At 58.2% G+C, this 102,490-nt stretch overlaps 9 protein-coding genes across 29 annotated transcripts; 4 read left to right on the plus strand and 5 right to left on the minus strand.

Moving 5' to 3' along the window:
• Positions 1–410: 410 nt before the first annotated feature.
• Positions 411–13,871, minus strand: GABPB2 (GA binding protein transcription factor subunit beta 2). Of its 8 annotated transcripts, none has more exons than XM_065660397.1 (11): positions 13,815–13,871; positions 13,281–13,342; positions 12,522–12,584; positions 11,454–11,593; positions 10,135–10,302; positions 9,788–9,982; positions 8,989–9,139; positions 6,327–6,440; positions 4,811–4,996; positions 3,271–3,404; positions 411–2,486 (listed from the first exon to the last, which is right to left on the minus strand). In XM_065660397.1, the coding sequence occupies exons 4-11, from the start codon at positions 11,565–11,567 to the stop codon at positions 2,199–2,201; spliced, it is 1,350 nt and encodes a 449-aa protein (XP_065516469.1). In that variant the 5' UTR covers positions 11,568–11,593; positions 12,522–12,584; positions 13,281–13,342; positions 13,815–13,871; the 3' UTR covers positions 411–2,198. The 8 variants fall into 8 exon arrangements, with proteins under 8 accessions (XP_065516469.1, XP_065516470.1, XP_065516472.1 ...); XM_065660398.1 differs by having other exon boundaries at positions 13,291–13,342; positions 13,815–13,864; XM_065660400.1 differs by lacking the exon at positions 13,281–13,342 and having other exon boundaries at positions 13,815–13,870.
• Positions 13,872–15,362: 1,491 nt separating this feature from the next.
• On the minus strand, positions 15,363–19,626 carry MLLT11 (MLLT11 transcription factor 7 cofactor). Of its 2 annotated transcripts, none has more exons than XM_065660418.1 (2): positions 18,295–19,626; positions 15,363–16,838 (listed from the first exon to the last, which is right to left on the minus strand). In XM_065660418.1, exon 2 carries the CDS (start codon positions 16,829–16,831, stop codon positions 16,562–16,564), a length of 270 nt encoding a protein of 89 aa, XP_065516490.1. In that variant the 5' UTR covers positions 16,832–16,838; positions 18,295–19,626; the 3' UTR covers positions 15,363–16,561. The 2 variants fall into 2 exon arrangements, with proteins under 2 accessions (XP_065516490.1, XP_065516491.1); XM_065660419.1 differs by lacking the exon at positions 18,295–19,626 and adding an exon at positions 17,730–17,881.
• A 644-nt stretch (positions 19,627–20,270) lies between these two features.
• Positions 20,271–23,920, plus strand: CDC42SE1 (CDC42 small effector 1). The gene is made up of 5 exons (XM_065660421.1): positions 20,271–20,400; positions 22,114–22,230; positions 22,312–22,422; positions 22,979–23,053; positions 23,154–23,920. Exons 2-4 carry the CDS (start codon positions 22,177–22,179, stop codon positions 23,048–23,050), a joined length of 237 nt encoding a protein of 78 aa, XP_065516493.1. The 5' UTR covers positions 20,271–20,400; positions 22,114–22,176; the 3' UTR covers positions 23,051–23,053; positions 23,154–23,920.
• A 4,543-nt stretch (positions 23,921–28,463) lies between these two features.
• LOC136004144 (myosin-6) lies at positions 28,464–42,883 on the minus strand. Its single transcript, XM_065660368.1, has 40 exons — positions 42,706–42,883; positions 41,992–42,193; positions 41,125–41,268; positions 40,878–41,034; positions 40,681–40,708; positions 40,496–40,604; positions 40,329–40,421; positions 40,185–40,248; positions 39,605–39,703; positions 39,409–39,512; positions 38,958–39,096; positions 38,761–38,879; positions 38,543–38,692; positions 38,153–38,323; positions 37,758–38,067; positions 37,608–37,681; positions 37,440–37,527; positions 37,238–37,355; positions 37,030–37,153; positions 36,718–36,854; positions 36,517–36,643; positions 36,312–36,440; positions 35,983–36,225; positions 35,601–35,777; positions 35,357–35,502; positions 35,178–35,268; positions 34,485–34,874; positions 34,279–34,405; positions 34,065–34,183; positions 32,952–33,148; positions 32,281–32,464; positions 31,487–31,652; positions 31,280–31,404; positions 30,895–31,203; positions 30,469–30,672; positions 30,184–30,309; positions 29,840–30,115; positions 29,572–29,667; positions 28,727–28,861; positions 28,464–28,639 (listed from the first exon to the last, which is right to left on the minus strand). The coding sequence occupies exons 1-40, from the start codon at positions 42,777–42,779 to the stop codon at positions 28,619–28,621; spliced, it is 5,892 nt and encodes a 1,963-aa protein (XP_065516440.1). The 5' UTR covers positions 42,780–42,883; the 3' UTR covers positions 28,464–28,618.
• A 6,871-nt stretch (positions 42,884–49,754) lies between these two features.
• LOC136004043 (signaling lymphocytic activation molecule-like) lies at positions 49,755–57,253 on the plus strand. Of its 2 annotated transcripts, XM_065660144.1 has the most exons (7): positions 49,755–50,035; positions 52,749–53,075; positions 53,349–53,630; positions 54,482–54,589; positions 55,068–55,141; positions 55,603–55,764; positions 55,861–57,253. In XM_065660144.1, exons 1-7 carry the CDS (start codon positions 49,984–49,986, stop codon positions 55,915–55,917), a joined length of 1,062 nt encoding a protein of 353 aa, XP_065516216.1. In that variant the 5' UTR covers positions 49,755–49,983; the 3' UTR covers positions 55,918–57,253. The 2 variants fall into 2 exon arrangements, with proteins under 2 accessions (XP_065516216.1, XP_065516215.1); XM_065660143.1 differs by lacking the exon at positions 49,755–50,035 and having other exon boundaries at positions 50,126–53,075.
• Positions 57,254–58,329: 1,076 nt separating this feature from the next.
• Positions 58,330–65,226, plus strand: LOC136004047 (T-lymphocyte surface antigen Ly-9-like). 5 transcript variants are annotated; one of them, XM_065660151.1, is made up of 9 exons: positions 58,330–58,472; positions 60,272–60,565; positions 60,644–60,904; positions 61,034–61,060; positions 61,574–61,675; positions 61,831–61,875; positions 62,902–62,954; positions 63,277–63,364; positions 63,503–63,589. In XM_065660151.1, exons 1-9 carry the CDS (start codon positions 58,346–58,348, stop codon positions 63,508–63,510), a joined length of 1,005 nt encoding a protein of 334 aa, XP_065516223.1. In that variant the 5' UTR covers positions 58,330–58,345; the 3' UTR covers positions 63,511–63,589. The 5 variants fall into 5 exon arrangements, with proteins under 5 accessions (XP_065516223.1, XP_065516222.1, XP_065516219.1 ...); XM_065660150.1 differs by lacking the exon at positions 63,277–63,364 and having other exon boundaries at positions 63,503–65,226; XM_065660147.1 differs by having other exon boundaries at positions 63,277–63,595.
• Positions 65,227–65,304: 78 nt separating this feature from the next.
• On the plus strand, positions 65,305–68,245 carry LOC136004048 (uncharacterized). 6 transcript variants are annotated; one of them, XM_065660158.1, is made up of 7 exons: positions 65,305–65,771; positions 66,520–66,708; positions 66,833–66,934; positions 67,337–67,375; positions 67,445–67,509; positions 67,645–67,719; positions 67,802–67,949. In XM_065660158.1, exons 1-7 carry the CDS (start codon positions 65,711–65,713, stop codon positions 67,859–67,861), a joined length of 591 nt encoding a protein of 196 aa, XP_065516230.1. In that variant the 5' UTR covers positions 65,305–65,710; the 3' UTR covers positions 67,862–67,949. The 6 variants fall into 6 exon arrangements, with proteins under 6 accessions (XP_065516230.1, XP_065516225.1, XP_065516226.1 ...); XM_065660153.1 differs by having other exon boundaries at positions 67,645–68,240; XM_065660154.1 differs by having other exon boundaries at positions 67,460–67,509; positions 67,645–68,240.
• Positions 68,246–69,482: 1,237 nt separating this feature from the next.
• On the minus strand, positions 69,483–82,686 carry VANGL2 (VANGL planar cell polarity protein 2). Of its 3 annotated transcripts, none has more exons than XM_065660161.1 (9): positions 82,593–82,686; positions 77,048–77,207; positions 75,001–75,268; positions 74,797–74,917; positions 72,936–73,543; positions 72,619–72,755; positions 72,136–72,271; positions 71,592–71,823; positions 69,483–71,198 (listed from the first exon to the last, which is right to left on the minus strand). In XM_065660161.1, the coding sequence occupies exons 3-9, from the start codon at positions 75,069–75,071 to the stop codon at positions 70,938–70,940; spliced, it is 1,566 nt and encodes a 521-aa protein (XP_065516233.1). In that variant the 5' UTR covers positions 75,072–75,268; positions 77,048–77,207; positions 82,593–82,686; the 3' UTR covers positions 69,483–70,937. The 3 variants fall into 3 exon arrangements, with proteins under 3 accessions (XP_065516233.1, XP_065516232.1, XP_065516234.1); XM_065660160.1 differs by lacking the exon at positions 82,593–82,686 and adding an exon at positions 82,264–82,431; XM_065660162.1 differs by lacking the exon at positions 82,593–82,686 and adding an exon at positions 82,264–82,431 and having other exon boundaries at positions 77,048–79,783.
• Positions 82,687–88,348: 5,662 nt separating this feature from the next.
• NHLH1 (nescient helix-loop-helix 1) lies at positions 88,349–92,558 on the minus strand. Its single transcript, XM_065660104.1, has 2 exons — positions 92,456–92,558; positions 88,349–89,782 (listed from the first exon to the last, which is right to left on the minus strand). The coding sequence occupies exon 2, from the start codon at positions 89,398–89,400 to the stop codon at positions 88,999–89,001; it is 402 nt and encodes a 133-aa protein (XP_065516176.1). The 5' UTR covers positions 89,401–89,782; positions 92,456–92,558; the 3' UTR covers positions 88,349–88,998.
• Between the last annotated feature and the right edge of the window lie 9,932 nt (positions 92,559–102,490).

A 102,490-nucleotide genomic window follows, 5' to 3' on the forward strand; every position in this document is an offset into this window, starting at 1 on the left:
TTTTTGGCAAAACTGGCCCTTTTCAGAGGGATAGAAATCACTGAGAATTGCAGTGCAGTCGAAGGCACAGTGCAGCGCTTACATGCATGTCTACATACACTGTGTATAAACGCAGTGCTTATACACAGCTGCTGAGCTCTTCCTATTTATCAGCACTAAGCACAGACTTCAGGCAAAAGGTAAAAGCCAAAGCTGACAGTGTCCCTTTGCATCCCGAAACATTTCCAGGGTTGGAAGAATCTGCCTGGATTGACTTTAATACCAACGTGAATCCTCCGAGGCAGATTTTCAGTTCAAAGAGACCCAAATTGGCAATGTTGCGGGGAACAAACTAACCTACTGCATGTTTGAGGTGAGCAAGGACCTGGTGATGGGATCAGCAACTAGGAACCCAAAGTATCTCCAAACACTCATTCATAAAAAATAATTATTAAAGCCTTCTTCAAAACATCTTTTGGAAAAAAAGATAAAAAAGTCTTGTTTATAAATAGAGCTACACTGGTTATAAATAAATGCACTTGGATTCCCCAAACCCCCCAGTCTCACAAAGCCTTTACGACAACAGGGTCAGAAACCCTCGTCTCCTACCGCTCGCTGGTGAGCCTGAGGATGGCACGTTGCTGAAGAGGGGATTCTGGCAGATCCTGCCTTCCCTTCAGGCCCAACTGCCACGAACAGACTGGTTTAGGATGGAAAGCCGTCTCCTCTTGGGGTAATTCCTTCAGAGCCGTGATGGAATTCCTTTAGAGCCTTTACGAACTCATTAGTCTGTGCTACATCTCTTGACATCAGGATATGGACTGATCTACTGGCAAAGAAACATTAACAAAGGCAGTACCTGAACCAAGAGAAAAACCACTCTTAGCCCAACACCCTTGGAAGTAACAGGGGAAAATGCAATGCAAGGACTGGGAAAACAAAGTATTACCTTGAATCCTGACAGTGGTTCCAAAACTGGAACAAAAAAAAACCCTAAAAATCAACCCCCAAAGCAATAAATGAGGGGCCAGAAGAGCAAGGGGTTTTATCTTGCAAGAAGCCGCTCCCAGAGCAGGCAGCGCCATGGCCTCGTGCTGCAAGCCCCTCTTCACCCTTAGATCCTTCCTGTGACTGACGGCCCAGTTTGTGTCGTGGGATTCTTTCCAACCTTCATTTGTCTGTGGTGTTTTCCTAAACTTCACTGGATGAGCATCCATCAGCAAGCTCCACGGGATTACCCTGGGCCCTTCCGATCCGTTCCTGGCTTTTGAAGCCCACAATCCGCAGGACTAAAGAGCTCCCTGCATGAAACAGGTCTGCAAAGAGCAAACAAGGCAGCAACCTTTGGGTAATAAAATCAGCTGCTTCTTAAAAAAGGCTTTAGTTCCCTTAAGAACTGTGTAGTAAAAAAGTGAGGTGTGTATCTCCAGAGCCGGCTCCTCACCCGAGCTGTGCGCAGAGGTTTGCATACATCATCAGTCAGTGTCAAACAGAACATCTGACAAATACCCTGAAATGCAGGAGGCATTTTTTTGGCGATCCCTTCAGGCCGGGGAGGGGTTTGCCAGAACTCCCCTGAACTGCTCCTGAAAGAAAGTGGGGGAAGCATCGCATTCCCTGACAGAGATGCTCTGGCTGACAGACGTTCAATCCCTGCCTTTACTCTTGCACTCAAGGTTGTCTCAACCAAAAAGCTGAGATTCCTGGGTTTGGAAGAAAAAGGACATGGAATTCATTCCCTTTCTGGCTGAAAGGGGAAATCCCTTCCACACCGCTGAAGGTTTTAAAAGCAACACCCTAAGAGACCACTTTTACTGAAGGTCCAGATCTGGTCACTCGACTTCACAGAAGGGAGCGAACGCCTTGGATTATTCCAGAAAGCCTGTTTTCAGCGCTCTGATTTCCAGGCAGCTGAGAGCTAATACCAGCTGCTTTGGCAAGGAGGTGTTTCCTTCCCCCTCCCCAACAATGCAGGTATTGACATCACAAAGTAAGCCATCAGGTCACTCGCCGGTTAAAATGTTCTTAAAAAGCTTCCAGTTTCTCTAGGTGAAGCTTTAAAAGCACCTTTGGCACCGTGCTGAAAGCAGAGTTGTGTTGCAAGTGGCTGGAGAAGCTCCTGCCCCTGGCGATGGGGTGGCTTTGCCAACAGCCCCCTGCACTCAACAGTGGCTGCCAACAAACCCCCCTGCCGTGATCTTCCTTTGCAAACCCCAGGGTTAGGAGGGTGCAGTTTCCACAGCACTATCAGTCGTTTGATCTGTTCCCAGCATGGACAACACGGATTCCGTGATGTCTTCCGAGGTTACCACAAGTGGCTCAGCCTGGGTGAGCTGTCCGAGCACTGCCTGCTGTGCCGGGCTGGGCTGCTGGCTCCCCATGGCTGCCAGCCTCAGCCTGTACTCCTCGGCCTCCTGCTCCTTCTTTAGGAGCTGGCTGCGATATTCCTGAGCCTTCCGGTTCGCCTCTTGCAGCTGCTGCTGGAGCACTTCCCTTTCAACGCTGTCCTACAGAAAACAGAGTTGAGAGAGCCCATGATGGAGGCCCAGCCTATGACATGAAGGAAATGGGGTGTGCGAGCGCTTCAGCAGCTTGAGTTAGGAAAGCAAACTGCTCCAAGGCAGTGCTAGGAACAGGCTTGAGTCGAGCTCCAGTCAACTGGCTTGCTCATCACAGAGGCAACTGGGACACGGGAAGGCACAAACTGGTTGCTCCTTGTCAGCACAGTGTGCGGGGAGGTGGGCTGGGAAGTTACCCATGATGAATTTCAAAGGGTGGAAGGAGGTGTAACCAAGATGTAAGAAAAATAAAGAGCAATCAGGGCTGAAAAGTTGAGAGTCAATTGAGGAAAATGTTCTTCCTCCCAACAGTGATGGGAGAGTCATTCCTGCCGCTTTGTGAAGAGCTGAGAGGCCTGGTTTATACCCAGTCCATGGGCAGGGCTTCTACAGGAAACCCTAAATCATCTCAGGAAATGACCACAATTCATCTAACAAACTGAGCCACAGCTTCAGCACAGGCAAAGGGGTCACAAATGGCTCGGCTGGCTCTTTGCCTCCTACCCGTGCCTGACTGAGATTCGCTCCTCTCGACCACTTGCTTGTTCATTGCTAACACAGGCCTGTGTGAAGGCAGAGCCCGGAACCTCTGGGCAGAGCTTGTTCCAGAGCTGGGCTCAGCTGAGCAGGATACAGCTCCTTTCTGTTCTGAGATGGCTCTGGCAGAGCAGAAGCCCAGCATTGGAACACACAGGAGACGACAGCAATCAAAGTCAGGAGCAGGAATATCTACCTTGTCTTCCCCCGAGTCACAGGTGTTTTGTTCCACTTTCTGCTTCTTGGCCACCGGCTGGTCCTCCTCTTCTGCATAACCTGTGTCTTCAAGAGCAGTCTCTTCTGCAACCTGACCAGCAGGTACAGTTAACACTGCAGAATTAAAAGGGGACAAGTTATCCAGTGCGAGACAGGCTCTTGCACAGCCGCTTCCCTGAAGTCAGTGCATCGGCATGGGTTGGGGGAGAGAAAGAGGAGAGAAACTCTGGACTGGGCTTCCAGTTTCCTTCATTCAGGCCTCTGAAAAACCCAAGTATTTCACTGCAACAGGGCTGACAGAATCCATAGGCAAATATTTGCACCTTAAAAGATACGTGAGGTAAAAACGATCATTCTGATGCCTCAGTAATAGCTGAGACAGGCTCCGCAAGAGGAATAGAAAGCTTTCCTTAAAAATTCCCTGTACACAGTCCCATGGCTAAGCTCTGAATCCGCTTTAAGAGCATGCAAGAGGCACAAATACTCTACATTTTCAATCTGCAGACATTGGGGGTTCATTTTGGGAAGCCAATAGCAAGAATTCGTCCAACCAAGGAGGAGAAAGGCACCAAGTGGGCTACTGAAGGCAGCGCTAAGCAGTTCTCCCTTTTTCTTCCTTAGCCCAAGAACGGGTTACAAGCCAGGAATTCCTTCTTGGATTTGGCAACTGATTCTGAATAATCAACAGCTTTAGAAAATTGCTCTTCACTCGTGAAGTCCATAAACAGAACTGCTGTAGCCCATCTTGCATTGCAGCACTGTATGCACCTTCCAGGAGAGCTGCTCTGCTCCCTAATCCTCTTTTGCTGCACCAGTGTTAATCCAAACCATTGAGGATCTCCGTAGGACATGCTAAAAGAATTGTCAGTAGTAGTCAAGGCTGAGGAATTCCATCCCTTGAGGAAACAAAAATTCACTGTATCAGCACCAGGGGCCCTGCCCTGCTTTACTAAACACTATTTACATTTGCCTTGTAGAACTGAGAGATTATATTGCTCTATGACCAGCATTATGGTGGGAAAAGGTGTATTTAAGCTAATATTAATGGCCTAATATGAAGTTCTCAAGAATAATGGAGTGATTGCTAAAGGCAACAGGTTGCCCTTTCATCTGCAGACTGATTCAGTCCCATACTGGGAAGTCTGCCATAAGATAAAGAAATTGTCCTTGGCTGGCTGCTGAAGAGACAGCGGCTAACTCTGCACTTCTCCCCTTGCAGTGTTCTCCTGAAGTTGTTTGGGTTTAACGCAAAGCCTGGAATATTAAAGTCTAGCAGCGTGTACGAAGCTACAAAGAGGTCTCATGCAAACTCTGCAGCTTGTGTCAGTCACGCAGACATTTTTAACCCCTCTTGGAGCCCAGCAGTGAGGCACAGGTCTGTTACACCACAGGGCTGACAAGCTGGACCCCACCAGCCACCACCAGCCTTCTGGGGCTCCACAGGGTTCACAGGCAGCAGTAACTGTATTACCCCTTCTAAAGGGACTTCTCAGTGCTGCCTTCCCAGCTCAGCTCCTTACCTTGCTGCCCATCCTGCATGCTCAGGATGAAGGGCTGGCTGAGGCCACTGCTGGGGAGGGCTGTCTGCAGGCTGCCCAAGGAAATGCTGTCTGATACAATGGCGATGACGCGCTGCCCTCCGCTGCCAACCACTTCTTGTATGGCAGAATCGACAGGATTTCCTTCCCCTGGCTCCTCTGTCTTACCTTGAGAAATTAAGTGCCAAAAAAAGAGGAGAAAAGTCAGGGTTTCCTTCTCTCTTCCTTGAATACAAACTCAAGCCTGGCGGAAAAGCTCAAGCTTGCAGCTTGAGGCTCGTGGGACGTCTGCTTATGGAAAACAATCTGGACATACAGCAAAGCTTAGAGGGGGAAGAAAACCTGCTACACCTTAGGCAAAACAAGTGTTCTAGAGCAAAACCAGCACGCTGTGGTGTAACGTAAGGAGTACTAGCACAGCAGCATGCTAGGTCAATTAAAAGCCTGCAGCTGGAGGCAGCTGTTAAGCAGACCTGGCTCTGGGAAGCTTCCTTCCGTGACCCTTCCCCCAGCAATAATGAAGACAAACCACAGGCCAAAACTGCCTCAAGAGCCCCATCCACACCGGCAGGGCCAAAGCAGCCATGAGGAGGCTATTTAGCTTGGCTGGATGACTGCAGAGAGGTTCAGCTTCCTGGCACCCTTTCTGTGTGACTGATGGCTCGCACAAGTAATCAGGACTGCAAAGCCTGGGCTGCATCCTGCTGTCAGGGTGAGCTGCAAGCGCAGGAAACGGGATCCAACCAGCTACGCAGACGCCCTAAGAGAGGAAAACACTCAAGCACCCCAGGTCAAGGAACAGTGGTGTGGCACCAGCAGCTTAAAGGGAAATTGCCCCTCTCTAGAGTCTAGGAAAAACACTTGGCTTTGGGGAAAAGAAGTGAATGTTAAGGTTACAGGATTATATAGACATTATCAGATTCCTAAATCTGAAGTTAAAGGTCAAACATTAGACTCTACAAACATGAAAGATTGTAAAACAACCCCCCCCCCCCCCAAAACCCACCCAAACCTTTCCCTAAGAAAAAGTTATCAGAACATCAGGAGACTCAAATCATTCGCTGGCAACCAACAGTTTATGAGACTGGGCCAGAAACCATTTCAGCCCATTCCTTCTAAATCACTATGTATCTACATTTACACATGCAAGTAAACCCATGTTGTTTTGTGGTGCTTTTTCGTGGTTGTTTTTAATATCTGTAACTGTTAAAACCTGTCAAGAGCAATGTACTGCGACACCAGGGTCACACACACCAGCTAATAAAAATGAAGTTAGTTCTATTGGTAACAGTTGCTGGGGTTTTAATCATGTTCTGACTGGGATGAAACAACCAAAGAAAGCCCCCAGTTCACTCACTGCTTCACAAATATTTATCGTCCTCTCTTCTTTACCCTGAAAACAAGGCAAAAATCACTTCCACGTCTTCAATTTCCTCCCATTTCCCCCCAAGATACTGCCTACACAAACCTGAACAGGCACCGAAGTGGCTTCCCCTACCTGTGTCTCTGTCTGAGCTGGAAAGCGGTGCTGACACCTCAGCGAGGGCTGCGAGTGTGGCGAGCACGGAGGTGGTCGAGTTGGCAAACTGCACCGTGGAGCCATGGGGATCACCTGCTTGGGAAACGGGATGGTCAGGACCTGCCACAGCTCAATGTGAATAAAGCAGACTGCAACCATTCGGTCATCTAGAGACCAAGACACCGGCTCTGAAGCATCTCCTAGGCTCCCAGTGGTCAATGGGAAAAGGGGGGGGCTAAAGATAGCTTTTCTTGAGGTGCCTCTCCTACTACTGACTGTAACAAGGGCTTGGCTATTCCTTTGGAACAGACTGGACCCACTCTGAATACTTCACGACAGTTGTAAGGAATTGGCTGTGTGTTGCACTGCAGCTTTTAACTGCAAACCCCAAAGGATATATTAAACTCATTGGATATCATGAGTAGATTACAGCACCCATGCTCCTCCTCAACTGGGAAAGCCTCCACATCTCTTCAGCAGTACTTTGTAGGCCAAATATTTCAGCTGCAGTCGGCTACAGAGCGGTTTGATCAGGCACAGGAACTGCCTGCACATATTGCCGGGTTTCAATGGACTGAGCATGCAGGTACCGTCTTCCTCCCCTCTCAGATTCAGTAACGGAAAGACCACGGCTACTGCAACGGGGTATTGATTTGAATGAGATAAACAAGCCCTCTTGGTTCCAAAAAACAATGTTTCTTCCTCCAATTGACCATAGTAATTCCTATTCAAAGGCAGACTTAGTAAGAATGGAACAGGAAATTAACTAAACGGGCGCAAACTCAGTGCATCCAACCCACAATTCCTCTTAAAACAAAACAAAACAGAGATCCTGTACCTCACTGCCAGCACAGATAAATAGATTATAAGCACACAAAGGGAAGTTCATACAAAGTTCCCCTGCCTTAACCCTTGCAACCTATTGTCTCTCTTTCTCACCAGCTCCTGACTTTATCAGGGTTATCAAGGGACTTATTGTGCAAGAATGACACTTTCAAAAGGCTGCGGGCACAGGCCTAGTGACCGTTTGCAACAGCTTGGAGCCACATCTCTTCAGACCAGCTGAAGGTACCTCTTAGAGCAGGAGACACTGGCTGTTTTCAAGCTGACTGCCTGTTACCGGTGCTGGAAGTGGTGTGGGGGGGAAAAACCCAGGGTAGTTCAGTCCAGTCACATGCGGACAATAAGCCACTGTTGTCTTGAGTGCTGAAAGAGGTGATTACATTGCAGGATATACAAGGAGAAGTGAGAGCTGGGGATTGGCAAGGCCAGCTCCAAGAGCTCATCTGCAGCGCTGCCCACTGTGGCTGGATTCAAGGGACTCAGAGCCACCACCCAGCTCAGCCCAGTGAAACCAAGGCAGAGAGCAGATAGGATCGATTTCCACAAAGGGATAGGGGAAATAGAAAAGAATTATTCCAGCTAAAGGGCTGCATTTACACCAGGAGAAGGTCTCAAGAGGCTGTAACTGTGTTAACCTGTAAATCAGCAGGGCCTCTGACTCCTACCTGGCTTCCAGGCACAGCCTGATCCATCTGCAGATGCAGTGACCCTGATCATGGCAAGAGCATCATCTGGGGTACAAAACTCCAAGTTTTATGCACCTTTGAGTCTGTGGAATACCCTTATCTCACAAACTGACAATGCTGTGCACCAGTCACTACATTTCCTTCACAGGTGCTAGAGGAACACTTCGGGTTAATTCTTCCCTTCTGCATTAGGGTTTGTCAGTGCTTCAAAGCTGCAAGCAGCCCTGAAAGCTTTGGGAGCAAGTCTGGAGTGTTGCTGAAGTCTCTGTGGGCAGGCAGAGAGGTCCGAGTGGGACTGCACAACATCAGGATCCAGGATGTTAAAAGCACTCTCTAGCTACCAAGCAAACATTCATGCATGTGAACAGTCCCACTAACCAAAGAATTACTCACATGCAGAAGTGTTTGCAGGATGAGGCCAAATAACTTCACAAAACTTGTATTTAGTAGCCTCCTTGAGACTGGGGAAATTGTTTTCTTTTCAAATACAGAAAGATCACTTAAGAGGTATTATAAAAATTGGAAAATTACACAAAAAGAACGCAGCACTCAGCCTTTGAAGTGTTCTTCCCCAAAATAAGGCTCACAGAACAATGAGGAGCCCAGTTATTTCCATCTAACGTGGGACAGAAGAAAGAGAGAGTAATGGACGTATCCAATAGACCTGCTTATTGTGAAGTTTCCTTACTCAACATTTATATACAGCAGAACATTCACTCAACTCCTGTAGGCAGTAAAGAAAAAAGCAAACGTTCCCCAATTGCTCCGCAGTGCCCAAGATTTGGCACAGGCAATAATCCTCATTTTCCCTCTGTTGCAATCAGCCAAATCCAACTTCTCAAGCACTGTTGCTTGTAACAGACCTGGAGCAGACCCACAGCTGAGCTCAGCAGAGCTCTGCCACTCACAGTGGAACCACCTTTTGTAACAGCAGCTACAAATCTGCTTTGTTACCTCCGAGGGCAAAACCACTCCGAGGCAGGAAGCAGGAGTTGGGTGTGTTTGGCCACCTCTCACTTTTCCTCTACTAAATGACCATCTGCCCTCTACTGGTAAGCAGCCGCAGGAGCTTTTCTCAAGGCTTTCCCACTGGAGGTCCCATAAAACCTTACCTGAGGTTGTTTTGGCACTTGCTGAAGAGACGAGACCAGTGAGATCAAGAACCTCCCCTGGCGTAAGAAGGAACGGTGAGGTGAGAGTCACAGTGCTGCTGATGGGGTTCGTTCTCTCTGCATGAGTGTTTACCTGGCTCTGCATCGCTTCCTAGGAAAGAGAGTGGGCTCAGGTACACATTTGTCATGCTTTCTCTGGTGTTTAGCATCCCGGAAACACTTTAGAGGCAGCTAATTTCTCTCTGCAGTGTGTTGGGGGCACCAGTGCAAAAGCTGTGACAAAACTCGCCCTAAACTTGGCAACTTACACTACAAGCATGCAAGTATCTGAAGGGGGGCTAATAGATGCTGAGGAGGGACTCTTCATTAGGGACTGTAGTGACAGGACAAGGGGTAACGGGTTAACACTTAAACAGGGGAAGTTTAGATTGGATGTAAGGAAGAAGTTCTTTACTGTAAGGGTGCTGAGGCACTGGAATGGGTTGCCCAGGGAGATTGTGAATGCTCCATCCCTGGCGGTGTTCAAGGCCAGGTTGGACAGAGCCTTGGGTGCCGTGGTTTAGTGTGAGGTGTCCCTGCCCATGGCAGGGGGGTTGGAACTGGATGAGCTTAAGGTCATTTCCAACCCTTACTATTCTATGATTCTATAAGATGCATGGAAACAAAACCCTATCACCCACTGACTCCTAGAGGCATGCAGTAGTTGATGACAAACGATCCCATCAAACACAACAGGAACACTATGGCAGATACAGCTGTGGGTCAGAGAATTACCAGCAAGTCTCCCTCCTCGACCTACCTGTAGCATTACCAGAGTCTCTGGATTGTTCTTGTCCAAAGCGATATCAAAAGCTGATTTATCAAACTTGCTGAAGGCATGGACATCAGCTCCGTGCCTGAGCAGCAGCTCTACGATGTCGCGGTGGTCGTGCTCTGTCGCCCAGTGCAAAGCAGTCATTTTCAGCATGTCTTTGGCATTTACATCAGCCCCATTCTGCAAGAAATCAGCATTACTTGTCAGCGTGCTGTCTCCTCTTCATGCCTTAAAGGTAGTGCCTGCACTAGCATTTAAACAGGGACATCAACACTGAACTCCAAAGGTGATTTAGACCAGCCTTGAAGTCAGATCTCACTTCCAACGCTTACCTTAATGAGCAGTTCTACGATCTGAGTGTGCCCGTCAGCCGCAGCCATGTGCAGCGGCGTCCGGTCCACTTTTGTTCGGGCATCTCTGCTAACACCAGCTCGAAGGAGGACTTCTGCTGTTGAGTAGTGGCCGTACTGGGCAGCGAGGTGCAGAGGGGACGTCCCGAGCTGTGTGTGAATTCAGAGTCGGTTATTGCTGCGTCGCAGCAAGAGGGGACAGGCACAGACATCACCACGTGTGTCCGGCAGGAATCAAAATGACAAAGTCACCAGAAGAAGTGACCTGAACCTTTTTCCCTCCACTTCTAAATAGGGGGTTGCACATCCCATAATTTTCCTGACAAACGTTAAGCTTTGTAGGAATCATTATCTGATAATTGCACCAAACTGCGCCATCCCTTTATCCCTAAGCTTCTTTCCCAGACCACAGCAGAACAGCTCTGCCATTTCCATACTGTGAGATCATTTCCCCACTGTTGGGAAAAGGGCAGTGTTACAAGAACCATGGAATGGGTTGGGTTGGAAAGGACCTTGGGAGCATCCAGATCCAACCCCCCTGCCATGGGCAGGGCCACCTCACACTAAACCATGGCAGCCAAGGCTCTCTCTGTGCAACCTGGCCTTGAACACTGCCAGGGATGGAGCATTCACAACTTCCAGCTCTGCTCCCTCTTGGCCTGGTTAGTTCCTTCATCTCACAAAGCATGAACAGAGCCGTAAGTTAGGAAATTACAAGGATGAGAGATGGAAAATGGCTACTGATGGCTTCTTCACTATGGGCTTGTCCCCTGTTTATCCAACTATTATTCTTCATTTTCATTAAACCTCTTCATTCCTTTCCGACCCAGGATGGGCTGGTTTGATTTGGGAGTTTTGGGGTTTTATGGAAACAAAACAAACCCCACAAACCAAAGATCAGTTTAAACATTTAAAGAAAGCATTTTAGAACTTCTCACTCCTGAGAGGTTTAACAGTTCTTCTCATTTGACTTGACTCATCATTTATCTCAGCTGTTGGGAACTGTTTCTTAAAGCAACAAACCCTATACATCAAACCCTATACTGCTGTCTGGGACAACACAGTCCTTGTGATCGTGCTCTTGTGCATTAGGCACAGATCAATTTTTACACAAACAGGTCTTAAGTTTCTAAAGTGCTTTATGTGGCATCTGCTGTGCCACAGATATCCAGAGCACATCATCTGCCAAACTCCACTGGGGTTTTACTGCTCCAATTGACATTTGTGCCCTTTGGTTCAGCCTAAAGAGCACACACACAACCCGTTCTGCATAGAACCCAGCACCCATCGCGGTGACAGACCCAGTCGGTGGTGAAGGGAGCGCCGCTCGCCATCAGCTTCCTCACTTCGTCATCTTCGCCTTTGCGAGCTGCCTCGAGCAGCCTCTTCCCCAGGTCCACCAAGGACATCTTCATACATGGGAACAAGCGTTTGCTGGAAGCTGCTTTCAAGGCAAGAAAAGGGAAAACAGACAAAAAGCAGTGAGGCACAGACATGTACTTTAGAAGCGCTACACAACCACGGCCCATCTGGACATGCCACCACCCCACCCAGAACCAGGCCCAAAACTATCAATAAATGGGTACAAATATAGTTAGGGTTGGAAATGACCTTAAGCTCATCCAGTTCCAACCCCCCTGTCATGGGCAGGGACACCTCACACTAAACCATGGCACCCAAGGCTTCATCCAACCTGGCCTTGAACACCACCAGGGATGGAGCACTCACAACCTCCCTGGGCAACCCATTCCAGTGCCTCACCACCCTAACAGGAAATAATTTCCTCCTTAGATCCAATCTAAACTTCCCCTGTTTCAATTTGAACCCGTTACCCCTTGTCCTGTCACTACAGTCCCTGATGAAGAGTCCCTCCTCAGCATCCCTATAGCCCCCTTTCAGGTACTGGAAGGCTGCTCTGAGGTCTCCACGCAGCCTTCTCTTCTCCAGGCTGAACAGCCCCAACTTCCTCAGCCTGTCTTCATACAGGAGGTGCTCCAGCCCCTGAGCATCCTCGTGGCCTCCTCTGGACTTGTTCCAGCAGCTCCATGCCCTTTCTATGTTGAGGACACCAGAACTGCACAGAGGGCTGCAGGTGAGGTCTCACCAGAGCAGAGCAGAGGGGCAGGATCACATCCTTAATATTAATTTTTATAAAGTAAACAATTATAAAATAATTCTATTTATATTAATATACTAATTAATATTTACAATAAATAATTGTAAATAACTATACATTATAAATATTTATAGCCATTAACATATTAATATTCATCCTGTTTCTCAGTTCTGTGCCCTTCCAGAAGAGGCAGGGCCAGCAAACAGGCCAGGCACCAGGAGCCACCAGCGCTCCTGCACACAGTCCTGCTTACCTCAACAGCACCTTGCATGGACACAAAGCCTTGCCCATGTGGATCCAGTTCCAAGAGCAGGACCTGTAAGAGCGAGCACACATCTGTGTGAGTTTTAAAGCCCTTCCAGAACGTGACTGAATCCCCAAGCCTCTCCCCCTGACCCCAGCACTAACAACTGCGCACAGGGGAGCTACCCTTGCAAAGGATAAAGCAAACCTTGGTGACTGCAGGGATCTGTTCAAGGCTGCACAAGGAACAGAACACAGAAGCTGTGCTCGCTGTGCCACACAACAGTGCCTGTTTGTTCCACACGACATAAAACACAAGCACGGGGATGGGGAACTGCAGCAGTTTCCAGCGATGGGGTTACGCTGCTGTCTGCCAGGCCACTCGAAGCCTGACTTGAAAGCCTCGCCATTAACTCATGGACAGCAAACGAATGCCAATGCAAACGGGCCGGGTGCCATTGTTAACAGCGATGCCAGCAGCACCGCGGCCTTCAGCTCATTTCTTTCCCCTTCAATTCCGGACGCAAAGCTCCATTTTTGCCCTATTCCTTCCAAGGGAACCATCCCCGCCCGTCCTCGGAGCCCAGGAGAAGCGGGTACCAACAGCCCAAGCCCTTTGCAGCAAAGCCAAAGCGCAAAGCCCCATCAGGATGCAGTGCCCGGCCCAACACCGCTCCGCTCAGCCCCCGGGCTCCCTGCCTTCCCCCGCGTGCCGGCAGCACACACACAGCACCCGAGGCTCGCAAGCCACGGGCCCGGAGCCGTTTACCCTGCAGCACCTCGGGTCCCGCTTCGGCACCGGTGGGGCGGGCGCTCCCCAGCCCGGCTGTGCTGGGGGAAGGAGGGAGCGGGGTGAGGCACGCACCCCCGGGCTCGCTGCTCCCGCTCAGGGGCCCTTGCTCAGTTATGAGCCCGCATTCCTGCGCTCCGGATGCTCCCACGGGATTTAAGGCCCGGTGCCAGTGACCCGCAGCGTCCCGGACCCACCCGTACCCCCCGCAGCCCCCCTTCACCCCACAGCCCCAGGCCCCGGTGCCCGCTGTGGCGCTGCCAACCCGGCCCGAACCCCCCACAGCTCCCGGTCCCTCCTCCCCACAGGAGCCCCCCCTGCTCCCCGCTATGGGCCCGGGACCCCCCTCGGCTCCCCGCTATGGGCCCGGGACCCCCCCCTGCTCCCCGCTATGGGCCCGGGACCCCCCCCTTCTCCCCGCTATGGGCCCGGGACCCCCCCCTGCTCCCCGCTATGGGCCCGGGACCCCCCCTGCTCCCCGCTATGGGCCCGGGACCCCCCGGTCCCACTCACTCAGCGGCTCGGCCCCCCCCACGCACGCGGCTGTTCCCGGCGCGCGGCACCGCCCCCTTCGCTTTCCCCCCTCCCCTTCAGCGGCTGTTCCCGCCCCTCCCGCCGCGGCCACACAAAATGGCCGATGCGGAAGCAAAGTGGAGGCGGAAGGATACTTTACCGAGAACAAAAGAGTCCTCCGCTATCAGCGGGAATGGGAGCGGATTGCGCCTTCCCTCGCTGTCACAGAGGGTACGGGGCGGATTTAGGGAAGTTCTCTTTTTCTCCCAGCCCGGGAGGAGGGCGGCGGAGCCCTAAAAGGGGAGTATTTTCTGTAGCGGAAGCAACAGAGGAAGAGCGCAGTGTTCTAGCCGGGACATGAGAGGAGTGATGCGGCTCTACAGTTAGTTCCGGCAGAGGCGTTTAGGCGCCAAGTACAAAAGGGCGGTGGAGCCGCGCTGTGGTTGTTTCGCGTCTCGTTAAGCCTTTAGGTATGTCTGTAGGTGTATAAGTATATATATGCACATATATATACATATATATATATATATATAAAGTCGTTTGTGAGTCTCCATCTCCTGTGAGCGCCCTCCGGCCGGGCCTGGGCTCCGTTCAGGGTGCGGGGCCCTCGCTCCCTGAGGCAGGCTCCCCCCTGACGCCCTCTCAGTGCCTGTCTGGAGCCAAGCGGAGGCTCTCGGGGCTCTTCCGTCCCCGGGGGTCATCTGGGGCGTTTAACGGGGCTCGGAAAAGGTGGAGTTTAAACAATGCCCTTAATGCTGTTGAAATAATGTTCGGGGTAGAAAGGCCCTAAAGGGGAGAGCTCAGGGTAGCTCCAGTGCCTAAAGGGGCTACAGGAAACATGGAGAGGGGCTTGGGATGCAGGGGCAGGCCAAGGGGAATGGCTTTAACCTGCCCGAGGGGAGGCGGAGATGGGATCTGAGGCAGAAGCTCTCCCCTGTGAGGGTGCTGAGGAAGGGGAATGCGTCGAAGGGAGAAGGCTTGGATGCCCCATCCCTGGCAGTGCTCAAGGCCAGGTTGGAGCACCCCGCTCTAATGGGAGGTGTCCCTGCTTTAGATGAGCTTTAAGTTCTCTTCAACCCAACCCACTCTATGGAAATAATCACTTAGGTTCTTTCCCCGTTTAAATCCTTTGCAGCATTTGCGAAGACATGGATGCATCCGTTCTTAACTCGCCCTAAAAAGATTTACAACAATTTAATAGCAAATTATGGAAATAACGGGATTCTAGCCTGCAGGCGTTCTTTTTAAAGGATCCACAGGAACGTGTACGGTTTGAAGTATTTTAATTCAAGTTTCATAATAAATACTGTGGGGTTTCCCAGCTGGGAACACAGAAATCACAGCTCTGCATAGGAGGGTTTACATTTGTCACCTCTGGCTTCACATGGTTCACAGTCAGGCTGCCGGCTCCCTTCTGGAGGTTACAGGAGACCTCATGGCAAAGGGCAGGTTTTCCCAATGTATTCCTCCTTTTTGGAGCACCTTTTGGGTGCTGCCTCAGCTTCCCCCCTCCCCACCCCAACCCTTAGGACAGTTTGAAATGTTCCACATCACCCCATTAAACCCCCCCCTCCCAAAAGGAAACCACCGTCAGGAAGACACATCGGTGCTGTTCACTCTCCCATTTGGGGGGAATAAAGCCCACAACTGTTTCAAAGCAAAACATGATCCAGGGATGGGGACTGTGTTCCTCGTTTTGGCATGATGCTCAGGAAGAGGCTTCAGCTGGGAACCTCTCCAAGGAGAATGCAGCATTTCTGTTGTTGTAGTTTTTAAAGGGCTGGGATAATTGGCTGTGGAAGCAGAGACGTTTTCATTCTGGGGTAAGAGCAAACTGAATTCTCCTTCTTATCTTTCAGCTCAGCCCTTGCATCCCACTCAGCTCCCAGGATGTACCCAGAGCCCTTGGGATAAAGCACGGGGGGTAGAAAAAAGGGAGAAAAAGGCAAATTTTGGGCAGCGAACACCCAGCCCTTACCCCCCCCAAGCCAGGTTGGAGCATTTCCATGTGTATTTATCCTCCTGGGTGTCATTTCTCCTGCTTGGGCTCAAGCCACAGGCCCGAAGAGATGATTTCTTTCAAGGCAGAGGTTTGTGCGCGTGTCCTAGACACATCCCTGCCTCTTCCACCTCGCGTTCCCGAGGGTTCGGTTAAGCAGGGAAGTGGCTTTTGGAGAAACTGGGCCAGGGGGGCACAGAGGGAGCGGAGCAGGAGCAATGCTTCCTGCAAAACGCAGCCTATTCCCACCCGGTCCGCGCTGTTCCCTTGGCACAAATGAGTTTCTTACAAAAGCACACCAGAAATCAGCTCAACCGCATGGCCCCGAGCACGGGGACGCCCATGGTCACACAGCCACAGGGTGCAGGGGGGTGGCAGAACGCCCCCAGCACCTCCCACACCCTCTGGCATGTGGACGTGGGGCAATGGGGTGGCTGTTTCTGTCCCCTCCCCTTGTATTTGCCCCCTGTCCCGTTACCCCCTCCTCGCACCGTTGTGGTGTTGCCAGCGGTAATGCAAGGGGGGAAGACAAGAGGGAGAAGGTGGAGAAGGGCTGAAGCTTTGTGGGGAGCTCGTTTCTGTCAGGGCCAGGGTGAACCATTTCATTAATGCTAATTAACGATGTCAGACGCTGCCTGGCGACAACACAAAAACCCCAACCTCCAAACCGACACCAAAACCAAATCCTGACATAGCCTAGCAGAGAGGGAGAGGGCAGGGGGGGTGAGGAGGGGCAGAAAGGAAGGCTTCAAATTAGGTCGAAATCTAAAGAGCTAATGGTGGCGATAGGAGCTCTCCAGAAGTTAAAGCTGTTGAACTGCAGCAGACCGTCCTCTTCTTGGGAGATGTCCTGGCGGGCCTCATCCTGCTCGCTGACGAGCTTGCCCAGCCCTCCTTTGGGTTTGTAGAGGGCCACGTCACTGAGCCCCAGACCCTCCAGCTCCGCCACGTCCAGCCGTGGGATTGGCATCCTCCAGTAGATGAAGGAATCGTACTGGGTGCTGATGGTGTCCAGCATCTTCGGGCTGTGAAGGTGAAGGGGGCAAGGGGAGAGGAGGAGAAAAGCTCTGCTGAAGTGGCCAAAACTCTCAAGTGTTGCCCATAGTGACCAAATCCCACAGGATTACACCCGCAGAAAAATCAGTGGGGCAGGAGAGTGTGGTGTTGTGGAAGTTTGACTCTAGGTTGGGTCTTATCCATGGCCTTTCTCTAAGCTGCAATTTGGAAGGGCGTGCAGTGGGACCTGTGCTTCCATGCCTCAGTTTCCCCATCCGCACAAAGGGGAGTGTGGGAAGGAAGGCCAGGATGGGCTAGCCCCTTCCCAACCGCATCTCCTGACACCCATCCCAGGCACCTTGATTCTTGTGTGGTGGCGTTAGCAGGGAGCAGAGCCGGGCTGTCCCCTGCACCCTTCTCTGCTGCGGATGACAAAACCCAGGATCCAGAGGAGTCCTTTTTGCACCAAACAGTGCAAAAGGCTCTTGCACCCTGTGGGTCCAGCAGCAAGTGGGGTCCTTGTGCATCCCCACAGAGCCTATGCCCCACCCCTCCCTGGGTGGCATCGCATTGCCCCGAGGGACCACGACCGAACCCTCTAGAAGGGGCTGGAAGAAGCATCTCGGTGTTGCCATTGCACCCACCCACCCCATGGGTGCCACCCTGCCCTGCCCCTGCCGCAGAGCCCCTTCTGCATCCCCACCCCAACCCACCGGGAGCTGGGGGAGAGCAGCAGGGGATGAGGTTCCGCTTCTCCCCCAGCATGGCTGGAGCTGAGTCACTGCTGCGCTGCCTCGCTTTGCCTGTCATTCGTCGCTTGGCAGCGATCAACCGGTTGAAACAAAATACCCCTCTTTTCCCACCGATTCCCCCGTTTTGAGCCCTGGGGATTGGAATGCTCCGGGATGATTCAGACGTACCTCGGATCACGCCCTCCCTCGCTCCCTGCCCTTGCGATGAGGGGTACCCGGCTGCTAAATTTAAGATTACCGATGTAACTCAGAGGCTGCGAAAGGCTCCTCCATCACCCCCCCGGGGAAACTGAGCCATGGAGCTTTGAAGCAGCCTCCTCCCCGGGGATACATCCCTGGGTACCCTTCTGCATAACAGCAGCGCGTTATTTAGCAGGGAGGGATGTTGTGGACAGTGGATTTTAAAGCTTCGAAGAGGGGGAAAAGGGACTTTAGCAACAAGAAATATCCAGAAATGGCAATAGATGGGAGGGGGAACCAAACCCCTCCTGTCTTCTGTGTCATCCCCAGTGAAGAGCATTTCGCCTGGGATCACTGTGGTCCATTCCTGCTGTGGGGGCAAAACCACCTTTATCCACTTAATCCCCTCTAGCTGTGCTTATGCCCCCCCCCCCCCCCCAAAATAGCTAAAGCAAATAAAACCCTGGGTTGCCAATATCCCCTCTATACAAATCTCTTCCCCCAAAAAGCATCCTCTTGCTTTTCATCCCCCTCTGCCTGCATCCCACCTTACCTGCCGAGGATGGATGGGTGGGTGGGCGGGTGGGCTCGCTGCTGGACCAGCTCTTTGTGCCGGGATGCTGCAGGCGTCACCGCGTCCCTTTTGTCTGCTGCGTGTCTGGGTCTGCAATGCAGCCCCTCGAAGCCGCTCGATGAATTCCCCTCCGTCGGAGGAGGGGGGGGGAAAGACGGTGGAAAGATGAGTCAGCGGCTCCCCCCCGCGCCAGGGAGGGGCCGTGGATGCGCAGGAAGGGATCCCGTGTGCTGGACCCCTCGAGGTCCTACAGCGGATGGGGGATGTCCCACAGCATTCCCGAGCCACTCCAGCTCAGGATTTGGGGGGATAATGGACTCCTTTCAGGCTCCAAGGAGCTGGCAAAGGTTTCTTTTGGCCATCAATGTGAAGAAACAGGGGTGCTGCAGCACCCCAAAACCTTGGGCTGCGCGAGGGCACTTTGTGGGTCAAGTGCAAGGAGGCTTGGTGTAAAAACCCCACAGATAAGGGGGGGTTAGGGGCTTTTTTGTCAGCATTGCTCACTCTGGAGGTGTTTGGTTCTGATGCTGTGCATCAAAAATAGCTTGGCTTTGTGTCTAGAGCTAGGAACAGCAGGGAGACACCCAAAGCTGGAATTGCTTCCAGGGCTGGGATTAGAGCTGCTTTGAACCAAGGGGTGCAGGCTGCTCCCTCCCTGCTACTGTGCGCTTGGCTTCCAGTTGGGCTATTTCTGCTTCCTCCTCCTCCTCCTCCTCTTGCCACCACTGCTGTGGCCAAGAGGATCTCATGTCCTCTGCTCCTAAATAGCTCTGGTCTTAGCTTGGCCCTGCCAGCAGCCGGCATGGGGAAAATGCTGACCGGGGGCCTGATGGAGGATGCTGGCGATCCCTGCCAGGGCTTGAGCTCTGTGTTCCAGGGTTCCCTGGGTCCATGGGGTGCAGCTTGCCTGGGCACCTCCATAGGGAGCTGGATGTGGCTCCTCTGCTCGCCCAAGCCCTTGGCTTTGGGGTGTCACCTCCTGAAAGGTGACAACCCAAGCCTGTGCCATCCCTCCCCGTGTGCCAAGCCCCATGGGGGAAGATGCGGGACGTGGTGATGTGGGGTCCCTCTGCTCTGCAGGGACTGAAATCGTTCTGCTGCGGTGGCTTTGGCACTGGGCGCTCTCAGGGGGCTGCCCAGGCCCAGCACACACATTGCTCTGTGTGTGTGTGTGTGTGTAGGGGGCACAGTGTCCTCTGGCAACACAACGACCCGAAAGGGCTCTTCGGCTGAACCGAGGTCTCAGACACTCGGGGTATCATCAGCGCCATGGCTCGGGACAGGCAGGGGACAGAGACCGGGATGAGCGGGGGCAGAGATGGGGCTGAGGGGGGGCAGAGATGGGGCTGAGGGGGGGCAGAGATGGGGCTGAGAGGGGCAGAGATGGGACTGAGGGGGGGCAGAGATGGGGCTGCGCGGGGGCAGAGATGGGGCTGAGGGGGGGCAGAGATGGGGCTGAGAGGGGGCAGAGATGGGGCTGCGCGGGGGCAGAGCCGCCTCGTTCGCCACTTGTGCAGTGGGAAGGGGTCCCCGGGGCTCCCGCAGGGGTTTCCCTGCCTGGGGACCGCGGGAGGGGATGCTCCGGAGGTCCCGGGGGGGTCCTGGTGGCCGGAGCTGCGGTGTCCCCGCAGCCGTGGCAGCACCGTGGTGGGCCCCGCACCACGAAGGGAGCGGCGCTGCGGGTGCTGCCGGCTGTGGGGGGCGCCGGGGGTCCCGGTTTTGGGTGCCTCGGTCCCGCCAGGGCTCCGGCCTGAAGCGCACGAGGGCAACCCCGGGCACTGCAGGGCCCCCAGCACCGCTGAGCCCCCGCTCGGGACTCCCAGCCCAAGCCCTACCGGGACCCCCCGGCCCTGCCCGGGCCCACCCTGGGGGTACCTTCAGGCCCCGGGGGACCCCCGGCCCCGCCGGCCCCTCCCGCCCGGCCGCGGTCCCTGCAATGCCGGCTGCGTCCAGGGTGGGAGCTGTGCTCGGGGCCGGGCCGGGCCGAGCCGGGCGGCGGGGGAGCGCCGCGTCCCGCAGCGAGAGCCGGGCACCGGGGCCCGCACCGGGACCCGCACCGGGGCCCCTCACCGTGCGCCGGGGCAGGTAACGGGGCGGCCGCGGGCACCGGCACCGGGACCGGCGCCTCCCGGGGGGGCTGGGGGGGGGACGGACCCCGCGGAAGCGCCTCCGAAAGCGCCGCGGGGGAGGGCACCGGGGCGGTACCGGCGCGGGAGGGGCCCCCCTTGGAGCCCAGCGGCCGGACCGGGGCCGTGCCGCGGCCCCCGGGGCTGTGCGGACACCCCGGGCCCGCCCGCACCGGGACTTCCGGGCCCCGCAGCCCTGCCCGGGCGCCCAGGCCCCGCCGGGACCCTCGGGCCCTGCCGGGCTCCCTCGGCCTTAGCGAGAGCCCCGGAGCCTCCAGCCCCGCCGGGTCCGTCCCCCCCCCCCGCCCCGGGCGCTGCTTGCCCCGTTCGCCGCCCCGCACCGGGGGTCCCGGGGCCTCCTCCCGCACGGCCCCGGCCCCGCGCGGTGCCCGCGCTCCTTGGGCTCGGGGGGACCCCGAGAGCCGTGGTTGGGGGGGGCCCGGTGCGGGTCCCCGGTGCCCGCCCCACGGGGAGCTCGTTTTGTGCGCACCGGGCCCCGGCTGGGCTGAGGCCGGGCGCAGCTCAGGGCAGGGGTGGGAGCGGGGCCCTGATGGAGGGGGGGGGCCCGGAGGGGCGAGGGTGAGAGGGGCAGTGGGAGCCATGGGGGGGCCGTGGTGCCCTGAACCCCGTGGGGCTTCCATGGGGGGTGAGCCCGGTCCTGGGGCCTGCCCGCCCCGTCTGACCCCGGCGGCTTCGTTCCCTATGGAAATGGGGCTGGGAAGGAAAGGGCCCCCCGTGCCCCCCCCGTCTGTGTTCGTCCATAGCCACGGGGGGAGCCGAGCTTGGGCTTCGCCCTGCTTCCCCCCCCCGGTGCATCGCACCCTGCCCGTGGCAGTGGTGCTGAGCGCGCAGCAGCGGGTGCTGCGCCGGGGGTCCCCCCGGGGCCGGATCCTGCCTCTTGGCCTTGGCGAGGCTGCGAACGGGGCCAGCGCTGGGTGATGCAATCCTGCGGGCTCAGAGCACCCATCCGCACCCAAAGGGGCGCTGAGCGCCCCGTCCCGGGGGGCTGCCCCCCCCCCCCAGCACCCAGCGCCTGCCGCCGGGGCCGTGCAGGAAGAGCCGGGCGGCAGCCGCGGACTTTGGACCCATCCGGCGCCGGTGCCGCGGGCAGGGAGGCAGAGGAAGGGGCCGTTTCCTGTTTGCCGGCACCGCGGGGTCCGGCACCGGAGCTGCCGAACGGGGCCTTGCCCCGGGTCCCCCCGGTGCCGTCGCGGGCGCTCTCCGGTGCCTGCTCCGGGGCTGTGCTCCGGCCACGGACGCGTTTCAGTTGCCTCTCTTTGGGGGTGCCCGTTTTGGGGTGAAACCCCCCCTTTGGCTGCCCCACCAGGGCCGCGGGGCGCAGACCCCGTTCGGTTTCCCCCCATCCTCTTTCCGAGCCGGAGCGGAAGAGCTCGGCCTCGTCCCCTTTTCGGGAAGGCCGGGATATTTATAGGCGCCTGGCTCAGGGAGCTGGGATTCGCCAGGGCCGCCCGCGCCCACCCCCCCCATCCTGCCTCAGCATCCCTCATCCGCAACCTGCGCCAGGGCACGGGGCCGGATCCTGCCCCGGCCACAGCCGCTGTGGCCATGCCCGGGCTCCGCCGCGGGCTCCTGGCTCCGTTTCATCCACGGGCGGGGGCGTTCGGGCCGGGTTCGGCTCTGCCGGCATCCGCGCTGCCTTCCCCCCCCGCAGCCGCCCGCACCGGGTCCATGGAGTGACCGCGGCCGGGCTCCCTGCACCGCGGCGGCTGCCACCATGAGCGACTTCTGGCACAAGCTGGGCTGCTGCGTCGTGGAGAAGCCACAGCCGGTGAGCGCCTGCAATGGGGCTGCTGGGGGGGGGGCCTGGGGGCCTTGGGGTGGGGGGCTCACGGCCTTCGTCCACTTGCAGAAGAAGAGGAGGAGACGAATCGACCGCTCCATGATCGGGGAGCCCATGAACTTCGTCCACCTGACGCACATCGGCTCCGGAGACATGGCTGCGGGTGAAGGCCTGCCCATGGTACCCTACCCGCGGGCAGGGCCGGGGCGCTGGGGCCATGGCTGGGTGCAGGGGGGTGGTGCTGAGGGCTGGGGGGTGGTGCTGGGGGCTGGGGCCATGGTTGGGTGCAGGGGGTGGTGCTGGGGCCATGGTTGGGTGCAGGGTGTCAGGGTGGGGTGAAGCGGCCTTTCCATGGGTGAGAGCTCTTCTGCGGGGGGCTGGGGCCCCTTCCAGCCTCGATGATTCTGTGATGGGCGTCACAGCGCTGATAGCGCAGCTCCTCACCCCCACCCCTTCACCCCCACCCCTTCACCCCTACCCCCTCACCCCCACCCCTTCACCCCCATCCCCTCATCCCCACCCCTTCACCCCCATCTCCTCACCCCCACCGCTTCACCCCCACCCCCTCACCCCCCCCTTCACCCCTACCCCCTCACCCCCACCCCCTCACCCCCACCCCTTCACCCCCATCTCCTCACCCCCACCCCTTCACCCCCACCCCTTCACCCCCCCCTTCACCCCTCCCTTCACCCCCACCCCCTCCCCCCCTCCCCTCCCCCCCTCCTGTCTCCCCCAGAGCGGCGCCGTGCAGGAGATGAGATCCAAGGCTGGATGGGAGCGGCAGTGGAGCAGCTCCCGGGTCTTGTAGCACGTGCGTACCCGGGGGCGCGGGTCCCGAGCACCCAGCGGCCCCCCCAGCCCCCCCCGCGCTACCGGGGCTCTTCTGTAACCGGGGCTCTTGCGCTTGGCAGATCCCTGGGTTTTTCAGCCCAAACCTCGCCTGCCCGGACCCGGCCGGAGCAGGGGCCGACCTCGAGTGCTTTCGCCCGCGGTGATTTACGCAGCGCAACCCTCGCCTGCCTCCCGGTGCCTCCGGGCCCTGGCACCTCCCTGCTTCCTGGAGGCACCGGCTCCGTGCCGCGGGGGGGAGCGGGCACGGCAGCCCCCGCCTCGTGCCCGAGCGGCAGCGCTGCAGCGGGCAGGACGTGCCAAACCCCGGCCCCGCTGCCTCGCTTTGGATGGGGATGGCGGCCACGGTGCTGAGGCTCCTTGGGCGCCCTCCGGGAGCGGCGCAGAAACTGATGCTTGTGGCTTGAGCCTCGGGTGCCTCCGGGCAGCGTTTCCAGCGCTGCCTCCTTTTTTAGGATAGAGATGTCTTTTTTAAGCTCCCCCCCCCGATCCGGGCAGCGGCGGAGGCAGGACCGAAGCGCTCTCCTCTGGGATCACCACCAGCGTTGCACTGGCACTGGCCGAGGCAGGACGGGGCCTGACCCGTGGCAGCGCTCGGGCTCCTGAATTCGGGCACGGGTGTACATAGTTCAAACAGCGCCAGGATTCCCCCTCCCGCAGCAGCCGCCGGGCATCACAACCGGGCGCTGCGGCGCTCTCCGAGCCGCGCCGGGCTGCTCCGGCCCCGTGGCGTGCGCGGTGCTGGCGAGCGCCAACGCTTGGTCCGGTCTTCCCTGCCCTGGGAAGAACCAACCCATCCTTGGAATAAACCCCTTGTGCTGGCCCAGGAGCGCGTCTGCCGCTGCCCCGGCTCCCCCCGCTCCCTGCGCCGCCGGGGAAGGCCCCGCGAGCGGGCACCGTGCTCCCGTCCGTGGCCCTTGTTCACCCACGGGTGCTGGTTTGGGCGCACCGCGAGCCCCGGTGCCGCTGCTTGTGTCTCCGTCGCCGCGCTCCGTTCTGCTGCCGTCCCAGCTCGGCGGAGGGCAGAGCATCCTTGGCTGGCACCGCGCAGCCAGTGCCCGTCTCCCCCCCGACCGCGACCCAGAGGGTTGGGGGCAGGCGCCCAGGCCCCCCCCATGGGCGCTGAGCCCTGCGTTACCCCATGGAGGGGCCCTGCTGCCGGGCTCCCCCGCGCCATCGTCCGTGCTCCCCTCCTGCCGGGCCCCGGGGGTGCGGCAGCTCCTCTGTGGGTGCTGGGGTAGCGCGGCACTGGGGGGGTTCGTAGGGGCCCGTGCGTGCCCCCAGCCTGGGGCCTCTCTATATCCCATGGGATCCGCCCCGGTGACGGGCTCTGCTGATGGCAGAGGTGCCGCATCCAGACTGGTTTGGCCGCATCCGCAGCCAGCAGAAGCTCCGGCTCCTCGGGGCGCGAGCAGTTTCCTGGGGGCTGGATTTGGGGGCTCGGCCTCCCCGAGCCTCCCCCGTGTCCGTGCTCCAAAAGGCTTCTGTTGACAGGGAGGTTTGCGCTGCGCAAGAGGGGTGCCCCTTGGAGCGAGCTGCGCAGCGCTGGGCCTGTCCAGGCGGGCAGGGGCCGTGCCCACATCGCCTGCACGTGTCAGGGGTGGCAGGGATTCAGCGCCCAGGCAGGCTCCCGGCCGCGGCCCCGCCGGATTAGGAGCAGGAGTTGGGTGTTTGCGCTGCGGGGTCTGGTTTCTGGGGTGCGCAAGGGGCCGTGCGCAGAGGGAGGGTTCGGTGCCCGGGTGGATCGCGGTGCTCACAGCTGCAGGCCTGGCAGAGAAGGGGTTCAGGGCAGCCCTGAGGAGGGCTTGGGGGTGCTGGTCCATGAGGAACCGAACATGGGCCGGCTGCAGTGTGCGCTCGCAGCCCAGAAACCAACCGTACCCGGGGCTGCATCAAAGCACCGTGAGCAGCAGGCATGGAGCTGATCCTGCCCCTCTGCTCTGCTCTGGTGAGACCTCACCTGGAGCACTCTGTGCAGTTCTGGTGTCCTCAACATAGAAAGGACATGGAACTGTTGGAACAAGTCCAGAGGAGGCCACGAGGATGCTCAGGGGACTGGAGCACCTCCTGTATGAAGACAGGCTGAGGAAGCTGGGGCTGTTCAGCCTGGAGAAGAGAAACTGCGTGGGGACCTCAGAGCAGCCTTCCAGTACCTGAAGGGGGCCTATAGGGATGCTGGGGAGGGACTCTTCATCAGGGACTGCAGTGACAGGACAAGGGGTAACGGGTTCAAACTGAAACAGGGGAAGTTTAGGTTGGATCTAAGGAGGAAATTCTTTCCTGTGAGGGTGCTGAGGCACTGGAATGGGTTGCCCAGGGAGGTTGTGAGTGCTCCATCCCTGGCAGTGTTCAAGGCCAGGTTGCACAGAGCCTTGGGTGGGATGGTTCAGTGTGAGGTGTCCCTGCCCATGGCAGGGGGTTGGAACTGGATGATCCCAAGCTCCGTTCCAGCCCTGACTCTTCCATGGTTCATGGCACCGCTCCGGGGAGCGCTGGTGCAGGGTTCAGTTCCATCTGGAGCGGGTCTGGGGGATGTGTTCATTCCTGCCTTGGCTCCTTTCATGGTGCTTTGCTGACTGACCGTGGCTGGGAAGGGGATGGCCACGCTCAACACTGAGGCAGTGGAGAGGTGGTGGCTTTGCAAAGCTGGGGTTCAGAACTCCGTGGAGCAGGAATTCCTTCAGACTGATCTGAGGAAGAGGAAGGGCAGCAGCCGAGTTCCGGAGGAGGAGGAAGCGGAGGTGATTGTGACAGGCCCAGCGGAACGGAAGACAACGGTGTTGCTACAGGAGAACCCTGAACCCACCCGAGGCACCGCTGCCCGCAGAGACCCTGGCTCATGGGATGTGTCCTTCCACAAGGAACATGCACCTTGCTCTCGGCTATCCTGTCCTGTCCTGTCCTATCCTGTCCTATCCTATCCTATCCTGTCCTATCCTATCCTGTCCTGTCCTATCCTGTCCTGTCCTATCCTATCCTATCCTGTCCTGTCCTATCCTATCCTATCCTGTCCTATCCTGTCCTGTCCTATCCTATCCTGTCCTGTCCTGTCCTGTCCTATCCTATCCTGTCCTGTCCTATCCTATCCTATCCTATCCTGTCCTATCCTATCCTGTCCTGTCCTATCCTGTCCTATCCTGTCCTATCCTATCCTGTCCTATCCTATCCTATCCTATCCTATCCTATCCTGTCCTATCCTATCCTGTCCTGTCCTATCCTGTCCTATCCTGTCCTATCCTATCCTGTCCTATCCTATCCTGTCCTGTCCTATCCTGTCCTGTCCTGTCCTGTCCTATCCTATCCTATCCTGTCCTATCCTATCCTATCCTATCCTGTCCTGTCCTATCCTGTCCTATCCTGTCCTATCCTGTCCTATCCTATCCTATCCTATCCTATCCTATCCTATCCTGTCCTATCCTATCCTGTCCTATCCTATTCTGTCCTGTCCTATCCTGTCCTGTCCTGTCCTGTCCTATCCTATCCTATCCTGTCCTATCCTATCCTGTCCTATCCTATCCTGTCCTATCCTGTCCTATCCTATCCTATCCTATCCTGTCCTATCCTGTCCTATCCTATCCTGTCCTATCCTATCTTATCCTGTCCTATCCTGTCCTATCCTATCCTGTCCTATCCTATCCTGTCCTGTCCTATCCTATCCTGTCCTATCCTATCTTATCCTGTCCTATCCTGTCCTATCCTATCCTGTCCTATCCTATCCTGTCCTGTCCTATCCTATCCTGTCTGTCCTATCCTATCCTGTCCTATCCTATCCTATCCTATCCTGTCCTATCCTGTCCTATCCTATCCTGTCCTGTCCTATCCTATCCTATCCTATCCTGTCCTATCCTATCCTGTCCTATCCTGTCCTATCCTATCCTATCCTATCCTATCCTGTCCTATCCTATCCTGTCCTATCCTATTCTGTCCTGTCCTATCCTGTCCTGTCCTGTCCTGTCCTATCCTATCCTATCCTGTCCTATCCTATCCTGTCCTATCCTATCCTGTCCTATCCTGTCCTATCCTGTCCTATCCTATCCTATCCTATCCTGTCCTATCCTGTCCTATCCTATCCTGTCCTATCCTATCTTATCCTGTCCTATCCTGTCCTATCCTATCCTGTCCTATCCTATCCTGTCCTGTCCTATCCTATCCTGTCCTATCCTATCCTATCCTGTCCTATCCTGTCCTATCCTATCCTGTCCTATCCTATCCTATCCTATCCTGTCCTATCCTGTCCTGTCCTATCCTATCCTATCTTATCCTGTCCTATCCTGTCCTATCCTATCCTGTCCTATCCTATCCTGTCCTGTCCTATCCTATCCTGTCCTATCCTATCCTATCCTGTCCTATCCTATCCTGTCCTATCCTATCCTATCCTATCCTGTCCTATCCTGTCCTGTCCTATCCTATCCTATCCTATCCCATCCTGTCCTATCCTATCCTATCCTATCCTATCCCATCCTGTCCTATCCTATCCTGTCCTATCCTATCCTGCCCTATCCCGTCCTGCCCTATCCTATCCCGTCTTACCCCCTCCCATCCCATGCTGTTCCCAGCGCTGTTCCGTGCGCTGTGCTGGGGACCGCCGGGAATGTCGGGATGCTCCCGCGCCCCCTCCCTTCGCCCACCCCCATTGGCTGCGCCCCCCCCGCCCAGGTACCGCGGGCCCCGGGCGCGGTTCCTCTTTCGGCCGCCAGGGGGCGCCGCGGCAGCAGGTACCGGATGGGCCCCGGTAGCGGGGCCAAAAGAGCCGCGCCGCGTTCCTTGTATGGGCATGGCCCCGCCCCTCTCCCCGCCCCGTTCAGCGCAGGCCCCGCCCCCTCGCCGAGGTCGCCCCGGGTCCTAGCGCCCGCCCGCCCGCTCGTCCTCGGCGGCTCCATCCCGGCTCCCAGCGGCACCGCCCCTCTCTGCCCGTTCCACCGCTCGGGTCCCCGTGCGTTCTTGTGTCTCTGGGGTTCACGCAGGGGCCCTTAGGGTCTGGGGAGTCAGTTATGGGTCCCTGGGGGGCACTTGTGGGTCCCAAAGTGTCACTTATGAGTTTGGGGGGACACATTTCTGTGTCCCCGGGCTCAGTTCTGGGTCCCCCAAAGGCCATTTGTGGGTCTGGAGGGGTCACTTATGGGTCTGGGGCTCAGTTATGGGTCCCAGGACTCAGTTCTGGGTGTGTAGGTGGCACCTGTGGGTCTCTTGGCCTCCACCTTGGTGTCCTCCATGATGTCCTCACTGCTGGTGTCCAGCTCGGCATCTCCTGGTGACCCCACATGGCCTCATCCCTCAACCAAATCGGACCTCCAAGTGCCATCCCATCATGCTTTGCTCCCAGCCCCATGCCCACCCCACAGCCGCCCATTGACACCTCTCCAGCCACCAAAGCTGCTTCAGGTCATGTTGGGTCAATGTTGGGTCAAAGTTGGGTCAAGGTTGGGTCACTCAGTGACATCATCAGGCCCTGCCTTGGGCAGGGAGAGGTGGTGCTGAGCTCGGAGGTCACATGGGGTCATGGGGTCACATGGTCATGGTGGTGGGGTCACTCCTCATCGTGCAGCTTCTAGGGTAGGACAGGAGATGGAGGATGGTTATGGGCACAGCCATGGGGCAGAGCCATGGGGCAGGGTGATGGTGGAGAAGGTCCCACCTTGGTGCTGATGTCCCGGCTCTTGGCCTTCAGCTTGTTGACCTGGGACTCAGCCATGTCGGCGCGTTCCTCAGCTTCATCCAGCTCATGTTGCACCTTCCGGAACTTGGTCAGGTTGGTGTTGGCTTGTTCCTCCTGGAGGGGGTGACCTTCTGCTCCATCCATCCATTGTCCATCATCCATCCATCCATCATCCATCATCCATCCACCCATCCATCATCCATCCATCCATCATCCATCATCCATCCACCCATCCATCATCCATCCATCCATCATCCATCCACCCATCCATCATCCATCCATCCATCATCCATCATCCATCCACCCATCCATCATCCATCCATCCATCTTCCATCATCCATCCATCCATCCATTGTCCATCATCCACCCATCCATCATCCATCCATCCATCATCCATCATCCATCCCTCCATCCATCCATCATCCATCATCCATCCATCCATCCATCATCCATCCACCCATCATCCATCCATCCATCCATCCATCCATCCATCCATCCATCCATTGTCCATCATCCACCCATCCATCATCCATCCATCCATCATCCATCCATCCATCCATCCATCCATCATCCATCCATCCACCCATCATCCATCCACCCATCATCCATCCATCATCCATCATCCATCATCCACCATCCACCCATCCATCCATCCATCATCCATCATCCATCCATCCATCATCCATCATCCATCCATCATCCATCCATCCATCATCCACCCATCCATCCATCCATCATCCACCCATCCATCCATCCATCATCCATCCATCCATCCATCCATCCTTCTCCTCCCCCATCCCCCATCCCCCTGTCCCTTCACCCACCGCCTCCTCCGCCTGCCTCTTGTAGGCCTTGACTTTCATCTGCAGCTTGTCCACCAGGTCCTGCAGCCGCAGGAGGTTCTTCTTGTCCTCCTCCGTCTGCAGGGGGAGGAAACAGATGGGGCTGAAGATGGGGCCTCACCAGGCCTGGACACCTCCAAGGCAGGTATTGGTAGAACTCTACCATGGCCACCAGGTCAACCCCAATCTAGCTCCATGAGCCACGGGTGATGTCCCTGTGACCACTGGGAGCCGGCTGAGGTGCCCTCACCTGGTAGCTGAGCTCCTTGACGCGCCGCTCGGACTTGCGCAGGCCTTTGACGCTCTCGGCGTTGCGCTTCTGCTCAGCCTCCAGCTCCGTCTCCAGGTCCCGCACGCGCGTCTCCAGCTTCTGGAGCTGCTTCTTCCCCCCCTTGAGAGCCAACTGCTCGGCCTCGTCCAAGCGCAGCTGCAGGTCCTTGATGGTCTGCTCCATGTTCTTCTTCATCCGCTCCAGGTGAGCGCTGGTGTCCTGCTCCTTCTTCAGCTCTTCCGCCATCATGGCTGCCTGCAGGAAGAGGAGGGTCGCACCATGATCTCCTCACCATGGTGGTGGACAAGTGGTGCTCTGCTCACGTCAGTGATGGCTTTCTTGGCCTTTTCCTCAGCATTGCGACACTCCTGGATGGCCTCTTCCACCTCGGTCTGCAGCTGGGAGATGTCCCCTTCCATCTTCTTCTTCTGGTTGATGAGGCTGGTATTCTGCAAGGTGGAGGAGAAGACCTCAGGAGTGGAGCTCCTGCTGACTTGGAGCATGGTGGCGAGCAAGGAGCTCCATTTGGATGTCTTGGAATCTTGGGAGATGCCCACTTGGTTTCTGCATGGTTGGAGGTGACCTCTTGGAGGTTAAGGAGGTCTCACCTGTGAGTGGAGGAGCTGCACCCTCTCGGTGGCCTCAATCAGCTCCTGCTCAGCCAACTTGCGGGTCCTCTCGGTCTGCTCCACCACCGCCCGCACCTCCTCCAGCTCGGCCTGCAGGAGGTTGTTCCTCCTCTCCACCATGGCCATGTTCTCCTTCAGGTCCTCATTGATCCGCCCCACATCATCCAGCTGGAGTTGGGTGTCCTGCAAAGCACCACGGGATGTGACACAGTGGAGAGAGGATGGGGATGTCCACCCATCACCGCCATAATGGTCCCAGAGGTGGGGATGGGATGAAGAACCATTGAGGACCACGTGGGTGGAGACACCTGGGGCTATCCCAGAAGACTGAAAGTACTTCTGGAGACCATCCCAACCTCCTCCATCATCTCCTCCTGGGACCCCCAGCCACCACCACCACCATACCTTAAGGTAACCCTGCAAGGTCTTGACTTGCTTCTGGGCCTCAGCAGCCGCGCGGTTGGCGTGTCCCAGCTGGATCTCCATCTCATTGAGGTCACCTTCCATCTTCTTTTTCAACCTCAAGGCCTCGTTGCGGCTCCGGGTCTCAGCGTCCAAGGAGGTCTGGAGGGAGTCCACCACCCGCAGGTGGTTGCGCTTGGCCTGCTCCATCTCCTCGTCCTTCTCAGCCAACTTGCGCTCGTGGTCCACCTTGACTTGGTTGAACTCCAGCTGGGCCCTCAGGATCTTCCCTTCTTCATGCTCCAGTGAGGCCTGGTGGGAGGGATGGAGAAGACCTTGCTGATCGTGGAGACAGAAGGGTGCAGGACACCCATGGGGCCGGGCTCACCTCTGCCTCCTCCAGTGCCGCCTGGAGCTCCAGCTTCTCAGCGTCCAATTGCTTCCGGACCTTCTCCAGCTCATGGATGCTCTTGTGGCTGGAGCCCAGCTGCTCCGTCAGGTCCGAGATCTCCTCTGAAAGGGGTGGAGAACCCATCACAGCACATGGACAATGGTGGGGAAGCACCAGGTGGGTGCGAGGACCCCAAGGTCTCACCTTGAAGGTTCTTGTTCTCCCTCTTGAAGGTCTCCAGGTGCTCCAGGGCCTCCTCATAGGCATTCCTTAGCTTGAAGAGCTCCGTGCTGAGGGCTCGGGCCTCCTTCTGCGAGGCCTCCAGCTCAGCCTGAGCCTCCTCCACCTTCTGCTTCCACTCAGCCAGCACCTGCGGGCACCACCAGGGCATGGGCACCACGGGAGAGCCTCCTTGTCCTCCTGCTCCTCCTCATCCTCTACATCTCCTCCACGTCCTGCTCCTCCTGCTCTTCCTTTTCCTTCTCTTTCTCCAAGTTCTCCTTCTACTTCTCATCTTCCTCCTCCTCCTTCTCCGCCTCGCTCCTCTACATCCTCCCCCTCCTCCTCTCCTCCTCTTTCATGTTCTTCTGTCTCTCCTCCTTCTCCTCATCTTACTCCTCCTCTATGTCTCTTCCTTCCCCTCTCTTCTCTTTCTTCTCATCCTTCCTCCTCCTCCTCCACCCCTTCCTCCTCCTCCTCCACCTCTTCCTCCTCCTCCTCCACCTCTTCCTCCTCCTCCTCCACCTCTTCCTCCATGTCTCTTCCTCCTCCAAGTCCTCATCTTTCTCCTCCTGTTTCCATCTCCTTCTCTTCCTCCTCCATCTCCATGTCTCCTCCTTCTCCTCCTCCTCCATCTCATTCTCTTCCTCCTCTTCTTCCTCATCCTCCTCATCTCCTCCACCATTTCCTCCTCCTTCTACTTCTCTTTCTCCTCCACCTCTTCCTCTTCCACATCCGTCTCCTCCTCCACCCCCTCAAGCCCCCTTGACGCTCCCAACCTTATCGAAGTTCCTCTGCTTCTTGTCCAGGGCGGCTGCTGCCGCGTTCGACCGCTCCAGGTCCACCAGCAGGTCCTCGATCTCATTCTGCAGCCGGTGCTTGGTCTTCTCCAAGGAGGAACACTTAGCGTTAACAGCCTCCACGGCCTCCTCGGCCTCCTGCAGTCGCTGCGCCAGCTTCTTCCTGCCCAGGGTGACCAGGAGATGCAGCTGTGGCCGCCTCAAACCTTCTTCCACTCACAGGTTGGCCAAGGCTCAACTCTTCACCTCCAGGTCCTGCAACCTCCTCCAGATCCCATCTCCTCTAGAAGAACCCAGTCTTCTCTAGATCTTCTGTAGGCCAACCCAACCTTCCTTGGACTTTCTCCACACCAGCCCAACCCCTTCCAGACCTTTCCTAGACCAACCCAAGGTTCCTTAGCCCTTCTCTAGACAAATCCCATCACCTCTAGAACTTGTGGAGACCAACACCCAACCCGTTCTAGACCAATCCAACTTCCTACAGGCCTTCTTTAGACTGATCCCATGTCCTCTAGACCTTTCTTAGACCTTCTGCAGGCCAACCCAATCTGAAGATCCTTCAACCTTCTCCTGAAGGCCCTCAGGATGGCCTGAAGACCTCATGGTGTCTCCCCACTGCTGTCCCCATCCATAAAGTGATGTCTCCTCACTTGGCCTCCTCCAGCTCCTCGGTGCGCTGGATGGCGTCTGTCTCATACTTGGTCCTCCACTGGGCCACCTCGGAGTTGGCCTTGGAGAGAGCGCGTTGGAGCTCGGCCTTGGCCTCGGTCTCCTCCTCGTACTGCTCCCGCAGGAGGTCACAGTCGTGCCGGGCTGACTGCAGGGCGTGCGCCAGCGCGTTCTTGGCCTGGGGGCAAGAAGAACAAAAGGGAGCACCATTGGGTCAAGGTCAAGGTGACCCCTCCTGAGCGGCTCCAGCTTGGCAAGAAATGGGCTTCATTAGCCCAGCCCAACCAGAGCTTCTGGAGACCAACCCAACCTCCTCCTGACCTTCTCTAGACCAACCCAAGTCCCTCCAGGCCAACCCAGCCTTCTCCAGACCTTCCTTATTCCAACCCAACCTCCTCTAGACCTTCTGTAGACCCAGCTAAACCTCTGAAGCTTCTCTAGACCAACCCAACCTTCTCTAGACCTTTAGACACAACCCAGTCTCCTCTAGACCAACCCAACCTTGCACAGACCTTTCTCAGACCCAACCCAACCTTCTTTAAACCTCTTCTAAACCAACCCAACCTCCTCTACACCTCCTGATCAACCCAATCTTCCTTGGATCTTTAGGATGAGATAGGACCATTAGCTCCCCATCACCTTGCACTCCCTCGAGGTCCTCCAGCTCATCACCACTGCTGCTCCTCAGCCCAAACCTTCTCTTGACCATCCCATCCCCACCTCCCCCCCCACCCAACAGTTTTCAAGCCAGCCCAGTTGGACTTCTCCATGGTTGATCCCACCCAATGGCCCGTAGAGCAATCCAACCCATTCACTGCTGGATGGAGGAACCCCAAATCCACCACCACAGTCAGGTGGAACCACCTTTAGTGTGGAACCTCCATGAGTTGAAAGCACACTCAGATGGAACCTCCAAAAAGTGGAATCTCCTTTAGATGGAACTACCATGAGATGGACCAACTTTCAGATGGGACCACCCAACCCAACCAGCCTGAATGTAATTCCTCTTGGGTTCTACCACCATAAGGCTGAAGGAGACCAGGTCTCGTGTCCTCTCTTGGAGACCCCCGGTCTTCCCAACCCTCCAAACTCACCTTCACCTCCTCCTCCAGCTGCCTCTTAAGGTCCTCCAGCTGCTGGGTGTATGACTGCTTGCCCCTGGTCAGCTGGGAGATGAGGGCCTCCTTTTCATCCAGCTGCCGGCTTAGCTCTCCTGTGGGGATCCATAAGGCATGAGGGGTGAAGAAGTGGGGCAGGGGGGTGAAGATCTGGTGCAGGAAGGTGAAGATGTGGGTCAGGGGGTCCCACCGTTCTCAGTCTGGAGCTTTGCCCGTTGGGTGGTGGTGTCATTGAGGACCCGTTGGGTTTCCTCCAGCTTGGCGCGGTGCTCGGCTGCCTGGTCCTCCATGGTGCGGGACACCTTCTCCATGGCCACCTTTGAGGAGAGCAAAGGCATGAAGCAAGAGCCTGGTGCCCACCTTGGAGCTGTGACATCCACCTCAACCTCCTCCTACCTTGGCTTTGAGCAGCTGCTCCATGTTGGAGGTGAGGTCATCCAGCTCCAGCTTGAGCTCACTCTTCTCCTTCTCCAGCTTCTGCTTGACCCGCTGCAGGTTGTCCAGCTGCTCGGCCAGCTCGGCCACGCCATCAGCGTGTTTCTTGCGCAGGGCGGCGGCGGTGGCCTCGTGCTGCAGCGTCGCCTCCTCCAGGTCCCGCCGCATCTTCTGGAACTCGGCCTCGCGCTTCTTGTTGAGCTCCAGCTGCACCGAGGTGGCTCCTCCGGCCTCCTCCAGGCGCTCGCTGAGCTCCTCCAGCTCCCGCGACAGCTCCGAGCGGAGCTTCTCCACCTTGGCCCTGCCCGTCCGCTCGGCCTCCAGCTCCTCCTCCAGCTCCTCGATGCGCGCCTGGGGCCACCAAGGGGAGGGGAGGGTTAGAGGTGGCTTCACCCATTGCTTCTGCTCAGCCAACTAGCTGCAGGGCCTCCAATCCACTCATCCCAACCCAACTCAACCAACTGGTGACCCTTCAACTCAATTCAAGCAGATGGAGACCCTTCAATTCAACTCAACTCAAGCAGATGGAGACTCTTCTGCTCAGTCCATCTCAAGGAGGTGGAGGCTCTTCAACTCAACTGAGCTCAACCCAACTCATCTCAACCCAGCCCTCCCAGCTGGAGACCCTTCAACCCAACCCCCTGAGTCCCTCACCTGCAGCTCTTTCAGCTTCTTCTGGAGCTGCAGGGCCAGCGCCTGCTCGTCCTCCATCTTGCTGTTCTGCTGGTGGATCTCAAAGTCCTTCCTGTGGAACCCAGTGGTGGGGGGATAGTGAGGTCCCTGCCTGTGTCCCCCACACGTGCTGGGCCCACACAAAGGAGGTCCCGCCTCACTTCTTCAGTTTCTCCTCCAGCTGCTGTTTGTCGTTCTCCAGGTCCATAATGTTCTCTTGGGTCAGCTTCAAGTCACCTTCCAGCTTCCTCTTGGCACGTTCCAGGTCCATCCGGATCTTCTTCTCCTGCTCCAAGGAGCCTTCAAGCTGCAAGGAATGGGGAGAAACCTCAGGTTGTCCCCACCAACCAAGGCTGTCCTCCTCATCAAGGAGGTCCTCGGATGGTGGCCCTGGTCCCTGCTCACATCATCTGCCTGCTGTTCCAGCTTGACTTTGGCCTTGGTCAAGGTGTTGACTTTGTCTTCCTCGGCTTGCAGGTCATCCAGCGCTTGCTGGTGAGCTTCTTGTAGGGCCTTCTTCTCCTTGGTCAGCTTGGTGATGGTCTCATCCAAGCTGGCCATCTCCTCAGTGAGGTTCTTGACCTGGAGAAGGAGAACATCAGGCAGCCACCATTATAGGGCTGGGGCTTCTCAACCAGATTTGGATCTTCTCCACCCAATCCAACCACCCTTGGGTCTCCTCTACCAAACCCAATGGGCCTTGGGTCTTCTCAACTCAACCAGACTTTGACCTCCTCAACCCAATCAGCCTTGGGTCTCCTCAACCCCGTCCAGGCTGAGGCCTCACCTTGTTCTCAGTGGCATGTTTCTCCTTCTCCACTTTGGCCAATGTCAACTCCAGGTCATCAATGTCCTTCTTCAGCTCGGAGCATTCGTCTTCCAGCTTCCTCTTCTTGGCCGTGAGCTCAGCGTTCATCTCCTCCTCCTCCTCCAGCCGCTCCGTCAGCTCCTTCACCTTGGCCTCCAACTGGATCTTGTTCTTGATCAACTGATCACAACGCTCCTCGGCATCCGTCAGGTTGTCCTGCTCCTGTGGTGGTGTGGGGGGTGATGAGGGGAGGTCCTATGGGGGTGGTGACCCCTTCTAGAGGTGCTTTTGGGGTTCATCTCACTCACAGCCTGCACTTGGAGCTGGAGGTCGTTCTTCTCCTGGAGCATGGAGACCATCTTCTCCTCCAGCTCCTTCCGCCGCGCTTCTGACTTCTCCAAGGCTTCCTTCAGCCGCCCAAACTCCTCCTTCATGGTCTGGAGGAGGCCCAAAGATCTCTCAATGAGTGTCCCCACATCCTCCTCCTCTGCCTTCATCCCATCCCTGACCCACCTGCATCTCCTTCTCTGTCTCAGCACTCTGCAGCAAGGGCTTGATCTTGAAGTAAAGCTTCATCCACGGCCAGTTCTTCACCCCCATGAAGGCCCGGATGTTCCATTGGATCACCAACAGCGCGTCCCTGGATTTGCCACAGTGAGATGTCCATCACCAGGAGCGGACCCACCCTCATGCCCCACATCTCCACCACCCCACCTGCGCTCCAGGATCTTCTTGAACTCGAGGCGCATGAGTTGTCCCCGGGCTTGAGCTTGGATGCGGGTGATGATGCGGGAGAGACGCTCATCCCGCATCTCCTCCAGCTGCCCCAGCAGCCCAGCCTTGAAGAAGACCTTGGTGAAGAGATGAAGACATCAGCTTGCTTGGGGGATGCAGAACACACTTTGGTGGTGGGATGTAGCCCAGGGAGCTCCAATGGGCAGGGGACCATGTGGCAGGTAGAACAGTGAGGTCTAGATGACCTCCTGGGTAGTGGCACCATGGGGACCATCACCCTTATGCCATCACCTTGGTGTGGCCAAACTTATACTGGCTGTGGTCAATGTCGATGGAGCCCAGGAGCTTCTCAGCACCTTTCCTGCTGTCAATGAACTGGCCTTCAGGGATGGCCGCCGGGTTCAAGATGCGATACCTGATGGCCAGAGAAGATGAGGACAACCCAAGCTCAGCCCCTATGGCTTTGTCCACCTCATCCCACCATCTCCTGGGCTCCTACCGTTGACGGAAGTCCCCGTAGAGGATGCGGTTGGGGAAGCCCTTGCGGCAGATGCGAATGCCTTCCAAGACCCCGTTGCAGCGGAGCTGGTGCATCACCAAGGGGTTGTCCATCACCCCTGGGGGACGGGCGGGAGGAGGGGCATGGTCAGCTTCAAGCCCTGCCCCTCCCCATCACAAGGACATCACCCCCTTCTCCTCACCTGGCTCCTTCCGCTCATTGGGGATGAGGCATCGGACAAAGTGGGGGTGGGTAGTCTTGAGGTTGGTCATCAGCTTGTTGAGGTTCTCCTGGGGGTGGACAAGAGGGTTGGCCAAGGGGAAGGGGAAGGAGCTATGGGGCAGGGGGTAGAGCCACATGGGTCCCATACCCGGTGCAGAGCAGACACAGTCTGGAAGGAGGAACCTTTCTTCTTGGCTCCTTTGCCCTTCCCTCCATCACCACCTGTAGATAAAAGATGATTCCATGGAAAATTGTCTTCGCCATCCACCCACCCATCACCCACTACCCAACCACCCACCGGTGTCTGCCCCAGCGTAGTTGGAGAAGAGGCTGGCCAAGAGCTTGAGGCCTGACTTTTGGTAGAGCCCCACCACCGTCTCGTTGAGAGGGTCCTTGTTCTTCTCCAACCAGCCAATGATGTTGTAGTCTACGGTGCCGGCGTAGTGGACCAAGGAGAAGTGGGCTTCTGTCTTGCCTTTGACGTTCCGGGGCTTCCCAAAGTTGGATGACTTGCCCAAGTGGTTGTCATAGAGTTTGGCCTTGAATGTCATGTCTGAAGCCTTGGGAAACATGCACTCCTCCTCCAAGATGGACATGATCCCCATGGGCTGGCAAGGAGAAGACCTGCTTGGTCATGGTGGACACCAAGCAGGACCTAAAGTGCTTCTCCAGCCACCTTGGGGGCAGTGGTACCTTCTCGATGAGGTCAATGCAGGCCTGGAGGTCCATGCCGAAGTCGATGAACTCCCACTCAATGCCCTCCTTCTTGTACTCCTCCTGCTCCAGCACGAACATGTGGTGGTTGAAGAACTGCTGCAGCTTCTCATTGGTGAAGTTGATGCAGAGCTGCTCGAAGCTGTTGAACTGGGGGAGGAGAGTCAATGGAGAGTCAATGTGGTCAACTGAAGACCCAACAGGGTCGACTGAAGACCCAATGGGGTCAACAGTGTCAACTCAGTGGCCAGTGGGGTCAATGGGGTCAACTCAACACCCAGTGGAGTCAACAGGATGCCCAGTGGGGTCAATGGGGTCAACTGAAGACCCAGTGGGCTCAACCCAACACTCAAGGGGTTGAAGGCTCACGTCGAAGATCTCGAAGCCAGCGATGTCCAGGACACCGATGAAGTACTGCCGCGGCTGCTTGGTCTCCAGCGAGTTGTTGATCCTCACCACCATCCAGTTGAACATCTTCTCATAGACTGCCTTGGCCAAGGCTCCGATGGAGTAGTAGACCTGGAAGAAGGACACCCTGGTGGTCTCTGTGCTGCTGGAGGAGGTGGCTTTGGAAGTGTCCTCCTTACCTGCTGCACGTTCTGCCCCTTGGTGACGTACTCATTGCCAACCTTGACCCGAGGGTGGCACAAGCCCTTGAGTAGATCGGCTGAGTTGAGGCCCATCAAATAAGCCGACTTGTCGGCATCTAAGGAGAAGACAAGGTCAACCTGGAAGACCTCGAGGGGTTCCTCATCCTGATTGGTCACCTTTAGGTGGAACCCACCTTCGGTGCCGTCTGGCTCGGCCTGCTCCTCCCGCTGCTTCTGCTTGAACTTCATGTTGCCGAAGTGCATGATGGCCCCCGTCAGCTTATAGACACCGGCCTTCTCCTCGTTGGTGAAGCCCAGGACATCAAAAGCGCTCTGGAAGGAGAGGGAACAGGCTGAAGGGTATATCCACCTGGGGGCAACCAGCCCTTGGACCATCTGTGGGCTGCTCCTTCCATTTGAGCAGTTATGGACTTCTCCAGCCATCTGAGGGCTCTCATCCATTCATCCATTCATCCAAGGACTCATCCATGGTCTCCTTCATCCATCCATGGACTTCTCCAACCAGCCACAGACTCACATATCCATCCATAGACCACCCATCCATCCATAGACTCCCCCTTCCATGGTCTCCTCCATCCATCCCGGCTCTCCACCCCCCCATCCCTCCACCATGACATGTCTCACGTCGGTGGCCAGCAGCTCCTCTGCATCATCGATGGAGGCCACGGTCACCTCTCCTTGGGAGACGTAACTGTAGTCATAAGGGTTGGTGGTGATCAGAAGCATCTCTGGGATGGAGACAACGAACGTTTGCACCAGCCCCAAGACCTCGAGATACCACCTTTGGGTCACCATAAGTCCAAGGTGTCCCCAGGCTCACCCAGAAGCTCTGGCTTCTTGTTGGAGAGGATCTGGTAGAAGATGTGGTAGTTCCTCTCAGCCTTCAGCTGGAAGATGACACGGGACTTCTCCAGGAGGTCTGGGGCAGGGGGAGAAGAGAGAAGGTGGGTGATGAGACAAGGAGGTAGAGGTGGATGGAGACATGGATGCAGGTGGAGATGGAGTTTGGGATGGAGGTGGCAATGGGATGGGGATGGGGATGGAGGGTCAGGTGGATGGAGACATGAGAAGATGGATAGTGGGATGAGGAGACGGAGGTTCAGATGGATGAAGAGGTGGTTGGATGGATGAGGAGATGGATAGAGACACTAGATGGCTGGAGGCATGGATGAGGAGATGGGGATGGAGATGGACATTGATGGAGACATGACAAGATGGAGGTGGAGGGTCAGATGGATGGATGAATAGATGGAAGAGGACACCAGGAGATGAAGGAGGACACAAGGAGATGGAAGTGAAGGAGGTGGAGGTGAAGGAGATGGAGATGGAGATGAAGATGAAGCAGATGGAGGGGGACACGGGGCCATGGAGGACACCAGGAGATGGACCCCCCCACTCACAGGTCTCAATATCCGCTGACGCCAACTTCCCGGTGGCCCCGAAGTGGATCCGGATGAACTTTCCCTGGGGAAGAAGCTTCTTACTGAGGCCCTGACCCCAGCTCCACACCACCCCCACCCGCCCTCCCCGCCCCGGCCACTCACGAAGCGCGAGGAGTTGTCGTTGCGAACGGTCTTGGCGTTGCCAAAGGCCTCCAGCGCGGGGTTGGCCTGGATGATCTGGTCCTCCAGGGTGCCCTATGGGGCAGGACAGCGTCCAAAGGGGTCTGACACCACCCCACGGGTGACCCCCCCATGGCCTGAGGCCCCACCTTGCTGCTGTTGGTTGCCTCCTTCTTGCGGTCGCCAATGGCAGCGATGCTGGCGAAGTACTGGATGACCCTCTTGGTGTTGACCGTCTTCCCCGCGCCGGATTCTCCACTGAGGACAATGGAGGGGACGGTGAAGAACGTTCTTCCCCATCACACCTCGGGGTGGGGGGGGACCACGGCCTTACGTGATGAGGATGGACTGGTTCTCACGGTCTGGTGAAGAGAAGGAGGGGGGGGCGGTGATGGACGTTGAGATTCTTCAACCTCCGCCATGGGGAGGTGTTTATGGACTCAATGGGGTCCCATCACCCACTTATGGGGCTGGACCCACATTTGGAGAGGGGCACACACGTGATTTGGGGTCTCCAAGGGAGGTGCTCACCTGTCAGCATGTACTGGTAGGCGTTGTCAGAGATGGAGAAGATGTGGGGGGGAGCTTCGCTCCGCTTCTTGCCCCGGTAAGCGGCCACCACCTCGGCGTTGTAGACGGGCAACCACTTGTAGGGGTTGACGGTCACGCAGAAGAGCCCGGAGTAGGTCTGGAGGTGGGAGAAGGGGGTCAGGGACACCCACTGGGAGCGGACATCCGGGCTCTGGGTGCCCCATGGCCCCGTGGAGGTGCTGCTCACATAGATCATCCAGGCCGCGTAGCGCTCCTTGAGGTTGAAGAGGACGGCGGGCTCGTGCAGGAAGGTCAGCATGGCCATGTCCTCCATCTTGTCGAACTTGGGGGGGTTCTGGGGGTGGACGTCGGCCTCCTTCACGGTCACCGTCTGGAAAGTGGGGGTCGGAGGGGGTTATGGGGTGCCTCGTGGGGTGAGGGGGTCTCCAGTGGGTTGGGGGGTCTTCAATGGGTTGGGGGATCTTCATTGGGTTGGGGGTTCTTCAATGAGTTGGGGGATCTTCAATGGGTTGGGGGATTTTCAATGGGTTGGGGGATCTTCAATGGGTTGGGGGATCTTCAATGGGTTGGGGGGGTCTTCAATAGGTTGGGGGATCTTCAATGGGCTGGGCATCTTCAATGGGTTGGGGGATCTTCATTGTGTTGGGGGGTCTTCAATGGGTTGGGGGATCTTCAATGGGGTGGGGGATCTTCAATGGGGTGGGGGTTCTTCATTGGGTTGGGGGGGCCTTCATTGGGTTGGGGGGGGTCTTCATTGGGTTGGGGGGATCTTCATTGGGTCAAAGGGTGCCCTCGTGGGTTGGGAGGTTATTGACGGAATGGGGGGGTCCAATGGGACGGGGAGGTCTCCATGAACTTGAGGGGGTCCCCCATGGGGTAGGGCTCTCCCACCCATTAGGGGGCACCCCCATGACTTGAAGCTGCCCCATCTCCCCCCTTCGAACCCCCCCAACATTCGACCCCCCATAGCCCCACCCCCTTTAGCCCCATTTGGCCCCCCCTCTGACTCCCATTTAACCCCGCCCCTTTGGCCCCATGTAACCACCCCCTTTGACCACGCCCACTTTGACCACGCCCCCTTGGCCCCACCCACCTCCCCGAGCTCGGTGGTCACGGTGACGTCAGCGCCGCGCCGCTCCGTGATTCGGCCGCGCACGAACTCGTGGTGGGGGTGGGGCACGAAGCACTCGGCGCGCGGCTCGAAGGGGCGGGTCTGGGCCGCCACGCGCTCCGCCTCCGACGGGCGCAGGAACGGGGCGGCCGCGCCCAGCGCCGCGAGCACCGCCTCGGCCATCCTGACCCATAGCGATGGTCAGTGTGGGGCTGACCCATAGCGATGGCGCCAGAGCCCCATCCTGACCCATAGCGGCCATGGTCGGCTGTCCCATAGCAACCATGGTCAGTGTGGGGCTGACCCATAGCGATGGGGCCAGAGCCCCATCCTGACCCATAGCGGCCATGGTCAGTGTGGGGCTGACCCACAGCAGCCATGATCAGTATGGGGCTGACCCATAGCGATGGGGCCAGAGCCCCATCCTGACCCATAGTGATGGTCAGTGTGGGGCTGACCCATAGCGACTGGGCCAGAGCCCCATCCTGACCCATAGTGATGGTCAGTGTGGGGCTGACCCATAGCGACTGGGCCAGAGCCCCATCCGGACCCATAGCAGCAATGGTCAATGTGGGGCTGACCCTTAGCGATGGGGCACAGTGACACACCCAGCCCCATAGAGAATGGCAGAGCCAGTAGTGACACCACCCCACCACCCCCCCCCCCCAATGCCCTGCCCCATGGCACCACACTCACCTGGGATCAGTGGGTCTGAAGTGTAAAGATAGAGGAAGCTGTGCAGGTGGGGGGAGAGGGAAGGGCTGACCCATAGAGCCCAGAGAGCTCCATGGGCCCCACAGGCCCTATAGAGCCCCCGCACCCTATAGATTCCTGAACCCCATTGCACCCCCATGCTATAGGGACATATCTATACCTACACCCCCTGTGCCCCATAGATCCCTAATCCCCATCGCCTCCCCCCAGTGCCCCATCCTCCTGTGCACCTCACAGCCTCCCTGGTTGCCCCATAGATCCTGTGCCACATAACTCCATATAGGCTGCACCTTAGGTACCCCATAGCCCATACCCCGTACACCCCAAAAGCCCCGCTTTGTGCCCCATAGGTCTCTATGCCCCATAGTTCCTTCTCTGTGCCCCATAGATTCCTGCACCCCACAGCTGCCACGTGCGCCACATCCCCCTCCCCCCCCCCCCCCCCCGTGTGTTCCATAGATGCTGGTACCCCTTAGATCCCCTGAGCCCCATAGATTCCTGTGCTCCAGAACTGTCCTGTGCAACTGATAACCCCCCATGCCCCATAACCCCCTGTGTGCCCCACAGATTCTGTGCCCCACATCCCCTACAGACCCCACTTAGCCCACACAGATCCCCACGCCCCATAGCTCCCTGTACACCCCACATCGCCCATGTGCCCCAGAGGTCTTGGCATCCAATAAACCCCCTGTGCACCCCATAGAACCCCTGTGCCTCAAAGCCCCACAGATCCATGTGCCCCATAGATCCCCTGTGCCCCATAGATCCTGTGCCACACAACCCCCCCCCCATGCCCCATAGCTTCTGTGCGCCCCATAGCCCCCTGTGTGCCCCATAAATCCCTTGTGCCTCATAGCCTGCCCTGTGCACCCCATACCCCCCTGTGCACCCCATACCTCCCCCGTGCCCCATAGATCCCCCACTCCCCATCCCGTGCCCCCCAACCTCTCTCTGCCCCACAGCGTCAGCTCTGCCGCCTCCGCTGACCATCGGCCTTTATATGGGGCAGAGCTGGGGGGAGGGCGAATTCCTTGGGGGGGGGGGGAGCTGATGGGAGGAGAGGGGGGGTTGGTGGGAGGAGGGGGGGGGGAAGGGCAGCCCTAACCCCTGCCCCATAGCTGAGCTATGGGGCAGAGCAATGGGGCAGAGCTATAGGGCAGAGGAAGGGCTGCCCAAACCCATCGTAGGGGTGGGATGTGGGGGACGTCTATGGGGCAGGATGTGTGGATTTGGTGAGTGTGGGCCATCTATGCGGCAGAACCCCCATGTTCCCTCCCTGTGGGGGATCTATGGGGCAGGACATGGGGGTCCCTATGTGTGGGTCACATCTATGGGGCAGGACACCTGTTTTCCCTGTCTATGGGGCGTCTATGGGGCAGAACGTGTGTGTTTGCAGTCTGTAGAGGTGCATCTATGGGGCAGGAAACCTCTTTTCCTTTGTCTGTGGGGTGTCTATAGGGCAGGACTTGTGGGCCCTGCTGTATATGGGTCATCTATGGGGCAGAACAATGGGGTTCTGTCTGTGTGGTGCCTCTGTGGGGCTGAACCCCCATGTCACCTCCCTGTGGGGCATCTGTGGGGCTTGACGTGGGGGTCTCCATGTGTGGGGCACATCTATGGGGCAGAACACATGGGTCTGCAGTCGGGGGGGGGGTGCATCTTTGGGGCATCAATGGGGCAGAGCCCCCATTTCCCCTCCCTGTGGTGTCTCTATGGGCAGAACCCCCATGACCATCGCTATGCAGCATCTATGGGGCAGGACATGGGTGTCCCCATGTGTGGGGCCCATCTATGGGGCAGAACAAGAGGGTCTGCAGTTAGTGGGAGGGCATCTATGGAGCAGAACCCTCATGACCGTTGCTATGGGGCATCTATAGGGCAGGATACGGGGATCCCCATGTGTGGGGCACATCTATGGGGCAGAACAAGTGGGTCTGCAGTCAGTGGGGGAGCATCTATGGGGCAGAACCTCCATTTTCCCTCCCTGTGGTGCCTCTATGGACAGAACCCCCATGACCATTGCTATGTGGCATCTATAGGGCAGGATACTGGGATCCCCATGTGTGGGGCACCTCTATGGGGCAGAACAAGTGGGTCTGCAGTCAGTGGGGAGGCATCAATGGGGCAGAACCCCCATTTTCCCTCCCTCTGGTGCCTCTATGGGGCAGGACATGGGGGTCCCCATCTGTGGGGCCCATCAATGGGGCAGAACCTCTCATGGCAGGGGTGGGGGGGGGGCCTCTATGGGGCAGGCACTGTGGGCCTGGCTCGTGTCCCGGCACTTGTGGGGCGCTGACAGGCGGCCCCTCTATCAGGCCCCGTTATCTCCCCCCGCCCCCCCCGGCCTGGCGCCGCTGTGGGGCCGCGCTATGGGGCAGGGCCCTGGCACCCGGCCCCACACGTGGGACCCACTTTGTTCCTGCAAGAGGTGACACATTCCCACGGGGGGGGGAAGGGGGGGAGGGGGGAGGGGGGGATGGAGGGGACATTTTTGCTCCTAAAACTGTGGAATTCAGCCCCAAATCAGCCCTAAAAAGGGGGAATTTGGGGAATTTCAGCCTCTCCAGACAGATTTTGGCCCTAAAAAGTAGGAATTTGACCCAAATTGGAGGAATTTCACCGAAAACTGGAGGTATTTGGCCTGAAAAGAGGGATTTTGGGGTTAAAAAGGAGGGTTTGGGCCCCAAATTGGAGGAATTGGGTGCTAAAAAGGAGGAATTTGGGTGGAATTTGGGGAATTTCAGCCTCTCCAGACAGATGTTGGCCCTAAAAAGGAAGAATTTGACCCAACGGGAGGAATTTGACCCAAATCTGGAGGAATTTGACAAAAACTGGAGGGATTTGGCATGAAAAGAGGAATTTTGGGGTTAAAAAGGAGGGTTTGGGTCCCAAATTGGAGGAATTGGGTGCTAAAAAGGTGGAATTTGGGGAATTTCAGCCTCTTGAGACAGATTTTGGCCCTAAAAAGGAAGAATTTGACCCAAATCTGGAGGAATTTGACAAAAACTGGAGGAATTTGGCCTGAAAAGAGGAATTTTGGGGATAAAAAGGAAGGTTTGGGCCCCAAATTGGAGGAACTGGGTGCTAAAAAGGAGGAATTTGGGCTTAAAAAGGAGGCTTTTGTGTGGAATTTGGGGAATTTCAGCCTCTTGAGAGAGATTTTGGACCTAAAAAGGAAGAATTTGACCCAAACCTGGAGGAATTTGACCCAAAACAGAAAGAATTTGGCCTGAAAATAGGATTTTGGGAGCTAAAAAGGAGGATTTTGGCCCAAAATTGGAGGAATTGGGTGCGAAAAGGGGGAATTTGGGTGGAATTTGGGGATTTCCAGCCTCTCCAGACAGGTTTTGGCCCTTAAAAGGAAGAATTTGACCCAAATTGGAGGAATTTGACCCAAACCTGGAGGAATTTGGCCTGAAAAGTGGAATTTTGGGGTCAAAAAAGAGGGTTTTGGCCCAAAATTGGAGGAATTGGGTGTTCAAAAGGAGGAACTGAGCCCGAAAGTGGAAAACTGGAATCCTCCACAGGAGATTCTGGCCCCAAAAGGGAGGATTTGGACCAAAAAAGGTAGGAATTTGCCCCCAAAAAGTGCATTTGGGGGCCTAAAAAGGGGAATTTGTCCTGAAAAATGAAAAAAAAAAAAAGAAGGAAATTTGCCATAAAAGGGCAAATTTGGAATTTTTTTAGGAAAAAAAGGAATTTGGACTGAAAATGGGTTTTGTCCCTGAAAAGGAGAAATTTGGCTGGAAAATGAGCATTCCTGTGGGAAAAATGAGGAATTTGGCCTCAAAATAACAAGTTTGGCCCCAAAATGAAGGGAATTGGCCTAAAAACGAGGGTTTCAGCTCTAAAATTTTGATTTTGTCCCTGAAAAGGAGGAATTTGGCCTAAAAAGGAGGAATTTGGCCAAGAAATGATGTTTTAGGGCCTGGAATGTGGCTTTTGGGTCTAAAAATGGGTGTTTTGGGTCTAAAAATGACAATTTGAGGACTAAAAAAGACAAGTTTAAACCCTAAAAATGAGGATTTCCACCTCAGAATGAACAATTTGTCCCCAAAATGAACGTTTGGGGCCTCCAAAGGAAGATTCCAACCTCCAAAATGAAGCTTTTTTGCTCTAAAAATGGAGATTTTGGCTTAAAAATGAAGATTTCAGCTCCTAATGTGAAGATTCTGGTCTGAAAAATGTGGATTTTCATCAAAAAACATCAGATTTGGCCTCAAAATTAAGGTTTGGAGCCTCGAAATGAAGCTTTTACCCCTAAAATGAAGATTTTTTTGGGGTAAAAATGAAGATTTTTGGGTTAAAAATGAAGACTTTTGTGGTTTAAAATCAAGCTTTTGGGTTAAAAATCAAGCTTTTTGTGTTAAAATGAAGATTTCGGGTCAAAAATGAAGCTTTTTGGGTTAAAAATGAAGACCTGGGCTTTCAAAAGGTCCATTTCAGCCTCAAAAGGAAGATTTGGAGTCTGGAAATGAAGATTTTGCCCCTAATTGTTGCCATAAAATGAAGAAATTTGGCTTTCAAATGAAGATTTTGCCTCAAAAATGAAGATTTTGGGCCAAAGAATGAATTTTTGAGCTTAAAACCTGAAGATTTGGGGGCTCTGAATGAGGCTTCTGCCCCGGAGCTGGGATCCAGGCCTCCAACATGAGGATTTGGGGCTTAAACCCCAAGATTTGGGTCCTAAAGATGGCCCCTGGAGAGCACCCAAGGGAGCCATGGGGGGGTGTGCCCTCAGCTGAGCCCCAGGGGCACCCAGAGCTCCCTATGGGGCACCCCTGACCCCCCCCGCACCCCATGAGGGCCCCCATGGGTCCCCCCATTGACCCCAGTGGGAGCAGGGGTGAGCCTGTACCAGAGTCACTGGTGTCCCCATACTGGTGTCCCCATACTGGTGTCCCCAGTGTCACTGGTGCCACTGGTGTCCCCATCCTGGTGTCCCTATACTGGTGTCACTGGTGTCCTCATACCAGTATCACTGGTGTCACTGGTGTCCCCATCCTGGTGTCCCCATACCAGTGTCACTGATGTCCCCATACTGGTGTCACTGGAGTCACTGGTGTCCCCATCCTGGTGTCCCCATACCGGTGTCACTGGTGTCACTGGCATCCTCATACCGATCCCCACACCGGTGTCACTGGAGTCACTGGTGCCACTGGTGCCCCATACCAGTGTTACTGGTGCTCCATACTGGTGTCACTGGTGTCCTCATACCGTTATCACTGGTGTCTCCATACTGGTGTCACTGGTGCCCCCATACCGGTGTCACTGGTGCCCCCATACCGGTATCACTGGTGCCTCCATACTGGTGTCACTGGTGTCTCCATACCGGTGTCACTGGTGTCTCCATACTGGTGTCACTGGTGCCCCCATACCGGTGTCACTGGTGTCCCCATACCGGTGTCACTGGTGCCCCCATACCGGTGTCACTGGTGCCCCCATACTGGTGTCACTGGTGTCCCCACACTGGTGTCACTGGTGTCTCCATACCGGTGTCACTGGTGCCCCCATACTGGTGTCACTGGTGTCTCCATACCGGTGTCACTGGTGTCTCCATACCGGTGTCACTGGTGTCCCCATACTGGTGTCACTGGTGCCCCCATACTGGTGTCACTGGTGTCTCCATACCGGTGTCACTGGTGTCTCCATACTGGTGTCACTGGTGCCCTCACACCAGTGTCCCCCCCGTTGCCATGACAACCCCTCTCCCGTGCCCCGGTGCTCTCCATCATGGCCGCTTCCTCTGCCCCAGTCAGCCCCGCCCCGGGCCACTTCCCGCCCACCCAAGATGGCCGCCCAAGATGGCCGCCGTGTCTCCTGCCCTTTGAGCCCACTGTGACCACTCACTTCCCGCACCCCCTTCATCGCCCCGAGCTGCCCTGACCCTCTTTGGCCTACAAACCATGGCCGCCCAGCACCACGCCACACAAGGCCACCTCGGTGTCCGACATGGCTGCCAAACAGGGCCCCCTCAGGGAGTGCCAACATGGCGGCCAAACAGGGCCCCCTCAGTGCCCGACATGGCCGCCAAACAGGGCCCCCTCAGTGCCAACATGGCCGCCAAACAGGGCCCCCTCAGTGCCAACATGGCGGCCAAACAGGGCTCCCTCAGTGCCAACATGGCGGCCAAACAGGGCTCCCTCAGTGCCAACATGGCCACCAAACAGGGCGCCCTCAGTGCCAACATGGCCACCAAACAGGGCTCCCTCAGTGCCAACATGGCGGCCAAACAGGGCTCCCTCAGTGCCAACATGGCGGCCCAAGAGCAGAAGCTCTTCCCTGTGCGGGTGCTGAGGCGCTGGCGCAGGGTGCCCAGGGGAGCCGTGGCTGCCCCATCCCGGCAGTGCTCGAGGCCGCGTTGGGCACGGGGGCTCGGAGCAGGGGGGAATTCCTGCTTCTGCAGCCCGGAACTGGGATGGAAACGCGAGGAAAGCAAAGGGAATCGGGGGATAAAGCCCTGGAACGAGGGAGCGGAGTCCTCCCCATCCCTGGCTCTCCGTTGGAGCTGCTCCACCCCAGCACAGGGGCCCCGCCAGGCCCCGTCCCCGTGGGGTGCAGGCAAGCGCTGAGGACAAGGATTGGGTTTCCCTTCCCTCTGTAGAGCCCAAAGTTTGGGTGAATCCCAAAGGATTTGGGGCATTCCTGCCCTGATGGGCACCGGGGTCTATGGGGGGCTCCCTGCTGGGCCCCGGCCCCATGATGCTGCAGTGGGGCAGGGGTTGGCTCTGCCCCACTGCTCCTGTACCCCAATGCTCTCATTGCCGGGATGCAGGCTCTGCCCCACTGCTCCGGTACCCCAATGCTCTCATTGCCGGGATGCAGGCTCTGCCCCACTGCTCCGGTGCCCAGATGCTGTCATTGCTGGGATGCAGGCTCTGCCCCACTGCTCCTGTACCCCAATGCTCTCATTGCCGGGATGCAGGCTCTGCCCCACTGCTCCTGTACCCCAATGCTCTCATTGCCGGGATGCAGGCTCTGCCCCACTGCTCCGGTACCCAGAAGCTCTCATTGCTGGTTCCTTCCTCTTCCTGCAGGGTTGAAGACTGCAGCAGGAGGATGCTGCTGTGTGCAATGCTCGGCTTCCTCCCTCAGCCCAGCCTCCGGTGCAGCCCTCACAGTTCTGCTTTGAATACTTTCCACTGAAGACAAAAAGAAGCCGCTTTCACCCAAAACAGGAAACACGGGGCCCGTGGCAGGGCTCGCGTTGGAGGGCGCCTGGGGGGCAGTGGGGACCAAGCCCGCGGCAGGAGCAGAGGCATGGGCTGGGCTGTGCGGCTCTGCCTGCTGGTGACCCTGGGCTGCCCTTGGGGTATGTATGGATGGGGTACGGCTGGATGGGGTTTGTATGGATGGGGTAGGGATGGATGGGGTTTGTATGGATGGGGTAGGGATGGATGGGGTTGTATGTGTGGGGTTTTACGTATGTATGGGGTTTGTATGTATGGGGTATGATGTATGGGGTTTGTATGTATGGGGTTTTGTTTGGGGTTTTATGTTTGTCTCTTCCTGAAATATTCCCTTGGGATTGCTTGGCGATTTTCCCCATGAAGGTTTGGAAATCCCAAGTGGCACACCGGGCAGGTCCAGTAGAAATATTCCTCTAGGAAGTAAATGGCTTGCAACGCCAAGCTGGGGGTGTGGTGCATCCATTATAGAGGCTATTAGGGATGCATCCATTGTAGAGGCTATTAGGGATGCATCTGTTATAGAGGCTGTCAGGGGTGCATCCCTTCTAGTACTGGTCATGCTGAAGGAGGAGAGAACGGAAGGTGATGAATAGAGGAGGATGGTGATGGACACAGTGCTAGTGCAGCGCCGCTCACCGTCACTGTCCTGTGGGCTTTACGGGGGTGTTGGTAGCAGGGCAGCACCAGCTGTGAGTTGGTGTACGCAGGATGAAGATGAACTGGGGGCTTGTTTCACTCTGTGCTATGGAGGGTTCCAGATCAAGAGGTGCCAGCGGGCTGGGAGAAGGTCCCCAAGCAAGGAATATTGTGGAAAGGGACTTGCAATGGGGTAATTTGGCTGTTTCTGGGCGCTTGGAGAACCCTGGTTGGCTGTGGATGGTGTCTGGGGGTGACTGGGGCCTGGGGTGATGGTGTCCTAGGGATGATGGAGGCCTGGGGATGATGGAGTCCTAGGGATGATGGAGGCCTGGGGATGATGGAGGCCTGGGGATGATGGAGTCCTGGGGATGATGGAGGCCTGGGGATGATGGAGTCCTGGGGATGATGGTATCCTAGGGATGATGGAGTCCTGGGGATGATGGAGGCCTGGGGATGATGGAGTCCTGGGGATGATGGTGTCCTAGGGATGATGGAGTCCTAGGGATGATGGAGTCCTGGGGATGATGGAGGCCTGGGGTTATGGTGTCCTAGGGATGATGGAGTCCTAGGGATGATGGAGGCCTGGGGATGGTGGTGTCCAAGGGATGATGGTGTCCTGGATGAATGGGACCAGCACTAAGGACACTGCATCCCCACAGCTGCATGACAGGACCTGAGGTGACAGGGTCTGGTGTGCGGCATCCCTGTGCATGGCAGGGGGTTGGAACCCGATGATCTTGAGGTCCTTTCCAACCCAGCCCATTCCGGGGTTCTCTGAGCCCTCTGCCACTGCAGCTGTGTAATTCCTGCCTGCAAGACAAGGGCTTTATCCAGGACAGAGGCCGGGCAGAGCTGGGGTTCTCCTCGGCTCTGCTGGCTCACAGTCACTGCAATGCCTGCCTTGAAAAGCCCCGTGGGGTTTTCAGCCTTCCCAGCCCACCAAAAGCCCCATGAGCCCAATCCCTCTGTGAGAGCTGCTCCGCACCGAGTGCCTCCAGCCTCTCTCTATGGGCATGGCTGGGTTCATCCCTCTTCGCATCCCTCCTCCTCCAGCCTTGCTCCAGCCGAGCCATCTTCCCTGCCCAGGGTTTAACGTGATGCAAAAAGGGCTTTTCCACTGGCAGTGATGGAGGAACCTGACTGCTGAGACACCCAGCGTGCCGGGCTGTGCAGTGAATGCATCAGCGCCAGCTGCAGCTGGACCACGTGGGGTGGGTTCTATGGGGTGAGGGCTGTGCCTGATGCTGCTTTGGATGCTGGGGAGAGGGAGGCCGTAGGGATGGCTCAAGCCGCTGTGTTTTGTGCCATGGGAGGGGATCCCTCTTGCTTGGGATGGTGTCCTCAGGGCTTTCCGGGGTAATTCCTCTCTTTTCCGCTCTGGGGCAAAGCCTCACCCCAACGGAAAGACGTCGGTGGGAAATACGGGGGTGATGCTGCTGAGCTGGCGTTTCCCCGTGCTCTTTCCACCCAAAACAAACTTGTTTGTCCAGGAGGGTGGGTAAATGGGAATCACTGCCCTGCCGGGAGGGACAGCAAAGGTTCCGTAACACCAAACACCAAAGGTTTTCCAAGGGATCCAAGGGGTTGGGTGCACCGGGATGAGTGGGAGACGCTCGCACCCCTCTTCTGCAGAGCACTTTTCCATGGCCACCAAGAGATGCTCCTGGGAGCACCTCAAGCAGGAGAGGGGAGGAAGAGCAGAGGAGGGCACCGCGTCCCCTCTGAGCCCTGGACCTGCACCTCTGAGGGCTGAGGATGTGGGGTTGAGGGTGCTGGGGGGTTCCGATGGGGAAGAGAAGGCTCAGGGGGGACCTGATGGCTCCCTACAAGTGCCTGACAGGATGGAGCCAGGAGGGGCTGGGCTCTGCTCCCAAGGAACAAGGGATGGGACAAGAGGAACTGGCCTCAAGCTGCCCCAGGGCAGGTTTAGATGGAGCTGAGGAACAATTCCTGCCCCAGAGGGTGCTCAGGCATTGGAACAGGCTGCCCAGGGCAGGGCTGCAGGCACCGGCCCTGCGAGTGCTCACACCCCCTCAGTGCCATGGGGCACTGGTGGCAGTGGTTGGATTGGATGAGCTTTAAGCTCTTTCCCAACCTGACGATTCCCTGCTCCTATGACCCGGCAGAGCTGGGATGGGGGAACAGCGGCTCTGAGCGCCCTACCTGCCCCATCCCTTCTGCCCCCTCTCCTCCCAGGCAGGGTCCATGGGGTGAAGGAAACGGTGCTGGGCACCTTGGGGAAGGCGACGAGGCTGCGGATCCCCCCGGACCTCCGGGACCTCACCCTGCGCTTCGGAGCTGCCGTCTGGAAGCGGGACACCGAGGACCCGCAGAGGAAGCTCATCCTGCTCAAGTACGCGGATGGGAACTACACCAACTACGTGCAGGACCGAACCCGCTTCCATGAGCTGGACTTCTCCCTGGAGATCCTGAACACCAGCCGGCAGGACGGGCAGCTCTACGAGTACACAGTGAGCAAGGGGCCGGAGGAGAAGGTCTGGCGGATACAGCTGGAGGTCTATGGTGAGCCGTGGTGCTGCGGGAGCGCTGTGCCGGATGCTCCCAGCCTCTTGCGGTGCTGGGAGCAGGGGGACAAGGCGGGTGGGAGATGCCCACCCTGATGTCAAGGTGCTGCAGTGAGTCCAAGACCCCACCTGCATCCTGTCAGGAGCATCTGGGTTCATGCTGAGCATCTCCCTCTCTGATGCTGTTTGCACCTTAGACCGGACCCTATGGAATTAGGAGCCATTTGGATTTCCCAGGCACAACAACGGCCTCTTCCCTCCTTCTCTCCAGAGCCGGTGTCTGATCCCAGCATCCAGATCCTCAGCTGGGTGCTGGCCAATGGCACCTGCAACATCACCCTCAACTGCACTGCGGAGCGAGGGGACAGCATCTCCTACAGCTGGGGCAGTGCAGACACCAGCACCTCGGGGCCCTGCTCCCGCAACAGCAGCCTCCTGCACCTCACCTTCCCCCTGCAGAGCTCCAGCGTCTCCTGCTCCTGCACCACCAGCAACCCCGTCAGCACCCGCGTTGTCGCCTTCAACTCCTCCCAGTGCAGCCATAAGCAAACGGGTGAGTCCCCAACCCAGCTCCCTCCAGCCTCTTGCTCCTGCCCTTGCTTTGCAGGGGACTTTCTCAAGCTGCTTTAGGCAGCCTCTAAGGAGCCTTTTGCAAGCCAAGGGTCAGCTCGGGGCTGCTTCAGAAGAGGAAGGATGTGGGGGTTCAGATCCCACCTCCCTCCGCGGCCGCTGCGCCCCGGTGCTCGAGGCTCGTGTGAAAGCAGGAGGCTGCATGGTTTGGGGAGCAGAGCCCCCTCAGTGGCAGCTTCCCCCTCGCGGGCTCCTGAGGCCAGGTCACGCTCCCTCCCATGGGGGTTTCCTTGTGATGTGGGGGACTTTCTCCAGGCCCGGGCTGTGCCGTGGCTGCCCCTTTCCCTGGGGACCCAAAGGTGACCTCATGCTACAGCCCTGGGGGAAAAGCAGGAGGGGCTCTTAGAAAAGGGAGATGCTGAAATGAGGCGTTCCAGGGGCATCTGGGGCTTGTTCCTCTGCCCTCCTTGCCCCAAACCCCCTTGCACCCCTGTGTGATGTGACCATTGGTGGTCCAAGAGCAAGGCTGGAGCTGCAGAGCTCTGTCCCAGGGGGTCCCAAGGGGCTGCCTCCCCACAGGCACTGGGGGCATCCTTAGGGCTTTATGTGACCCTGATGGCACCTGCAGCCGGTTCTTTGCTGCTTGGTGCAGTCTGGAGGTGATGAAAGGATGCTCTGCTCGAGAGAAGCATTTCCTGCCCCTTGTTTCCTGTTCTACTGAATTAAACAGTCCAAAATGAGGTGAAAAAAGGCTTTTAGCAACACATCCTGCTTGGCTCTGGGTGATTGTGGGGCTGGTGGCTGATCCCATCCCCTCTCTCCCCCCCATTCCAGGCAGTGCAGGGCTGGGGCCGCAGCGTCTCCTGCTCATGGTGGTGGTGCCCATGGCTGCAGTGATGCTCATCGGGGTCCTCATGGCTGCCCGTGTGGCCAAGCCCAGTGGTGAGTGCTGTGAAGGAGAGGTGCTGGGGGTGGCTGAGGGTCCATGGTTGGGACAAGCCTGGTGGAGGGACAGAATCTGGCCCCAGAAGAATGGGCCAAAGAGTTGATCCCTATGGATCTACAGTGACCTGGATTAGTGCTGGACTTGGGAACAGTTGGACTCGATCTTAAATGTCTTTTCCAACCTGGTTGATTCTAAGGGCATCCTGGTCCTTGGGAAGGAGCAAAGCGAAGGCTCCTTAAGGGGAGCCCTTATTGCAGCTCCAGTGCCTAAAGGGGCTCCAGGAAGCCTGGAGAGGGGCTTTGGACAAGGGATGGAGAGAAAGGCCAAGGGGAATGGCTTTAACCTGCCAGAGCGGGGATGGAGATGGGATCTGAGGCACAAGCTCTTCCCAAGAAGTTCTTGGGGCGCAGGAGCGGGGATGTGACGCCAGGGCCCCCCTGAGTCCCTGCTCAGAGACTTCCTCATCCCCTGCAGCCGGGCAGGAGGGCTCGGCCCTCGCTGAGGACAGCGCAGTGCACACCATCTACTCCCAAGTGCAGCGGAGGCAGGTGAGCCACGGCCATTGCTCCTTAGGGATGGGATCCCGACACCGCAGACTGCGGAGAGCATGGACACGACCCTGATGGGATTCCTTGGATGGGGGTCTTGGATGGGGGCGGCAGCACCCCAGCTCACTGTTGGGTGCCTCTTTGTTGGTCTGCAGCACCCTATGGATGGGTGCTAACACAGCCCTGTGACTGGGGAAGGAGACGATGGGGGAGGCTTCTGCCATTCCAGGAGTCAGCCTCATCCCCGTTAATTCAGGAATTGCTGGGAATGAGGTTGGGTGCTGCAGCCCCCAGCATCTCAGGGTGGCTTTGGGGACAGAGCGTGGGTTTTGGACCCACTGCTCCCCAAGTCCTACCCAGCACAAAGTGGGGAGGAAACGGTGGGTCCATGGAGGGGAGAGGGAGGGAAGGGTCCCCATGGTGAGCTCTGCGCTGCTGCTCACCCTTTGCTCTCTGTGCAGAAGCAGAAAGGAGCCTCCATCACCGAGCACCCCTCCTGCATCACCATCTACACCACAGCCACCGGCCAGCCCTTGGACACGGCACTGGTCCCCAGCACAGCCCCTTGTGCCCCACGGGACCCCCTGGCGCAGCCCCACACCCTGCAGGGCCACCTCGTACAGGTAAGGGTGGTTCTGCCCCCATGGGCATCACCGCGGGGTGACCCACATCTCCCCCCAGCTCAGGCCCCTCTTTTGCTTCCCTGTTTCTTGCTGCAGAGCCCCAGCAAGGAGCCCACGACGGTTTATGCCAGCGTGATGATGCCCACGGCCTGAGCCTCTGCAGGCAGCCTCTGCTCCATGGACACCAACATCACATTCCTGGCTTGATGAAACCCCCCTCATCCCTGTGGGACTGGGGCAAACCCCTCTGGCACACAGCCGAGCTGGGGCTGCCATGTGGAGAGGGATGGCAAAGAGCAGGGCTGAATGAAGCAAGGCAACAAATCTCCTTGGGTTATGGTTAAGGGGAGATGCTGAAGCATTGGGAGAGGGTAGAAGGGCTCTGGATGCAGCCGGGCACGAGTGACACAGAGAGAATCGGCTCCTCGGAGGGGAAGGGTCCAGCCCCTCAGCTCCCTACAGCACCACCGGGAAGCGTGGAGCTGGTTTGGATCCCAGCCTCACCCCTCTGCCCCGTGGGCTCCCACTCAGCCTCCGTGAGGCTTCACTAGAGGGAGCACCAGGCTCGTGGTGCCGGTGATGCGGGCTCAACAGCAGAGGGCTATAACGAAAGTGGGTCTGCTATAACCAAAGTGAGTTTTCTATGACAAAAATGATTTTTCTATGACCAGAAGTGATTTTTCTATAACCAAAGTGATTTTTCCATAACCAGAAGTGATTTTTCTATGACCAAAGTGATTTTTCTATGACCAGAAATGATTTTTCTATGGCCAGAAGTGATTTTTCTATGACCAGAAGTGATTTTTCTATAACCAAAGTGATTTTTCCATAACCAGAAGTGATTTTTCTATGACCAAAAATGATTTTTCCATAATCAGAAGTGATTTTCCTATGACCAGAAATGATTTCTCCATAACCAGAAGCGATTTTTCTGTGACCAGAAGCGATTTTTCTATGACCAGAAATGATTTTTCCATAACCAGAAGTGATTTTTCTATGACCAGAAGTGATTTTTCTATGACCAGAAGTGATTTTTCGTTCAACTTCTGTTCCAGAAGCGGTTCTGAAACCGCCGGGTTCCTGCTGCAGAAGGTTTTGCAATGCCCTGGAGGCTGAGCTCAGCCTGATTCCTGCACTGGGAGCACCCGTGTCCCTGCTTGGGCAATGCCTCTCCACACTTCTCCATCCCCATCCTTTCCCACTGCTGACTGTAGGGACAGGCAAGGGTTTTCCTTGGACTCTTCCCAAAGACTATTGAAAGCTGAATTTGAAGCAGCCCCTGCCCATGGCCTGGCCATCCCCTGCCCACAGCAGATCCCACATTCCCTTTGGAAATCCCCCAGGGATGCTGGAGGGGGCCTGGATGAAGGACAGTGGCTGTCAAATCGTTCCAAGTCCGAGCTATTTTATGATCCCAAGGGAACGCAGCTCACCCAGCAGGGCTGATTAAGGGAAAGGGAAATAAATGTATGGTAAAGCCTTTTGGAAAGGGTTGCTGGACGAGTGTGTCATAGGCTGCTCCAGCACATCAGCTGAGCTGCTTCCTTGGAAAAGTCTCCAAAGCAGCAGCTTCACCAGGATCATGGGCAGGACCACAGAGGGACAAGGTTTGTGACTCTAAAAGGAGGTAAAAGCCTCATCCTGTGCCTGGTGCTTGGTGCAGGATTTAGCCTGGTGCTGCTCCTTGCAGGGTGATGGAGCGCCCTGTGATGGGGCACCCAAACACGGCTTCACGCGGACATGGGATGCTTGGGATGGGGAAGGGTTCCAGTGACAATGCTGATGGTGCCAATGGGTGGCATTGAGCCGCGGTGCCACAGAGATGTTGGCTCCAGGGGATGGTTGGAGGAGACAGAGGGGGTTCCAGGGTGGTCCATCCCCTGGGTGCCTCTTTGTGCGTTAGCCCACAAGAGGAGCCTGTCCCCAGTGTCACAGCATCCCTTATGGAGCATACCCTGGTGACACTGGTCCACAGCACCAGCATGCTTGTGGGTGATGGGTTCCATGCTACACCTCTCCAAGCTGGTTCCTGTAGGGAAGCTGGGCTGTTTGTCACACAGAGCCTTGGTGCTGCTCTTTGTCCCACATGCCACGCTCCTCTTTGCTTGGAAATGGAGCTCTTCAGCTGAAGTTTTCATTGGGATTCCTTCCAGTGCCTAAAGGGGCTACAAGAAGCCTGAAGAGGAGCTTTGGACAAGGGATGGAGGGACAGGACAAGGGGAATGGCTTAAACCTGCCAGAGGGGAGATGGAGATGAGCTCTTAGGCAGAAGCTCTTCTGTGATGGGGCACTGGAGTGGGTTGAATGGAGATGCTGTGGCTGCAGTGTTCAAATCCAGGTTGGGCACAGGGGCTTGAAACAAGCTGCTCCAGTGGAAGGGGTCCCTGCCTGTGGAGCTGGATAAGCTTTAAGGTCCCTTCCGACCCGGACCAGTCTGGGTTCTCCGTTTATCCCCTGTCTATTCTATATTCATACCCATTGGCCCCACGTCTCCATCTGACGCCACTGGTGGCCCCAGCCATTGGATGAAGCAGTTATCTCCACCCATCCAGATGTGGAAGGGACGGCCGTGTGCACACAGATGCTCACGTCCCTCTTGCTGCCACGAGCTGTGGTACATGCTGGGTGCAGAGAGCTCCCCTCCATGCGCCGTGGGTTGATGGATGGGTTTTGGTGCCTGATGCTTGCCTTCATCCTTCAGCAAGCGAGTAAGTGCCAGATGCTCCTTCTCCCTCAGCAATGGAAGGCCCATGGGGAGGTTTAGGCTGGAGACCAGGGATGGATGGGACCAGTGGTGCAGGATCCATGTAGGGATGTCCTGAGGATGTTGGGCAAACCAGGGTGAAAGATGCCCAGCACGGCCCAGTGCTGGCCCCTCACTCTCCTGTGCAAATGAGTGACTGCATCAGGTCTCGGCTCCAGTCCATCTCCATCCAGCTGCTGTCAGATGTGCACCGGTGGCTGGGTTTGATGCTCTCCGCTCAGGGGCTGTTCCCTTTGTGTTGTCCCTGAGTTTTCCCTGCCCCCACGGGTTTGTGGGGGGGAATTTGGGGCTGTTCGGAAGAGGGGACGCGTTCTGGCTCCTTTCAGGCAATGGGAAATGGGCAGGGACGTTGGCTTGGGGGGGGTTTTGCCCCCGGATGAGCCCTGCAGTGTCCTTATCTACTGCTTCAGCAGAGCTTCCTCCAGCTCTATCTGCCTGAGCAGCTTTTCCTTCCATGCGGTCAGAGATGCCCGTTCTGGGAACCGGAGATGCAGAACCCTGGGGTGAGGTTGGAACGCTGGGCTCCGGCTGCCTGCCTGGGCCAGGATCAGGTCCCTTTCCAAGCACTGGGAACGCAGCCTCCATCCCCAGCCCACACTAGGGAGCAGTGACTTTAACTTGGGGATGGAAAGTCTTCTTCCTGCTTGGAAAAGAGGGAACCAGCTCCACATTTGGCGGAGAAGCTTTTTGCGTGCTTAGAGCTTAACTTGGCCCTTGCAGGCTGGTGCTGAGAGGAACCTGCCTGAGCTGTTGCAAGCTTCTCCTTGCGCTTTCATTTTGTACCTCAGGGCTCAGCCCCTTGAACCCCTCCGCACATGGGAAGCTGCTTCACGAGCACTTTGAGGGATGTGAAAGCGCAAGTCCCAGTGTGGGACCACAGAGTCAAATGGATCCTTTATAATACAAAGGAATTCCCTAATTCCTGCCATCACCCCAGCTCCTCAGTGCTCCGGGATCAGTGATGCAGCGTGCGTCCTTATCCCAAGGGATACTCCGGAGGCTTCGTGTGTTTGCAGCCCGGAAAACCTCTCATCTGCTGGGCTGCATGAGGAGGGGAGTGCCCGTGGGGTCACGGGGGGATCCTGCTCCTCTGCTGCGCTCTGTGAGACCCCCCCTGCATCCTGCATCCGGCTCTGGGGCAGCAGCACCACAGGGACCTGGAGCTGCTGGAGGCCGCGGAGCTGCTGCGAGGGCTGGAGCAGCTCTGCCCTGGAGCCAGGCTGAGAGAGCTGGGCTGGGGCAGCCTGGAGAAGAGAAGGCTCCTGAAGGGGAGACCTGAGAGCAGCTCCAGTGCCTAAAGGGGCTGCAGGGAACCTGGAGAGGGGCTTTGGACAGGGGCCTGTAGGGACAGGGCAAGGGGAATGGCTTGAACCTGCCCGAGGGGAGACTGAGCTGAGCTCTTAGGCAGAAGCTCTTCCCTGTGAGGGTGCTGAGGCGCTGGCACAGGGTGCCCTGAGAAGCTGTGGCTGCCCCATCCCTGCAGTGCTCAAGGCTGGGTTGGAGCATCCTGCTCCAGTGGAAGGGGTCCCTGTCCATGGGGCTGGGTGAGCCTCAAGCTCCTTTCGACCCAAACCAGTGTGATCCTATGACGTTACCCGCAGTGGAACAGGGGTGCTGTGCGCTACGGCCCCTGGGGCTCAGCCTGACCATGGTGTCACAGCGGCTGGGGTTTTCTTTCCACCTACGGCCCCTTCCCCACATCCTGTCCCTGGGCTCAGCGCTCAGCCCCGCTTCTCTCCCCAGCACACAGCACCAGCGGGGAGGAGGTGATCGGCGCCGTGGGCAGCTCCGTCACCTTCCACCTCCAGAGCCTGGAGGGAGGAGCTGCAGCCTGGAGCTTCCACAACGACGTGGTCGTGACCGTGCGGTTCGGGGACCCTCCTGAGGCCACCTTCTTTGACGACAGCTTCAAGCCCCGCTTGGCCTTCCCCGGGAACGGCAGCGCGCTCAGCATCTCCCGGCTGAGACTGGAGGATGCTGGTACCTACACGGCCAAGAGCGCAGGGGTGAAAACCACCTTCACTTTGCACGTTTACGGTAAGAACCTTCCACCGTTGACTCTTCGCTTTACGCCCTGTGCGAAACGGGGGCTCTGACAGCTCCCTGCGTGCCCAGGGGAGCTGGAAGCGCCCACGGTGACCTGCGCCGGGCAGAACTGCTCAGCCGGCGTCTGCCGCTACGCCCTGCTCTGCACCGCGTCCGGAGCCGGCGCTGGCAACGTCTCCTACACCTGGAGCGTGGGGAGCACGTGGGGACCCGGGGCCACGGTGCTGGTGGAGGAGCCACCCCCGGAGGAGCCGCTCCTCACGTGCACGGCGCAAAACCCCGTCAGCAGCCGCAACGTCACCGTCAGCTCGCCCGCTGCCCTCTGCGCAGGTAAGAGGTGCTGGGGAAGGGCCCTATCCTGTGTCCCGTGGCTCCAGCTTCCCCCTGAGCTGTGCTGACCCAGCAGGGGCATTGACCTCTCTCCTGTTCTCTTCCCTCCCCGTGCTGCCCATGCTGCAGAAATCACAACCCGGCCTCCCAGCGATGGTGAGCTCCCAAACTGTCCGTGTCCAGCCTCGCTCTTCCACGCCTGAGCGTGCCCGAGCCTGTTCCTTGTCCACTGCGGGGTCTGGGGGGAGCGGGTGACCCCTCAAAACCCTGCTGTGGGATGGCAGCAACAAAGCCATTCCTGCAAGGCAGCGGCAGGGCCAAGGATGGGCTGCAGGGGGGAGCTTGCCGGGTTTTCCAGTGGGGTTTTTCCCACCCATGGAAACCCCGGAAGGCAAAGGGACATCAGTGGGGAAAGCTGAGGCCATGGAGGGGCTGGGGCCGGAGTCTCCCGGCCACTGCTCTGTCGCTGCTCTGTCTGCAGCATCGCTCATCTTCATGCAGCGCCATCGCCTCTTTTCCATGTTGGACCATGGAGTAAGGGTGCCTGTGAAGCAGGGAAGGGCTCAGCATGGTGTGGAAGCACGGCCGTGCCCGTTTCCCCCCACTCTGATGCTGGGAAGAGCCAGATCCACTCTGGGATGTTGTTACTGGACCTTGTTCTCTTTCCAGGCGCCCACTCCAGCAGCAAGGCCGTGATTGCGGCAGCAGCGGTGGCCGGATCTGGAGTGCTTTTAGCATCAGTTATCCTCGTGTTCTGCTGTAAACCCAAAGGTGAGCAAACCCTGCGGGTACCTGAGAGTCCCATCCATGGGAGTCCATCGTGGCCCCGACACCCGGGGGGCTGCAGGTGCTGGAGCTGAGGATGCTCCGTGGGGTTTGCTTTTGTTGCTGCTGCTGACAGGAGCCCCCGTGTTGCTCTCCCCCAGGCTGGAGGATCTTCCATGTGCCTGCAGATGAGGCTGTGAACACAGGTAGGGCACTGGGGCTGCCCCAGGCACTTCCCTCCCTCCAGCCCCCTTTTTCCTGGTGGGAACATCCCGGATGCATTGAAAATCAGCAGGGAAATCATCCGCTGCTGGGGCTTGGAACCAGAGCGGACCCCAACCCCTCCCCGCACCCTCACCCTGCACGCATGGAAGTGAGCTCCAAGAGGTGACCCCGATGGTGTTCCTGAGGCTGAAGCTCTGCTCTTCCCCAGTTTCCTGCTGGAAAACTTGGTGCCAGCCCACCAAGAAGGAGCTGGGAGCACAGCCATGAGGCCACCAAAGGATCGGGATGCTCAGGGCTGATTTGTGACGCAGGCTCGTGCCCATCGCTGCTACAACGGGGCCGGTGCCCAGCACGGATCCCACTGCCTCTTCTTCCTTCCATCCATGGAAAACCTTGTTTCCATCAGCTCGCGGCAATGGGGGAATTCCTGCCTTGTCTCTGCCTGTGCCTGGATGTTGGGGTGCACTCAGCACCAGGACCATGGGCTCCTCCCACCCAGTCCTTGAGATCCAGCTCTTCCATCAGGAACTATGGGCAAAGCATCCCCCTGAAGCAATCCCTGCCCTGCCTGAAGCCTGCATTGCTCTTCCTCCAGTGCTGCCAATGAGGGACACGGGAATTTTGACCCTCAAATGGGATTATGAAGGATTTCAATTGTCTCTCCTCTGATGAGACAAAGAACGAGCTGATGCTGCCATGGTGGCAATGTCTGAAGGAGAGACAAAGGCATCTCGCCCTCTGAAAGCACCCGGGGATCTTGTATTGGAATGGGAAGAGCTGGTTTGCACTGGCGCACGCTGGCACTGCCATCCTTTGAGCTGGAAGCAAGCGCCCTGCTCCCAACTCCAGTGGGGCAGAAAGGGGGATGCAAAGCGATGCTTCACCTCCCCACAGACCCACATCAAAGCCCTCCAGCCCCTCTCAGCCTTCTTTAAGCCGGGATTCCCACCATTCCCTTTCACCATAGCCTGTTCCCTCGCTGACCTTCCCCTCTTTTCTCCTTGCAGAGGCCAGAGCAGAGTACACCACGGTGTATGCCCAGGTTGGCCCCTTCCAGCAGGTGAGTTCATGCGCATTCATCCCCATCCTCTGGGGACGTGGCTGCACCAGGATGCAGATGCGGGGGTTCCCTGCATGGCGTGGGGATGACGTGGGGAGGAAGGACCGCAGCTGGGCAACCTCAGCCTATGGGTTCCTTTTGGGAACTTGAATGGGGACCTGGTGCTGGCGCTGCCCCAGGAGCGCCCAGTGTGGCCACAGCCGCCCGCAGTGCATCACCAGGGTCTCTGTCCCCAGCCCCACTGAACCTGGTTTCCTTGGCTCACCCAGGCGCTGGGATGCCTCCAAGCCCTGGAAACTCCTTTTAAAGCCTTTTTCCCCAGGTCTACCTGCAAGAGGGCTCCAAGACGGCACTGACCCTCGGGGCTGGGCAAGACCCCAGGGAGAGAGACGTAACTCCTGGAACCACAGGCAGGAGCAGATGGGTCCTCACTGGGCTTTCCTGGGCTCCAGAGCATCAAACCAAGCCCATGGGTCCCCTCTCTCTTGCCAATGGAGGGATTGGGTGCTGTGAGCCCAAGCAAAGCTTTTGTCCCTTTGTGATTGCAGATGGATGATGAGAAGATGGGTAAGGACCTGCCAGCCTGCTGGGAGGAGGAGGACGAAACCCTCCGCACATTGATCGACTGGTGGGAGCAATACTCCAGTTTGCTCTGAGTGCGGTGCTGCTCCCATTGCTACCCTCTCTGGAGGGAGGAAGGATCATGGAACCATGGAACCATGGAATCAACTGGGTTGGAAAAGACCTTTAAGACCATTAAACCAAACCATTCCAGCACTGCCAAGGCCACCAGTGCCCCATGGCACTGAGGGGGTGTGAGCACTCGCAGGGCCGGTGCCTGCAGCCCTGCCCTGGGCAGCCTGTTCCAATGCCTGAGCACCCTCTGGGGCAGGAATTGTTCCTCAGCTCCATCTAAACCTGCCCTGGGGCAGCTTGAGGCCGGTTCCTCTTGTCCCATCCCTTGTTCCTTGGGAGCAGAGCCCAGCCCCTCCTGGCTCCATCCTGCCAGGCACTTGTAGGGAGTCAGAAGGTCCCCCCATGATCCAGAGCTGTGGCCGCAAGTCCAGTGCTCCCAGTGCAAGGACGTGAGCTGATGCTCCTGATGGGCCACAAAGATGCTCCCAAGCGGAATGGCTTGAACCTGCCCGAGGGGAGACTGAGCTGAGCTCTTAGGCAGAAGCTTTTCCCTGTGAGGGTGCTGAGGTGCTGGCACAGGGTGCCCAGAGAAGCTGTGGCTGCCCCATCCCTGCAGTGCTCAAGGCCAGGCTGGAGCATCCTGCTTCAGTGGAAGGGCTCCCTGCCCGTGGCTTTAGATGAGCTTTAAGGTCCCTCCCAACCCAAACCATTCCAAGCTTGTGTGATTCTGTGATTCCTGGGATTCGCCCTGCAGCACCTCACAGTTTGGAGCCTCCCAATGGAGGCCGGGAAGAGCTGAGGAGCCTCTTAGCACCCTTTCTTCCTGTTTCTTTGCCCTGTACTTCTCAACGTGGCAAATACTTTGGCTGCTTCATTTGATTGTTCACCCGAGAGGAAGCAAGGATAACGCTTGGTGGTGGAAAGCTGAAGATGGAAACTCACCTGCATTCACCCAGCAGCACACCCGGGAGCTGCCCTTTCAGTTCTGGCTGCTTCTGCAGTGCTCCTGGTCCTGCTGGGGACCTTGCAGACCTCACAGCCCCCAGCACCGTGCTCAGCATCGCTTTGTGCCAGCAGCAAGCGGTTCGTGGTCCCCTGAGATGCTCTCATGGTCCATAGGCAAGAGATGATGCAGCCTGGGGGCGAACAGGACAAGGAACGTGGCTGATGCTGTTCCACTGCACTGCTTTGATGTGCTTGAAGATGAGGTTTAATTCTTGGGTGAGGTATTTGTATGGAGGCTTTAGGAGGAGAGCAGCTTCCCAAGAGATGCGGGGATGCTGCGCAGGGCACTACTGGCTGCATCCCACCGGGATGCACGTCCTGCAGCAGCGCCTGCGGGCTTCACCCAGAGCTGGGATTTACCAAAGCAGGGGATACCCAGCGAGCAGGACATGGGGCACCCAAATCCCTGCGCCCCAAATCCCCCCCCGAACCAGCAATGGAGCCCAGCTCCCACACTGGCACCAATTTTCCGGTGCTGCCAGACAATGGGAAGCCTCTTCCCGTGCCGCTTCCCTCTGCTCTTTGTCTTGTCTGTGGAGATAGTAAATTATTCAGGGATGAAACTGGAGATCCCTTGGAAGTGCCTGGCGCAGGGGAGCCCTCCAGGAATAAAAATGCCAGACACATCCGAGCTCAGTTTCCGCTTGTGAAGGATTTGAGGTGAAACCAGGCCGTTTTTGGCAGTGATTTGTTCGCTCCCTGCATTTTCACAATAGGTGTTTGCGTTTCTCCCATCCACGCTGATCAGTTCAAAACACACCCCGTGGATCACGCGTTTGACCCACGCATTGGCCGTGTGGCACCAAATTTGCCCTTGTACCTCCAATCCCCAGCCTGGACAAGGCTTAAACCAGGGGTGATGGCACCGTGGGCCGGTCCAAAGGGAGCTGGGGCAGCGCTGGAGCATCACCGGAGCATCACCTCCTGCTTTGCCCGTGTCATGGGATCTATCCCTTATGCTGGTCATAGCCCCAAAATACCCCCCCCCCCCCCGGGATGGTTTCTGGCCATTAATCACCCTATTTCAGTGCCAGCACCTTTGAGCTCACAGGAAGCCGTTGGTGGGGCAAAAAGGGGAAGGAAGACATTGCGAGAGGGAGCAGTGGAAGGGGAGGATGGAGCCCCGAGGCGTGGGGATGGGCTGGCTCTGCATGGCAGTGCTCTGCTCCGGAGCTGGTGAGTGGGGTTCTGGGGTTCCCTCCATCTATGGGGCTGCGAGAGGAGGAAGAGGAGGAGGAAGGGGCGATGTGAAGGCAGCGGGTGTGCGACCACGGTGCCTGCTCAGGGGCCCCTTTGCAGCAGGGCAGGATGCTCCCCTGGACATTGCATGGGGGAAAAGGCTTAGGCCATGGCTTTATGGCTTGTTTGGGGTCTGGCTCATGTGCAGGGCTTGAACTGGGGCTCCCTGGGCTCTCCCAGCATTGATTTGGGCCCCAAATCCCCACCCTGGGCTCCCTCTGCCCAGTCCTTTGCTGGCCAAGGGGCAGGGATGCTCATTGACCACCCGGCCCCTTGCTTGTCCACATCCCACTATGGGCTGGGTTGCTTGAGGACCCCGTTCCACCACCACAGAGCACCCCTTGGTGCTGGCACCAGTGGGATGCTGCTGGTGGTGTGGCCCTGCATAAGTTCCAGCAAGCCTTTGCCAGCACCCACCATGGCAAAGCCACCGGTAGCATCCTCTTCCTCAGGGGGTGTTTGTCTCAGTGTGAACGTGGTGGGAGGGCGATGCCATGGATCCATTGGCATCCCTTTGTCCCAGGTCCCGAGGCCTCTCCCTAAGCCGTGGTGCTGTGGTGCAGGCTGAGCTCCTGGTGTGGGGCCATGGTGGTGCAGCCCCCGGCTCTGCAGCCCCATTCCCTCTCCATAGGGGCAGTTTTGGTGTGGGGAGGCGTTGACATCAATTGATGCCCCTCATTCCCAGCTCTCATCCTCAAAGAGGACACAGACCATGGTGATGATGGCCTGGAGCTGCTGACAGACCCCAACACAACCACTGGGGATACAGAGGAGCTGACGACGTGGCCAGCAGCCTCCCCAACCCCTCCTTGGAGCAGGGGCCCCGTCACCACCACCGTGCAGCCACAAAGAGATGCTGCAGGCAACAAAACACGTGAGTCCCATGGAGGAAGGCAAAGATGCAGCTTGGGAATGGCCTGCATCCCCCAGAGACCTTTCGCCGCATCCCTTTGGCCACCTGCGGGCAGCCTGGCCGCATCCCCTATCTCTTCCCTTAGGAAACGCATCAGCTCTTCCCATCAAGTACTGGTCCCCTGCCATCTTTGTGGTGGTTGCTCTGCTCGTGCTCTTCTTCACCTACCGATGGACCAAGGGGGAAGGTGAGGGCCCCATTGGGCTGCAGCTGCCCCCTTTTTGCTCAGCAGCGCGTTGGGCTGGCAGGAAGAGGTACCAGCCACCTCCCAACCCACATCCTCAGAGCAGTGGGACAGTCACTTGTTCTGGTGCAGCTGGGTGAGCTCTGGGTGCGTGCTGGAGCAGGGGGGACGAAGCAAGAAACCCCTTGGCCATGGTGGGGCTTCCCCCTTGCTCACTTTGGCTCTAAAAGCCCAGGTTTTAACCCATAACTCCCTCTCCTGCCCCGCTGTGCACCTCTTTGCGGCCAGCTCTGCCCTTTGCTCTAGCACAAAGCTCAGGTTTTCCTCCTCCTGCAAACCCCAAAGCTCACATCTCAGGAGGGGTTTGCAAAGCCCTTGTAACCCCTACATCTGCCCCGGCCGCAGGGACCCGGGACCGAGCCGCCTCCACCAGTGACTCCTCAGGTGAGCTGTGCTCACGCTGAGCCTCGGACCCTCCTTGCCGTGGGCTCGGCCCCGTGAGCCGCATCCCAGCTCCTTGCCTTGCAGATCTGGGAGCCCTGGATGCCACCAGCACCCCCAGACCCGCGGCTGCCCAGGTGAGCTGGGAGCCCTGCGCGGTTCAGGCAAGCCCCAGCCTGGGCCTCGGTTCCCCCCCCCCGGCACGGAGGAGGAGCACCCAGCACCCGGGGATGGGGATGCTCAGCGCAGCTCCTCAAGCTCTCCTCTTGCAGGAGGAGAGGAAGGAGCCAGAGAAACCCCGAGCCCCGGAGTGCACTGAAACCGCCTTCAGCGAGCAGGACCCCCAGGTACTGCACCCCAATGCACTGAGCCCCAGTGCAGGGGTGGGGGGACACTGCCCCCCCAGCATCTCATTTTGCTTCTCTCCAGCCCGATACCCCCCCAGCTACCAGCGGTCCCCATTGCTCCGGGGAGCCCGGTGCCGATTGAGTGCTCCCGGTGGCTTCCAGACATCCCCAGGGAGGCCGAGGCCGCCCAGAGGGGCAGCGTGGGCACTGAGACGGGAAGATGCTCCAAGCATCGTGTGCCCCTGCGGTCCTAACCCTATGGATGCCCAAATCCTGGTGGGAATGGGGACCTGCGTGGGACGTGGGGTTTGGGATGCCCGAGCTGGGCACAGCAGAGCCAATAAAGACGGATTTCACCCCAGAACCCCATGGGTTTCCCTGCTGGGGAGGAAGCCCCCCCCCAGCCCCATTGTCACGTTTTCCCCATGGCTTGGAGCGGAGCAGAGGCGGTGGTGACAGAGAAAGGTGCAAAAGGCAAAGGAAACGCCGACGGTGGGGCCCGGTGAATCAGCGCTGCAGGGGGGCCCCCATCAGTCCGGGGGTGTGGGGTGCAGGTGGGTGCTGGGGGGGGGGCATGGGTGACCCAGCGAGGTGACCACAGGGGCAGGAAGAGGCTCTGTGGCCCCCCCGGGAGAGGTGCAATGGGGGGGACTCAACCCCCAGCAGAGGGGTTGGGAATCTGGGAATGGGCATTTTAGTGCGAGGTGTCCCTGCCCATGGCAGGGGGGTTGGAACTGGGTGATCTTGAGGTCCTTTCCAACCCAAACTATTCTATGATTCTATGATTTCAGCAGCCCCCCCCCATCCCAAACCCTTCACCACCAACCCCAACTGCCTTGGTCCCCCAGAGCCTTGTTCATCCAAACCCCGCGCCCCATGAATCCCAAATCCCTGCAAACCCAAACCCTCGGTCCCATCAGACCCCGAGGTTTGTGTTCAAGGGGCTGGACATTCATGGCCACACCAGTGGTGGGTGGCCCTGGTTGAACCTGGATGAGCTTTGAGGCCCTCTCAACCCAAACCAGGCCGGGGTCCTGTGATTCTGTAAATCCCAAATCCTTGGTCCCCACAAGCCCCCAAACCCTTTTCTCCATGGATTCCAAGCCCTTTTCCCCATAGAACCCCAAAACCCTGGCCCCAGAAACCCCTTGACCCTTTAGACCCCAACCCTCAAGCCCTTGGTGCCCATAAACCTTTGGACCCTCCTAAACCCCAATCCCTGTAAAGCCCAAACCTTTGGGGCTCCTTAAACCCCAAATCCTTGCCCTCCATAAACTCCAAATCCTTCATCCCTCAACCCCCAAATCCCTGGCCCCATAGACCCAAAATCCATGGTCCCCCCCCAACCCCAAGCCCTTGTCCTGCACCGGGAGCAGGACGAGGTTCCCTCTCAGCGCATCTCTTGAGCAGGGACCTAAACCTGCTTCTTCACCCCAAAGCATCGGCGTGGAAGAGAAAATCGCCATCACCATCATCATCATCATCATAAAAAAAAGTCAAAAAGGGTTTATTTTTTATATATATATAAAAAAAAATTTGTACAGTTTTAGTTCCTCTATGAAAACCAGAAACCAACCAAACTTCCTACCACGGCCGCACGGCTTCGAGCCACTGCAAACTGCAAAACCAAGCTTTTTATATATTAACAAAACCCCCCCAATTTTACACTTTACAACTTTCTACACGCATGCACAAGGGCTCGGCTCGGCGGAAACGCAACAACAACACCCACCCCCCCACCCCCCCCCCAGGAACAAAACCCAAAATGAACCAAACAAGAAGGGTTTCTTCTGAAACTCCAAGTGGAAAAATCCCCCCCTTTTCCCCAGCCGACCCACCCGCGCTCACCAAAGTCATCTCTTTGCACTAAAACACCCCAAAATGGGCTCCCTGCTGGGGGTGAAACCTTCGGCCTCGAGGCTGGAACATGAAGGAGGGGTTGGAAACGCCTGAAAAATGGGGATATCCTGGAAGCGGGGGGAGCTGGTCAAAGCCGCGGATGGGTTTGGACCCCTCAGGACCCCTCCAGCATCTTCACTCTGCTCCTGGTACCCGCTGGAAAGCCCCGGCCCCTCTGAAGGTGGCATCGGGACCACAGCCCATCGCTGCCCTCCCCTGGCTTCGCACCTTTCGAGTGCTTTAGGACAAACGAACCCCAAACCAAATCCAACCATGACCAAACCAACCCCCTCCTGCCCAGCCACAGCCTCCCCCCCGCCCCGAGCCCTCCTTCCCCGAGGCTCCGGGATCCATAGGGAAAAAAGAGAAATGAAACCAAAATTAACCTAAATCCATGAGGTATTTGTGACCTTAAAACCGAGGGAAGGCAAAAGCTTGTGCGTCCCCATGGCGAGCCAGCTCGTGGGACCACCGTGGGTCACCCCTCACCATGGGATGCTAAGGACCTCATTGAGCCACAAACACTCATCATCCCCACCAGGAACCGCTCGTTTCATTCCCACCGCTGGCTCCAGGTCCAGGATTGGACCCCAAGACACATTTTAAGCTGCTCTGCTTGCAGCCCACAGCCGGCACGAGGAAGCCCCACGGTGATGCTGCTGGGACCAGGGGCATGGATCACCTCGGGAGCAGGGAAACCATTTGGAAACCCTCTTCTGCTTCTCGTATAAACCAGCTTTGCGCTTGCTTTTGTTGAGAGCTGAGCGTGGAAACCATCAGCAGAGAGGATGCTCTGAGAGCCAGGAAATGGTGTCCTGGATGCCAGGGGCTTTCATAGCAGCCATGGATCACGGAGGTGTTTGCAAAACAGTGCCCAGAATAACCTCTAGGATTAAAAACCAGCCCCAGATGCTGGGCAATGGTTTAAGGCCAGAGCCGGGTAGAAAACAGGCAAGCGCCGAAGGTCCTTGGGACCTGATGTGCTTGAAGACGCTGGTGATGAACACAGAGTTAGCCCTTGGGTTACGGCACCGCAACGCCGGCTCCTCCCTGGCTGTGCCCGTTGCACCTTCGGGGGGGATGCTACAAGGACCTGGGCTTCAGGGAGGAGGAGGAGGAGGAGGAAGGGGCTCAGCCCACCCCAACGGCCAAGCCGAGGGTGAGCGCTCACAGGTAGGTGATGGAGCCGGGCAATGGGTGCTGCTTCCTGTAGTTCTGCCCTTGAGCCGTGGCCTCCCTGAGCCGCAGCGGAGATGGTGAAGATGAGTGGATGGGTAGGGAGATGCTCCCCCCCCGGCCCCTCTCCGTCCCTCTCCAGCTCACACAGAGGTCTCTGACTGCAGCCTCATGACGAACTTGTGCGACTTGGGGTCCACGAACTCCTCCGAGAGCTTGAAGAAAGGGATCTTCTTGGTGCTCACCACGAGGCTGAAGTCCTGGCGCTTCAGCACAAAGACCACCCCATCCTTCAGGCCGTTGGTCACCGGCTCCTCGCTGACCAGCGTCCACTGCTTGGCCAACCAGCGGTCCTTGTGGTACTGGATGGTGGGCCCAGCCGTCAGGTACCGCTCAAGGAATGCCTTGGAGGAGGGAAAGCACACGTGAACATCGCCTTCCTGGTTGGGTTCTGCAGCCCCAAGCTGCTCAGCAGGTCCTGCAGGAAACGCATCCCTGCGCGGCTGGTTCCCATCACTGCACCCTGTTCCCTTGGGATTACGCCTGCTTTGCTGGTTCTATCCCCAACTCCTTGCTTTCCCCTCTTGTCGTGCGGAAGAAAACCCGCACCCAAGCGCTCATGCTCCGGACCAATCCCTTGGGAAAACCTGTGTGCGCATCCCACCTCCCCGTGCCCCTCCAAACTCATGTTCTAACGGTTGGACTTGATCTCAAAGGTCTTTCCCTAGTTGTAATGGGAACCCAATGTAACGGGAGCACAAACTCAACCTCGTTTATGATCCCATGGTTGCACACACCTTGGGTGTCATGTCGTGGGTGATGCAGAACTCGAGGTGCTGCAGGATGCTCTCCATGGTGTGGTAGGGCTGCTGCTTGGTGGTACGCAGGTACTTCTGCATGGCCCGGGCCATGGAGGCGAAGATGGCCTGAGCTGCCTCCCGCGGGTCCATGATCTCCCGGGGGTTCTTCTGGTCCTCCTCCTGCAGCCGCTTGATGTGGGTGAAGGCTTCTTCCACCGCCACCACCAGCCTGTGGGGAGGGAAGCCACGGGCACGGGCTCGGTTTGGATACAGCCAAGAGATCCCTTGGGGCTGGGGAAGGGGAGCCCTTTGCCCACCTCCGCATGGCAGGAAGCCACCTCCCGCCCCAAAACTGCTTTGGGGGGGACCTGGTTGTGCCGCACAACACTTTGGGATGCTCTTCCCCAACGAGCAGGGATGCTTCACCCCGCAGGTGCCCCCGCACCCTCACCACCACAGCCCAAGGTCCTCACGGGGGTCCTGGCACGGGCACCCCACGGGACCCGCAGTGATGGGGCACCCAGTGCCGCCGGCGCCGTACCTGGCGCGGCGCTTCCGCACCCTGCGCTCGTGCTCTGCCTCCTCGTAGTAGTACTCGTTGTGGCTGTTGTCCCGGCGCCGGGCGGCCGCCGCGATGACGGCGCGGGACTGGCCCGTGGAGTTGTTGGTGCTGTTTTCTGCGGGGAAAAGGATGAGGTTTTCCTCCCTGTGAGGGTGCTGAGGCGCTGGCACAGGGTGCCCGGGGGAGCTGCGGCTGCCCCGTTCCTGGTGGTGCTCAATGGGGCTTGGAGCACCCCGCTCTAGTGGAAGGTGCCCCTGCCCATGGAGCCGGATGAGCTTTAAGGTCCCATCCAACCCAAACCATTCCATGATCTGGAGAAGGCTGGAAAGGGCTGCGCTATGCCCAGTGCCTCACAGCCAGGCTGCGGCAACGGCCCAGGGCCAAGAGGAGGGGAAAACACAGGGATGGGGAAGGGAATGAGGAGAGAGAAGACGAGGAAAAGCCCAGGGAAGGGGAGCTCACCCTCGCCGAGGGAATAGACTTTAAACCCGGACATCTTCTTGGACAGGACGGACTTCGGTAGGTTGAGGAGGGCAGGGTTGTAGACCGGGAAATCATGGTAATAGTTCTCCAGGATCCACACGGCCGCTCGCTGGATGCTGCAGGGACACCGAGAGCTGGTTAGCACCGTGCTGGGGGCAGGACAAGGACGGGGCAGGGACAGACACGTGCAGCACTGCATGGACTCGGCACCACCAACACGCACACCCCGGGGCACCCACGTAACGCACACGCAGACGGGTGTCGTCCGTCCGTCCGTCCCCCCCGGCAGCCCATACCTGAGGTGCCCAACGTTGTAGAAGCGGCTGGCCCCGTCGGCGGAGCGCACGGCCTTGAGGGTGAACTGGGGCTGGAGCTGCCGCAGCTCCAGCAGCACCACGGCCAGGTAGTGCACGAAGAGCAGCGCATCCACCAGCGAGACGGCGAACTGCACCACCCCCTGGTAGTTGCGGTCCCGGGAGTCCAGGATGCGCACGCCATAGAAGAGCCAGTAGGAAACGACGAGGAGGAAGACGAGCACCATGAGCAGCGCTCGGAAGACGAAGACGCGGGGGAAGAAAGCTTTGGGGCGGCGGAAGAAGAGGGCCCAGCTGCCCAGCAGGAGGATGAGGAGTTTGAAGGCCACGGAGATGAAGAGCCCTTCGCAGGGCGTCCCGCACGGCTCCAGCTCCTCCCGCCACAGCAGCTGGGGCAGGAGCATGAAGGCGAGGGGGGTGAGGAAGGCGAGAAGCGCCAGCGCCCCGGCCAGCGAGACGCCCAGGTGCCGGGAGCAGTCCAGATGGGCGCTGTCCTCCATGTCCTTGGTGATGCGGGTGATGTCGTCGTGCGAGATGCTGTGCTCCGAAGTCCCGGTCACCACGGTGGTGGTCTCGCCCCAGTTGTCATCCTAAGGAGGGTGGATGGGTTACAAGGGGGATGGCTTTGTGCTTCCCCATCACCGGCGCTCTGGGGGGGCCGCCGGCCACGCTGACCCCCCCCACCCTAACCCCCATCCACCAAACCTCCAAGCCCGGCGCGCTGCCTGGTGCCATCACCCCCATTGAGGCGGAGACCTCAGCTTGGGGTCGGGGGGATGCAGTGATTTGGTCTCCGGGACGCTGTGGGAAACCCCCGTCGGCAGCTCCGTGCCGCGCTGCACCTCTCCGGCAGCTTTGGGAGTAGGAAGCATCCCGGTTCCAGGCAAACCCCCTCATTAGCAGGGCCAGAAGGAACATGCCCGGCTGCTGTCCCAACACAGCCTCACCGCTGCTCCTCCTCCAGCACCGCGCCGGGCAGGACACAGTCAATGGTGATCCAGCAGCTCAGAGCACCAGAGGGATCATCCCTGCTTCCAAAATCCCCCTCCCTCCTCCTGCCAGAGGGTGCAGAAACGACCCATTCACTTCCACGTTCTGCCTTACAGCTCCCTGGCATTCCTGAAACTTGGGGGTTTATCGCATCCTATTCCCCCCCTCTGGATTTCCGTGGGAAAGCCGGCAATTCCATGCCAAAGAGCAAACTAAAGCCACAGCCTGGGGCTTTGTGGAGCCATGGGAAGCAGCGGAGGGGCTGGGAGGACCAGTCCAAATCCCAGCTCATCCCCAGGTGAACCCAGCCTCAGCCACTGGCATCCCGGCCTCTGCCGGCGCCGGCTTCCTGGGGGGGGAAGATGAAAAGAGCTGGAGCCGCCTGTGTAGGTGGCTGGGAGAGGCTTAAAGCCAAGGACTGGCCGGAGGATCCTGGTACCCAGAGCAGGGGAACAAGGGACCCGCATGGGACCACGGGGCTGGGCTGGAGGGATGCAGCACGGAGCCTCCTCCGCATCAACCTGCTCCCTGGTGGGCTCCTGCTGCCACCTTAGTGCGGCCAAGCCGGCATCACCTGCAGGCGCCGAGTGAGGACTCAGTTAATCCCTAGGGAGTGGATCCCTAGGGATTGGGTCCCCAGGGTGTTTTTCCACCCTGGGCACCCCGTGCCCACCCCAGGGCGCCGCGAGAGCCGGGCCCGTTTCATCTGCACCGGTGCCGCCCGCCCGCCCTCGCCGCCGGCGCAGGGCCAGCCCAACCGGCTCGACTGGAGCACCGGGCATGCCGGGATCCCAGCAGCATCCCCACGGCAGAGCCTGGATGCCAGCCCTGCTCCTCCCCGTGCCCAGCTCACCCTCTCGTCCCCCCGCGTGGATTCATTGTCCAGCAAGGGCTCGCCCGGCGCTTGGATGGTCACTGACTTGTCCCCGCGGCTCCCATCCCGGCTTTTGGAGCGATGCCGGTCCCGCCGGTCCCTGCAAGGCGAAAGAGAGGAATGTGTTGGGTGCGCTGGGGTGACGGCACCCGCTGAGGCCATGGGCACGCAGCAACCCCTCACCTGTGCTTGCGGGAGCTGCGGGAATGCCCGGACTTGTAGGAATACCCCGAGTATTGCGACTCATTGTCCATGGTGTCGGAGCGCCGGGGCTTGTGCCGCTCCACGCTGAGGGGCTTGGGTCTCCCCGGCCTCGGGACAGCGGCCAGGGCCTCCTTCAGAGGGGGCTTCTTCAGGCCCAGGGGCACCTTCAAGAAGTCGACCGTCACCTTGAAGGACTCTATTTTGATCACCGGGTTGGGCTCGTCTCAGGAGAAAACAGCTCGCCCGCCTGCAGAGGGATGGGAAGGCTCAGCAGCCGCAGGGAAGCATCCAGCAATCCCTCGGGATGCTGGCGAGCATCCCCCCCCCCCCACCCGCATTATCCCTGCATCACCACCCGCGTTATCCCTGCACCACCGCAGCTCCAGCCCTGGTGGCAAACACGGATGGGACATGAGCAGGGAAAAGGAATCTGGGGCATTTTGGGGCACTTTCTCTTTTCTCCCCTACCCAAGCTGAGTTTGGGGCGGCCTCTTCCCCTTTCGTAACCATAGCTCTCGATGAGCTTCTGCTTCGGGTGATTTACGCTTCCATTACTACCACGATCAGATTTTAACTGCCAAAAGGGTGCTGAGGGTGGGGGCCACGAGAAAAAGAAACAGAAACAGGAATGAATAATTGGGTGCAGGCAACGTTTCAGGCCCATCTCGCAGTGCAGGGCTCTGCCTGGACACGTTCCCCAGCGCCGAGCCGGGATCTCACACCCAGGAGATCAGCCTGGGAGCCCCGGTGTGTGCTGAAGAGCATCGCTCCACACCGGCTCCGGCTCCGCTCCCGGGGCCTGTGTGAGCTGGGATCGCTCCGGGAGACACTGGGGGGGGGCTCTGGGGATGGCAGCGCTGGCCGGGACCATCCAGAGGCTGGCTCAGCATCACAAGGCTGTCTCGGGGCAGATAGCATCACCCTGAGCACTTACTCATGGCTACCACATGGTTGTGAGCCAGCCCCAAACTCCCACTGCAGCCTTGTGTAGACACCCAAGTATATGAATATACATACACACATGATCCTAGAATCCCAGACTCGTTTGGGTTGGAAGGGACCTTAAAGCTCATCTAAAGGGACCCCTTCCACTGCCTAAGAGCTCAGCTCAGTCTCCCCTCGGGCAGGTCAAAGCCATTCCCCTTGGCCTGTCCCTCCATCCCTTGTCCCAAGCCCCTCTCTAGGTTTCCTGCAGCCCCTTTAGGTACGGAAAGGCTGCAATAAGGTCTCCAACACCGACCTATGCCATCCTCTGCTGGGTTGGGAAAAGAACTCCTTGGCAAAGGTAGGATCTGCCTCAGTGCTCTCCCAGCCCAGGTCCCCCACTGGTTTTGGGGACCCCCAAGCTGCTCACAGCCCTGCCTTGGGTTTGGAGCTGGGGCTGTGATCCCACCAGGAAAGGGACCTGGACACCGGTGGGAGCCACCGGGGCCATGGTGCTGCCTGACCCATGCTGGGGGGGTGCTGGACCCTATCAGAGGGGTCCTGCCTGATCCCCCCTCAGGGTGCTGGGGTGCTGCAGGCGCTGGGCATCCCCCAGGCCCCAAGCTCCTTGTGCTGTGTTTGGGGGTGGACCCGTGCCGGGTAACCACGGCAATGCCATTTTGACCAAATAAAAGCCAAATGTCTTTTGGCCTCTTTTCCAAAGTCTCAAGAAGGGGGGAGATGGGGTCAGGGAGGCAAAAAAGTGTGGGGGGGTCCTTTTGTCCCAGATGCTGGATGCTCACACGTTTATCACTATGGCAACAACCCACCCCCCCCTACACACCGGTTGTCTAGGAGATGGCAACAGGGTCCAGAGCTTGTCCCGGCATTCCCAGCTTCCATGGGGGATGGGGCTGGGAGAGAAAGGAACCCCCAATCTCCTGCCAGCCCCCCCCCTTTTCTGGGCTTTGTTTGCAGGCAGGGATTGAGTTTCTGCTGGGAACAATGCCGGGGCCTCCTCAGCACAGGGGGCCTGGGGCAGGCTTGTCCCAGCCTGGCCCATGAAGAGCACCGGGATGCTGGGGCTGCAGCTGGCACTCACCGGCGCGGCGCCGCGGCTGCAGGCGGGTGCTGTCCCCGCGGTCACCGAGGCACTTGGAGCATCCTGAGCCTCCGCTGGGGCCGGCATCCAGCGGGATGGGGGCTGCGCATGGAGGGGGTGGTCACGGGGTGGGTGCTCGAGCCGGGGTTCCGCGGTCGAGCTGGGGGAAGGAAGAGAGGAGGGAATGAGGAGCCCGGTTGGTGTCCCTGCGGCGCAGGGATGTGGGGTGGCACCGCACCCCCAGGGATCTGGAGCTCGTGTGTGCTGTGGCAGCCACCCAGGCGTGTGTTTAGGGGACCGGCACAAACCAAGGTCCTTGTCCCGCAGGTCACCCACCCCGGTTTCCTCTGGCACATCCATCCTAACCCCTGATGAGCACTTGGGAAGGGGAAGAAACTGAGGGTGGGTTTGAAACCCCCCCCCCCCCAGACACCACCACAAACCCAAATCCTGCCCTGGCATCACCTCTGCGGTGCATGGCACCCGGCCCTGTACCACCAGCACCCTCCTGCCATGGGATATGACCCTCCCTGAGGTGTCCAGAGCCAGCCCAAGCACTGCTCTGGCACCTCCAGCCAGAGCCGGGCACCATGGAGAGGCGCAGCTGATGCATCAGCCAAAATCAGGATGGGGTTTTCCAACTCATCTCTGTTGTTCAAGGCATCACCCCATGCATTTAATGCTCCTCAGGCACCACAATGCTGTGGCCACACTTCGAGGCCACCCCCAAGTCAGGGGTCCCCATGGTTGCACTGGTGGCGTGGGGACCCTGGAGCTCTCCAGCTCCCAAAGGCAAAGCCAGAGCTGGCAGATGGGGGTTAATCCATCCAGACTGGAACAAGCCATGTCCCAATGGACACTGCTCTGTAGGGAGCAAGCAACGAGCCATAGGAAGGGCTGCAGTGAGCCCAGCCCCTGGGTCCCAAGCTGGTGACAGCACAGAGGTCATGGGCAGAGGCTTTGGGGCCCCTTCCCAAGGCAGAGCAGCGGCTCCAGCACGATCCATGGGTGAACCACGGGCTATCTCCACAGCCAGACCCAGGATCCAACTGGTGAAGACTGGGCCCAAACCGGCCAAGCTCGCACTGCAGCAAAGGCTGGCAGAGGGAACAACCTCCAACCAGGAGATCTGCAGGGTTCATCTGTGAATCCAGCAGCCATTCCGCAGGTCTCCGGAGCCGGGAGCTCCCTGTCCCCTGGTCCCATGGCCTCCGGACCAACGCGGCTGCTCCGGTGGAGAAGAAAGGGATTCCGGTTGCAGATGCTTTGCCCAGCAGAGCAGGGAAAAGCCGGTTGAGCAGCACCAGGTGGAGGTGGAGAGGCTGGGAATGGATCCTTGTCTGCAGGAGGAGCAGCAGCTTCGCCTTAGCTGAGCCCACGGAGACGCCGAGCAAGCGCCGAGGGCTGGGAGCCAGAGCCAGATGCATGCAAAGGAGGAGGAAACCTCACATTTCTAACAGGGAGGTGAGGAACCAGCCCAGCGAAGCCCCAGGGGAGGAGGGGATTTGCCATCTCCTGACACCTTCAAGTCCAGACTGGATGGCTTCTCGAGATGATGCTGGAGCACATCACAGGGTTCAAAGCAGAGCCGGGGCTTCAGGGCGGTCCGAAAGGCTGCTGCCACCGTCCCTCCTGCCTTTGAGTCTGTGAACCTCAAATGCTTTGGCATTCAAATGCTCCAAGGAAACCAGATCCAAGTGTTTCGAGATGGGAAATCTTCCTTCTTCCATCCATCCCCAGCTTCCCACTGCCGGGAATCATTGGGGCGGGCATTTGCCTGCTAAACCCAATGAGCATCACGGTGATGGGGAAACTGAGTCACGGAGCGGGCCAGGAGGACGCTGGGGTCCTGGATTCCCGGCACGTGGTTCCAGCCCTGTTTCTCCTCCCAGTAAGCCCAGGAGGGCTGGAAGCAGGGCTCTGCCCGTGACAGGGCTGCAGAAACTGAGGCGCGCCACGAGCTGGAGTCCCCAGCAGCGGATGCACAGGCAGGAAGCCCAACAGCAGCCATAGCCCTGCCTGGGCTCTCCTGTCCCACCCCATGGACACCACGGAGGGCGGCCCGGGGACCCCTCAGCAGCAATGCCCAATGGTGGGAATGCTGCTGGTGGATCACCAAAACCAGCCTGGGAATGGGAAGCAGCTCCCAGCCCCAGCGCAGGGCTCTGCCGAGTGGCACATTTGCTTGCTTGGCTACACACGCACGCCTTGCTGCCTCCACACAATAGCGGCATTCCCAGCCATAGGAGCCTTCCCAGGGAGCTCACAGCACATCCCTCAATCCAGAGGCTGCTCCATTCCTTCCCGTGGCCGGGAAAGCAGCTGCCCCAGCGCAACCCCAGCCCTGCAGATGCCACCACGGCGCGGAATCCACAAACTTCCAGCTCTTTGGTCCGTTGGCACGAGCGGGAGCATCAGAGGGATGCGGGAAAGGCCCGTGGGAAGCCCAAGAGGCTTTAATGCAACTCCCCCATGGGGTCTCATTCTGCTCTCCAATTGCCCAGCGTCAGCTTGGATGCGGAAGGTTTCATATCCCTTCCAAACTGCCAGCTTTAATTAGGATCACTCGGGATTGTTACAATATCCACAGGAACGTCCAGTCCCTCACCAAGGTTCCTCCAGCAGGGAATTCCCACTACAGGGCATTTCAATCCCACTGCGTGTCCGGGAGGGATGGAGGTTGGAGTGGGGATGCATTAGATGCTTCCACGCAGGTAAAAATGGTTGCACCGAGATCTAGAACCAGAGGGAGGAAAAACATGGACAAAACCTTGGGATTTGCATGAGAACAGGGCTTGGTGCAAAGAGAAAAAGGGATTTGCATTGCAAAACATGCCAGCACCAAGGGATGCTAACGGGGGTCCTGCAGGCAGCTGAGCTCCCCATTACCTGCTCCATCCCTCCCTGCTCCATCTCTCCCATCCCAGGGCTTGGTACCCAGCCCACATCTGCATCCTCCATCTGCCTCATCCCGGGCTCACAGGGAGCACTCAGGGCTCCCTGGGATGAGCAGCAGCTTCGCCCTCATGGATCCTGGTGCTGGGAAAGGCAGTGGGATGGCACCGTGATGCGCACCCAGCATGTGGCCAGCCCCATGGTGAGATGCTGGAGCTGCCAGGGCACCCAAAATCACATCTCCCTGTCCTCTGCTGCAGCCACACCGGTGGCACCTCTGGGATGCTGGCACAAACCCATGGTCACCCTGGAGCACAGGAGAATGCAAACCCCGGACTCCCAGGCTGCTTCCCTGCTGCTCACGAGCATCCAAGCGGTGCTGCAGGATGCCTGGATGGGGCGGGCCAGGGAAGTGCAGGAATCCATCCTCGTGGTCCAGGCTGTTGCTTTGATTTCAGCGTGTTCTCCAAGAGCATCGTTGGAAGCTCTGTCCCAAGGCGCTGCAGTGACACCCCCAAAAGGCCAGTTCCTCCCCCAAAGGGGCACTTGCAGAGTGCTTTTGGGTCAGTTCTGGATCTGCTCCATCAGCTCCGGGTGCCTAATCCTTAACCCTACCAAATCCTGCAAGGCTGCGCTGGGCAGACAGCATCATCTGCCTCTCGGAGCCTGGAAAAGCAGCGTGGAGACGGGATCCATCTGGGTCCAGGCAAGGAGCGAGGCGACGACATTCACCCACTGACTGTGGGGCTCGAGGTGGGGCCAGGCTAAGCCCAAGGTGGGAAACACCTTCGGAAGCAAAGAATCCCTGGCGTGGGGTCCAGCTTTGGTGATGCCCATGGATCTGAGCACTGGAGCGGCAGCAGCCAGGGAAGGGCAGCCAAGGCTGGGGCTTTTCCGCAAGGCCCCTTCCCGAGCATCCCGCCTGGACAATAAAGCCATAAAGCATCTGCTAGGCCTCAGACAACAGAACCAAAGTCAGACCAAAGACCTGGGGCTGATTCAGCCCGGCCTGACACCGGGGAGATGGGCTCCCTGCTTGCCCCCAGCTCCCTCCAGCCCCATTGTCTGTGAGCTGGAGGAGCAGGGGGTTGGCAGGCGATGACCCCAGCCCTGTGCCCATCCCCTGGGCTATGCCCCCAGGATGGGGTTGCCCAAAGGGACCCAGCACCCTGCAACCATCACCCAGTGAGGAGCCATCACCGGCTCCAATGAATCGGCTGCTAATCTAATTAAATCAGGTCTCATCCTGAGCTCCCCCCCAGCACAAAGACAGTGTAAATACAGAGGAGAAGCCCTGTGCAGGGATCACATCTGACTCAGGCTGCCTCGGAGCCCAGCTTGGTCCCAGCACAATCCCGAATTGCTGTGATTAAGCAACAGCCGTTCCCAGAGGCTCCATGGAGATAATGTTTAATTCTTCTCTTTTCTTTTTAACCTCTGCCTTGGTTATTATTATACCAAGGCCTGGAGGGGGAAAACAGCCTCTACGCCCTCTCCTAAGGAAATAAAGCCTCTCACCCCAGACAGCAGCAGGGCCGATGTCTGAGCTCGCGCCCAGTGCAGAGTGGAGGGAACTCCCTGTTGGCTCAGGGCAAGGTGCCAGCATGGGACCAAGATAAACCGGATCAGAATCCGGCCGGGTCTCTTGCAGGTGAGCATTCCGGCAGGGACAGACCCTGCCTTATGGATGCCACGGATCTGGCAGGAGCATCGCCTGCTTTCCTGCTTTCTCCTCCCTCCGAGCAGCCACCCAGCCCTGGTGCAGGGCAGGTGGTGGGGTGGGTGCCCTCCGGATGCCCACCTCCATCCCCCCTTATTGCTTGCAGGGAGGAAGCCCAGCGCTTACACCCATGCTGGGCACAAAGGGCTTGGAGGCCGCTGGGTGGTCGCCCGCAGCCGAGGCCGGTAAACTCCAATGGAAGCAATTCCCATTGCAGAGCGGGGAAGCCACCGGCACCGGTGCCAGGCTCCATCCAGCCGGGAGCACCCGGCCCCGCTGCGGCACCCACCGGGAGGCTCCCAAAGGCCTGGGAAAAGGCAGCGAGCAGCACCCCGGGAGCGGGGCCGACCCCCGGGGGCATCCCCAGCGCCCCCCGAGCCCCGGCTGGGAGAAGGGGGGGTTATGGGGAGCCCCGCATCCTGCGCACCGCGGGGCTCGCCCCGCAGCCGCTCCCCGCCTGGCCGCCGGCCCAGGAAAGTCCCCGGCTTCCCAGGCCCATCCTGCGGGGCTCGCCCAGCCCAGCCCGGCCCCGGTCCCGCTCCCCGCGGGGCTCGCTCCGCTCCCCGGGTCCCCCCCCGCCATGGTTCCCCCCCGCACTCACCATCGCCGCCGCACCTTTGTGCGCGTCCCGCCCCCCCCCCGGCACCGAAATCCCGGGGCTGCTGCTGCTGCTGCGGCGATGGAGGAGGAGGAAGAGGAGGAGGAGGAGGAAGAGGAGGAGGAGGCGGAGGAAACCCCGAATCCCAGCGGAGCGGCCCCCCCAGCCCCGCTCCGCCGCTCCCCGGCCCGCAGCCCCCGCCCGCGCCGCTGTTCCCGGCCGCTCCCCCCGCGCCCGCCCATTGTCTGCGCTCCGCGCTCCAGGGCCATTGTCTGGGGGGGGGGGGGGGCACACATCCCCCCTCCAACCCCGCCTTGACCCCCCCTCAGTACCTGCTGATGGGGATGGGCCCCCCTCCTCCGTGTGGACCCGCAGCAGGGGATGGGGATGGCGGAGATGGGGGAGCCCGGGGGTCCCCGCTGATTTTTGGGGGGGGGGGGTTGGGGCTGAGGGTGAAGCTCCACGAGATTCGGCTCCCCCCACTCGTGTCCGGGCCCCCCCCAAGTGACCCCCCCCCCCCCCCGCCCCGGTAGGGCCAGGCCGGGAAGGAGGAGCCTTCACCCTGGGAAAGGTGCCCCCGAGGGGGGACAGCCCCGGGGCCGTGCCCCCGTCCGCCCCCCCCCCCCCCCCCCCCCCCCCCGTCAGGCCGAGCGGTTGTGGGGTGGGGGCCAGGACAAGCCCGTGCCCCTCGGGTCCCCCCCCCCATGACAATGGATCCATGGCCCGGCTCTGGCTCCGCCCCGCGTGTCCGGCCCGGGATTAGGTCCCGCACGTGGGATTTTCCCGGTGCCGGGATCCAGCCCCGAGCCCCCCCCCCCCGCACCGAGCAGGGTGGGAGCGCCAGGTAGACCCCGGCCCTCCGTCCCCCCAGCGACAAGCGGGGAGGGGGGACAGGGGACAGCCCCCCCTGCAGCCCCCCCAGGGCGGAGACGAGCCGGGGGGGGGCTGGAACAGACAGAGCCGTGCCCCCCCCCAACAAGTGGGGGTCCTTTATTGGGGGAGGGAGAAAGAAGGGGGGCTCTCCGGTCTTTGGAGCAGCGCAATCCCCTCTGCTGACGAGGGTGGGGCCCCCAATGACATCTGCCCCCCCCCGGGGGTCAGGAACACCGCCCCACCCCCCCGAGCGCCCTGCAAAGCCAGCCCCCGCCCCTCAATGGGGCCGTGGGAACCGGGAAACAAGAGCCGCGGCGGGGATGCGTCACCTGCCCGGAACAGCCGCGCCGGGCGCTTTATATCAATGAGAGAGGCTGGGAAGGGACCGGGCCCGCCTCCCTGCGCTGGCCAATGGCGTGAGCCGGGAGGAGAGCGCGGCGCGCCATTGGCTGGATTTAAATGGCTTGTTTTGCCTTAATGGGGAGGAAGGTTTGGGGAGGGAGGAAGGGAGCGATGGGGCGGGGGCTTACCCATCCCATCCCATCCCATCCCATCCCATCCCATCCCATCCCATCCCATCCCATCCCATCCCATCCCATCCCATCCCATCCCATCCCATCCCATCCCATCCCATCCCGCAGGGTTCCTGCGCTGTCTGAGCTCTGGCCCAGCTCAGCCCCTGTGTTTTGGGTCCCTCTGGGTCACCTTCCTGCCTGTGTGTGCCCCAGGAACGGAGGCACCAGGCAGGTGGGGCCCAGCATCCGTGGAGCAGCCAGAAATGTGTGGTCCAGGCTGGGTTCTGGGTCAGAGGGAAGGGGTGGCCGGAGCTGGAAGCTGCAGGACAGAGCTTGGGGCACTTTGAGAGGGACCCCTGATTTGGCCAGCTTGTCCCTCTGTTTTTAACTGAGGGTCTTGGCTATCATTGAGGAGCCCACCTAGGAGCCATCGCTGTGATTCCTGCCCTGTGGTGCCTCACGCACCTCGCCCTGGGATACTGATCCCACCGTTTTCCCACTTGGCTCAATGGGCCAAGTCACCAGAGTGGCCCTGAGGTTAACCTTAAGGGTGCAGGAGCTGTGGCTCAGTTTGGGTCCCTCTGCTCTCCCTTCCCCCTGCAGCTGCCCCGGGCTGTCCCCTCGCTCCTGTTCAGGCTCCAGGAGTGATTAATGGGCCCTGGGAGCTCATTCCTGGCCAGCTGGGGTTGCTGCAGCCTCCCTGCCAGCTGGGAAGGGCCCCATTGTTCCACCTTGTGATTTACAGGGACGTCCCCTCCCTCTGCACCCTGCTCCCGGGACTCCGCGAGGTGCCCAGCCAATGGAGCACCCGGGATCAGCAGCACACAGGGTGCTGGGCGCTTCCCATCCATCACCTGGGGGGGGAAGGACTCGGCAGGACCAGCTCTGTCCTGCTTTGTGCTTGGCAATGACCTTCCAAAGCCCTCATACACCTCATGTCATACACCACCATACGTATCCCCTTGTACCCACCAGACCCCTCTCGGCCCAGAGCTGCTCCACCACCCTGTACACCAACAGTGACAAGTCCCATACTCATCAATCCCGAGGCAGCAGAGCTGGGCTTCCTGCTCCATAAGGAGCAGGGCAGAGGCTCCGGGTGGATATCTCCAGGGATTAGGAGTCTAAGAGAGCAGGGCTGCTGTCCTCCCTGGGTGGGATCAGCAGCATCCAACCACATCTGGAAGCATGGGATCCGATATTATCTAATGAGACCCTTGTTCCTTTTGGGACAGGGCCTTTCTCTCCCAGATGCCCATCTCCCATTGGCATCATGGCCTGGATGGGGGAGACGGACACCTCCTGTGCTCTGAGCCAAGCATGAAGTGAACAGGAATCAGGGGATGCTTTCGGGAAGGTCACACAGGGGCCGTTTGCCTTTGTCCCTTGTCCCAGTCCCAGCCCTGCCTGAGACCTGCAGCGGGTTTGGGGTGGGTCCCATGGCAGGGGACAGGGATGCTCCATGGCCTGGCTGGCAGGGGATGGGGGTACCCAGCCCTGGGAGAGGGGGAAAGGGGAGTTCTGATCACAGGGACCCAGCAGATGGCACTGGTGCCTCACAGAGGGGCTGGGGACACTGCTGCTGACACCCCCGGGACCAGGGCACAGGCAGCCGGGGGCAGCAGGAACAAGGGATTCACCCTTCCCAACGTGGGCTGTCACATCCTGCCCTGGCTGCTCCGTCCTGGGGGAGGACGGGACGTGGGACAGCGCCAGGGGCCATCCCCACCTCATTGCTCCCGGGGCAGGGACATGGAAACGCGGTCGGGCAGGAGCAGCGGGGCTGTTCTGTTCCCCACGTGTCTGGAAGCACAGGGAAGAGGGTGCCCAGAGGAGCTGTGCCTGCCCCATCCCTGGCAGTGCTCAAGGCCAGGCTGGAGCATCCTGCTCCAGTGGAAGGGGTCCCTGCCCGTGGAGCTGGATGAGCTTTAGGGTCCCTCCCAACCCAAACCTCGCTGGGATTCCATGGTTCTGTTTTCCGTGTGTTCTGTTTTTCCATTGTGAAACGTTCCTTGTGCACCCACCTACCTGTGCACCGGGACTGGTGTCCTCTGGAGGCTCTGAGAAGGATGGAAAGGTGGAGATGTGCATGGGGAAGGAGAGAGAGAGAAGGAAATAGCTCTGGGAATACGAAAGGAGTTGGGAAGTAGGAGCTGGGAGGTAGAGGAGAAGCTGAGCTGCCTGTTCCCTGCCTGCCCGCAAGCACAAAGAGCAGACCCAATCTGTCGGAGATGACAGCAAGGCCAGAACCAGCATCTGAATTAGCACGAAGTGTTTCCATTGTGCGAGGCACAATGAGGACCATATGTCAAGGCCAGGGCTGGCAGCCGGAACAACGGGCCCTGAGGAGGTTTGGGAGCTGCTGTGTGGAGCTTGCACTGCCCTATCCCATTCCCACCTCCCAGAGAGAGGATGGAGGTGGGATGGAGATGGGATGGAGATGGGATGGAGATGGGATGGAGATGGCCACCCAGCATGAGCATCCCTGAGCGGAGGCTGGGTCTGGATGCAGGCAGCGGGGACGTGGGGCATCCAAGGGGTGGTCACTGGGGAGAAATTGCTGGGACATAAAGGGAACCTGGGAGCTCTGAGGTCCCTTTCCATGCCCCATCGGAGCTATTGCCCCGTGCAAAGTCCCCTTCATCCTTCCCTTCCCTCCCCCTGTTTATTCTTTCCCTTTGAGGCAGCTCTGCTGAGCCGAGGCCAATTGATTAGAGGCAGAAATTTGGAGCAAGTGGCGGAGCAGCTGCAGCCTGCCCCTGGGGATGCTCCGCATCCGCGCAGACAAAGGACACGAGCCGCAAACTTGCTTCCCAGCACAGCTCAGGATGGGCTGAGGGAGCAGGGAGCGGGCTGGGGGACACCGGGAAGCGATGGGTGACGTCGGTGCCGGCGCCGATTTCCCAGGGGCACACGGGAGGGAGAAGGTGATTGATTGGGTGGGGTTGGGGATGCTGATGGCCGGAGCAGATGTCCTCATCCTGCTGCTGTCACCAGAGGGACTGGGCCGCTCCGGGTCCGTTTATCCCAGCAAATCCAAGCTCGAGCCGGGGCTGTGGAGTGGGGGAAAGCCAAAGACGTGGAGCGAGCCCGGAGCTGCTGCTGGTGGGACTCTTGGAGCACCAAGAGGACCCATTCTGGTCCCTGGGTGATGCCCTCGCTCCCACCGCCTCCTTCCACAGCCATCGACTTCTGCGTGGGGAATCCATCACCCCCCGGCACCGAGCAGCAGAAGGGATGGGTAAAACCAGCATTAAAGAGAAAGCAAAGGGGAAGCCGGGCGCTCCGGGTTCAGGATCCCTCTTTTGCCGCAGTTTAATTCATTTCCCCCTCCCCAGCTTCCTTGTGAACTCCTAAACACTAAACCCTTGCTCAGCCTGAGCAGCCAAGACAAACGGGCGCTGGGGCACAGCACGGAGGAGGGTTTTCCACCCTGGTCATTCCGGTTGCGTGCTCTTGCTCTGTTTTCTGGGTCCCCTTTCCCCCAAGTGCACAAAGCAGCAAATAAATAATAATAACATTTATCAATAAATTAATTCAATAAATATCCTTGTGGCACAGAGACATGGCTGGGGAGCGGGGGGCGGAAGGGGGGGCTGCCCTGCTCTGGCTTTGCTCGGCCGCTGCCTTGCGATGCAGGGATGGGGGAGCCGGCTCTGGGATGCGCTGCTTGATCCCTCTGGGATCCCCCATTCGCCGGTGAGTCCTTGTGAGACAGAGGTAGCGATTATTCCCTACTTTCATGGGGAGAGGGGAATGAGGGACGGAGCGAGGCGGCGCTGGGAGCTGGCGGCACCCGGTGGGATGGAGCCAGGAGATCTTGCCACTGCCAGTGCAAAATGAACTCTTCAACCAACCAAGCCCCCACCAAAGCAGGGCAAAGCATTCACTTCCACAATGAGCTTTCCCCAGCCTCAGCCTGCCCTTGCTGGAGAAAAGGCTCCTGGGCTCCGTTTTCCCTTCCTGCTCCCAAAGTGCTGATCCATGTTTGGGAGGGACCGGGGCGAATCCCGGCTGCTGGAAGCTGGGGATGGGGCTGTGCCTGCTTCCTCCCTTCTCCAAGCCCGCGGCCCTGCCAGCCGCAGGTAAAGTGCAGTTTACCCCAGCCTGGGGAAGGTCACCCTGCACCGGGGCCATGCTGCTGTGAAAGGGGGGGCTGTGGCACCTAGGGGTGAAGCCTCTTTGCATGTGGGTCCCGGTGTCCCCTGTGCTGTGCTTGTGATCCCTCCCCACCCCCCCAAGCCTTTTTCACCAGGAGCACTGAATGGGAGAGAGAGGAAGGGGTGTGGGGGGGTGAAGTGCTGGTGCCCTGGGGTGGTTGTGCCTATCGGTGCCATGGGCCAGACCAGGGGGGCTTCACACTCACTGTGCACTAGTGCAAAAGAGGGCTGGGCAGCAAAGCCTGGCATGCACGGATGTGGGGAGCAGAGTGCTGAGCTCTGAGGAGACCCCATGTGCAATGGAGGGGCTTGGGGAGCCCCCGGGTGCTGCTCCAGCCTGGAATGGCCCCGGAACCTCGCAGGCAGCACAGCGAGCATCCCTCTGTGCTCCATCTCAAGGGGAACCCACCGCTGGCATCCGGGTCCTGCCAGGGCTGCACCACATCCTTTAGGAGTGTGAAAAGCCAGGGAGCTGCTCTGAGCCCGAGGGTGCTCCTGGGGCTGTCTGATGGCCCTGGATCATCCTGATGTGGTCCTCCATGTGCCCAGCACGGTGCCCCGGGGCAGAACAGCAGCAAACAAAGTGCCCCCACTGGCTGTGCTGGTGGGGTGGGTGGTGGGAGAAGGCGCAGAGAGACGGACGGACGAGCCCCCGGGGCTAACGGTGCTGCAGGGTTTCACAGGTCCATTTCTTCGTGGTTCGTATTAGAGGTGCCACACGGACAGGCTCGGGCTCAGTGGCTCCTGTGTGTGTGGGTCAGGGAGCAGATGGGGCGGGCAGACGGATGGACTCAGGATCCAGTAGGCAGTGCGGGTGGGATGCGCAGCAGAAGGATGGACAGAAGTTGGAAGCAGACACGGCCAGCCCAGGCTTCAGGCAGCAGATCCAGCAGGCCAGACAGATGGTGATGGACCAAACATCCAGCCTGACTCAAGCAGGATGGAAAGACAGACGGACTTGGGCTTGGTGGTGGGGAAATACAGGACATAGTTCAGAGAGGGGGTAGAGCAGACAGCTGGGGACGTGGTCCATTGGAACAGATGGATGAACACAGGCACAGCGTTTTGGATGCCTGATGTGTGGTTCAGGTCATAGATGGACAGACGGACTTGAGCCCTTGGCTCGGATGCCCAGCACATGTTCAGGTGGGAGATGCGGCAGCCGGACGGACGGACACGGGCTGGGCGGCTCAGACATCCAGCACATGGTTCAGGTAGGAGATGTAGCAGATGGCCAGGCGCAGGATCTCGATCTTGGAGAGCTTCTTGTCCGGTGGGAGGGTGGGCAGCAGCTTCCGCAGCTCCGCAAAGGCCATGTTGAAGGCTTCGACGCGGATGCGCTCCCGCGTGGCGTGGGCTGTCCGGTACTTGGCCGTGGCACGGCGCCGGCGCCGGCGCTCCTCCCGGCTCAGGTGCTGCAGGTCCTTCTTCACAGCTTCTCCCGGCTCCATCCGGGACGGAGTGCACAAACCGACGGCGCCGGTGTCCTCAATGCTGCCCGTGTGGACACCACCGCAGTCGCTGAAGACGGACTCGGACTCGGAGTGTGTTGGGGCCAGGTCGAGCTCTGTCTGGTCCGAATTGAGCATCATCGTTGGGGAAGAAGGGTAGACAGAGGGATGGATGCTCTGGGGATGCGGCAGGACAGACTGGCCCAAGCACGACGCTGGAGCAGAGCTGCTCTGCTTTAATGAGGAGGTCTCCGGCTCACAGCAAGCTCCTGGTTATTCTCCTCCTCTTCATCCTCATCACAGTCTCCGCAAGGGAATTTTGAGTTTTTCCTGGAAAACTCAAGGGGTGGGCGACAATGTCCGCTATAAATAATGGGTGAAAGATGGCAGCAGGCATATAAAATAAATCAATAGATAAGGAAATATCCCCTGTATGTGCTCAGAGATTGTGGGCTCCTCCCTTGCAGCCGTGGCAGGACCCAGTTTCGGAGCTGTCGGTGTCAGAGCCGGACTCCTGCGTGCTCTAGAAAACAGAAGCACAGGGGCTCTCAGTACAAGCGAGGCAGGGAGAGAACCCGGCTCTTTGCTCCCCTTGCCCTGCAGCATCGGTCCCAGATGAAGCAGGACCCCATCCTGGGGTCAGCTCCGGGATCCCGGTCATGGAGGGTGGAAAGGAGCCGGTGGAGAGGCTCTGGGAGAAGGTGGGAGCCGTTTCTCCTGCCTCTCCGGAGAGATGCCAGGTGGTGGATGAGCAAAGGGGAAAACCAGACTGCAGGGGCGAGAGGAAGGGGGGGCTCATTGTATACTAAATGAGCCCGTATGTCATGGAGCCTGGCACCCCCGACATATGGAACCCAACACAGCTGCTTTGCTTGATGTGTCCAAATAGGCGCTGGCTCCCCGCTCCCTCCGGGATGCTGCGCCGCTGGCTGGGAAATCTGCCTCTCCTCTCCCTTCTCCTCCCCCTCGCTGCCTTCCCTGCCTGGCTCCAGCACTGGGGTCCCGGATGCCTTCGGGAGCAGCTCTGGGAAAAGCAGGTCCTGCTGCAGGCGCATCTTCCCCCTGGGCAGGGGAAGGGGAGCAAACTTCCGATGGGGAAGCGCTGGCAGCACGGCTGGGAAGGCAGCCAGGCAGAGATGTACAACATCTTCCCTCTCTTGGGCCTGACAGGCTTGTAATGAGCCATAGGACTGAGAAATGGGAACTAAACGGATGGGGACGGGCGATGACTGGGGAGAAATCGTCCATATCCCGCATTAAAAGAGTGTGTGTAGGGGTGCTTGCAGAAAGGAGCCCCATGAAACTGCATTGAAATGACTGCGCATCCCCCCTGAGCACCCCTAAACGTATGGGGCTGCTTCTTTGCACACAAACACAGGGGTACACATCCACATGTACACACGTACGTTCCCCAGCACATACGTGCAAACGTTCCCAGGCAAAAACTCCACTGGGAGAATCCCACATCCATTTATGAGCAAGAATTTACACTCACTTGTAAATCTGCCCCAAGTCGGGCATCTCTGCCTGCACACACACACACACACACGCTCACATTGCACAGTGATGTCCAGTTTTCACTAAAGAAACCACCCTGGGCTGTTCTTCTGTAACAGAAACCACTTCCAGTATTAAAGGAAAAGGCCCAAATCCTAAACGAGAAGTTTAGGAAGCCTGGAGCTGATGGAAACGCGGCACTCAGGATCCACAAGGCTTTGAGCTCGCCATAAACTGCACTGTCCTCAGAGCACGGCTGAGATTTGTGTTCAGCTTCTGCCCCTGCCGTCGGGGGATGACAAACCAGGGACCAAGCACCATGACCAAGGTGGGAGTACGGGTCCCGGGTTCAGGAATCAGCCCCATCTGCTGCAGCCATTCCCTGCATCCGTGACTCCTGTACCCTGTTTAACCTCCTCCATCCCCCTTCTGCTTTCCCATCTTTTCCCCTCCTGCTCCTGTCCCCTTCCCACAGACCCAGGACCTCCCTCTGGATGCAGCCCCATCCTGCGGCCGCTCTGCCCTCAGGAGCAGCGTGTCCATGGATGATGACCCCAGCGGGGCAGGGATGCTGCTCCAGCCACAAGCGTGAGCTCCGGAGGGGCTGCAGTGTGGAGAAAGAGGGGAGGTTGGCTCTGGGTTGACACGTGATGGGTCTGCACCTCCAGCTCCAGGGCCGTGGTGAGGTCAGCGCCTGGACATCCAGGATCGCGCTTGCAACTTCTAGGAAACACTCTCCCCCCGCTGCTCATAGGGATGCATTAGATCCTTGCACCAGCTTCACTCATCTTCTACCTCCCTCCTACCCCAGTGCTGCTGCTTGGAAACCAACAGGCCCATTCTGCTCTTGCGCTGCAAACTCAGCCTTCAGCACAGGGCAGGGAAGGAGACAAACACCCATTTCCCATCCCCTCCTAGGGCACCAGCACCCAGGCACACGGGGGTCACTTCACCCTCCTCCTCCTCGGGCAGAGACGGATGGCGACCGCTCTGCTGCGGTCTGCGGAGCGCAGAGGCCGTGGGACAGCAACTTTGTTGGTGCTGTCTTGGGATCCTTGGGGGTGAATTTGAGGTGCATCAAACACAGAGGGCAGGAGCCCTGCTCGGGGGTCTCGGCTGCTGCGGGGTGTTGGCAGGAGACACCAGAGCATGGAGACAAGTCTCAGTACCGGCCCCAAATAAACTCCTTCTCCCACTCCTCCTTCACTGGCTTGGTCCAGTCCCCAGAGCGTTTTCCCTTTGCATGGGTGACTTGTGCTCTGAGTGGCTCTTTATCACTTCCCTTCAGAGGAACTGTAAAGTGCCGCTTTCCTGCATTCATCCATCACAAGAAGCTCTTTTAAACCTGCACTAAACAGCCTTTCCTCCAGCAAAACCCCAGTAACGATGTCTGAAGCCTCCCTGCCCATGCAAAGTCTGTCTGGGACCCACTTCCAGGCCATCTGGATGGAGCGTCCTTCTCTTTCTCCTCATCAGAAATCCCCCATCCCATCACCAAGCCCAAAGCAAAGGATGCACCCGCAGGTTTGTGCATTAAACCTCACCCCAAAGTTGAGCCCGCTTCCCTATGGATCTTCCCGCCTGGACCACGCTGCTCCTCTCACCATCCTCCCCACCTACCACATTCCCATTCCAGCAGCACCAAACCTCGCAGCGACATCCAGAGCACTACAAACCCATGCCAGGACAGCCACCTTACCCCCAGGCCGATGACCATTCCCAGGCTCCAGCTTTCCTCTTCTAGGATGAAGCTCCAGGTAATCCAGGGAGGGAGGAACCGCTTGGCTCATCCGTCCATTGAGGAGGCAGAAAGTTTCCCTGTGTGCGCACCGTGTCCTGCTCCCTGGGATGGACCTGGGGGGTCAGGGAGAACCCCCCAAGAAGCCTTGGGGCCCAGGCATGCTACTCCTTGGGCAGGGGCAGGAGCGGGCCACGGTGCTTGGAGATGGGCACCCCAAGGAGGCATGTGCCCCATCGCTATTTATACACCCCAGCCTCGCACGCCGGGTCCGACCCCGGCTGCCTCATTGGCCGCTCCGGTGCTCCCCCCCTCATAAATATTAAAGTCAAGAGAGGGGATGTCATTGGCTGTGCAGGAGGTTGGAGCCCCCGGGAGAGGAGGGAGGTGGAGGTTGGATGTGGTCCTGGAGGGTGGATGGAGGTGGTGGGCTGGGAGGGAGGGAGGGAGGGATGGAGGGAGGAGGGTGGGGGTGCTGGGGGAGAAGGCGACATCTGTTCCCTGTGCATATTTCATAAGGAGGAATAGAGATGGGAGGGGATGTGGGAGGGGGAGAGGGGCAGACAGGCAGGCAAGTCCCTGCGCTGGGGCGGGATGAGGAGCAGCGAAGGCAGGAGAAGCAGGATGGGACTGAGCTTTCCCGGTGGCTCCCAGTGATGGGCAGCCCCGCAGCCGTGGCGTGGGTGCGTGTGTCCGTGGGCAAGCAGCTTGCATGATGCAGGGGTCCGTGTGTGGGGTGGGTGAGCACTGGTGGATGCTCCCAGACAGGCTCTACCAGCAGCAACAACTACCCCATAGGTCCTGCTTGGGAGCTGCTGTAGAATTCACCTGTAGTAAAGTTTGGGGAGGAAAGTGGAAGAAAGCGGTACCCAGAATACACAGGCATCGCTCTGAAACACCAATCCCCTACTGAACCATGAAACACGGATCTCTCTGGTGGGTTAGAACTGGTCTCTACCTCTCACTCTTCTCTGATTCTGAATCCTCCTCTTAACCTCTGCCTTGAGGCAATCTGCTCTGGTTTGTCCTCACTAAACTCCCTGCTCTGAAATCCCTGCATCCCCATCCCACACAGACGCATCCCTCCCAGACCTCCCCACAGTTTGCTTCCAGAAGCCTCCTGCTCCCATCTTCTCCTCCCACTGAGAGCTGGAGGTTTTGTCCCCCCTTTGCTCCCTCCCAAGCCTTGGGTTCCCCGAGGCCGGCAAAGCCCAGGGATGAGCGTCGGCACCTGGGTGATCTCCAGCCCATGGCAGGGAGCAGCAGATGGGCTCAGAGTTCGCAGGACGCGGCAGAGGGCTCAGGTGGTGGTGAGGAGCCTGCCTCGCCATTGCTATGGCACCGATTAGAAACCAATATTCGCCTAATGAGCTCATGGCCATCGCCACATCCGCCCCGAGCCTCAGCGCGCCGTGCACAGCACGCCTGGGGAACGCATCCATCACACACACACACACGTGCGGGCACACGAGCGGCACACGCAGGGCCGCACGGGGCTGCACAGCCCCTCACCAAGCCCTTCCAGCCCCATCGCACACCCCGCATCCCTCTGCCCATGCACACGCATCCCCTCCTCCCTCTGCGTTCCGCCTGGGTCCCCGGCTCCCCTGGGACGCCTGCTGGGCTGCTCGCGGTTATTCCTCACTCCGCGCTCCCCGCACTGCTCTGTGCCCGTCTGCATCTCGCCTGCCTCCCCCAGGGCAGCTCCTCTCCCGCTGCCAGGACGCCAGCAGGGCCCCGCCTCTCCCCGCAGCTGAGGCTGGGATGCTGCGGGCATCCCGCCGGGGCCAGCTCGGGGAGGGATGGAGTGGGGCTGAGCCGGCTCCTGGGGACACCAGGTCTGGTGCGCGCTGGCCTCGCAGGGCGCAGCACCCAGGTGCCCGCTCCCTTCAGCAGCTCAGGTTCTTTTTCAAGGCCAGGTTGGATGAAGCCTTGGGTGGGATGGTTTAGTGTGAGGTGTCCCTGCCCATGGCAGGGGGGTTGGAACTGGATGATCTTGAGGTCCTTTCCAACCCGAACTATTCTATGATCCTATGATTCTCGATGCCTCAAGTGGAAGCATTGGCAGATCCCACCCTGGATCCTTTCAGGAGCCCTCTGTGCGATGCAAACTGCCCGGCTTAAGGACACAGCAGGGGACACAGCCTGGTGCCAGCCCCCTCTGCCTGGCTGCAGTGACACAAGCACCTAACAGGGACACTTCCCATAAGGCAGACACCTTAACTCTGCCCTGGCATGAGGCAGACTCGCAGCCTTCCTCCTCCCGCAGGTTATTGTAATGGCCCCTTCATCTGCCAGCATCCGGATCTTGCCCTGCCAGGAGGGAGAATTCCATCTGGGAACAGCCCTCAGCTTGGAGAATGGTTTCTCTTTGTTCCCCGGGACGAGTCCCAGGCAGGACACAGCCCCAGTGCCAAGCTCTGTGCACACACAGCTCACGGAGCCTTGCAGAGCCGACCAGCAGATGGGAGAAGATGAAGCCACGGCCACGGGTCTTGTGGGAAGGTGATGGCAGAGCAAGAAACTCAAGACCCTTCTCCTGCAATCCAAGCCAATATCCCCCTCCCCATCCCATGGCTGCAATCCCCCCTGGTCCCTGCTCAGAGCCTGCATCCCACAGGACCTGCCGCGGTCCCTAGGATTTTTGGCTGCTACCTCGTTCTCCACTTCATCAGCAAGGAACCCTGAGCTTCAAATACCCTGAGGCTGGTGAAACCCATGAGATTTGGGGGATGGGGAACAAGGGACCCTCTGGCTTTGTTCTGAGTTTCCCAGATTCCTGGCTGGCAGGAACTGGCATCAAAACCAACCAGGAGCCCACAGGCTGGAGCCTGCAGAACCCCTCATTCCCTCTGAGCTCTTGGGCCTGCCTTTCAACACCGTGTTCAGGTGCTGAACACCAGTGGGAACCCATCCAGCTTGTTAAAACCTCTTGGTATCTGTGAGCTTGGTGCACCCAGGTGGGGCCATTGTGGCTTTTCCATCCAAGGGGGATGAAGCCCTCCAGGACCTGCCCACCTCGACCCACAGGGTTCAGGGATCAGGAAGTGTGATGTGGGGCCGGGGGGACCCGAGCTGGGTTTGCTGCCCCAGGGCTCCTGTGTGGTGCAAGGAGGGCACGGGGAGGTAGGAAACAAGACGAGAAGAGCCTGTGTTTGGCAGGAGATGAGGTGACATATTGTACACAGCCACTGGGGACCACACCGGCCTGGGCTTGTCGGGAAAGAGAGGCAGCTTTAACCCTTGTGCTGCTGGAGCAGCCCACACAGAGTTTGGTAACTTCTCTACAGTGAGGAGCTGCGTGTCCAAACAAGAAGTGGAAGACCTGGAAGGAGATCCCTGCCCCAGCTCCCAGACACTGGAAAGACGCAGTCCCTGGGGAGCGTTACCGCTCCTGCCCATCAGCAGGATGGGTACCCATCAGCTGGTACCTTCATCCACACGGTGGGACTGCAATCCACCTCCCCAGCAAGGACCCTCTGCAGAACAAAAGATGCTGAGCCCCCTGTGCTCCTGTGGCTGCCCAGCTCCTCACCACGGCAAGGTCTTCTCCAGCAGATCTGCTTTGGACCTCTCCGCACAGCCAAGCCATCAGAGATCTCACCGCTGGTGCCACTACACTTGGTCCAGCCGAGCCCAAAGGTGGTTTGTGGAGGGGGCTGCAGAGGACACGTGTATGTGGGTAGGAGGCTGAGCAGGGTCCAGCACCCCTCAGCACACCCATGCTGCTGCGTGCCCCTAATGCACAGCAGAAGGGTCCTCACCTTCGTGGCTCTCCCCACACCCTGGGCATGCTCTCCTGGACGTGACAGCAGCTCCTGGCTCTGATACCCCTCTGATACCTCTCTGATGCCCCTCTCCTCCTCTCCTCTCCTCTCCTCTCCTCTCCTCTCCTCTCCTCTCCTCTCCTCTCCTCTCCTCTCCTCTCCTCTCCTCTCCTCTCCTCTCCTCTCCTCTCCTCTCCTCTCCTCTCCTCTCCTCTCCTCTCCTCTCCTCCCTCCTCGCCTTTGTCTCCCTGGCTTTTATTGAGTGCAGGTTTTGTGAGCGGTCGGTGACAGACGGCCCTGGTGCTCGATAACCAGACAATCTGTCACCACCACCACTGACAGCTTTCACGAGGAGCCCCCTTCCTTTCATCCTTCCCGGTTCCCTTTGCCTTTCCTTGTCCCCCTTCCCCACGTGCTCTCTGGCTTTGTTCCCCCCTAAAAGCCAAATAGCGACAGAAGCTCCTGATCATAATATTGCTCTAATCGAGTCTGTCATAATCGGATCCAATCTAATTATGTCCAGATCCCTCTCTTCTCCTGACTCTCTCTATTGCCTGTCCATCTGTCCCTCTCTTCCATTCCAGTCTTTGTGTCCATCCATCTGTTATCTGCAGGCCTTTCTCCCTTCCCATCATCTCCCTGGGCCCCTGCCCCATTCACAGCGTGGCCGCCCCGGCCCTTTCCTCCAGCGGCTCCCTCTCCAATCCATCTCTCTTAAAGGCCTCTCCATCAATCCATTTAGCAGCAGCTCCCTGCCTCCTCTAGCCCATCTGCTTCTCTCTTTCTGCTGGCTGTGAGATGCAGAGATGCTGTTTTGTTTGTCTGTCGATCTTGATTAGCCCCAGAAACCTCACTGTTAAAGCTGTGCTGGCACTGGGGAAAGATCACCTGGGTAGCAAAGCGCTGTAGGTCCTAAGCAGCATCCTCCATCCCTGCCTCACTCTCTACCTCCTCCAAACAATTGCACCACGCACAAGCACTCAGGCTGGACATGAAGGAAAGGATGGAGCCCCAGGAGCCCAGGGCTGCACAAGGCTGGGTGGGGAAGGACAAACTTGAACCAGTATCTCCCCAAACTACTTTCCTCCTTCTCTAGCTGTGGTGCTTCCTCCAGGAACGCAACTGCCTGGATGATGGGCAGACGGATGGACAGACCCGCAGGCGTGGTGGTGAGATCTGCCTGATGTTCTCACTGCATATGGAGAGAGGACAAGGTAAAGCACAGCCAGGCCAGGTAGCTCAGCGGTACCCAGCATGGGAACTGGGTGCCCAGGTATCCATGTGCCGGGGATCAGGGACATGGAGTCTGCATCTTCCCCAGCACTGGTCTCTGTGAGAAGCAGCAGAGATGGACCCTGGGCATGATCAAGCCTGGCAATTCCTACACTCCCTATTTGCAGCAGTCAGCCCCTGATTTTAAACATGTTGGACTCAGATGCCTGCTGGGCACCAGCCAAGAGCCCTTGCTTGCTGTCCTGAGCTAAGCTGCCCTGTTCCTTCAGCTGGACCTCACTTGCTCATGGGTAGGATGCAGCAAGCAGTTGTCAACCATCATGGTGGCAGGATAATGGCAGAGTGACTGTGGGCTATTGGATAGAGCACTGCACTAGGACACAGGATTTGAAGAATCCTTTAGACATCAGCATCACACAAAGGCTCCATTAGGTCTGTATCCCGTTTACTGGTCCACAGACCAAAGACCTGCCAGTCTGCATAAGGCAAAGAAGAGGTTCAGGCCCAGAGACTCGAGGTACAGGGCACACAAAGCTCAGAAGTCTTCGAGTATTCAGCACAAAGAGCTCAGAACCATTTCAAGGCACCCAGAGGAGTATCTCTTGTGGCAGATAACAGATTTTCTCCATGTATTTATTTGGGTGTTTAAGCTAAATAACCCATGCCTAAGCAATTGTCACTTGTGAGAACTGGGTCTGGTTGCCTGTATATGCCTTAGAGCAGAGTGTGGAGCAACACCTCGGTCTCTCTAAAGCCTGGGCTAGATACCAGGCAGGCAACAGCCACCCTGCAATATTGACCCTCAGGGAGAAGCCAAGGGGTGAAGGATGCTTCATGTGGGACAATGTGACTCCAGCCAGCAGCAGCACCACTGCCCACAGCACAGAGCTCCAGCGCTGAGAACAGGAGAGGCAGCAGAAGCTGGGCAAACTGGGGAGGAAGGATGCTATGTGGGTAGCAAAAGCATCACCTTGAGGAAGGGAAATAGCGACTCTGAGAAGCACAGTGCTACAAATACTGCCCTGCAGTGTCCCAGGCTCAGTCCCCAGGTTGAACAAGGCAATTGGAGCTGTTCCTATAGCTCAGCCAACACACCCTCCTGGCCCTTTGTCTTTCTTTAGCCTCCAAAAATCAAGCCCTTCACCCCCACCGTGCGCTTCACCCCTATGATAAAACATAGAAAACCAAGCATTTCAGACAACACCAGTTTTCCCTTCCTGTCTCCACTGCTTCCTTCTCCCAGAAGCCAAAGAGCCCTGGCTTTGTTCTGGGTATTAATTAACTTTCCTGCCTCTTAATATTCCAAAGCCATAAAGTTCCCAGGAGCTGGGGGGCCGGGTGCTAAGAAAACACCCATTTCCTCTCCTTTTTCCCTGTCCCATTGACTGGCACCCCCATATGTCTCCCCCCTTAGGGCACAAGGGCAGCTGCAAGCCCTCCTCTCCGGGCTCAGCCCCAGCCCTCTGCCTCCCCTGAGGCAGCTCAGTTCAGAGGTCAAGAGAGTCAGTGGCATCTTCCTTTTGTGCAGCAATCCCTGCTTGAGTCGCGTGGGGAGACAGGGGAGGAAATTGATGCCTGCAGATTATTGTGTGTGCATGGACGGGGGGAGCGTGTGTGTGAGTCTCAGGGAGATGCCTGGGGGCTCTATGACAGAGACAGCATGTGCCAGCTGCCCTCCTCAGCAAGGGCTGCCCAAACCCCCTTGTCTGTGCTTTGATGTGGCTGGAGGTTGGGGTAATCTGAGCACCATCTCGGTACTAGAGGCATGGGTGGGAGCTCCGTGGGGTCCTTGGTAAGGAGAAGACTTCTCAGGGGGTAAAGGGTTATGGAGAAATCATGGCGAAAAGGGAGGCAGAGATCCCTGCCTTGGCACGCTGCAGCCAAAAGAGCCAGCAGCAGGTAGTGAACGACTTCCCTTCAAGCACAACAGGAAAGGTGGTTCCAGTGTCCAGCTGGATCTTTTTCAGGGCTGCCCTCCAGCACCAGACCCACTGGAGCTGGGAACAGGCACAGAGCTGCAGCCTTTACCTTCAAGAGCAAAACAGCACAGGGTGCAGACAGGCAAAGCCCCTGGGAGCAGCTGCCCCAGCCCTCGCTGGCCTCAAGGGCCTGGTTATGTTTAGGAGCAGCTCAGCAAGACCTGCTGGAAGTTGCATCATTTCTTTCTCCCCTGGCAGAGGGCTGCAGAACTTGCTTCTTCCAGGCTCCATCTCTTGCGGGTGAATTTGCCCTGGGCTGCTCAGCCACATTCTGCTTTCTCCCTTGGTTCTTTGGTAAAGTGTGGAGCAAGGGAGAGTTTGCAAAGCCCCCATCCCACTAAACCAGCAGAATAGCTGACCTGCTGAACTCAGTGCCTGAAAGATGCCAAGCGCTTGGACAGAACTCAAAGCTGTCCAGCATCTATAAGCATCAGGAAGAACAGGTTAGACCAGGAATGATGTAAAACAGCTCCAAAATGTAGTTGTTTTGGAAGAAATTCAAGTAGTTGTGCTTTGGAGCAGCAAGCCAAAGTCTTTTAGAGTCAGAAGAGAGCATTTTCCCAGTGCCTGAACCTGACTGGGATGAACTGGAGTGAGCTTTTGTTTCCTCTGCTGCCTGTGCTAGAGAGATGGTGACCTCTGTCAGCTGGGAGAGTATCTTCAATGACTGCAGCAAGGTTTGCCAGGAGAAAGCTGTTGAAGCCAGAAAAGTACCTCCCATGTATTGTTTCCCAGCTGGACTATGTCCTCTTGGACCAGCCATGACACACCAAGCGATGCTCACTGCAGCCCTTCTCTAGACTAAGGCGCAGCAAGGCTGCAAGCCTCTGCTTCAGAGACAAGCAGGCACAAAACAGGAAAGTTCTTTGCTTTCCATATGGTTTGCATAATTTCCCATGCAAACTTTCCCAATTATCAAAGCAAATGGGCTTTGAATGGGGGGAAATTCTCTTGGTCACGTCAGCCACCGGCTCTGCACTGTCACCCAGCGTGACTTAGATTCTGCCTTACCGAGCCAGCACACATCAAACTACCCACGGTTGCTCCTCAAAACTCAGTAATTCCGTTCCTATCACAAAGATAAAAATAGAGCTACATCTGAGCAATACTCAAACTACTTTCCATATTGCCTCACCACCCTCACAGTAAAGAACTTCCTTATGTCTAAGCTAAATCTGTTTCAGTTTGAACCCATCACCCCTTGTCCTATCGCTACAGCCCCTAATGAAGAGTCCCTCTCCAGCATCCTTGTAACCCCCTTCAAATCCTGGAAGCTGCTCCGAGTCTCTGCAGCTTTCTCCAGGCTGAACAGCCCCAGTGTTCTCAGCCTGTCTTCATGCGGGAGGTGCTCCAACTCCTGATCATCCTCGTGGCCTCCTCTGGACTTGTTCCAACAGCTCCATGTCCTTCTTACATTGAGGACATCAGAGCTGCACACAGCGCTGCAAGTGGGGTCTCACCAGAGCACAACAGAGGGGCAGGATCACCTCCCTCGACCTGCTGGTCACACTCCTTTTGATGCAGCCCAGGATATGGTTGGTTTTCTGGGCTGCAAGGTTGGAACTGGATGATCTTAAGGTCCTTTCCAACCCTAACTCTTCTATGATTAATGTACTGAGAAGGCATTTATTCCCCGTGGCTTATTAGCATTAGGGATGCTCTAATTAATGCACAGAATCTCAGGAGTGACGGGGAAAAGTGCATCAGGGGAGTTATCAAGTTTAAGGTTTGCACAGCTGAGGACAGCTGCTGTTATACTGCAGGGGCAGGACCAACTAGATTCTACTCGGCCCCAAACCAAAGGCTCTACGTTACAAAGGAAGATACACAAGGCATCAAACTGGTTTCATTTTAAACTGGGAACACGTATCTTCTGCAGATAACTGTGCTCAGACTGAAGGCATGGAAAGGATGGCGTAAGAGGGAGCTTTTCAGGGCTAAGACACTAACTCTGGGCTTAAGGCAGCAGACAGCAGCTCCCTGCGGGGCAGTGATTTAGCAGCCATACACAAAAGCAGCAAAGGCTTTGCTGGTCCCAGCGGAGGGGAAGGAGCACGCCCAAATCCACTGTCAGCTCTTTGTCTGAAGATCAGGAGTGAGACTACACAACTGCACAGGTCACAGAGATCCCAGTTCCTCCCACCTTGCCCCGTTTAGGATGTGGCGAGGGATGCAGGTGAATGAAAGGCCTTTTTGCATGGTCTTGTTTCCATATAAAAAAAATGGGATTTCATTCTCCACAACACGAAAAGCAGCTCCTTTCCCCAACGTTAGCTTTCCTCTAACAACACACCTTTGTATTTCTAGCACTGTTACCTCAAGGTCTCAAAGGCAACCCCTCACTCCTGTGAGAAAGGCCAGTAGCAGGGTCTGTGTCCCTGGTAGAAGGGCACTGCAAGGGGGAGGGAGCTGCAGCCCTGGGGAGGACAGGGAAGAGAAACCCAGGGGCTAGGACTCACTCTCGTAGCTCATTTACTTCCCAGATTAATCCCACAATCCTGTTTCTTCCCCACCCCCTTCCCTCCAACCCTCAGACCCAGTTCCCCAGGGGAGGAAGGCTCCGATCTGCACGGCACAAGCCTCATCATCAAAAGCCAGCTGAGCAAAACGAATTCACTGACCATGGCAAAACGCAGCCAGGAGGGCTGGAAACACCTCTGGCTCCTGCCTCTCCTTCCACCCCTCTGCACAGCAACACTGCTGGCATCAGGAGAGTTTGAGGGACACACAAACCCCCAGCTCAGGGTACGTTTTCGGCTGCCAATCAAAGACTTACAGTGTTCTCCAGTGTTGGCAGCAGGAGGAAAAATGTGTCTCTGCTGCAGTGCCTGCCAGCCAGCCCCCTTTGCTTCTCCCCTCCTTGTCAGGCACTGATAGGAGCGCTGCTCATCCTGCTGTCCACAGGGGAGACCTGTTGGCCATCCAAGGCCTAGACAACGGAGGCAGCTGTTTGTTCTCCTCGCCAGAGAGCGAACAAAAAGCTGGGAGGGGAAAATGGGGCTGAGAGTGGTAAAAGG

Source organism: Lathamus discolor, chromosome 24, assembly GCF_037157495.1.
Source record: "Lathamus discolor isolate bLatDis1 chromosome 24, bLatDis1.hap1, whole genome shotgun sequence".
In the NCBI taxonomy this organism is placed as follows: Eukaryota; Metazoa; Chordata; class Aves; order Psittaciformes; family Psittacidae; genus Lathamus; species Lathamus discolor.

Coding starts and splice junctions, on each gene's coding strand:
- GABPB2 (XM_065660396.1), bottom strand. CDS start 11,681: ATGGGCCGTGGTTGTGTAGCGCTTCTAAAGTACATGTCTGTGCCTCAC. Junction 9,140..9,787: donor AGACTCTGGTAATGCTACAG/GTAGGTCGAGGA, acceptor TCTCTTTCCTAG/GAAGCGATGCAGAGCCAGGT. Junction 6,441..8,988: donor AAGTGCCAAAACAACCTCAG/GTAAGGTTTTAT, acceptor TTTCCCAAGCAG/GTGATCCCCATGGCTCCACG.
- MLLT11 (XM_065660418.1), bottom strand. CDS start 16,831: ATGCTGGACACCATCAGCACCCAGTACGATTCCTTCATCTACTGGAGG.
- CDC42SE1 (XM_065660421.1), top strand. CDS start 22,177: ATGAGCGACTTCTGGCACAAGCTGGGCTGCTGCGTCGTGGAGAAGCCA. Junction 22,231..22,311: donor TCGTGGAGAAGCCACAGCCG/GTGAGCGCCTGC, acceptor GTCCACTTGCAG/AAGAAGAGGAGGAGACGAAT. Junction 22,423..22,978: donor CGGGTGAAGGCCTGCCCATG/GTACCCTACCCG, acceptor TGTCTCCCCCAG/AGCGGCGCCGTGCAGGAGAT.
- LOC136004144 (XM_065660368.1), bottom strand. CDS start 42,779: ATGGGTCAGCCCTTCCCTCTCCCCCCACCTGCACAGCTTCCTCTATCT. Junction 36,441..36,516: donor AGACAGAGAAGGAGATGCAG/GTGGGTCAGGGA, acceptor GGCCTCCTCCAG/ACCATGAAGGAGGAGTTTGG. Junction 28,640..28,726: donor GCCGGGACATCAGCACCAAG/GTGGGACCTTCT, acceptor GTCCTACCCTAG/AAGCTGCACGATGAGGAGTG.
- LOC136004043 (XM_065660143.1), top strand. CDS start 52,667: ATGACCCGGCAGAGCTGGGATGGGGGAACAGCGGCTCTGAGCGCCCTA. Junction 53,631..54,481: donor GTGCAGCCATAAGCAAACGG/GTGAGTCCCCAA, acceptor CCCCCATTCCAG/GCAGTGCAGGGCTGGGGCCG. Junction 55,142..55,602: donor CCCAAGTGCAGCGGAGGCAG/GTGAGCCACGGC, acceptor CTCTCTGTGCAG/AAGCAGAAAGGAGCCTCCAT.
- LOC136004047 (XM_065660147.1), top strand. CDS start 58,346: ATGCTCACGTCCCTCTTGCTGCCACGAGCTGTGGTACATGCTGGGTGC. Junction 60,566..60,643: donor CTTCACTTTGCACGTTTACG/GTAAGAACCTTC, acceptor CTGCGTGCCCAG/GGGAGCTGGAAGCGCCCACG. Junction 60,905..61,033: donor GCCCGCTGCCCTCTGCGCAG/GTAAGAGGTGCT, acceptor CCCATGCTGCAG/AAATCACAACCCGGCCTCCC.
- LOC136004048 (XM_065660153.1), top strand. CDS start 65,711: ATGGAGCCCCGAGGCGTGGGGATGGGCTGGCTCTGCATGGCAGTGCTC. Junction 66,709..66,832: donor TGCTGCAGGCAACAAAACAC/GTGAGTCCCATG, acceptor CTCTTCCCTTAG/GAAACGCATCAGCTCTTCCC. Junction 66,935..67,336: donor CCGATGGACCAAGGGGGAAG/GTGAGGGCCCCA, acceptor CCCCGGCCGCAG/GGACCCGGGACCGAGCCGCC.
- VANGL2 (XM_065660161.1), bottom strand. CDS start 75,071: ATGGACAATGAGTCGCAATACTCGGGGTATTCCTACAAGTCCGGGCAT. Junction 74,918..75,000: donor CGCAGCTCCCGCAAGCACAG/GTGAGGGGTTGC, acceptor TTCGCCTTGCAG/GGACCGGCGGGACCGGCATC. Junction 71,824..72,135: donor GTGCGGAAGCGCCGCGCCAG/GTACGGCGCCGG, acceptor CCCTCCCCACAG/GCTGGTGGTGGCGGTGGAAG.
- NHLH1 (XM_065660104.1), bottom strand. CDS start 89,400: ATGATGCTCAATTCGGACCAGACAGAGCTCGACCTGGCCCCAACACAC.